The 144,179-nt window shown below is 35.9% G+C and overlaps 1 non-coding gene across 1 annotated transcript; it reads right to left on the reverse strand.

Moving 5' to 3' along the window:
* Window positions 1-3,125: 3,125 nt before the first annotated feature.
* On the reverse strand, window positions 3,126-3,198 carry TRNAC-ACA. The gene has a single exon. It is a non-coding gene; the product is annotated as a tRNA-Cys (tRNA).
* Between the last annotated feature and the right edge of the window lie 140,981 nt (window positions 3,199-144,179).

The following is a 144,179-nucleotide window of genomic DNA, read 5'->3' on the forward strand; positions in this document are numbered from 1 at the left end:
GACATGAGTGAGCAACTGAACTGAACTGATAGCAAGCATGGTGGGTAATTAATTGGCACATAGTAATTCATTAAAATTACTCCTTTTCATACACTTTCTTCTTCCTTTCCCTCTCAGTTTATCATATTTGCTTGCAAAACCACAACTCTGGTTAAATCCAAAGTCTTTCTATCCTACACATGTAACATTCATCTCATTTAGTGTGGAGGAATAGAAAAACCTCATCCAAAACCACATTGGCTGGTCTTGCTTTAAAATTAAAACCACAGATGTCAACCGGGCCCTTAATTGCATTGCAATTATCCTATACTTGCCTTTTGCATTGATTTTTCTATTCTTAGGAGATTATTTCATATATTCTTTGCTTATCTCAAAGTTCTAACACTTAAATGTTCTCATTCTGAGATTAAAACTTTTCCTCTGATTTTACTGAGAAATTTGAAACAATCAAAACATAATTTCCACCATCTCTCATCCTCTTATTTCCTCATTTACCAGAATCTACACCTGAATGTGCTGATTACCCAACTGTTACCAAAGATCTCTTTTATCAGAAGATAATTCCTCTATTTCCTTTTAATATTTTTATACTTGTTTATTTTTTCATGCTTGAATAGTAACTTTAGAGCAGTTTTAACTAACAGAAAAAATACTCTTTGTGTTGTACGGTTTTATGGGTTTCGACAAATGCACAATGACCTATATGTAACATTACAGTATCATCTATACTATCTTGTTTCCTTTCACATTTTGGCAGTTATGAATAATGCTGTTGTAAACATTCATGTGCAGATTTTTGTGTATACAGAAGTTTTCACCTTATTTGGGTAAAAATCTAGATGTGAGATTCCTGGATTTTACAGTAACCCTGTGTTTAGCTTTGACGAAACTGCCAAACTGTCTTTCAAAACAGCTATACCATTTGGCATTCCCACCAGCAAGGAAAGAATTGCTCAACATCCTTACCAAAACTTGCTCTGTTAGTGTGTTGGATTTTAACCATTCTAGTAGGTATGCAGTAATATCTCACAGTGGTATCTTTTCATATGTTTTATATGTCATCCATTTATCTTTGGTGATATGTCTCTTCACATCTTAATAACTTCACTTTTGTATTACATCTGATTTGTTCTGCCAACTCAACAACAGTATCAAAATATCTCCTACAATTGCTTTTTGTTCCTCCCTATATAATTACCTCCCTCACTGAAAATAATAGCAATAATATATTTTCCAGCTAAAAAGCATCGTGTTCTACAAATCCTGATAGCTATCCTCATTTTTAGTTCACTTTCACAGTTCCTTTTTAAAATTTTCTTGACTGAGGCACAATTGATTTACAATAGTAGGTTAGTTTCAAGTCTACAGCAAAGTGATTCAGATATATTTATACTCTTTTTTCAGGTTATTTTCCATTATACCTTATTACAAGATACTGAATATAGTTCCCTGTGGTGTACAGTAAGTGTGTAATTCTGTGCCCAGTCACTCAGTCATGTCTGACTCTTTGTGACCCCATGGGCAGTAGCCTGCCAGGCTCCTCTGTCCATAGGATTTTCCAATTAAGAATACCAGAGTGGGCTGCTATTTCCTCCTCCAGGGGATCTTACCACCTTGGGAATTGAACCTGTGACTCCTATAGCTCCAGCGTTGGCAGGCGGATTCTTTACCACTGAGCCCAGTGGTAATGTATCTGCCTACCAAGCAGGAGACATGGGCTCAATCCCTGAGTTGGGAAGATCCTCTGGAGAAGGAAATGGCAACCCACTTCATTATTCTTATCTGGGAAATCTCATGGACAGAGAAGCCTGGTGTGCTACAGTCCATGGGGTTGCAAATAGTTGGAAAAAACTTAGTGACTAAACAACAAAAACAAATCTTAACAAAAACAAATGGCCATACTACCCAAGGCAATCTACAGATTTAATGTGATCCCTATCAACATACCCATGGCATTTTTTTATATGGAACCACAAAGGATCCAGGATTGCCAAAGCAATCCTGAGGAAAAAGAACAAAGCTGGAGGTAAAACTTCCCATATTTCAGACAATACTGCAAAGCTACAGTAATCAAAATAGCAAAGTATTGGCACAAAAAAATAGGTATATAGAGTACAGAATAGAACAGGTACAGAACAGAGAGCCCAGAAAGAAACCCACACACTTATCGTCAGTTAATTTATGACAAAGGATGTAAGAATATACAATGGAAAAAAGAGAGTCTCTTAAGCAAGTGATATTGGGAAAGCTGGGCACAGCCTTGTGTAAATCAATGAAATCAGAATACTTTCTCACACCATATATGAAAAAAAAGAAAAACTCAAAATGTTTAAAGACTTTAAGGCATGTTAACATAAAACACTTAGAAGAGGACATAGAGAAAACATTCTGTGACATAAACTATAGCAATATTTTCTTAGATCAGTCTCTCAAGGCAAATGAAATAAAACCAAAGATAAAGAAATGGGACCTAATCAAACTCAAAAAGCTTTTGCACAGCAAAGCAAAGCATTAGCAAAACCAAAAGACAATATATAGAATGGAGGAAAATATTTGCAAGCGATGTGGCTGACAAGGGATTAGTCTCCAAACTTTACAAACAGCTCATGCAGCTCAGTATCATAAAAACAAACAACCCAGTCAGAAGAGCCTGGTGGAGGATAGTCCATGGGCTCACAAGAGTTGGACACAACCTAGCAAGTAAACAACGAGGTGTGGAAGTATCAGTTGCTTAGCTGTGTCTGACTCTTTGCAACCCCATGAACTGTAACCCACCAGACTGCTCTGCCCCTGGAATTCTACAGGCAAGAAATCCTGGAGTGAGTAACCATTCCCTTCTCCAGGGGATCTTCCCAACTGAAGGACTGAACCGGGGTCTCCAGCATTGCATCTGAGCCACCAGGAAACAATGAAGGAAACCAAATATACTCATTTAAACCATGTTTATTTCTACCCATATTTCTCTCCCAGAGAGTAAAAGAAAGTGAAAGTGAAGTCTCTCAGTTGTGTCCGACTCTTTGCGACCCCATGGACTGTAGCCTACACCACACTCCTCTGTCCATGGGATCCATGGGATTTTCCAGGCAAGAATACAGAGTGGGCTGCCATTTCCTTTTCCAGGGGATCTTCCTGACCCAGGGATTGAACCTGGGTCTCCTGCATTGTAGGCAGACACTTTACCATCTGAGCCATCAAGGAAGTCACTTTACTCCCAGGGGTTTGAGAAATAACTGATAATGCCTTGATTCTCTGTTTTGTTTATAATTACTATTCATGTTCTTTACTTTGCTTTGCCCTGATTTCCAGTTACTTCTTGGGGTCCTGAGACCATGATGGCTTTTCAGAGACACTTACCCCAGCAATCTGAGTCACATTATTCAATTTCTCTACCATTTGAGTATATCATTTTCCTAAAAGCAGCTTCACAGAATGCCTCACTTTGATTACCAAATAACTCATGAAATATTCAGGCCACACAAGACCTCCTGTGCTTTCCCCATATTGGTGCCTGCAAAATATCCTTTTGGGGGCTTTTCATGGGCTATTTCCTCCAGCACCATCAATACTGTCTAATCAGATTCCCAGACTCCATTGCAAACTGACCTTCCCTTCCTCCCACCCCCAAAACAAAATCAATGGTTTGGAGCCATGCTTCAGGTTGAAACAAAACTATTTGACATTTAAGTCCATTCCAACCAACCACAATTTATGTTTGTTTGCACCTGGAGATACCTTTTCATATGTTGTGGGTTGAAAGAGGAGGGCATTGTTTTTCAGGTGGATGTAACAGTCTTTTCCTGGGCTGTAACTATATAGAATGATCCTTATACTCTTTCCGAGTCTTGAATGAGGCATTTAGATGGCATGAGATAAGCGAACATGACATATAGTTAATTTCTGGCATGACTATGTTACTTGGAATTGCAGAATCTTCAATACCCAATAAGTTATTGTTCTTTTTGTAACCCACTCAGGTTTCAGAGTTCACAAAAAACATGAAACATAAGGGAATTATTGATGAAATATTTTGTACATGTCCCAAGAGAAGTTATTCTCCTTAGGGAAGAGTTTTCAATATTTTAACTATAGCTTATCAATAGAAATTATTTGTATCATATACATAATAAACAGCATAAAAATACAGCTAGGTTAATTTTTGACTTGTGTGTGTTACTTAAATTCCAGGAATACTAAATAAGCAGTTAGACACAAATATCTGAAGTTCCCTAGATAGAAATCAAACTAATTTTAAAATACTTAAAATCCAAAAATATCAATTTAAAAACCACTTGGAACAACGAAAAGTTATAAAAACAACAGATGTAAACACACATGGTTTAATGGCATGTCTAATATTTGGTATTACTAGTGATGGCATAGCCCAGATGTCCTCTTACAGTCATGTTTTTCTCAGAAAAGGAGGATTTGTCTTTTATTGAGATTTCCACAGTTTTCTTTAGAACTGTGTTCAGTCAGTACAGGATATATTCATTACAGTATTAATACTAGGGGAGAATACCACAGAGCATTTCTTCGATACCATGCTCTCCTTAATGGTCATAGTTTTACTTACCACTCTTCAGATTTTCAGTTCTGTTCAGTTCAGTCGGTCAGTCATGTCCAACTCTGTGCAACCGCATGGACTGTAGCACGCCAGGCCTCCCTGTCAATCACCAGCTCCCGGAGTTTCCCCAAACTCATCTCCATTGAGTCAATGATGCCATCCAACCATCTCATGCTCCATCATTCCCTTCTCCTCCCGCCTTCTGTCTTTCCCAGCGTCAGGGTCTTTTCAGTGAGTCATGTCTTTGAATCAGGTGGCCAAAGTATTGAAGTTTAAGCTTCAACATCAGTCCTTCCAATGAACACCCAGGACTGATTTCCTTTAGGATGGACTGGTTGGATCTCCTTGCAGTCCAAGGGACTCTCAAGAGTCTTCTCCAACACCACAGTTCAAGAACATCAATTATTCGGCACTCAGCTTTCTTCACAGTCCAACTCTCACATCCATACATGACCACTGGAAAAACCATTGCCTTGAATAGGTGGACCTTTGTTGGCAAAGTAATGTCTCTGTTTTTTAATATGCTGTCTAGGTTGGTCATAACTTTCCTTCCAAGGAATAAGCATCTTTTAAGTTCATGGCTGCAATCACCATCTGCAGTGATTTGGGAGCCCCCAAAAATAAAGTCAGCCACTGTTTCCATTATTTCCCCATTTATTTCCCATGAAGTGATGGGACCAGATGCCATGATCTTTGTTTTCTGAATGTTGAGCTTTAAGCCAACTTCTTCATTCTCCTCTTTCAGTTTCATCAAGAGACTCTTTAGTTCTTCTTTGCTTTCTGTCATACAGGTGGTGTCATCTGCATGTCTGAGGTTATTGATATTTCTCCAGGCAATCTTTTTTCCAGCTTGTGCTTCATCCAGCCCAGTGTTTCTCATGATGTACTCTGCATAGAAGTTAAATAAGCAGGGTGACAATGTAAAGCCTTGATGTACTCTTTTTCCTATTTGGAACCAGTCTGTTCTTCCATGTCTAGTTCTAACTACTGCTTCCTGACCTGCATTCAGCTTTTTCAAGAGGCAGGTCAGGTTGTCTGGTATTCCCATCTCTTTCATAATTTTCCACAGTTTATTGTGATCCACACAGTTGAAGGCTTTGGCCTCGTCAATAAAGCAGACATAGATGTTTTTCTGGAACTCTCTTGCTTTTTTGATGATCCACTGGATGTTGGCTATTTGGTCTCTGGTCCCTCTGCCTTTTCTAAAACCAGCTTGAACATTTGGAATTTCACGGTTCAAATATTGTTGAAGCCTGGCTTGGAGAATATTGAGCATTACGTTACTGGCGTGTGAGATGAGTGCGATTGTGTGGTAGTTTGAACATTCTTTGGCATTGCCTTTCTTTGGGATTGAAACAAAAACTGACCTTTTCCAGTCCTGTGGCCACTGCTGAATTTTCCAAATTTGCTGGCATATTGAGTGCAGCACTTTCACAGCATCATCTTTCAGGATTTGAAATGGCTCAACTGGAATTCCATCACCTCCACTAGCTTTGTTTGTAGTGATGCTTCATAAGGCCCACTTGACTTCACATTCCAGGATATCTGGCTCTAGGTGAGTGATCACACCATCATGATTATCTGGGTCGTGAAGAAATTTTTTGTATATTTCTTCTGTGTGTTCTTGCCACCTCTTCTTAATACCTTCTGCTTCTATTAGGTCCATACCATTTCTGTGCTTTATTGAGCCCATCTTTGCATGAAATGTTCCCTTGGTAGCTATAATTTTCTTGAAGAGATCTCTAGTCTTTCCCAATCTATTTTTTTCTTCTATTTCTTTGCGTTGACCACTGAGGAAGGCTTTCTTATCTCTCCTTGCTATTCTTTGTAACTCTGCATTCAAATGGGTATATCTTTCCTTTTCTCCTTTTCTCTTTGCACCTCTTCTTTCACAGCTTTTGTAAGGCCTCCTCAGACAGCCATTTTGCCTTTTTGCATCGTTTTATTGGGGATGGTCTTGATTCCTGTCTCCTGTACAATGTCACAAACCGCTGTCCATATTTCATCAGGCACTCTATCAAATCTTTTCCCCTAAATCTATTTCTCATTTCCACTGTATAATCATTAGGGATATGATTTATGTCACACCTGAATGGTCTAGTGGTTTTCCCCATTATTTTCAATTTAATTCTGAATTTGGCAATATGGAGTTCATGATCTGAGTCACAGTCAGCTCCAGGTCTTGCTTTTACTGACTGTATAGTGCTTCTTCATCTTTGGCTGCAAAGAATATAATATATCTGATTTCAGTGTTGGCTATCTTGTGATGTCCATGTGTAGATTTTACAATTTCCTTCAGATTTTATAATTTCCTAAAGAATGTAAATATGATTTTTACCAACAGAAATCAATACCTAATGAGATAATTTAATAGGAAAATTTTAAAATGTAAATATAGGGTCAACCTTATATATTGAAGTCTTCTGAGAATACTCTAAGGGTACAAAAGTAATATAGAGACTCTGTCTTCTATTACATACATCAGCTGGAAAGGCACAATCAGTTCAGCTCAGTCACTCAGTTGTGTCCAACTCTTTCTGACCCCATGAACCGCAGCACACCAGGCTTCCCTGTCCATCACCAGCTCCTGGAGTCCACCCAAACCCATGTCCATTGAGTCGGTGATGCCATCCAACCATCATCCTCTGTCGTCCCTTTCTCCTCCTGCCCTCAATCTTCCCAGCATCAAGGTCTTTTCAAATCAGTCAACTCTTCACATCAGGTGGCCAAAGTATTGGAGTTTCAGCTTCAAGATCAGTCCTTCCAGTGAACACCCAGGGCTGATCTCCTTTAGGGTGGACTGGTTGGATCTCCTTGTAGTCCAAGGATCTCTCAAGAGTCTTCTCCAACATCACAGATCAAAAGCATCAATTCTTTGGTGCTCAGCTTTCATTATAGTACAACTCTCACCAATAGGCCATAGGTGTCTATTGGACCATAGCCTTGACTAGATGGACCTTTGTTGACAAAGTAATGTCTCTGCTTTTTAATATGCTATCTATGTTGGTCATAACTTTCCTTCCAAGGAGTAAGTGTCTTTTAATTTCATGGCTGCAATCACCATCTGCAGTGATGTTGGAGCCCAGAAAAATAAAGTCTGACACTGTTTTCACTGTTTCCCCATCTATTTCCCATGAAGTGATGGGACCAGATGTCATGATCTTTGTTTTCTGAATGTTTAGCTTTAAGCCAACTTTTTCACTCTGGAAGTTCATGGTTCACATGTTGCTGAAGCTTGGCTTGGAGAATTTTGAGCATTACTTTACTAGCGTGTGAGGTGAATGCAATCATGTGGTAGTTTGAGCATTCTTTGGCATTGCTTTTCTTTGGGATTGGAAAGGCACAATATATACATTTAAAAAACTGGAAAACTGCTACAGCAGCATACAATATGCAACTTCTTATGTAAAATGATAGAACCATGGTCAGAAAATTTAGAGCAAAGAACTTAAGTATTCTGTCCTGTTAAGGCAGGTTTTATTCTACATATGTATTTTGATCAGCAGAGGAAAACCTCTCTTCATGGTAGAACCACTGATACATAAATTATTGATACTTATCCTTGTTGGTTCACAAACTGGCCCTCATATATGGTGGGCAAAGAGAGACCAAAGGAAGAAGCAGACCACTCCTGACTGATGAATGGCATGTTTAGTAAGCAAAGGAACTTACTCACCAGACTTGTCTTGGGTAATTGCAAGATGAGTAGATCTCCACACCCACAGGGGAGGGGTGATGAGTCCCTGATTGCCTAGGTCCATTTCACATTTCAACCAGTGGTCACGTCCTCTTAATGACCTCCTCCAACAATCCCCTATAGGTCCATTCAGATAGTGTTTAAGAATATTCACATATCATAATCCCTAAAGAAATAAAAAGGACAAGCAGATTTTTGTAAAACCACAAATTAGTGGTTATCTTTCTGATGATTTAAGGATAGAAAAACATATTTGAGATAGTTATGAATACACATATATAGAGTTTCAAATTTTAACACATAATTGAGCAAAACGAAAGAAAAATTATCTGTAATGTGATCTGTGCTATAATTCATCCAAAACTAGAAACAAATTCAAGAGGAAGAATCAAAATTTAGAAACTAAAGGTAAGAGTAGACTTGATCCAAATGCATCTTGTTCAAGAAACAGAGAATAACATAGATGACGTATATGAGATAGGATTCATACCCAAACTTATTCATTATTGTTCACATTTTTCTCCTCTAGAATACAAATTCCAAATGAGCATTAAAAAGAGAGCTCTGGATCCTAACTCTAAGTGTATTCGTTTAAACAAAACAGAATTAGTTTTTCAGTTTAGTAAAGCAACCGATCTATCTGAGCACAACAGGAATGCTGCCATTTTAATTGGAGAGGACACAAGGGGATTTATTCTCGATCCTTTAAGCTTCTACTTCGGGAGACTAAAATGTGCTAAAAAAAAATTCTGATCCAATTTTAGAAAATATTTCAAATCCATTAAGATTCTCCATGCTCCCCTTCTCTGGAAACATGATTATTTTGAGAACATCTGTACTTTCACATGACTGCCTGCTTTGTGTTGAGATATAAAAAGAGAAAAAAATTGAACAAGCAGATTCATGTGGTTCATGTGTAGAGGCTAAACAAGGGAAACTTGATTTTAGAGTGCTGATTGCTTAGTTGAAAGATAGAAATTGTCAAGAAGTTAAAATTTTGTTGAGAACTTTATTTAGCAATCTCAATGAGATTTCTCCTGGTTTAAATAAATTATAAAAGTTCTTAAACAATATGTATTGTTGATTTTAATTAAAAATATAAATATCATTATTGAAGTTTTTTCTATAATAGAGGATTTAAGAAAGAAGAGGGAAGGGCTTCACTGGTAGTTCAGTGCAATGGACCTTGAAAGACTCCACCTTTCAATGCAAGGAACATCAATTCAATCCGTGGTCCTGGAAAATCCCACATGCTGCAGAGCAACTAATCCTGTGCATCCCAACTACTGAGCCTGTGCTTTCGAGCCCAGGAGCCACAACTACTGAAGCCGTTGTGCCCTAGAGCCTGTGCTCTGCAACAAGAGAAGGCATTTCAGTGAGAAGCCAGTGTGTGCAGCTGGAGAGTAGGCCCTGCTTGCTGCAACTAGAGAGTAGCCCCTGCTTGCTGAAACTAGAGAAAGTCTGCACATAGCCATGAAGACCCATCACTGCCAAATAAATCAAGACTTTCAAACTTGATAGGAAACAAAAGTTCAGTTAAAAAAAAAAAAGGAAAGAAAAGGAAAGACCAAATCATCTCCTCAAATAATTATTCTGATGTACTAAGCAACAATTTATAGCCTTAAAACCCTTGTAAAGAACTATTATAAAATATCCACACAGTTTTCTGAGAACATTTAAGCTGAAATTTAATTAATATTTTTTTAACATTTGAATAATAGGCTCAGATTTTTCTTTTTTAGTGATTTATATAAATTGACTTTGATTTTTAAAGGAGATATTTCACTTGTGCTACTTTTAGAAAACATATACTGATTTATGATTTTATTGATTTGGTTTAAATAGTACCCAGGGGTCAAATAACAAACTAAATCAATCAAGATCTGAAAACTTCTAGGCATGTAAGGAAACAGTTAAAATGCTTGACAAAAAGAAAAACATTGCCACAATCTTTTGGCACTTTGCTTAATATGAGAAAGCCTAGGCTTCAACAGTATGTGAATCAACAACTTTCAGATGCACAAGCTGCATTTAGAAAAGACAGAGGAAACAGAGATCAAATTGCCAATATCCACTGGGTCACAGAGAAAGCAAGAGAATTCCAGAGAAACACCTATGTCTGCTTCATTGACTACATTAAAGCCTTTGACTGTGTGGATCACAGCAAACTGTGGAAAATTCTTAAAGTAATGAGAATACCAGACCACCTTACCTGCCTCCTGAGAAAGAGGTCAAGAAGCAATAGTTAGAAAACGGATATGATACAATGGACTGATTCCAAATTGGGAAAGGAATATGTCAAGACTCTATATTGTCACCCTGCTTATTTAACTTCTATGCAGAGTACATCATGCAAAATGCAGGTTGGTGAAGCCCAAGCTAAAATCAAGATAGCCGGGAGAAATATCAATAACCTCAGATATGCAGATGACACCACCCTTATGACAGAAAGCAAAGAAGAACTAAAGAGCCTGTTGATGAAAGTGAAAGAGGAGAGTGAAAAAGTTGGCTTAAAATTCAACATTCAGAAAACGAAGATTATGGCATCTGGTCCCATCATGTCATGGCAAATAGATGGGGAAATAATGGAAACAGTGAGAGACTTTATTTTCTTGGGCTCCAAAATCACTGCAGATGGTGATTGCAGCCATGAAATTAAAAGACACTTGCTCCTTGGAAGGAAAGCTGTGACCACCCTAGACAGTATATTAAAAGGTTGAGACATTACTTTGCCAACAAAGGTCCACCTAGTCAAAGCTATGGCTTTTCCAGTGGTTATGTATGGATATGAGAGTTGAACTATAAAGAAAGCTGAGCACCGAAAAATTAATGCTTTTGAACTGTGGTGTTAGAGAAGACTGTTGAGAGTCCCTTGGACTGAAAGAAGATCAAACCTGTCCATCCTAAAGGAAATCAGTCCTAAATATTCACTGGAAGGACTGATGCTGAAGCTGAAACTCCAATATTTTGGCCACCTGATGTGAAGAACCGACTCATTGGAAAAGACCCTGATGCTGGCAGAAAAGGTAGGAGAAGGAGACAACAGAGGATGAGATGGTTGGATGGCATCGCTGACTCAATGGACATGAGTTTGGGGAAACTCCGGGAGTTGGTGTTGGACAGGGAAGCCTGGTGTGCTGCAGTCAATGAGGTCACAAAGAGTCAGAAATGACTGAGCAACTGAGCTGAACTGATCTGATAACACTCCAAACTATTTTGATTTATAACCAGAGTGTTTCATTTTAACTGTAGTCACATACCTAGCTACTTCCTTAAAATGTTATTTTACATTTAAATAATGCCAAAATATTGTGTTACTAAGTAACTCAACATGTCTACAGCCAAAATACCAATGATTGTGCTAACACTGCTCAAAGTAACAGCAATTAACAGCAACTCTGGTTGCTCAGATCAAAAATGTACTGTCATCTTTGCCTTCTCCCTTTTTCTCACCTTCCACATAAAATCCATCTGAAAATCATTGATGATAACTTAGAAATACATACAGAATCCAACTCTCAAACTCCATTGCTAACAACCTACTTCATTCCCCTATTACAGATAAATTTTTTAAAGCACTTTTTGAAAAAAAAATTAACAATCTTTTATAAGTCAGTATATGTTTTACTCTGCCACCGATGCATGTGTGAAATAAGAGCCCCAGGTCATCAGACTGGTGGATGTCTGAACCATGTCTGACTTCTTATCCCAGCCGGAGCACACACCTTCTAGGTAATTCCTGTTCAATGACTGCTTCCAAATGCAGATGACCATATAGTTGTTCATCCCCAAAGTAGAGCAGACAAACCATGAGAAGACTAAAGCCCCAGAGGATGGAAGACTGACCACCAGGAAAAGCAGCTGCAGTCTCTGCTTGGCCCCATTTTCACTCAGCTTCACCATGGTGATCGCCCAAACAGCACAGAGGACCTGCCACAAGGCTTACTGTGACAGGAATCTGAAAGGAAGGGGCGTACACACAGTGCGTGCGGGCTTTGAGACAGGAGTTGTAAAGTGTCGTCCCCAAAGTTGTTGAGTTTATTTCCCTCCTTCCGCTGTTGCACAGGTGTGGTCAGAGGGAGGCCAGCTAGGACCTGGGATCTGGGACCCTTGGCTGCAATGCTTGCCCTTGGAGGAACACTTCCTTGAGCAACAGAATATAAAGAAACTACAAGGAAATAAAACAGCCGAGTACATACAAAAAAAAAAAAAAAATAGACCAGAAACCCAACTGCTATTTTTGAGTGTCGGGAGCAAAAGCATGGTACTGCACGTGGTCCCCGCATGCAGCACCACTAAGGGGGTGTGCAGACCACCAGAGCCACCCCTCAGGATCTGCCTCTACCCTCCCCTGTTTAAGGGGCCAGCTCGCCCCCTCCTCCAGGAGCAAGCGAGGGAATCTGTCACCTGTTTTCCCTCCCTTGTGCTATAGCACGAGTCTCAGTAGGGCCTTACCTGAATTTCTCCTCTGACTTCTCATCATTTCTATTGATTAGAGTCCAAGAACCCTGGTCAGTAACAAATGCTCTGCCTATCTACCAAAGTAATTATTTAAAAATCATCTAGGTCATACCACTCTTGTGCAGAACACAAGAATGGCTCCAAGAGGAAGAGTCGGTGCACAGTGGCCTGAAAGAGCAAACCTTAAGTAGCTCCCAGTTCCTTCCTTGCTACTTCTCACATGACCCTAGTTACTCAAGCCCTCCTTGAGTTTCCTTAATATCCATGTTCCAACCTTGATGATCTCTGCACTGGCTTCTTACTCTGCTTGGAAATGCCTTCCTTTACATACATGTATGTCTAAAATCTGCTCATTTGATACCTTCCCTTTGGAGTTCTATCTCCACCAACCTAGTTAACATTACAATGCAGTACTCCAAGCCCAGCCCAGCCCTACTTTTTAGTTTTGTATTTTACGGTTTTTCTTAGCACTAGTCTCCTTTTAACTTACTATGTAACTTAAAAATGTATTGTGAATATATTCAGTGGCTGTCCAACCTTATAAGAATGCAGGGATTTTTTTTTAATGTATTTTAATTTCTAAAGTAAAGCAGTATTTAGCACATGGACACAGCCAAATATGTATTTTATGTTAGAAATTGGATAAGAAAATAAATATGAATTAAACATATATGATAAGAAGCAAACAAGAAGGCTATCAATATCTGAGCTTAATTTATAATATCTTGGACTGAAACTTTAATAAAAGTACTTTGAGGAAATAATAAAAAGTCAAATTACATTTAACTTGATCACAGTTAATAATTTCATCAGTTTGTTGCTCTGCAGGTCTATTTCAGTGGCCTTCCTTTGTGGCTCAGTTGGTAAAGAATCAGCCTGCAGTGTAGGAAACCTGGGTTTGATCCCTGGGTTGGAAAGATCCCCTGGAGAAGGGAAAGGCTACCCATGCCAGTATTCTGGTCTGGAGAATTCCATGAACTGTATAGTCCATAGCCTTGCAAAGAGTCAGACAGAACTGAGCAACTTTCACTTTCACTTTTATTTCAGTGGAATATGTAGAGATTCCTGAAAGCTTGAGTTTCTTCACCATATGCTGTGGTGTCAACTCAACAATTCCCTAATTACCAGCAGACTACCTCTAGCAGGTTTTACATAAGTACAAATTATTTTATTTAATCTGAAGGTAAAATTACATATCTATCCAGAAATTTAGGGGCTTTTCCCAGGTGGTGCTAATGGTAAAGAATCCATCTGCCAATGCAGGAGGCACAAGAACATGGGTTGGATCTCTGGGTCAGGAAGATCCCCTGGAGTAGGAAATGGTGGCAACCTACTCCAGAACGGTGCCTGGAAATTCCATGGACAAGGAGACTGACGGGCTATGGTCCATTGGGTTGCAAAGGATTGGTCATGAATGAGCAGAGCGGACACATCCAGAAATTTCATAAGGCATTATTTTTAGATACTTTTCCAATAAGTCATTCCTCTTACATCTATGATTTCCCAGTCTCCTAACCTCAGTTTCCACTCCTACATACATATTAAAGTTCAAAAATCACATATATGCTTTAATCGCATGTTCAATTCAGTTCAGTCGTGTCAACTCTTTGCAACCCCATGAACTGCAGCACGCCAGGCCTCCCTGTCCATCACCAACTCCTGGAGTTTACCCAAACTCATGTCCATTGAGTTGGTGATGCCATCCAACCATCTCATCCTCTGTCATCCCCTTCTCCTCCTGCCCTCAATCTTTCCCAGCATCAGGGTCTTTTCAAATGAGTCACCTCTTTTCATCAGGTGGCCAAAGTGTTGAAGTTTCAGCTTCAACATCAGTCTTTCCAATGAACACCCAGGACTAATCTCCTTTAGGATAGACTGGGTGGATCTCCATGCAGTCCAAGGGACTCTCAAGTGTCTTCTATGACACCACAATTCAAAATAATCAATTCTTCTGTGCTCAGCTTTCCTTATAGTCCAACTCTCACATCCATACATGACTACTGGAAAAACCATAGCCTTGACTAGATGGACCTTTGTTGACAAAGTAATGTCTCTGCTTTTTAATATGCTGTCCAGGTTGGTCATAACTTTCCTTCTAAGGAGTGTCTTTTAATTTCATGACTGCAGTCACCATCTGCAGTCATTTTGGAACCCAGAAAAATAAAGTCAGCCACTGTTTCCCCATCTATTTCCCATGAAGTGATGGGACCAGATGCCATGATCTTTGTTTTCTGAATGTTGAGCTTTAAGTCAACTTTTTCACTCTCCTCTTTCATCAACAGGCTCTTTAGTTCTTCTTCCCTTTCTGCCATAAGGGTGGTGCCATCTGCATATCTGAGGTTATTGATATTTCTCCCAGCAAACTTGATTCCAGCTTGTGTTTCTTCCAGCCCAGTGTTTCTCATGATGTACTCTGCATAGAAGTTAAATAAGCAGGGTGACAGTATACAGCCTTGATGTTCTCCTTTTCCTATTTGGAATCAGCCTGTTGTTCCATGTCCAGTTCTAACTGCTGCTTCCTGACCTGCATACAGGTTTCTCAAGAGGCAGGTTAGGTGGTCTGGTATTCCCATCTCTTTAAGGATTTCCCATAGTTTATTGTGATCCACATAGTCAAAGGCTTTGGCATAGTCAATAAAGCAGAAATAGATGTTTTTCTAGAACGCTCTTGCTTTTTTGATGATCCAACGGATGTTGGCAATTTGGTCTCTGGTTCCTCTGCCTTTTCCAAAACCAGCTTGAACATCTGGAAGTTCATGTTTCACGTATTGCTGAAGCCTGACTTGGAGAATTTTGAGCATTACTTTACTAGCGTGTGAGATGAGTGCAATTTTGTGGTAGTTTGTGTTTCTTTGGCATTGCCTTTCTTAGGGGTTGGAATGAAAACTGACCTTCTCCAGTCCTGTGGCCACTGCTGAGTTTTCCAAATTTGCTGACATATTGAGTACAGCACTAATTGCATATACAACTACATATTTTATATTAGTTGCTCAGTCATGTCTGCCTCTTTGCAACTCCATGGATTTTAGCCTGCCAAGCTCCTCTATCCATAGGATTCTCTAGGCAAGAATACTGGAGTAGGTTGCCATTTCCTTCCCCAAGGGATCTTCCCTACCCATGATTGATTCTGGGTCTCCCGCATTGCAGACAGATTCTTTGCCATCTGAGGTGCCAAGGAAGCCCTTTTCCATTGGGATTCTCCAGGCAAGAATAATGGAGTGGGTTGCCATGTCCTCTTCCAGGGGATCTTCCCAACCCAGGGATTGAACCCACATCTCTTATGTCTCTTACACTGGTAGGTGGGTTCTTTACCATTAATGTTACCGTGGGAAGCCCCAACTATGTATACATTGAGTGATAAAACAAATATGATATTAAAGTATATTTAATATCAAGCACCTGATATATCATCACAAACGAATGAACAATTTATCCTTAACATGGTATTTTAAGAAAGCATTTGATATATACATATATATTATAGTAGATGTGTAACTACCTTACCTTCTTTTTAAATAAATACAGCAGAGACTCAAAGTTGGATTAACATTAAGGAATTAGAAGTGTACATGTTTACAGAAACACATATTTGTGCCAGAGTAAAGTAAACATGTATATTATCAGGATTTTTTATCAAAAGTTTCATTTTGCAAGTAGATGTAACTTTAATGTTGGTAATTCCAACTCTGAATGAGTAGTACTTTGGCCCCAGCTACAGTGTTCATGTGAACATCGAAAAAGAGTAAATCAGTTTTTCATTTATATTTTTAAGACATGATATTGATTTATCTAATAATATTAGTGTAATGTTTGATCTCTTGGATATATATTTTGAATTTGACTACTCAGCTTTGTGGTTTGACATTAGATTATTCAAGGTTATCAGAGATTTACCTGACAAATATTAGAGATTTGGACTTGATATTTCAATAAGTAGATATTAACTATAAATGGCTATTCTTTCTCTTTGAGGTTTAGTGAGTTGTTCAAAATTTCACAGAAAGTAAAAGACAGAACCTGAAATTAAGGTTTCGCATCTTGAGACACCAAAATAGAATGCAAATTCATTTCTTTTCACTTTAAACTTGCTGTGGATGTTTTTCCACATTTGGTATCTGAATAATAAATATTAAGTGATTTCTTTGTACTTTGGCATTAGGTATTCTAACACTTCTACTTCCAAAAATGTTAAAGGTGGAATTTAACAAGCATTCTAAATATCTCAATTATGAAATATGTCATGTTTTGATATGTGAATTTTTCCCAGTAAATGTATTTATTTATCATTAAGATGAGAAGATTTAAGTTTATGCTGCACTTCTTAAAAAGCATTTGAAAAGAGATAAAAGTGTGAGTTTGTTTCAATAGAAAACGTAGTAGGTAATCATACTTTACATTCACTACATGCACACACTGTATTAATACTTTCATGGTTATAGTATTTATACTAAGAACATTTGGGCAATAGATTCTATATTGTATAAAAAGTCACAGATTTAGGATAAGAAATGCATGCTAGATAAATAAATACATAGTAAATCCACAATTCAAACCTCGGCTAATTTAAAAAATTTGTCTTAACCTCTAAATTATTATACTACATGTTCATGTCCATTTTAGTGATTTATCCCAATATTAAAATAGAAAAAACAGTGTATTTTCAAATCCTTTAAAGAGATCTAGAAAATATCCAGCCTTATTAACTGTATTCACTATAGAGTTATTCTTCAAAATGCCGAAAGCAATGCTGCTTTTACCTTTCTTTTCTTAGCTATTTTAATTTTGGCATTCAGGTCCATGTTAGGGCTTGGGATATAAATTGTATGCCTGTAAAATTTTCCATTTTGTTAATGTCTTTTATGTGGCAAATTCCTCTTGTTCCTTATTATGGTCTATGAGTATAATGACTGGGTAATGATATCCAATATTCTGAATCATTTTATGTATATACACCATATGCATGCAAATTCGATTTGCCTAATACTCTGCTCTTTAATTTGCATTTTCATAGAACTAGTTGAGATTATGTGGTAAAATTATATTGACTGGTTTCAATATCTTAGATAGTTAAATCATTATATGTGAAATGTTTGAAGGCATTAATTATAAATGAATCATGAAAAATATTCTCAAGGCACACATCTTGAGTTATAATGTGATAATAGCTACATGTCCTAAAGATTTATTTTAGAGTTATGATACATACCCAATGCTTTGATTAAAAAATTAAACTCAGTGATTTCAAGGGAAAAGTATTCATTTTTAACTTGAAATACTAATGTGAATATGTTTATATAATTCTAAGCCAGTACAAATTAGAATCAAATGGTATAAGTATATAATGGCTTAAAAATTCAGAGATACCAAGCACATACAAAAGCAAATACATTAGAGTTTTTAATTCAATAAAATGTATTATATTTTTTTATAAAAATAATAAAGGCCCTAATCTGAATCATTAGAAACCATACATGCCCTAGCATGAGATTTTAGTTCTTTATTGTCTGGCTTAAAAATAAGAAAATTTTCAAATCAAGAGGCTGGGACCAGGTGGTTAAGCTTGAGCTAGAAATATATTAGCACTCTGGTCCTAACTGAAGTCCAGTTAAACTTGTACAGGTGTCTGATTTGCAGAATTATGGTGAAAGAATCACAATGGATCAATATCCTGAGGCATAAAAGAGGATGGAGACGGTGGAAGTATATGTTCAGTTGGCTTTGTTTGATCAGTCTCTCAGTCCTACTTGTGTATAACATCAGTCTTGAGTCTTAAAATATACAGACAACTCAGTTGAACGTCAGTATTATTAAATCAAAATCTTCAGAAATATCAAGGGATTTATATTTTTAAAAGACTTTACATGTGTTTTCTGGTTAATGCCCACTTCTGATTAAGTAGGAAGTCGATGAAGACAGAGCTAAAATACACTTAGCTATGAATGAGATACATGTACCAAAGAAAACTTAAAAAGAGTATGCTTTCAAGAAGACTGTTTTGTTTTCACATGCATGGTTAGTGTTTTATTCTTTGGAGGATGGTTCTGAAACATCACACTAAATTAGGTTCATTGTTTTAATAGAAGGAAAGGTTAAGTAAGATGAGAACTGAATAATTTTATACTAATTTGGCAACTGGCAGATAACACTTGATTTCCAATAGAGAAGTTACAGAACAGTTTCACCGAAGGATGCATAGAAGGATATAACTGGATTTCTGTAGGAGGAGAACGTAAAGTTAGCTGAGTAAACAACAGTAACAAGTCTGAGTCTGCATTTTGGGTAGTATTTGGATAAGCTGGGTGAAATCCAGTATCATACTTAAATATATTTTACCCAATTATTTTTACAGGTTTTCATGTGTCTCCTAGAAAATGTCTATTATATATGTAGTTGGCATTATATTTATATAGAACACTGCTGCCCTAGAATTCATTTATGGCCTGACTAAATCTCTGATTTTCCTGATCACAAATGTTTGGATGGATCAGGAAGATCACAAAGAGAGACACTATCACTGTTCCCCTACTAAAGTGTGATTAGTATAAAGCAACTTACTTAAGTTGCCAGTAAACACTCAAAATCACATGAGGGGAAGGTCTCTCTCTCTCTCTTTAGTAGCTAAGTCGTGTCCTACTCTTGCGACCCCATGGACTGTAGCCTGCCAGGCTCCTCTGTCCATGGGATTCTCTGGGCAAGAATGCTGGAATGGGTTGCCATTTCCTTCTCCAGGGGATCTTCATGACCCAGGAATAGAACCCAGGTCTCCTGCATTGCAGGCAGATTCTTTACCAACTGAGCTATGAGGGAAGCCCTACCCCTCTTACCTTAGAGGAAGGTACCATATTAATATTGAAATTTTATTTACCAAAGCTTTCACTACATATCATAAGAGTGTGTATTTGAATCTCAGTATGAGAAGAAAAAACATAGTCGGGTGGGCTACATAATTTCAGATTTCCCTTTGAATAATGTTGTTGTCCAGTTAGATATAAAGATAACACATAGACTCATATATATGGAATCTAGAAGAATGGTACCAGTGAACCTATTTGCAGGGAAGGAATGGAGACTCAGAGGATGGACTTGTGGACATAGTGGAGGAAGGAGAGTGTGAGTTGAATGCAGAAAGTAGCATCAACATGTATACACAACCACAAGTAAAATAGATAGCTGGTGAGAAGTTTCTGTATAACACAGGGAGCCCAGCCTGGTGCTCTATGATGACCTCTAGGGGTGGGCTGGGGGGAGGGGAGGAAGGCTTAAGAGGGAGGTGGTATATATATAAAATTATGGCTGATTTGTGTTGTTGTATGGTAGAAACCAGCAAAACATTGTAAAACAGTTTTCCCCAAACTAAAAATAAATTTTTTAAAAACTACAAAAAAAAAAAAAAATGGTAGAAAGCCATTTCACTTACATTTCAATTCAAATATTATAAAACCTAGGCTTGGTATCTTCTGAAGGATGCTTGTAAGTTGTTGGCCTCTCTTTGTCATCATAGTATTGAAATTGAATTGCAATGTACAAATTAAATTCCCACTTTGTGAATCTATTATAGAATTGTATTTTCCTTTTCTACTAACAGTGGGTTAGTAGAAACCCATTATGAGTACATTCCATTTGTATCGCTGATGCAGTCAGTAATATTTTCTTTTTTTAGGGAAGCTATATTAATTCTCTTGCAATGGTGTCTACAGTATTAGTTAATATTGAAAAAAACTCAGTAAGACATAGAGTTCCTGTGCATTTGCCACTTGAAATCAAGGAAGAACTATTTTAAAATTGGAATGCATTATTTAAGAATGGCATTCTCAAATGGAAGTCTGCACCTATGTATTTTTTTGCTAATATTTGACAACTTGCAACAGCTAAAAATATAATTTATTTCCTTTTAGAACAACAAGAGTTGGTCAAGACAAAAAAAAATTTAACTGCATTTTAAAAAGAGAATATAAAATAGCTTTGTTTGGAAGTAACTCAGGTACAGTGATATTCGTATTTTATCAACATGGTAATGAATTTTTCAACTTCTATAGGCACATTCTTTCTTGAGTCCTTAACATTAAGTTTGTTGATTAAGCTATTATAGTGTTATTATGCATTTCCCTTTGCTGGAACTAATATTTTATAAAATAATAATTAGTTCAGTTGGTAAAGAATCTGCCTGCAATGCAGGAGATTTGGGTTCGATTCCTGGGTTGGGAAGATGCCCTGGAGAAGGAAATGGCAACCCACTCCAGTATTCTTGCCTGGGAAATCCCATGACAGAGGAACCTGGCAGGCTACACTGTCCATGGGGTCACAAGAGTCGGACACAGCTTAGCGACTAAACCACCACCACCAATACAATTAAAATTTTATAAACAAGTTGAAGTTCAGAATTTAACTTCTAGATTATTATGTCTCCAAAATAATAATCTTTAAATAGAACTATTTGCTTTCCTCTGCTTGTTCCAAAATAAGTAAAATTAAGTAGAAAGGCCTTCCTTGGTGGCTTAGCTGTAAATAATACACCAGCAATGCAGGAGACAGAAGAGATATAGCTTCAATTCCTGGGTTGGGAAGTTCCTCTGGAGGAGGAAACAGCAACCCACTCCAGTACTCTTGCCTGGGAAATTCCATGAATAAAGGGGCCTGCTGAGCTAGAGTTCATGGGGTTGCAAAGAGTCAGTCGACATGACTTACTGACTAAACAACAACAGATTAATATTTGATCTGAATATTTCAGGTTAGTTGTAACTAGTCAATAATATTAGAGATAAAGTAACCAATATAATAGCCCAGGAAATACACAGCTGAGGGTGGGGTCCTTGATCGCATGATTGATATTTATGGGCATTTTTTCTTTATATTATAAATCTCAGTGTTTCAAATAGCACAGCAGGCTTTTAATCACTTTCTTTTTAATATTTTTCTTGCAATTTTACAATATATGCATCTGATTTAAAGAACTGATTCAAATATAAAAGAAGTATATAATTATATAATCAATCGATAGTTTTCTTTCACTCTCCCCTCACTGAAAAACATTCGATTTAAGGTATACTGTTTCAGACATTGTTACATGCATAATTTTATTCAAAAATAACTAAATAGCTTATATATTTAACTGTTACTTTTTACAAAGGTTTTTTGAACACTTTATTGTAAAATAAAACAATATAATATAATACCAAAAAAATGTAGAAAATAGTGAGTTTAGGTGGCTCGGAGGTTAGGAATCCACCTGCAATGCAAGGAGATGCAGGAGACGTGGGTTCAATCCCTGGGTCAGGAAGATCCCCTGGAGAAGGAAGTGGCTACCCACTTCAGTACTCTAGCCTGGAGAATCCACTGGACAGAGGAGTCCCGCAGGTACAAAGAGTCAGTCTGCAAAAAGTCAGACGTGACTGAGCAGCATGCATGTGATACAGTAAATGATCTTTTAACCATCACCCGGGTCAAGAAATGGATTTGAATAATAATCCCACAGGTTCTTCCATTTTCCCATCTTAATCATGACTCTTCTCCCCTCAGAAGCGCCTATAGTATTCACTTCCTTGCTTTCACTCTAATTTCATTACCTAAGAATATATGTTCACTTTTTAAAACTTTATATTACATTTAAATCTCTCTTTCACTCATATCATTCTTTCCTTTTACTAAATGCCAAAGCACAGCTAGAGAACTTATTTTTTTCATGTATTCCTTTTTTTTTTTTTTTTAATTCTTGTCTCTCTAATTGACATGTAGGAATACTAATACACTGTTAGTAGGAATGTAAATTGGTGCAGCCACTATGAAAAACCATACAGTATTTCCTAATAAAACTAGAACTACCATATAATCCAGAAATTCAACTCCTGGGTATATACCTGAAGAAAATGGAAACACTAATTTGAAAAGATACATGCACCCCAGTATTCATAGCAGCATTATTTAGAATAGTCAAGACATGGAAGTTACCTAAGCGTCCATCAGTTTTGAAGTCTCTCTTAATCTACAGGTCTGCTCTCTTTCCTTTCTTTCCATGCCAATAAATCTTTTGAAGAACCTGGATGATTGAACCTATAGAATTTTTCATCTACATTTTCTGCAAACTGACAATGATCCAGATGCTTGATCAGCCTCCAATTTGATTCCCTTGCCAAGGCCATAGCAATGATGTGTTCTTTCATCAGGAGGTACATAATTAATATAATTAATGTCTGTTTACACTTTTTTTAGCATTAGCATTCACTGATGCTCAATACCTACATTAAATCATAAACAGTTCTAAAATGTTAATATTCAAATTCTCTCATTTTGTTTTCATTCAACAGCTAGAATAAATTTATAAGATGTCTTCTCTAGTCTACTATTTGGTTACTCAGTTAATAAGAAAGTAAAGACAAATGCTTCACTCTTTTATGTAACCAATTTATACTGTATCATCCTGAGGTTGCCAATAACTAATTTTTCTGCAGTATTATGAACTCATGGATTTAAGCACATTGCAATTCTTACCCTTATTGAAGCCTTCTTTAACATGACCCTAATAAGTCTCTGATGTTATGTTATTTTATGTCGTTAGTTGATCAGTTGTGTCCAACTCTTTGTGACGCCGTGGATTATAGCCTGCCAGGCTCCTTTTGTGCATGGAATTCTCCAGGCAAGAATACTGGAGTGGGCTGCCATTTTCTTCTCCAGGCCATCTTCCCTACCCAGGGGTCAAACTTGGGTCTCCAGCATTGCAGGCAGATTCTTTACTGTCTGAAGTTTCTGACAGTCCTTCCTATTTGGAATGCCAGATTATTTCTGACCCAGTTTTGTGATTAGCCCATTTTTCAGGAAGCTCTGGCTTTTTCAATGGGAAATATTATTTTGTCTACAATATCGGCACTAGGGATACTTACTGGGAATTGTTTCTAGAATTCCTAAGTGCACAAAATTAAATACATATTGAAATGATATTGATAATACCAATTTAAATTTTAAAAATGAAATATTTCAACAAAACCTCTTATATGTTATAGCTGAATATTCTTTCTGCTACATAGTGAATCCTGATTCTTAAAAAGAGGAATAATAATATTGCAATATTTCATAACTAGTTTATTTGCAATACAATAGCCCTAGACTCACAAAACTAATGCTATCTCAACCAAATATGATTACTAGAGATAGTTTGAAATTATTTTGCATGAATCATTCCCAATTTCTCCCCATTGTCAGACTGGATAATCATTATATGCCATATTCTTTACCTTTAAAGACTCATTCTGTCTTAGTTCTACAAATGTAGTTATATATTTAATACTCACTTGCACTAATTATGTTAATGTCTGTAGTCATTTTTGTTACCCAACTCTTGTTTTCTAGTAAATTCTATAGGAAGGGCTCCTGAGAAAAATATTCTTTGAGATATTGTGTATCAAAAACAGATTGTACAGGTTTTGTATACTTGAATGCCAATCTTTTTCAGATATAAGGGAATAGGCGGCTTGCAAATATCTTTCTAGTATTCCTATTTTAGATATATTCAATACATAATTATGCCCAAAGATAAAGGATTAGACTCTGTGCAACACACAGTACTATGTAAAAATGACCCTGGAAAATAAACCACTTTTCATTGACCAAGCAAATTCTCTCTGGGATGGGAGTCCTCGCTCCTCACTACCCAAGGGATTATATACTAGTAGTAGTTGTGCATTCCACATGTCCAAAGGTCCTGAAGTGCCAGGCATCAGGCTTTCCAAAAATCTTTATGAAAATCCCCACATTCCAATTCAGATGACCTGATACCCAGCAGATTATTTATTTTCCCACTGTTGCTAAATGCTCAGTCATGCAACCGCATGGACTATAGCCCACAAGGCTCCTCTGTCCATGGGCCTTTTCCAAGCAAGAATACTGGGGAGGTGGGTTACCATGCCCTCCTCCAGGGGATCTTTCCAACCCAGGAATTGAACCCGGGTGTCTTGCGTCTTCTGCATTGGCAGGCAGGTTCTTTACCACTAGTGCCACCTGGGAAGTGTTTTCCCACTAATAAGACTGCTTTTATGCTTGCCTTAGAAGAAAGAAACATGGTGAAGGGTCCTTTTCCTGAGATGTACAGGTAAGGCATGACCAGCAAAATAATCTGAACATAGCACCTGGTAAAAATGGGAGGATGAGGGTACCGTTTTATTCTCTACTGATCTTGACACTTATGTTTTCCCACAAAACTTAGTGCTTTAATCATGCAATAATACACTTTATAGATTGTACCTTCAGCTCCACTTAATATCAAGTCCCACCTTCAAATAAACCCATGCCTTTCATATCATAAGCATTCAAAATATAATAAAACTATCATTAAAGTACTTAGTCAATTTCTTGGCATATCAAGAGAGTTTAATATATTTTCATTTTTATTTTATTCTTGTGCAAGGTATAAAATTGAATATAAAAACACACAATGTAATTTTTATAGACTTTATTTCTTAGATCAATTTTAAGTTCACAGAAAATTGACTGAAAGTGCAAGGAGGATCCATAAACCTCCTGCCTCGATATATTCACAGCTTCACCCACTATTAATATTTCACATCAGAGTGGGGCATTTGTTAAAACTGATGAATGTACACTGACATATCATTATCACCCGAAGCCCATAATTTACCTTAGGGTTCACACTTGTAAATTTTGTGTATGGACAAATGTATAATGACATGTACACTAGTGTATCATACACAATAGTTTCACTGACCAATAATTTCTCTATGTTCTCCCTATTCATCTTTCCCTCCTCCTTATCCTTTTTACCATATCTATAGTTCTATCTTTTTAAGAATGTCATAGTTGGAATTATATAATATGTAGCCTTTTCAGATTGCCATTGTTTTTTTTTTTTTTTTTGGCATGGTAGTATTCTTTTAAGGTACCTCTATGTTTTTTTAAGAGTAAGATTTTCTGTTGCTCCAGACCCTCAAATGCTTTCGGTGTGGTCAGTGTTTGAATTCTGGTCATTCTACCAGTTGTGTAGTGACATTTCATTTTTGTTTTAATTTGCATTTCCATGATGACTTATGATGTAGAGAAAGGATAGTAGTAAAGGATCTACTTATGATGTAGATTCTTTCACATGTTTATGAAATCTGCATCTGCCTTGACATTTTAATATCTTCTTCCATGAAGTGTCTGTTAAGGTCTTTGGTTAATTTTCTTTCTTTTTTCTTTTTACTAATGAGTTCTTCATATATTTTAAATTAATTCTTTGTATATTTTAAATAAGATTATCAAACAAGTATTTTGCAGATATTTCCTCCCAGGTTGTGGCTCGTCTCATTCTATGGCACCTTCCCAGTGGCTCAGTGGGTAAAGAATCTGCCTGCAATGCAGGAGACACAGGTTAGACTGGGAAGATCCTATGGAAAAGGAAATGGCAACCCACCCCAGTATTCTTGCCTGGGAAATCCCATGGACAGAGGAACCTTGTGGGTTACAGTCCATGGGGTCCCAAAGAGTTGATTAAACAGCCACAGCAGTTCATTCTATGTAGCTGTTCAGTCACTCAGTCATTCCGACTCTTTGAGACCCTGTGGACTGCAGCACGCCAGGTTTCCCTGTCCTTCACCATCTCCCAGAGCTTGCTCAAACTCGTCCATTAAGTCGGTGATGCCATCCAACTGTCTCATCCTCTGTCATGCCCTTTTCCTCCTACCTTCAATCTTTCCCAGCATCTAATGAGTCAACTCTTCACATCAGGTGGCCAAAGTTCATTCTAAAGTAACATTGTCTTTTGCAGAGAAGAAAATTTAAATTTCTGAAACCCAGTCTGTCAGTTCTTTCTTTCATGAGCTGTGCTTTTGGTATTGTATTTAAATTACACTTAGGTCTGCAATCCATCTTGAGTCAATTATTGTGACGAGTCTAAGGTCTGTGTCTAGATGCAACATTTTTGCGTATGATCCTCAATTATACTAGTGCCATTTGTTGAAAAGATGAACTTCTCTTTAGGTATTATCTTTGCTCCTTTATCAAATAGCAATTGACTGTATATGTTTCTGAACTCTTTACTCTGCTCCATTGACTTGTGTTTGTGCTCAGTCATGTCTGACCCTTTGCCACCCCATGGACTATAGCCTGCCAGGCTCCTCTGTCCATGGAATTTTTCAGACAAGAACACTTGAGTGAGTTGCCATTTCCTTCTCCAAGGGATCTTCCCAACCCAGGGATCGAAACTGCATCTCTTATGTCTCCTGTATTGCCAGGCAGATTCTTTACCACTAGAGCCACCTGGCAGGTTTCATTGATTTATTGTCTATTCTTTCACAATACCACACACACACTGCCTTGATTAATCTTGCTTTTCAATAAGTCTTGAAGACAAGTAGTGCCAGTTCTCTGACTTCTGTTTTCTTTAAGATTGTATTGATTATTCTGGGTCTTTTGCCTTTCCATATAAACTTTAGAAGCAACCTGTTGATACTCATAAAATACTTTTTTGGATTTTAACTGCAATTTAATTGAATCTATAGAGCAAGCTGGGAAGCACTGACATCTTGACAATGCTGAGGCTTTCTATTCATGAACATAGACTATCTTTGCATTTATTTAGTTATCCTTTGATTTCTTTCATCAGAGTAGTAATATCGTCTTCTAATAGATCTTGTACATATTTTATTTGATCTATAATAAGTATTTCAGTTTGGGGAATGCTAATATAAAAAGTATTACTTTCTGTTTCAATTTTTGTTAGTCTTTCTAAACCTTATTCTTTTAGTTATCCAAGTTTTATATAATGTATATCTACTGTTAACATATTTATATACATCAATTTTAATGTTCAACCTGTCACCCAGAAGCTGATAATTTCTTAAAGTATGTTTTAAATAGGCCAGTCACATTAGTACTACCTTTTTATAATCTCTGTCACTGTGATAACAGTTAATATAGGTATTTTTGTATAGCATATATATTAAAATAGTCTATGTACATACATCTTGCTTTTCTAGAGTGAAGACATTTTAGGTGACCAAATTGGATTATTATCTCTCTTGGATATTCACAGGTTGCCCTAGGAGTGGGTACATTTTATCAATAGCTATTGTCCTCAGGTCTCCTCTACAACCCCACTCACATACCATCTCTAACTAATCTCTACATAATTATTTTTAAATTAATTCATAGCAACTTAGAATTTCCTGGAACTCAGATACTTAAATATATATGTATATTCACTGAAGTGCATTAAGAGACTTCTTCCTCTTTGTTAGGCAGAGTAATGTCCTCAAAGGCTAATGACAAATATATTAATTACCTGCATTAACCTTCCATGCCTTCCCATTTAATTTAGAATAAAATCTAAGCCCCTAAAAATCTCTGCTGGCTAGGTCAAGCTAGAAAAAGACAGAGACACAAATTTATACTTTTCCTAGGTCCCCCAGTGTTTCTAAACAACTAGTATTGAGCATTTCTGAAAACCCCAAAATGTAAAATCAAAAAAAGACTGAGTTTGGAAATGCATGTCAAACTTTGTCTAGAATGCTTTGAAAATCCTGGTATAATAGAATGAACAGTAGGATGTGAGACAATACATTTTAATACTAGTCCTGAACCCAACACTAATTTATTATCTGTATGACATTAAGCAAGTTTATTTTTCTAAGGCCAAATCTGTCATCTGTAAAATCAAAGTTAGTCTCTAGAGTACTTTCTAGCATTGCAATAGCTAAAACTGTTATTATGGAAAATGATCTTTTAGAACTAAAGTATTCACAGTAGAAAGGCCTTAGGGTATCTATAGGGTACGATGCTTTAGCAGCTGCTGAGAATTCACTAACAGCATTAAATGTAAGAACTATCTGTATACTGAAAAAGACATTAGAGAAAGAATAACATGATATTTAAAAATTTCAACAATGCCTTATTGTTATGAGCAAATGAAATGAGTTGCCTTACATGAAAAGATGCTCTTTAGAGCTAATTATTAGAGAAATGCATATCAAAACAACAAGGTACTACCTCACCCAGTCAGAATAGACAATAAAATGTCTACAAATAATAAATGCTAGAGAGGATGAGGAGGAAAGAGAACCTTCTTACACTGTTGGTGAGAATGGAAATTGGTGCAGTCACTATAGAAAAAAGTATGAAGGCTCTTCAAGAAAACTAAAAATAGAATTGCCATATGATCCAGCAACCCTATTCCTGGCATATACCCAGACAAAACCATAATTCTAAAAGATACATGCACCTCTGTGTTCACAGCTGCAATATTTACAATAGCCAAGACAAGAAAGCAACCTAAATGTCCCAGACAGATGAATGGATAAAGAAGATGTGGTTTATATATATATAACTATTAGTCGGCCATTAAAAAGAATGAAATAATGCTATTTGTAGCAATACGGATGGACCTAGAGATAATCATATCAAGCAAAGTAAGTCAGAAAGAGATAAGACGAATACCATATGATATCACATATATGTGGGATCTACAATATGACACCAATGGACATATCTATGAAACAAAAACAAGCTCACAAATATAGAGAACAGACTTGTGGTTACCATGGGGAAGGAGAGTTGCAGAAGGGAAGTTTGGAATTAGCAGAGGCAAGCTATTTTATATAGGAATAGACAAACAACAAGGCCCTACTGTATAGCACAGGGAACTATCTTTAATATCCTGTGATAAACCACAGCGGTAGAGAATATGAAAGAGAATACACACACACACACACACACACACACACACACATATATATAAAACTTAGTCTCTCTGCAGTACAGCAATAATTAAACACAACATTGTAAATCAATTATGCTTCAATTAAAATATAAAAAAAAATGAGTCACCTAAATAAAATTGAGTTTCTTTAACTTCCATGAAAATTTATATTACTTATAGAGAAAAATAGAAATTTCTGAATTTTATACCTATAGGATGAAATTTTCTCAAGTTTTGATAAACGCTTAAGTGAGTTAGTATGACAATGATCCTAATATCTGTCATATACTTTGGTGAAATTCAAAGATGCAGAAAAACTGAAAATATTATAGGAAATAAGAAAACTATCCCATTACATTTATAATCTTGGATTGAAAAAATGAAGTTATCTCTATGATAATATAACCTGATCTTTTTTTGCTTTATTTGCATTTATTGTTTTCCATTTTTCATTTTCAGGCATATAGCAAAGTGCTTCAGTTTTACATATATGTGTTTGTGTGTGTATATATACATAATATATATACATATATTCCTTTTCAGATTCTTTTCCTTTATAGTTTATTAGTGTAACCTGATTCTTTAACAGTATTTCTTATATTCCTGTCCTAAAAATAAATAGTTCTGGTTAATTAAGTGATGTGTTTGAGTGAAGGATATCATTTTCTCATGAGCCATCAATAATTACAGTACTAAGATGCCATTACTGAGGGAGATCATAATACCAGGAATAGTAATATTTTATATATTATTATTGTTATAGAAAAAAAATTATGTATGAAAGAAATTCTAATTCCAAAACTAAAAAAGATTGTTATTCTAAATTGGGAAAATTAAATTTTTCTTTCTAATAAAACAAAATCCATTTTTTAAAAATGCTTTTAAAAAACATTTAAAAGCAGATATTGAGAATGACATGTCTTATAAGAATATTTTTGAATAATGAAGGATAGGAGTAGATGATAAAAATAATAGGAGATAGTTCTTAATGGAATTGAGAAATATAATCATCCTTTATATGTAAAAGCACTGCTGAAAATATAAGAAAGAATCTGAAATGTGTATGCCACCTGAAGCGGTACCCCAAGCATGAGTTCATACATCGAAAGCATGTTAATCATGCACTAGTCATATAAACCAAGTTGTCTGCTCCCCCTTCATATTTCCCCCCTGTAAATTGCCTTGTTTGAAATATGGGTTTGAACACAAAAGATAATTTGTAGTTGTTTGTTCACTAATTTTTTTTTATATTGTTCACTAATTTTTTTTCAATATGTTGATATTTTCAAAGGTCAACGTTACATTACCTGCTTCTGCTCAATGACCATGGTTGTGAATCTGTGCACATAGTGCCCAATAAGTAGCAGATGGTTATGTTAGTTTTCACTTGTTCTCTTATAATCTAAATTTGGTTTCTTTGTATTTCCATGGGAATGTAAAAATAACTTCAATATATCAAGTTGCTTGGAGACCACATTAAATTTCAACTATCCTTCCTATATTCTAAATTTTATCACATAACTTATTTGTAAAATAAGTTTTTCTTTTACACCATTTTATTAACTTGATTCAATTTCCCTGTCTCCTTCATTGTCTGGTTTAAACAAATAAATGATTCTTTCAAGCTCTGTTTATTTCATCAGTCATTAAATTTTACTTATTTATATATTAAGAATGTAGTGATAGGATTAATACACCAAATACTTTGCTTGAAGCGGGGTTACTGTGTGTGTATGTTTGTGTGTTTGGTATATTATGAAATAGATACATCTCCCTTGTCTATAAAATTTGACTAAATTATTGAAAGAAGATAAAGTGCAAGGTCATTGCCTAATTGGTTCAGAAAGTCAAAGGAAAGAAAATTATTAGGATACTGTTACAGAAGTTGTTTATTGCTAGTAAACAACAATTCTGGTTTGCCCTTCTTCACAACAGCAAAAAGGAAGAAAGTGCAGGGTCTTAAATCAATTATTAGAGCAGGAAATTTCAGTTTAAGAACCACCTAGTAGAAATAAGAATAATTTAACATGAAGCCTGCAGAGTATGCAAATTTTGCAGAAAGCAGTTATGAGAATTACATTATGCCAGTTGTTTAAAACTGCATTTGAGAGAAGTTCTATAAAGACAAACTTATACTTTCAGTCATTCAATATCTTTACAGATTTCTGCCATCATTTAGTGGACTTTCACTCTTAAATTTTCACGTGTAAATTCTCCGCTGAGTGCTTGATAGCTCTCTAAGTTTTATGCATTGATAAGAACAGTAATACACTGGGGATGAACTGTGACCTTCTAGTAAGAAGACCGCATCGCTTTATCCTATACTCTTCATAGCTGACTTCAAACAATCATTATAAAAGGGATTTGACAGTTGTTAATATTTTGTTAACATATTCATAAAAATAATCTGAATTATTTATTCCATTTACCCAAAAAATGATTATTCAAATTCCCTTTGGTACTGGGACATATCTTAACATTGTATAATTTGTATACTTGATAGATTTCAGAATATCAACTGTAGTATACTAGCCCTTTTTTGAACATTGCAAAATTGCTTTTATAAACACTAATCTTGATTTTTTTTTATATATTAGTTTGAGAGCTTGGAATTTTAAGAATTCATTTAGTTATTTCATTTCATATGTCATGTATTAATGGTTTAAATTCGTTACTGATTTGTGCATATGTGTGTGTGTTGGGTTCCCTATCTTAGAGTCTGTTCAGGTTTCAGAGTTGAATATGGATCAACTAAAATGTTGTGTTGTATGTTAAACTTGTGTTAAGCATTTTGATAGTTACTCCAAATTAAACTTCAAATTTGTACTAAATTATATTATCACTGATAGGACATGAAAGTATCCATTTACATACAGCTTTCTAAATAACTGTTATAGGTTTATAAATCTGTACTGAGTTGTACAAGTAAAAAATAGTATTCAATCAGTTTAATTTGCATATACTCAATTTTTAATAGGGTTGACTATTTTCCACATTATTAGTGTTATATAAAATCCCATGGACAGAGGAGCCTGGTAGGCTGCAGTCCATGGGGTCATAAAGAGCTGGATACAACTGAACGACTTCACTTTGACTTTTCACTTTCATGCATTGGAGAAGGAAATGGCAACCCACTCCAGTGTTCTTGCCTGGAGAATCCCAGGGATGGCGGAGCCTGGTAGGCTGCCGTCTAAGGGGTCGCACAGAGTTGGACACAACTGAAGCGACTTAGCAGCAGCATTCTTTTATAAATATATACTGATGTCCACTGGCATTTTTCTATGTAGGTGTTCATCTTTTTCTTACTGATTTATAAGAGCTCTCCATATATTTAAAAAAATATATCACAAATTATATTCTTGTCTGTTTTTCATTTGTTTCAGATTTTCTATTCTGTGTTACCACTCTGTTTGTTAATTTCTATGCCCATAAGTACATTCTTTAATTCCTAAAACTGTATAATATATTTGAATATTTGTAGTCTTTAATTTAAGTTGAAATAAATAATAACCAGAGGGCATGAACAGAATTGTGCTATACTCTTAAGTGCTTCTGAGACTCAAATATATGCAAATTGTAAAGCCTTTACCTTTTTAATGCTTCACTTAAAGTTCAATCATTCCACTAAAACCATCAGTTATATTTTTGCATAATAGTTCCAAAAATAATTCAACTGCTTACTGAATGCATTGTAGAGATGTAACATCTAATATGGCAATATGAGAAATTTTAAAGATGACGTAATGCTACGTAAAGTTATCTTTATCTCAGATCAGTGTTGGTCCTAGGATTTATCCAGGTTTGAGATTATACCCTGTTTGCAAGTAAAACTAGTTATGAGGAGAATATAGAACAAAGAAGCTGAGTATTATTGTCTCATTTCATCTGAATCATCATAAACAACAAGCAAAATACATGCTGAATGATAAACTCTATTACTGTTGTTTACTGTCATTTACCCTGAGAGTTTGCTTTGGCAAGAATTATATCAGTCAGTTATAAGCAAACTGTAGCCCAATACTGGCCATAAGTCCTATGTCAAATATTATCTAGGTACAGATGGATGAAGCTGAAGAAATCAACTGTGAAGGTGTTCTACATTAACAACAGCAGGGTGTTTATAAACTTCACAAAACATATGATATTTTATTCCACAAATACTCTTGAATTGCAAAAGAAAGAAATCAGTAACTCTTCTCTGACCATTGTAACTGCTAAATTGGAATTATCTCACACATGTATACTCAGTGTCTTGGAAATAAATCCCCTAATTCTTCTGTGCGCTTATTATAATGTTTGTTTGTTCTCCTTGTTCACAGATGATAATTATGTTAGCAGAGGTTACTGTTTAATCTTAGTGTTTTTAACTTCTTTTTTCTTTTGACATTCTGTTTATGTAGGAAAAATGAGGTGAGTTTAAGTTTCACTTTTGGCACTTATTTTGGCAAGAGATTTATTTTTCTCTGAACTTCAAATATGTTACAAGAAAATACAAATATATAAAGTGGTTGTGAAGATGAAGTGAGGCGACACATGGCAAGTGCCTAGAATAGTTGTTGGCATGTGCTGGGTGCACCAAAAACTTGGCATTTGGTGCAGTTCTCCTTTTATAGACATTATTTTGTTTTGAGGTGAGACAAAACCAAGAAAATTTCTTTTTCCAAAATAAAATAGTTATTGATCCATTTCAAACCCATTTCCTGCTGCCAAACAGAGCTTTTGTAACTCAGAATTCCTAAACAAGTCTCCAGAGCACCTCAGTGTATATAGTAGGTTGCCCCCAGTTTTTATTCTCCTGGCCTGCAAGGATCTAAAGAAAATCAAAATGGTGGAAAATACTAGGTCAAACATTATTTATTTATATCTATTGATATTTTAAAATACTGTTGGTTTAGTCGCTAAGTCGTGTCCGACTCTTGCGATCCCTGGACTGTGCCTGCCAGGCTCCTCTGTCCATGGGATTCTCCAGGCAGGAGTACTGGAGTGGGTTGCCATTTCCTTCTCCAGGGGATCTTCCCAACCTGGGAATCGAACCCGGGTCTCCTGCACTACAGGCAGATGATTTACCACCTGAGCTATGAGGGAAGCCCATAAAATACTGACTAGCTGTTAATGACCACACTTCATTAACAGGAACACATCTACCAGGATGGAGTAGAACTACAAACTGCTAGATACCATGATCTGGAAAAGAGGTAGAGTTCCCATTTCTACTCTAATCTGAGTTTTCTTTAAAATACAGTTTTGATCAAGAAACAAAGGATAGAATAAGGGGATTAAATAGAAATATTTGACCTGCCTTGCTGGCAACTGAAGACATGGTGTAAGGAGTAAAAATCACATGCTTTACAAATTCTTGACCTGCCACCAGAATGCACACAGGGCCCTCAACATGCAAGGCAGTCCCACTTATTACTTCTAGCATCTTACTGTCAGCTATTATAGGAAGCACCCAGCTGTGGACAAGGATTACTGGACTGTTGGTACAGCTATACCATTTAATTACTGTTTGCCCTCCACTTGTCTTTGTGGGAGCTGATAGCTAAACCAAGCAGTTGTTATCCATGGTTCATTAGAGCTCAAAATGCCCTAATTGTTGACTTAGCTCAGTCACAGGTTGTGGAGGGAAATAGGTAGGCTTTGGCTGACAAAGTATTTATTGATTGCTTTTATAGGATTTAAAATTTTCACTTGTATTTAGACAATTAAATGAGATAAAGAGATCAAATTAATAATTTTGAGCAAGACCACGTACTTGCCTAGTGGATGAGGATGGAAGAAATTGCAAAAACAGAGACTGTCCTGACTCTTCAGGAGCTTACAGTTTTGTCGAGGAGAAATATGACAATAAAAAAACTGAAAAACAATGGCTAAGTCCTTCAAAATAATGTGCATGATGTTATGAAACTTTAAAATGAAATATATCCCTTGTTATAAAGTACAGACAAGATTTCCCCAAAGAAGAGATATTTGAGCTAGAATCTGAGGTATAAACAGAGGTTCACTAGGTAAGGAAGAAATATAGGGGGAAAGTGTTACAAGACAGAAGAGCATGTGAAATAGGCCCTGATACAGAAGACAGTTAACACCTTAACATGCATTGACAGGAAGCTCAGTGGGGCTAGAGTGGGGATGGGTCAAAATGACAGGCAGGAGGTAGCCAGGGCTGATAGCCATTCATGTCATTCAGTCATTTGCTGATTAGTTCAGTGAATATACATTGAGCACTAACTAGGTTATTTTTCATATGTTGGAACTAAGATCAGTGAACATAGCTAAAAACTTCTCTGGGCATGACAATGTCAGCTAATATTAGCTATGTTTCAGAGAGTTAAAACAGGCTGAAATGATGGATGTGGCAAGTTTTCTAGTGAAATTGAACATTCAAGGGAAAAAAAAAAAAACTTTCCTGAAGGAGTGATTAGTAGAGGAAAAAAAAAGTGTAAGAAAGAGTTATTCATGGTGAGAACAAGGGGAAGAGCATTTCATGCAGAGAAACAGCTTGTGGATGACCTTAGGAAAGTAACAAGCTTCAGTTACAAAGAACAGAGCAAAGATCAATGTTGCCGAAACATAATGAGCAGGAGAGAGGGGCAGGAAGTGATACTGGAGAGAGAGGCAGGGACTGGATCACACAGGGACACATAGAGTGGGGTAAGGAACTCAGCTGTATTCTCAAAGTGATCTTAAGCCTTTGAAGAGTGTGTGGTGATGGTGGGAGTAGGTGTGGGAACAGGGACTAGAGCAATAAATCACTTATATTTTTTAAAACATCAGCCTGTCTCCTTGATGGGAAATGGATACTGTAGGGGCAAGATCAGACGATTAGCTATAAGGATGCTAAATCAGTCTGGGGGCGGGGTGGAAATAAAGACTGCTTAGATTACAGATGAGATGAACACAAGGAGAATGATCTCAGGTTGGCAGGTACTCAAGAGGGCATGCGGACACATCAGGATGAAAAGAAGGAGGGAACAAGGATGATCCCGATTTTCTGTCTTGAAATGTGGCCTGGATGGTCCTCTTTAGGAGATGGTGGAAAGAGAAGAATTTGAAGGGAACATCTGAAACTCTGTTTTGGACAGCTGAAGTTTGAAGTACCTTAGACATTCAAGCAAAGATGCCCAGTGAATAGCTTGATAAAGAGTCTAAAGTAGGTCAGGACTGAGTATATAACCTTGAGAGTTATCAGCATAAATTGTACGAGTTAAGAGTCCCAAGTGTGAAATGGAGATATTTAAGGTAAGAGGACAAAGAATCTGGCCATGGGCTGGTCTAGGTCATAATTAGGCTTCACATGCTAGAAATAAGAGTTCTTCTCTTCAAACCTTTTATTAATACTGGTATCATTTGTGATCAAGCAGGATATCCACACACAGCTTTCCTCAGAGCAATTTGTTTCCATTTAACAGGAATGAAGAGGGAGCCTAGACATCCACAATTCCTACCCCTCAACTGTCAGTATAAGTACCATTCTCAACATTGAATCTACTCAGAAAAATATCTCTTTACATCCTTTTTTCCCCCTATTATATATTCACCGTTAGAAACCAGAGATACCCAGATAAACTAATCTACATAAAGCTCTAAGCACTTCCTATTTTATATCCTTATCGCGCTTCTCAATTTCAGAAATTCTTCATCTATGCCGTATGGAATTCAAAGACTGTCAGCAGCAATATATTCTATTTTCTCAGCCTCTTCTTTGAAAGTTTCTATTATTTTCATGGGCTAGAACATCAACAATGCAAAAAAACAAAAACAAAAACAAAGTTACCTGGCTTCTTCCTGAGAACAATGCTTCCTTCACAGTCCTCCAGGGAGGTAGAAGGCATTGTTGTGATTGCTGGGCTGGGAGGTGGGCTAGTGATCCTTTTGCCCCTCTTAGCTGTTTTTATAAGATTCTACAAACTTTTAAAAACACCCAGATTTGAATCTCACAACCATTGAGTATGTCACCTACAGCTCTTCATTTGTTACTATCAGTTTCACATCCCAGTTATTCAACCTGTGTGTTGCAACGATGTCTGATCTTAGCTCACTATTGCTCCATCCACACTACTCCAATCTTAATTCTTGGTGACTTCAGTGCCCATGTTCTTGATCCAGATAACTCCCAGGCTCCTCATTTCCTTAATCTACCTTCCAATTACCTTGGCTTTAGTCACATACTCACATGATCTTATTTATCCCTGAGCTTATTATTACCAAATCAAGGCAACCCCCTATAATAATGATGATATGCTTTTCACTTGTTGATCATCACTCATTTTAAAAATAAATTTTGGGTATACAGAATTATAGTTGAATAGCTGTATACACTGAAGAGTGATCACTACCACAGGTCATCTATAAACATCCATCACCATATAGTTGACTCCATTTGCCTACTTTACCCACCTCCTAACCCTTGTCCCCTCTAGTAGCCACTCATCTGTTCCCTGTATCTATGAATATCTATGAGCTTGTTTTCACTGTATTTTATTCATTTTTTTGGTCTCAGCTACAACTATTTTTTATCTTCAGATTACATGTATGCATGAAATCATATTTGTCTTACTCTATCTGACATAGTATAAATCCCAAGGTCTACCCATGTTGCCACAAATGATAGGATTTCATTCTTTTTTATGGTTTAGTAGTACTTCATTGTGTATGTGTGTGTATGTGTGTATACACTACATCTTGTTTATTCATTCATGCATGAGTGGACACAGGTTATTTCCATATCTTGGCTATTGTAAATAGTGCTTCAGTTAACACAGGGGTGCATATATCTCTTTGAATTACTGTTTTCATGTTTGTAGGTTAAATAGCCAGAAGGAAATAGCTGGGTCATACTATTCTAAATTTTTAAGGAATCTTCATAATGTTCTGCACAGTGAACTTTGAATTATTTAGACAAAAACCTAATATATTTCTATGATTGCTAGTTTTGCCAACATTCCACATCCAATTCGTCAGTAAATATTCTGGCTCTATTTTTAAAATATGTCCAGAATCCGACCATTTCTCAATATCCCCCAATGTTATGTCTCTGGTCTCAGCTGCAGTTATTTTTTAACTAGATGAGAATAATGAGCACCTAACTCGGGAGTCTCCAACCTCCAGGACCAATACCTTCTGTCATATCAGTGGCAGCATTAGATTAGAAATGAAAGAAAGTGAAAGTCGCTCAGTTTTGTCCGACTCTTTGCCACCTCATGGGCTGTATTCCATGGAATTCTCCAGGCCAGAATACTGGAGTGGGTAGCTTTTCCCTTCTCCAGGGAATCTTCCCAACCCAGGGATCCAACCCAGGTCTCCCACATTGCAGGCGATTCTTTACCAGCCAAGCCACAAGGGAAGACCAAGTATACTGGAGTGGGTAGCCTGTCCCTTCTCCAGGGGATCTTCCTGACCCAGGAATTGAACCAGGGTCTCCTGCATTGCAGGAGTATTCTTTACCAACTGAGCTATCAGAGAAGCCCAGATTAGAAATAAAGTGCAAAATAAATGTAGTATGCTTGAATCATACTGAAACCATCTCCTGTCCACTGGTCTGTGGAAAAACTGTCTTCCAGGAAACCAGTCTCTGGTGCCAAAAGATTGGGGATTGCTAACCTAACTGGTTTCTGTGCTCCCATCCTGTGCATAATACTTCCACCAAGATACAGATTTGAGCAGAGGATGGTGTGAACTGATATAAAGTATTTCTTTGCATGCTTTTATAAAACTAGAGCATATTTCTTTGTTCACAGCATCCTCTGCTCAAATCCCTCTAATGACATATAATTTCAATCCTTGTAAAAAAGCAATCTATTTACAATGGCCTACAAGGCCCTGTCACCTGATGGGAAGAACTGACTTTTTGGAAAAGACGTTGATGCTGGGAAAAGATTGAAGGCAGGAGAAGGGGATGACAGAGGATGAGATGGTTGGATGGCATCACCGACTCGATGGACAAGAGTTTGAGCAAGCTCCAGGAGTTGGTGATGGACAGAGAAGTTTGGTGTGCTGCAGTCTGTGGGGTCACAAAGAGTCAGACATGACTGAGTGACTGAATTGAATTGAACTAGGCCCTGCGTAATCTGTACCTTTGTATAGATCTATATAACTTTGATACCTCTCCTGCTATATTCCCCTTACTAACTCTATACTGGCCACATGGGTCCTTCTAACCCTTATGATGCTCAGCCTCAGTGTCTTTGCCCTTACGGATCCCTCTGGTTAGAACGTTCTTTGTTCCAATTTCCACACAACTAACTCTCTCACCTCCTCCAAGTGATCAGATGTCATTATACCGACCAACATTATCGTGACAATCCTGAGTTAAATCAGAACCTCCTCACATATCCCTTTATCTCTTGTTCTCCTGAGGGTTTTTTTTTTTCTTTTTTAATAAACTTTTATTTTAGTATAATTACTGATTTGCAGAAAAATTGGGAAAATAGTATAAAGAATTCCTTAAAAATCCATGCCAAATTTTGCCTATTATTAACATCTTATATTCTTATGGTATATTTGCTAAAATTAATGAACTGATATTGGTATTATTACTAAGAATTAAAGTCTATAATTTACTCATATTTTCTCAGTTTTTACCTAATGTGCTCTCTATATTTAGGATCAATTAAACCATATTACATTTACTTGTCATATTTCCATAGGCTTCCCTTGACTGTGACAGATCCTCAGATGTCCCTTGATTTTGTTGATGTTGACAGTCTTGTGGGTAACTAGCCACATGTTTTGCAGAATGTCTCTCATTTGGAACTTGATTTTTTTTTCTATTAGATTGAGCTTTTGTGTTTTTAAGGAAAGACCGTAGAGGTAAATGCTATTCCATCACATCATATCAAAGGCATATACTATAAACTACTTATCAATACTGATGTTACCTTGTTCACAGGGCTGAGGTAGTGTTTGTGAGGTTTCTCCACCATGAAATTAATTTTTTCCCTTTTCCATTTTGCACTCCTTAGAAGGTATTCATTATGTGCAACCCACCTTTAAGGTGTGGGGAGTTATGTTTAACTTTATGTAAACATAAAGTTATGTTTAACTTTAGAGTGGAATGTCTACCTACATCTGCACAAGAGATTTGTCCTTTTCCTCTATTTATTTATTTATTCCATCATTTATTTATATTGGGATGCAATATGGATATCTAATTTATACTTTGTATAATTTATACTTTGTGTACTTTGCTATATCCCAATATTAGTTTATTTTTTTCTCTTTCTTCAAGTTCTTTCAGCTTTAGCCATTAAGACATCTTTGTTAGCTTCTTTTGTCCCTTCCTTTGACACACCACCATCATTATGTTTTTCTTTTTTCTTTTTGGAGCACTTCCTTCCTTTTTAGCACTCAAAGATCATAATGTATAGTAGAGCCTAGTCCTAGAATCATTCATCTCTGCAAAGAGAGATGTTATTGCACAATGGTATTACTAACTAAAATATGTGTGCTAGATGCACTCTTGTTACTAGAAGCTTGTTGTTTCTAAGACCTCTTGGCTAACAGAGCAAGAAAATATATGTGTATACACTAACCCTTGTGTATATATATATACACACAGAGAACAATAAATATTTCTATAGCTGGTCCATTTTGATGTTTCCAACTCTAATCCATTACCACATGGGTCATTCTAAGCTTTCCCCAACTCTCATTTCAGAAGAAACCTGCCCCCCAACATCTGCCACAGAAGTACTTAAGTTTTCAATTGCAGTACATATTTCAAGCAGTATTCACAATGCTAACTCATGTTCCCATAGGAAACAACTTTATGAACTGGCATACAAAATTTATGTACAGTTTCTTTTGCCCTTATCCTTACAAACTCCTCTAGTATACAGTTACTTAGGTCAGAATCACTTTCTCCCACATTGTACAAATTTTTAGTATAGTTAGATCATTTTGTCACATTCTGCATTCCATCCTAGGATAGCTTGATCTTCAATATATTTTTAACTTGCAAACATTAAAGTTAAATCTCAGTTTTCACAAATCCATATTGTCATATCCACCATTACATCATTATACAAAATATTTTCACCACCCTACAAGATCCATTGTGCTTAATCTACTTAATGCTCCTCTTGCCACAAATCCCTGATGACTACTGATCTTCTTTTACTACTGCTATAATTTTACCTTTCCTAGATTTCATATAAGTATACTATTTGTAGCCTTTTCAAATTGACATATTTTACTTAGCAATATGCATTTAAGTTTCATCCATGTCTTTGTGTGTCTTGATAGCCATTTATCTTTATCATTGAATAATATTCCAATATAGATGTACCAAAATTTATGTATTCATTCACCTATTAAAGGATTTCCTGAAAGCTTCCAGTTTTGGTTGATGATAAATAAATGTGCTACAAACTTTCATGTACAAGTTTTGGTGAGGACATGCTTTTCAAATCATTTGAATAAATACCTAGGAGCACAGTCTCTCCATTGTGTGGTACGATGGTTTATTTAGCTCTGTTAAAAGCTGCCATGCTTTACCATTTTGCATTTACCATTTTGCATCCCCAGCAGCAATGAAGCAAAGTCCCTGTTGCTCCATGGCCTTACCAGGAATTGGTTCAGTTCAGTTCAGTTCAGTCACTCAGTCGTGTCTGACTCTGCGACCCCATGAACTGCAGCACACCAGGCCTCCCTGTCCATCACCAACTCCTGGAGTCCACCCAAACCCCTGTCCATTGAGTCGGTGGTGCCATCCAACCATCTCATCCTCTGTCATCCCTTTCTCCTCCTGCCCTCAATCTTTCCCAGCATCAGGGTCTTTTCAAATGAGCCAGCTCTCCGCATCAGATGGCCAAAATATTGGAGTTTCAGCTTCAACATCAGTTTTTCCAATGAACACCCAGGACTGATCTCCTTTAGGATGGACTGGTATTCCTATGTTTTTCCATTTTATTCACCATAATATGTGTGTAGTGGTGTCTTATTGTTTGAAGTTGAAATTTCTTAAAGACAAATGATGTGCAAATTTTTATACATTTATCTAGTTTTATTTTATGTAATACTTTTAATACATTATGTTATTTGTAAACTTATTTATATTTTCCTGTGGGGCTTATGTACTATAAGCCCCAGATATTTTTTCATCTGTTTTGTTCACTGAAATATTTTAAGAACCACTTATGTCACAAATTTCTCAATAAATGCTTATAGGATGAATAATTCTTGAATCTGGAAATTCATTTAAGGGAGAGGAAGAAAATTAATGAATAACAGCCAATAGGGCAGAAGAAAAACAAGGAATCTCTATGCTGATATGGAAGCAAGAGAGGAAGTAACAACTGATTGGGCTGCATAAAACTTCAGTGAGACCAAACCAAAGACTGGCCTATTATATTTGAAAACAATGCCATCAGTGATTATAACAAAACGTTTCTCAGTGTGGATATGGGATGAAAGCATTGTTGAAGAATTAAATAAGTAGGAAATGAGAAGTCTGAGACAACTAAAAGTTACTCATTCAAGAATTTTGCTTCTATGGGGAACAGAGAAACAGAACAGTAATTGAGAACAATAATTGTTCAAGGGAGAATATTTATTACCTACAGCAAACACTAAGCATGCTTTTAAACTAATTGGAATACCTAGTATAAAAAAAGTTGGCGATTAAGGAAAGAAAAAAATTATAGGAGCAAGTATATAAGGTAAAACACAAAATGAAAATGAAGGGAGTTATTGAAAGATTAAAATTTCCAGTTATAAAATGAATAGTCACAGGCATATAACATACAACATGTAATAATTCTGCATTGCATTTTAGTTTGGCTGAACTGTGTGACATTTGGGATCCTAGTATAGTTCCCCAACCAGGGCTCAAACCCATTCCCACCCCCTGCAGTGAAAGCACAGTTTCTTAACCACTGGACAAGAACGGAAGTCCCAATTCCGTACTGCATTTTTGAAATTACCTAAGAGAGTGAATCTTAAAAATGCTCATCAGAAAGAAAAAATTATAACTATGCATGGTGACAGATGTTAACTGGATTTCTTGTGATGATAATTTTGGATGTATACAATTATAAAAATATCAAACCATTAAATTGTATACCTAGAACAAATATAAAGTTTTGTCAATTGTACCTCCATAAAAAAAAGAGGAGAGGTTTTGCTTTCATAAGAATAAGGATATTTTGTACATTATAAGAAGAGGAAAAGAAGTAAAAGAATGGGTACAGATAGCTACAGACAGAGTAGATTTGCTGGTGGGGCATTGATGGACTTGCTGTCTAGATTTATTATTTTACAGAAAGGACATTGATTTATAGTGAGGAATGAATATTACAGTAGCATAGAGATATATGGAAGACTGAGGAGGTGGGAAAAAATAATGATAATCATTTCAAAGATGGAAAATTGAACATATGGGACAATAGTAATATTATGGAGTAATATTAAATTTCCATAATTTATGATTATGAATAAAGTATTAAAATCACCATGTCTAGTCTTCTCTACAATTACAAAGAAATAACATTATAGTTTGGGCACAAAATTGGATTTAACCATGTCAAGACACTATTAGTCTTTTAAAATTGAGTCAGAGATGAGTAAATAAGTCAAAGCTACATTTTAAAGAAAATAGTATAATGATATAACAAGAAATCAAATGTGTATAAGAGATAATGCAAATAGAAAAGGAATGATGTCTAGTGAATAATAGGACTTGACAAAGTAGAAGTCTTCATTTGCTTATATACTTTCTGGACAGGAATTTACTATAGAAAATCAACCAACAGAATATAAATTAATGATCAGAGATTTTAGAAGGAGAGAAAGTATTAGTATTTCAATCATGGTCATTGATGGTTAAAGAGTAGTAGAATAAAAGATCATTGCAGTCAGGTAAAAGAACTGGGAGATAAAACTGTTGCTTTTGAAACTGTCAATGATGATGACAGGATACAAATATAGATGAAAAGAGTAAGTGTGTGTGTGCTCAGTCATGTCCATCTCTTTGTCACTCGCATGGACTATAGCCCTCCAGGCTCCTCTATCCATTGGATTTTCTGGTCAAGAATACTGGAGTGGGTTGTCATTTCCTCCTCTAGGGGATCTTCCTTATCCAGGAATCGAACCTCTCATCTCCTGCATCTCCTGAATTGGCAGGCAGACTCTTTACCACTGAGTCACCTGTATGCCCCAGAAAAGAGTACTGGAAATGCTAAAATGATCAAGTAATTAATGAAGGAGCATAACCAAAATTATGCAGTTAATAGCAACAGAGATGATAAAGTTGAATTGTAGGTACGTGAAAGGAAACTAGTCATTTAAAGGAGGCGGGGAAGGAAAGAGCTTGGAAATAATGCTAGGAAACAAAGAGAATATATACCCACAGAAGAAACAATAGCTTCTATTCTAGCTGGCTACACTTTCCAGGGTCTTGGTCTCTTATGTAGAGGAGACCAAGAGTTTGACCACTGTGCTTCCTTGAGGCACAGTGATGTGACAATTTCTGGATGAGGCGCTGTGTCATCTGCAGCAATAGACTTGGCACTGACCCATCTGATAGCTTGGTGATCTCAGGAGTTGGATCAGGAGAAAGGAAAATGATCTACTATCTATTCTAGAAAAGTGAATTTATTTCCATCAAAGAACAGCAGGAAACAGTTAAATGACTTGAAAATGAGAGGGGCGGCATGAAAGATTTAATTTAAAGGAAAAGAAAATCACCCTCATTGGTGTGTTGGTGATATATGGGAAGGAAATTCATTAGGAAATTACAGCTAAACTCAAAAGAAAAATGATGGCAAATTGGATCAGTGTGGTCCTGTTGGAGAAAAGAAGTGAACTTCTACCAATCATAGATTTGGAGCAATTGAACCAAATTTTTCTAAATTTTGAAAATTCATAAGCCCTCCTTGAGGAAAGAAGGAAAAATGGATAAGTTGATCCATTTTGTTTACATAGTAAACCTGCCTATCCAATCACAAACATTCTATATATGTCTCTCAAGTTTAATTAAATGTTAATAGCCATAATAGGCACCATAACTTTTCTTCTATTCATACTCTTTTGAACTGCTCCACAGTATTGCCTTTCTTTCTTTTCATTTAATCATAAAATTTGGCATAAACTGAGATTTATAAATTTGTCTTAAATGTGATAATTTTTATATCAATTATTTAATAATATTAGATACAAATAAGCCATGCAAACCACAATGGTTAATCTGTTTTTGCTTCAGATTAATTTATGTTTTTGCTTCTTTTGAAACTAACTGTTATATATAAAGTCACTTATTTCAGATTTTCAAAAGTGTATTTATCATGGCTACTATTCAACTTCTTTCACAATGCTTAATTAAATATAAATCCTGTACATTGTGCAAAAGAATTATAATCTGATACCTTGAAGATACTTCTCAGGTGTTATTAATGAGTTTTTGGAAAGCAACAGACTCATTTAGTGCATTTATTTCCTTTTAAATGCATATATATTATGCACTATTTTAAGATACACATACACACCCAGTATACACATACACAATATTTTTCTACACACCTTGTAAGTAACAAGGCACAAAACAAAGACCTCAGTTGAAGTCTACTGGAAGGTGAATATGCCCTTGGAATAGTTACAGTTCAAGTTCTAAGCAATTCCCATCTAAATTAATGTGCATGATTCAGATCCTATTTTTATGGGAAGGTTATACAGTTAACTGCTGACCAAGGTAGGGGTGAGGGCCACCTCCCCTCATGCAGTCAAAACTCCATGTATCCATGGTTCCAAATCTGCAGATTCAATCAACCGTGTGTGTGTGTGTGTGTGTGTGTGTGTGTGTGTGTGTGTGTGTGTGTGTGTGTGTGTGTGTGTGTGTGTGTGTGTGTGTGTGTGTGTGTGTGTGTGTGTGTGTGTGTGTGTGTGTGTGTGTGTGTGTGTGTGTGTTCGGTGGCTCAGTCATGTCCAACCCTCTGTGGCCCCATGGACTGCAGCTCACCAGGCTCCTCTGTCTGTGGCATTTTCCTGGCAAGAACGCTGAAGTACGTTGCCGTTTCCTTCTCCAGGGGATCTTCCCAACCCAGGAACTGAACCTGTGTCTCTCGCATTGGCAGACAGGTTCTTTAACGCTAGTGCCACCTGGGGAGCCCCTATAGTGGAGCAGTATTTATGAAAAAAAAATCTATGTATAAGTGGACTTGCATAGTTCAAACGTGTGTTCTTCAAGGGTCAACTATACTTTTTGTTAGGTATGAAATGGAGGGCTGTAAAGATGTCTGTGACTTTGTGATCAAAACTACAAGAAAACATCCCTTACCAGCAAACATCCCTTACCAGCATTTATTTTCCTCAGAATTAAGAATTTTTAGTGAATGAGTTTCTTTCCCAGAACTGCAAGGGCAAATATGAGGACAATCTTGATTAGCAATGGCAAAAAACCCCTCATACAAAAGGACCAATTGAAATTGCCAGAGCAACAAAGAAAAGGGAAAAGAGGCCAGTGTTTCTCCACAGAGATGACTTAAATGAATTACTAAGGCATGACCTGTCTATATTATAGACACAGCATGCACAAAATTTCCATAGGACATTCTTGTTACAAAATGCCATGTAGGCTCTGAAATTTTGTTGTAAAAGAAAGACAGAAAATATTTTGATATAAATTGATGAGTGAGAAAAAACAAATTTTAAGAAAGAATATGTGGTAGAAAATTTTTAAAAGGCAAGGTTATGTGCTGTGTCAGTTATCATAATGTATTGTCTCTCAGCTCCGGAGCTCCTCATCACTGCCCTACTTGTCACAATGGAGCTGGTGTTATAAATATCTTTCCATTGTCAGTGGAGGTGCTTGAGGGACACTGAAAGATGAAAGGTGTTTCTCTTGCTGATTCCAGTGTGTTTTATTTTCTATTTTCTCCTATGAGACTCAGTAACCAGAAGGCCACAGGCCACTCAGTAGTAACTTAGTCTTGGTCCAACATCTGGGGGACCAGCTCCATTCCAGGGTAGCCCAACAGACTTCTTCACCATCTAGTAGACTGCAGCACTGCCTTTTTCCAAGGAGTGTGAATCCCATCTCTTTGGAAAAGGAGGCCTACTTGTAAGTTTATGCCTGCCTTCTCTACTCTTTCTCAGCTCTAGGCTCTTTTTAGAGTTCTCTTTTATTCCCTCTTAGGAGTAACTCTCCTATAAGCGGTTAGTCTTTTTAGGAAGCCTGCCCTATGTGGTCTCTCTGCTGACTGGACTGTTACTTACACACATGCACACACACACCTGCATGCACATGTACACACACTAGAAGACTGGAAAGTTATAGTTGAAACAGCCAGTGATTATTTCAGTATGCTCGGCTTTGAGGTATTCTTTATTCTTTTCTGTATATTTTCTATATTGTCTAAATTACCTACAACAAACATGCATTCCTTTTGAAGTCTGAAAACTTAAAAATTTTAGAAAGCATTAGTAAACTCTCTCAAGCTTAAAAATTAAAATATATCAAGTACTTTTAAACTGCATTGAGAACCCAAAGTCTCAAATCCTTAGGTTGAGAGTTTTGTGGGATTTTTTTAAATAATTCTGGCTTTATATTGTGCTTTCTAAAAGGCTTAAAATGATGTCAGGAGTAAACACAATGAAATGAACCCCCCCCCCAAAAAAATGTCAGACACTTATGATATTGCAATTGTTATTAAAAACTAATTGCTGTTGCAGACAAGAAAACAAAAAGTGGAATTACTTTTACAAACTTGTCCTGGATAAAAATTGCTCTATTTAGTGCCCTTTAAATGGGAAGTGACAGAATATAAACCAACCAGACAGTACAGTGACTGCATTATCAGCATGCTGACATGGCCTCCTTTGCCTGTTGTCCCTGATTTAATGTCATCAGACACAAGGTGATTTAGGACATTCATGGTAATAATGGAGGGGCTGAAAGCAAATGTGTAGATATTTTTAATGCCTTTTTCCATCCCTAAGGTTTGTTCTTCAGTGAAGACTGTGCTGTGGAGACAATCAGTGTGTTACAGAATGTAATGAAAACGAGTATCAAGAATAGATTACATTGACAGGAGAAAAAAATCTTTTTATTCTTCCAAAAATGGATTGCTGTCCTGTAACAAAAAGGTAAACGCAAGTATATGTGTCTGTGTGTATTACTAGCTTTTAATATACATATCAGCGTTTCTGTATCAGAATTTTAAAACGTGGCAACTACTAATGTGTCACTGAAGTAAAAGAATAATGACAAGTTACCACAGGACTAAGCAGCTCATATTTCAGTTTTTATTAATATGTTTGAAACAAGGATGTTTCAGAAAATTATAGAAATTTATTCATTCATAGTTCTATTTTATGGCACTCTGAATCAAAAATGTTCTAAAAACTGGAGACTCTGATAAGGTTCTTTTAAACAGCCTTAAGTCACCTGTTTTCCTTAAGTCAGTGTTCTAGGGTCTTCACATATAAAAGGAAGATGATAGTTTTTTCTGCTGAAATGAGAGGTTTGACAGAAAACTAAATTCTGTAAAGCATTTATCCTTCAATAAAAAAAAATAAATAAAAACTTTACCTTAAATTTCTTAAGGTGTATATGGGTGATAATTGAACACATATAAAAATTTATTCAAACATACTTTGTAACAGCATATATTATCGCACATCTTAATCTTGGATAGCCTAACCCTTACTGAAACTCAGTATCCCTAAACACACTAAATCTCACTTGCTTACCCATAGGTCTACAAATGAGCTGGGACTGTGAAACAAAATAGGCTGGGTTGAGGGAAATGATAATGTATTACTCGTTCATCCATACTGTTTCCCAAGGATTTTTCTTATTCAGGTTTGCTTTTAGCAGCCCTTTCACATACGCTGTGCCGTGACCTGCCTGACAGCAAGCACACTAACTTTAAACACACACAAACTTCTATTTTTCTCAATTCCTGAGCAGCCAGATCAGACACAGCTCCAGCAGGACCTGAACTGGACCTGAACAATGCAGGGGGATATAAAAAGTCCTGATGCTTCTTTCTGGTGGGATCTCAAATTATTCCTTCACTTGTAGCCTGATACACAAATGCCTGAAGCCAGAGCAAGCCTACTTCTTGATATCCTCATCTCTTGGGCAAATTTGCTTTTTAAATTCTTTATAGTGTTGCTTACCAGTGGCTGGGCCTGTCAACTCATCAGAGACAGTAAGATCAGGATAGAATTGTTCCTTCAGCTACAATTATTTAAGCTCCATTTAACTCCTTCAAACACCCTAAACCACCCATCTTCCAAGAAGAGGAATATGCCTGCAGCTATCTTAAATAGATTCTCTGTTTTACAACCATCATTTTATTTTCTTATTTTAATATAACCATTATCAAAGACCTCTTTCTGTACCCTGACACTTCCATCTTTTACCCTTCAACTTGCTATATATATTTCCCTCTTTCTCAGATGAGTCAAAATTGACAGAGTGAATTATCTTTTAACTCTATGGTTTAGTACCTGCTTACATACGCTTATAACATCTGATTCAGTTTTAGTTTTTTTACTTGAAAAACTTGAATGTCTCCATTATTACACCTCTTCTATCAATCATCTCTAAATCATGACTTCTGCTTCAATTAGCTATCCTTTACAATTGACAATTTATGCCTCATTTATCCATGCTGATTGCCAGGAGAAATATCAATAACCTCAGATATGCAGATGACACCACTCTTATGGCAGAAAGCGAAGAAGAACTAAAGAGCCTCTTGATGAAAGTGAAAGAGAGTGAAAAAGTTGGCTTAAAACTCAACATTCAGAAAACTAAGAATATGGCATCTAGTCCCATCACTTCATGGCAGATAGATGGGCAAACAGTGGAAACAGTGACAGACTTTATTTTGGGGGCTCCAAAATCACTACAGATGGTGACTTGGAAATTCAAAGACGCTTGCTCCTTAGAAGAAAAGTCATGACCAACCTAGACAGCATATTAAAAAACAGAGACATTACTTTGCAAACAAAGGTCCATCTAGTCAAAGCTATGGTTTTTCCAGTGGTCATGTATGGAGGTGAGAGTTGGACTATAAAGAAAGTAGAGTGCTGAAGAATTGATGCTTTTGAACTGTGGTGTTGGAGAAGACCCTTGAGAGTCCCTTGGACTGCAAGGAGATCCAACCAGTCCATCCTAAAGGAGATCAGTCCTGAGTATTCATTGGAAGGACTGATGTTGAAGCTGAAACTCCAATACTTTGGCCACCTGATGTGAAGAACTGACTCACTTGAAAAGACCCTGATGCTGGGAAAGATTGAAAGCAGGAGAAGGGGATGGCAGAGGATGAGATGGTTGGATGGCATCACTGGCTCAATGGACATGAGTTTGGGTAAACCCTGGGTGTTGGTGATGGATAGGGAGGCCAGGCATACTGAAGTCCATGGGGTCACAAAGAGTCAGACACAACTGAGTAACTGAACTGAACTATCCATGATGAATTATGAAAAATTTTCCTTGGAAATTCCCTTGGAAAATTCCCTGGATGTTCTCTAATGTTCTTTAATGTATGCTTAATCACATGTGTACTAAACACTGTCAAATTCTCAATATAATGCTAGGGCAGGGATTCTCAAACTTGGTTACAGTGGAATCAGTTGGGAATGAAACACAATTCCTATGCATGATTTTAATTTAACTAATCTTGGGTGGAGTCCAAGCATAGGTGATTTTTAACTCTCCACTCACGAGCCCTCATCCTCCCCAAAAGATGATTCTAATGGGCAGATAGGAAAACTACTGGGCTAGAGAAAGTCAGAGAAAGACAGTGAGAGGTAGGGTCCCTTCTCAGTGACCATATAATATAGACAGACCCAACTAACAAAGACAAAACAATTTTAAAGCACAATTAAACGTAAATTCCTTTGAAGTTCATATTAATCTCTAGAGAGTGAAAAAAATTAAAATGGCAATTATGATCAGAAAGGAAAGGTCTGTGTAAGTAAGAGTAACTAAGGAAGGCTGCTGGGTGCTGTGGATCAATTAGGATAAATTTAGAGAAGGGTGAAAGAGATATTAAAAATTAGGAGAATTGTAGTGATAGGTGAAAAAAGTACTGAGTCATATTTACCATAACAGGAAAAAAGTAGACTCATTTGACCAGAGTATGTGGGTTGGAAAATTATGACAAAATATATGTAAATAAGGTGGTAAAATCAGAGAAGTCTATCTTCCCCTTTGCCCCATTTTGATCATTCTTATTAAAACTAGCACCAGATAGTCAATGGATTAAAAAAGTGCTATGAAAATTGGTGTCTACTACTATCATTGAAAGATATTCATGAAATGACTAACCATGCAAACAAATAGGAACAAATTTTCATTAACATAGAGAACTAGGAATATTCACATCTATATAATAGAAACATTAATTATTTGGTTGTTAGAATGCACAGAAGATCAGATCAGAAGAGACATGATATAAACTTTCATTTTTCACTCCATTGAAAAAATGCTCGTGAAACCAAGGCTAGAACGCCTTAATAAAATCACATTCTGAGTCCTCATTTGGAAGTGTGAATACAGTCTTGGGGTATATAGGGAAAGACCCAGCAGCCAGCAAGTGTTGTTGCGAAGACTTTTTCATTAAGAAAGTGACTACAATAAGCAGAAAGCCTGCAGGGCCAGGTTTTGTGTCAGAGTAGATAACAAATAAACATCTAAGTCATAGAAATTCCCCCCACCCCAGCCCCGCCTTCCTGGCACATAGAGTCAGGCCTATAACCCTACACCAAACTATGAGAACACCTGTTGCTTCAGGGCACTGTAATGAGGCAATCGGATATGCAAGTGCAAGCTCCACTGCTTATAAAAACAGAGTGAATTTGGCAGTTTAGCTCTTTAAACTCAGCTTTCTTAGCTATAAATTAGAATCACTAGAAAAGTACCCACTTTATGGGCATGTTGGGTGGAACAAGTAAAAATAATGCATGTAAAGCAGTCAGCTCATTCACATCCTAGATGGTAGAGCCAGAGATATAAGAAACACAGATGTAATAGAAGAACTTCCTTACTGAGTTAACCTCTACCAGATAGAGGAAGTCAGTGAAGCATGGCTTCCTCAGAGTGACAGACCTCAAGGCTGGAAAGACACTGCGACAAGGAACCTGGACCTCTGAGCATCATCTGACAAATAGAAACTTCAGTAAGCAACTCCAGCTTGGGAAATATTCTCCCAGGATAGATACCCAGGAAAAGGGCTAGCCTGTAGAATCTCAGTAACTGCCACTCCAGGAAACATTTATTTACCATAAACCAGAGACACTGTAGAACATCATAATAAAGGTATTGAGTTCTTTCAATACTTTCTTCTACTTTTAAAACTTGAGAAGTAGAAGAAAGTTCACCTTGAGCTCAAAAGATACATAAAAGCTTTTACATTCAATTAGAGAATATAATAGGCATGAGTTTAGGTATTCAGGCTACAATCTATTAAGAAAGGTTTCCCTGAAAGAGATATGAGCTCACACATAATAACTGAATTAACAGAAATAATAATAAATGAAAGAATAATTAAAATAGAAATAAAATTAAAAATAATAGCAAATATATGCTTAGATAAACAAATATATCATTTAAAATTTGGAGATAAATATCAAATTCAGTGACAAGTTTTGCCTTTTTGGAGAGAACTAGGCACAGAAAGAGATATTCTAGTGAATTTTATTATGCTTAGTATTAGAAAATGAAGTATTATGGAACCTGTGTAAAAATTTTGAAAAAAATTAAAAGACAATAATGCAATATGGAAGACAGCAAAATATTTGTTTGGGAGAAGATGTATTCAAGGGAGAAAAGAGTGGGAAAAAGGAGGAATGATTCCTATCTTGTAAGTTCTAGAAAATTTAATATAGATGATATAAGACTTTTCAAGTACGGGGGTGGGGTAGGGAAAAATCATTCACTTATAGAAATGGAAAGTGAAAGTGAAGTCACTCAGTCGTGTCCGACTCTTTGCGACCCCATAGACTGTAGCCTACCAGGCTTCTCCGTCCATGGGATTTTCCAGGCAAGAATACTGGAGTGGGTTGCCATTTCCTTCTCCAATAGAAATGGAAAGATACCTGAAAAAATTGAAGAGAAAACTAAAACAACAATATTTAATTTATATCAGAAACAGATATAGCATTGCGATAAATAGATACATTGAGCTGCATAACAGTCATGGTAAAGTTACACAAAATTCAAAAGAAAATAAAAATGGAAGAATGAAAAATGATATTATCCATTGGCAGGAATAAATTAAACTTTCCAGTAACTTCCAAGTTACTACTTTTATAGGAATGATGCCCCCAAGAGGAGGCAGAGAAGCAGATAACTTAGTATATCTTTCTGTCAACTGGACCTCTGGGAAAATACACTAGTGCTATTTTTCTAGGAGGAAGAAATTTTATCTCTAAATTGCCCTTAACAAGATACAGCCCTAAGAATCCCCTGTAGTAAATTATATCCAGGATCTACAAAGTACATGTTCTCTGGAGATCTGCACAATTCTGGGGTTAAAAATGGAGATGGTTCAAAATGGAAATACTTTCGCAGTGAGAGATGATAGTATAAGACTTACCTATGGGTCACGTCTACCATATTGGAATAGAAGTACATATCCACTGCAAAAAGACAGGCTCTGAGGAGCTACTCTTGATGTTCCAGAACTCTCCGCTTGGAGTCTTTTGATTTCTCTTATCCTTGACCATGAGTTTCCCTGATGGCTCAGACAGTAAAAAACAAAAATCTGCCTACAATGCAGGAGACCTGGGTTCGATTCCTGGGTTGGAAAGATTCCCTGGAGAAGGGCATGGCAACCCAATCCAGTATTCTTGGCTGGAGAATCCCATGAAGAGAGGAGTCTGGCAGGCTAGAGTCCATGGAGTTGCAAGGAGTTGGACCCAACTGAGCAACTAACACTTTCACTTTTCATCCTTGACAGTATTAAAACCTGAAATTGTGTGAAATCTCTGATCCACCTTAGTCTGATTTGGTAACATTGCCTGTAGATTAGTTCAATTATGAATGATCTAAAATAGAGAAAGGCAGTAAAACTTAAAGATGATAAGAGAAAAAATGCCAGGAAAAAAAATGCATACATATATATATATATACACACACACACATATATACTCACACACACATATTTCAGGGCACTCTAAATACAGAAAAGCTGAAAAAGACAAAGAGAAAATCTTCATTGTATTCCAGTATATATGTTTATATCAATTATTCCATCTGGGTCTACACATATACACACACAGCAAAAAAAAAAAAAAACACAAATTCTAGTAGTATAGAGTTGATATAGATACAAATACAGAAAGAGACATAGATATATAGTTATTAATACATAGATATGTAGATATAAACATGGTAAATCACATGTTGCAGATGAGAAAACTGAGTTCAAAAAAAATGCTCAAGTTACTTGTATTAGAATTGCTTCATTTTAACTGAAAAAGTAATCTGCACTTCTAATTTAAATTCTTGAATTGGAAGTCACAGGTTTTAAGGATTTAGGCTATGGTTCAGCTCTATCCCATTCTACCATCAGTAATGTTATACTGCTTTTTGCATTTCTTTATTTATTGAGAATTCAGTGATAACGACAACTGTTTTTCATTTTCCCTTGGTTCATCTACAGAATTTGGGTCTTAGCTTAATCATTTATTAATCTGGACATGAGAAATAAAATAAATGAATATATGTAAGCTATTCTTGATTCTTAACTTTGATAAGAGTTTTGTAAGTTTTAAATGATAAATATAATAGATATCAATCAAGGTTATTGTTATTTGTTTTTACTTTTACAGGGTATTGTGTGAGAATACCTGCCAGGACAAAGGAAAGGGGTACAGGTAAACATATTGCCCATTCCAGCTTTCTCTTACCCAACCAGAGATTGAGTACTGATAATTGTGATTTTATGTCAGAGGTAGAAAAATTTAGGATAAGTATTGGAAAATTTTGCCTTACAATGGATTTGTGAATTTTTTAGTTGTACTTTTATTGGTACTGAACAGATTCTCAGACCATGAAGAATATAATTTTACAAATAAATTCTGCTCTCACAATGTAGCTTTTATTACTTTAGGACCCCAGAAGCACTATGATCACTGAGAGAATGGGTCCTAATTGTCACAACAACTAACTTGTCAAATCCATAACAGTATTCATTGAAAGAACCGTCAGAGATATTATTAGTTGCATTTTAAAGAAAAAGGAGATGAAATACACAGGAATTAAATAATTTTCCATAATACATAGAAATGAAGATGTGATTTCAGCCACAAATGTCTGATTCAAAACTTCTTTCTTTACATATCCTCCCTGTATTCCTCCCCACAATAAGTTCTCCATGCCTTAGTGCATTACATGTCTTGGGGTAGAAAAATAGGTCTATACCAATCAGGGAGGAATCTGCAACACCTCAATTGTTATTATTGCTTTCATAGGTATATGCAAGTTGTTGTGAGTAAATCAGTCTGAGAGATTCTTTCTAGTCCAAAACTTGTATGAGTGAATCTTTATTAATATAGATATATTAAGTGATTCACTAGATTTCAAATCAACATGAGCCAAATATTCTAGTCTGCTGACAAGTTCTTACTGGGAACTTTCTATCATCTGCTAGTTACTCAAATAAGTTTCTTAGATTCTCTGAACGCTAGCAAACCATCTTGATATTGAAAAGAAATCCTAGGGCCTTTATATACTGGGCTGATACTTATTTTGTATGTTTACCACTTTCCTAAATAGTAGAAAATAAATTCTTTTATGTACATTAAAATATAACAATAAAATAGAGATGAACCATACTTAATTCTGTAGCTATTTTATTTCATGTGGCACTGCCAAAAGTTCATAAACATGCTGATTTTCCTGCTTGGAGTACATCAGCCACTTCATATGTATATGTGTGTGTGTGTGTGTGTGCGCGCACGGGTGTGCGTGTGAAGTCTATTCAGTCATGTCTGACTCTCTGTGACCCCATGGACTATAGCCCACCAGGCTCTGTCCATGGGATTCTCCAGGCAAGAGTACTGGATTGGGTTGCCATGCCCTCCTCCAGGGTATCTTCCCAACAGAGGGATCTTAATAATTTCCTGGTTATAGCCTAAACATCAATTCCCCATGACATTCATCACTTCTCATTAGGTATCAAAGCCTCTTATTACAATCTTGTAACACCCTGTGTGTTCCTTAATAGCATTTATAACAGTGTGTGTGTGTGTTAGTTGTGTCTGACTCGTTGCGATCCCATGGACTATAACCAGCTAGGCTCTTCTGTCCATGGGATTTTCTAGGCAAGAATACTGAAGTGAGTTGTCATTCCCTTCTCCACAGGATCTTCCCGACCCAGAGATCAAACTCAGGTCTCCTGCCTTGCGGGCAGATTCCTTACCATCTGAGCCACCAGGGAAGCCCTTTTCTGTGTTATTCCCTTCAGCTGACGCGTGCATCCATTGCACCAGGAACTTTATCTTTCCTGCTCACAGCTATTTTCTCAGAGATGTCTCATAGCTTAAAGCAAAGTACCCATTCAATTATATTTGCAGAAAAATGGACTAATTTGGAGTATTTCTGAAGCACAATCTTGAATCACATATATGAGAAGCTAGTAGGTGGGAGGAAGAAACTAAGATAATAAACCTGATTGTCTCTTCAGGCTCAAGATTTTAATTCAACTTTACCACTTATATTTCATGCATGCTTCAATTTAATGACTCAAACAAGGCTGTAAAGGAAACATCACCATGCTTTTAGAGTAGAGCATGTAGAAGAAAATGCATTCTGTAGTTGTATACACGAAGCCTAGATTGCACCAGAATTATACCGGGACCCCCTTTGAATACAGAGGAAGCATCTATCTGTACCTCAAAAATACATTCTCTTTTGAGCATATGAATGATCATTCAGTAAACAGACTCATTTTTGAGGCCTTTCTCTGTTTCTGATCAGGGAAACTTGCACGCACATGCATGCATGCACGCACACACAGATTTCTAACAGAGTTGTCCTTAACTTTGAATACTTATTTATATGAAATGAAATGTTATAGACCTCAGGCAAAATGCCATTTTTATTAGTTTATACCAGATTAATTCAAGTAACATTTTTCAGCCAAAGAATGAAGCATCTTCAGTCCTTCTGAAGCCATTATTATCTATCCATTATCTATTTGTTATCTATCTGTTTACTTCAAACTAAGGACTTCGCCTCAGGCAAATTGTGACAAATGCTCCAATACAGAAGCAAAAATTTATGTATCTTATATGACAATTTATGTTAATATACTAAAAATGTGGCAAAGAAGCAACAAATATACTATTTCTTCTTATTTTATTTTCTCAGTTAAGAGGAGGTAGGTAATGTAAAACTGGAATGATCTGTTAAGGTGATATTATGAAAAGTCACAAATAGTAATGTGAAAAGTTTAAATATTATGGAAATGTAATGGATGATAGAAGGTTCAGTTCAGTTCAGTTGCTCAGTCATGTCCGACTATTTGCGACCCCATAAACCGCAGCATGCCAAGCCTCCCTGTCCATCACCAACTTCCGGAGTCCACCCAAACCCATGTCCATCGAGTCCATGATGCCACCCAACCATCTCATCCCCTGTCTTCCCCTTCTCCTCCTGCCCTCAATCTTTCCCAGAATCAGGGTCTTTTCCAATGAGTCAGCTCTTCCCATCAGGTGGCCAAAGTATTGGAGTTTCAGCTTCAACATCAGTCCTTCCAGTGAACACCGAGGACTGATCTCCTTTAGGATGGACTGGTTGGATCTCCTTGCTGTCCAAGGGACTCTCAAGAGTCTTCTCCAACACCACAGTTCAAAAACGTCAATTCCTTGGCACTCAGCTTTCTTTATAGTCCAACTCTCACATCCATACATGACCACTGGAAAAACCATAGCCTTGACTAGACAGATAGAAGGTAAAGAAGCTTTACAAAGTAATTGACTGCTTGGTTTAAAGGATAATAAGGGTTTACTAGCAGAATTAAGAGTAGAAAGAGAATTCCAGATGTAATAACATGATAATAGCATGAGACATGCTGGAGATTGTCATTGTCTTGCCTAATAAGTATTATGGAAATAAGGGATTTTTGTTGTGGTTTTAAGTAATTTTTGGAATCAGAAAGTGAAGCCCAGAGAAGATAGGTCACTTGCAAATATCACACAGCTAGTTATTGAAGAATGAGTAATACAACCTCATGAGTTATAGCCCCAGAACTTGTTTTCTAATGAATATATGGATTCACTTCTTAGAAAAGCTAAAGTTCTAGAAGTAAAGTAAGGAATTCTATTAGAAATATGTTGATTTTGAGGTTCCCATAGAGTACATCTGAGTGGAGCTGTTAACTTATTTGGGATTCTGTACCTGAAATGAAAAATATATTTAAGGCCTAATGATATAAATTTTGAAGTCAGTCAAATGAGAAAGGTAGCTGAGATGTTCTTAAAAATGCATACACTCTAAGATCAACTAACAATGCTAAAACAATGAGAAATACCTTTTAAGGAGATACCAGTGAAGGAGAGATAATAAAAAAATGTTGCAGAGCCAAAAAAACTGGAGAGTGCATTGTTAGGAATGAAAGGAAAGTAAATGTTTAAAAAGTAGAATTTGTCAAGGTTTAATTGAAACCTTCATAAGCTTTTTGCATACAGAGATATATAGTAGTTGATTTACATTTTTAATATAATTTTATCATGTTTTCTTATCATACATTAACAGATACTGCAAGTGAAATGCTGACCTTCATCCTTATAAGTAATAATAAGGGGTAGGTTTGTAACAATATTTAATAGCTCCTACCTCAATGTTTCATTTGTCCTTTTATTTAATATTATTAAACTTTATGAACTCTTCAAAAAAATGAAGTAATTAATCTTTATAACATCCCCTGCAGGTAGTTAGATAGCTTCATTATGATAAAAGAAAGAGAACATATATTGGTTAAATGAATATTGCAGTATCAGCACCTTAGCTTTTCTGATAATCTTTCAACCCACAAGGATAATTACATTTTTCTTTTCATAGTCTTCTTTACATATTAGAATGATCCACATATTCTTACTTTTATTTATTCTCTTTTAATGATTCTGAATGTTGTACAGAAATCTACAGGTATAAAGACTTTTATTATCTATTTTAAAATAAATCGTTGTTAATAACATTTCTTCATTTAAAGTCTTGAGTTTCTTATTACTTATGTCTCATCCTAAAATAAAGTGCAAAACATTATAAAATATGTATACTCAAAAAGATTTGTTAAAAGTATTTTTAAGTGGACTCTAAAATAATCTATGCATGTCTCTGACTTTCATTTTATTTATTGTAACATCTATTTTACCAATTTTGGAACTTTAGTTCAGTTAAAGGAAAATCACCTACAGGGTTGAAATTACTCATCTGCATTTTGATTCTACTATTTTCTAATACAAGTGAAGGTTTCCTAGGTGTCTTAGCCATGTTCAACTCTTTATGATCCCATGTACTGTAGCCAACCAGGCTCCTTTGTCCATGGGATTTCTCAGGCAAGAATACTGGAGTGAGTCATCATTTCCTTCTCCAGGGCATCTTCCTGATCCAGGGATTGAACTGGCATATCCTGCTTGGTAGATGGGTTCTTCAGCACTGAGCCACATGGGAAGTTCTAAGTAAACTATACACTTTTAAAAACACCTGCCCTTGGCTTCAGTGGCATTTTAAACAAAATCTCACCTACAATTTCCAGGACAAAGTAATTCCAGTGTTACATGCTATAAATTACAGTTTCTGCTTGCTACACATTTCAATTAGTGGAATAGCTGTCTATTTTGAGCAGTGCATTTTGGTGATTACCCCTTAAGATTGATTGCCGTTGACTCTAAGTATGTAGAAAAATTCAAATAGTGAAAACAAATCTTTATTTTCAATTAAAGAACATGATGAGACCTACTGATGTCAAAAAATAGACACATAACAATGGGATAGTTCTATCTACTTCATCCTACCAGTAGTCATGTATGGATGTAAGAGTTGGACCATGAAGAAGGCTGAGTGTCAAAGAAGGGATGCTTTTGAACTGTGGTGTTGGAGAAGACTCTCGAGAGTCCCTTGGACTGCAAGGAGATCCAACCAGTCAATCCTAAAGGAAATAAACCAAGAATATTCATTAGAATGACTGATGTTAAAGCTGAAGCTCCAATTCTTTGGCCATTTGATGTGAAGAGCCAACTGATTGGAAAAACCTGCGATTCTGGGAAAGTTTGAGGGCAGGAGGTGAAAGGGGCAGGAGAGGATGAAATGGTTGGATGGCATGATTGACTCAATGGACATGAGTTTGAGCAAACTCTGAGAGATAGTGAAGGACAGGGAGGCCTTGTGTGCTGCAGTCCATGGGGTCGTAAAGTCGGACACGCCTTAGCAATTGAACAGCAACAATCCTTAAACATGGATTACTACATCATTACTTCTTACTTATCAATATAATTTCTCCTCCACTTCCCATTTATTGTGTTAAATTGCTGATCCAAATAAGCCTTGACACTTGTATTCAGACAACCAAAACTGAACTGTGATGGAGATTATTTCATTTAAAAATGTGTTCAAACCTTAGTTGATGAAAGATACTAATAAACATGTTGATAATAATGGTTCATAACATTTCAGAGTCATTGAAAATGACGTTTTACCAAAAAAAATTTTTCAAGAATACTGGCAAGATAGGAAACAACATTATACTTGTTTATACACCATCTTGATCAGACTGAAGTCTCATATAACTGCATTTTGGCATTAGAAGACACCCAAAAATGCTTGTCAATTTCTCTTTAAAACATACTAGTCTTTTTTTTAAATAAAACTTCATTTATATTATAATCATCTTTAACTTTTTAAAGAATGTTTAATTATATTTCAACTTTCTTCCCTTTGCTTTGGGGTTTCAAATATTAAAAATATAATTGAAATATTAAAACTGAATATTGTCTTTCCTACTCTCTCCTATACTTTGTTCAGTTCAGTTCAATCACTCAGTCGTGTCTGACTCTTTGTGACCCCATGAACCACAGCATGCCAGGCCTCCCTGTCCATCACCAACTCCCAGAGTCCACCCAAACCCATGTCCATCGGGTCAGTGATGCCATCCAACCATCTCATCTTCTGTCACCCCTTCTCCTCCTGCCCTCAATCCCTCCCAGCATCAGGGTCTTTTCAAATGAGTCAGCTCTTCACATCAGGTGGCCAAAGTATTGGAGTTTCAGCTTCATCATCAGTCCTTCCAATGAACACCCAGGACTGATCTCCTTTAGGATGGACTGGTTGGATCCCTTGCAGTCCAAGGGACTCTCAAGAGTCTTCTCCAACACCACAGTTCAAAAGCATCAATTCTTTGGTGCTCAGCTTTCTTTATAGTCCAACTCTCACATCCATACGTGACCACTAGAAAAACCACAGACCTTCATTGGCAAAGTAATGTCTCTGCTTTTTAATATGCTGTCTAGGTTGGTCATAACCTTCCTTCCAAGGAGTAAGTGTCTTTTAACTTCATGACTGCAGTCACCATCTGCAGTGATTTTGGAGCCCAGAGAAATAAAGTCAGCCACTGTTTCCACTGTTAACCTATCTATTTGCTATGAATTGATGGGGTGTAACTAATTGATAACAGAGAGTTTGCCATAACCAACTGTACTGCTTTTATGCTAAAAATTTTGTTGTTGTTATTTAGGCTATCTTCCTATGATCCTTTTTCCTGTAGTTGCTTCTTTTTATCTCATTATCTAAAATCTCATTTATTTCCTCCCACTGAGACTATTAAACTCTCTTCTATTATGTATAGTGATAATAGATGACTGCTTGTTAAGAGACCTTTATCAGTTTCAGCTGATAGCTCAAATGTTGCGCAGAACACATAGATGCCAAGTTGACCTCACATTCTCTTAGTGCCACAGGACTTGTAAAAGGAGCTTCCTAAAACCAATTTAGCCTCTCTCAGCCCATGATATACCTGAAGAGCCTAAACATTTGTGGCTTATGATTAATAATGTATGTTTCTTCTAAAATATGTAGACTTATTAACACTTCCCTATCAAAGTAAAGACAATTGCTTTCTTCTTCAGGTCTAATTAAAGAGATGTCAAAAGTACCACTTACAGAGCTTATTATGTGTCCCTCAGAATCTGAAGCTACAACTGATTAAAGTATCACTGAAGCCCGGGAAGCAGGGACCGTTTGCTTGAGACAGCTGACCAAAGAGAAACAGATGCACAGAGAGCACACTGCTCTTCCCCTGAGGACAACGGCAAAAATCCACGCTGCAAGCTGTCTCATGAAAGATTTCACCTGAGAACCCTACCTGGGGAGGGTATGAGGACCCAACAGAGAGACCTCACATACTGAAATATACATAAGATTAACTATACTGTGTTCTATCTCAGAAGATACGACTGTCAGAACCTAGCAAATGAAAAGGTACAAATTTCTTGAGAAATATAAAATTCTGGACAATTACTGATGCTGAGAAATGATTCCTAAGAGGTCTGATAAACTCTGAGCACAAGCAAAGCTGCCATGCATCCAGTCCAAAGAACTGCATAGGATGGAAGCAGCAGCAGCTCTCCTTCGGTACGGTCTCCAAAAAGCTGGGGCAGGAGTGCAAAAGGATGCTGACAGCCATGCACAGACTGGTTGATAATTAAACCTCAGAACTCCGTTGATACTCTCAAAGTAACTGACGCACACTTTGAGGGGAGCTATTTTCTCCTTGACAGAGGAGTTCACAATTTGGGTATTGAATAAAAAAGGAAAGAAAATAATATTATTTATTATTAATAAATAAATAATAAGAAAGTGAAACTCTGGGGGAAACTTTATATTTGGACTTTCCTTAATATCTAATCTCTTTCGCTTCTGCTTCTCCTGAAGACATGATACTCTTGCTTTCCAATAAATTCCCCCATTTGTTTATGTTAGCTCAAAGTCACAGGATTTGTACCTCAGACAAGAACTCTTTTCTCCATAGTGTTAAGCAATATATGACAGACTGAATGGAAACATTTTTACCATTAACTAATTGGTTCATAAATATATTATTCTTTTTAAAGTCAATTTAATATTGCCTCTCATAAATTGTTTCTCTGCTTCATTTGTAAGGAAAATGTTTTTACTGAACAGAAATATATTTTCAATAAACTCTAAGAAAAATATCAAGTACCCTAAAATTTTCAGATTATTGACAGTTTAAGTAATGTGCAACAAAACTAATTCAGGTAAACTATCATAAATCAGCAAATTAGATTAAGATTTTAATTCAGCAGTTCTAATGATGAGTGCTACAGTTCTTTCTCTACCAACATATTTCCTAATATTCCTCTTTTCTGTCTGTTCCTGAGAGACCAATACACTTATCTTCTCCCCTTCCTCTCTGGAGGTTTTCAGGGTCAGTTTCCTCCCAGATAAAGCACATCAATTAGCTCCCCTGGGAAAGTGATCCTTGATCCATAAGTAAATCCTAGGCAGAATCTGTGCCCTAAGCCACAGGCTGTGTCCTATAATTTTCCTGCTTAGCCCAAGGGTCTGAAAAAGTTCTAGCTAAGTATGCAGGCTTATAGAAGACAGTTCCTCTTTTTAAATAATGTTTACAATGTATCTTTATCATTATTACACCAATCACCATAAACTATACAATCATATTTTTTAATCAAGGTACAGAATATATTCCAGTGCAATATGATCTGATGCATGGGTCTCAAGAATGTTACCTTAAAGGGTATTTTCCAAAGATAACTACTTCAAGTTTCATTTAAACTGACTGAATATTTGTCACTGAGAAGCCAGTTGCTGAATCTTAACATGAGAAGTGAAGCAAAGTGAAATGAAGTGAAAGTCACTCAGTTGTGTCTGACTCTTTGCAACCCCATGGACTATACAGTCCATGGAATTTTCTAGGCCAGAATACTGGAGTGGGTAGCCTTTCCCTTATCCAGTGGATCTTCCCAACCCAGGGACTGAACCCAGGTCTCCAGCATTGCAGGTGGATTCTTTCCTAGCTGAGTCATAAGAAAAGCCCAAGAATACAGGAGTGGGTAGCCTATCTCTTCTCCAGTGGATTTTCCCAACCCAGGAATTGAACCGGGCTCTCCTGCATTGCAGGCAGATTCTTTACCAACTGAGCTATCAGGGAAGCCTAACTTGAGATATATGTGTTTTCTGGAACAGTTCTGTTGTATTTGTAAAGCTTTTATTCAGAGACTACAATTTGGTATTTGTCACTGTTATCTCAAAACAGTTCTGATTTCTGGTTCCCCAGTTCAGACTTTCTCAAGAATTTTCCAATGATTTTCTTCTTCATTTCAAAGGTCACAGAAAAATGAGACTTGTGGCTCACCAGTTTCTGAAGTAAGATTCTGGCATTCAAATTACTTTTGGAAAGAAATTTAAGGGTTCCTTTCTGTGTCTGCTGAACACTGGCAGGCAAACTGGTACATAATTATAAATTCCCAATGGGAGAGGATTGGGTAATTCCATACTCAAACTATAGTCTAGAAGAAAATTGTAGTAATAGCTGGAAGGACTTGTGAATGTACACAGAGTTATCTTTATACTTAGTGCACCTGGGAGGGATTCAGGATCTTCCCTAAGCCTTGCAAGCCCAGAACTCACACAGAGCTAACTAATTTTGTATCTTTTTGAGAATTATTATTCTCTATAAATGTTTAGATTATATAAAATAAAATTAATATATGCTACTCAAATTTTACTTAAGTATCTTGTATTAAATAGTGTCTTACTGCTTTCTGTATGAAACTGAATTTATAATTAACTTCTAATGTGGCATCTAGTGACCATCATTCTCCTAGGATTCCATTCTATGTTTTCAGCACCATCTTCAGCTCACCATTTCAGCCAAGAGTCAACTCAGTCTGTCAGCATAAATAAAAACTGTAAAGATAACCAATTCCTCTACTGTACCAAGAAGACATTCTAAAACAATTTACTAATTGGTGCTTTTAAACTCTGAGTGATAACCAATTCCTCTACTGTACCAAAAAGACTTTCTAAAACAATTTACGAATGTAGTGCTTTTAAACTCTGACTGATGAGGATTCAAGGAGATTTGTTGTTGTGTTTGGCCTTAATTTCTAATCTAGAGCAAACAATAAAAGTGAATTATTATAAAATTAAAAGCACATGAAACAATGTTTGTTTTTTTTTACCTAAAATTACTCCATTCAATTGTACATAATTTTTAACACACACACTTTCTATTTCTAGAAATATAAACTGCAGACTGACAGTTTTTAGATCAATACTGGTCCTGAAACCAAATATAAATAGTATTCTCACAAAGGAAGGTTAGAGGTAAATTCAGGGAGGTGAGAACAACTACTAAGTATAACATTTAAGAATTCTAATGTCACCTATTCACAGTAATTTTAAAATGTAATGTTTTGTTTGCCTAGAGAGTTTTATCTCATTTTCTTGGATCTACCAAGACTTATTTTATTCATGAAATGAAGATCACTTAATAGAAAAATTCATTCTTACATTAGAATTAAATAAATTGAAAACAGGCTCATTACATGAGATCTTATTCATTAATGTACTGGGGTCCCAAAGACTAGGTCACGACTGAGCGACTAAGCACAGTGCACATCTTCCATATGCCTTTGCTTCAGTCTGGTCCCTTTGCCTGGAATTCCTTTTCCTCAACTGATAATTTTCCAGCAACTACAAAACCTGACAAACCTACAATATCCAGTTCAATTGTTAATGTATTCATAAATCGATCCCAGATTCCAATAGTTGGAAATAATCTTTCTCTATTCCTAAAGCTCCTTCCCCAGTCTTATTCTGTGGTATACAACTTACAGTGAGCCAAGTGTGTGATGAATTTTACTTCTAAAAATCTGTGTGCCATCCAGGGAAAGTTTGCAACTTATTCAGGTTTCTATTCACAAAGTCTTTGACACTGCGGATCACAATAAAATGTGGAAAATTCTTAAAGAGATGGGAATATCAGACCACCTGACCTGCCTCCTGAGAATCTGTATGCAGATCAAGAAGCAACAGTTTGAACCGGACATGGAACAACAGACTGGTTCCAAATCAGGAAAGGAGTACGTCAGGCTGTATGTTATCACACTGCTTATTTAACTTATATGCAAAGTACATCATGCGAAATGCTGGTCATGATGAAGCACAAGCTGGAATCAAGTTTTCTGGGAGAAATATCAATAACCTCAGATACGCAGATGACACCACCCTTCTGGTAGAAAGTTAAGAAGAATTAAAGAGCCTCTTGATGAAAGTGAAAGAGGAGAATGAAAAAGCTGGCTTAAAGCTCAACATTCAGAAAACTAAGATTATGGCATCTTGTCCTCACTTCATGGCAAATAGATAGGGGTATAATGGAAACATTGAGAGACTTTATTTTGGGGGGCACAAAATCACTGCAGATGGTGACTGTAGCCATGAAATTAAAAGACGCTTGCTCTTTGGAAGAAAAGCTATGACCAACCTAGAGAGCATATTAAAAAGCAGAGACATTACTTTACCAACAAAGATCTGTCTAGTCAAAGCTATGGTTTTTCCAGTGGTCATGTATGGATGTGAGAGTTAGTTGGATTATAAAGAAAGCTGAGTGCCAAAGAACTGATGCTTTTGAAATGTGGTGTTAGAGAAGACTCTTGAGTCCCTTGAACTGCAAGGAGATCCAACCAGTCAATCCTAAAAGAAATCAGTCCTGAGTTATTCATTGGGAGGACTGATGTTGAAGCTGAAGCTCCAATACTTTGGCCATCTGATGCGAAGAACTGACTCATTTGAAAAGACCCTGATGTGGGAAGGATTGAGGACGTGAGGAGAAGAGGACAACAGAGGATGAGATGGTTGGATGGCGTCACCAACTTGATGGATATGAGTTTGAGTAAACTCCAGGAGTTGGTGATGGACAGGGAAGCCTGAAGTGCTGCTTCCATGGGGTTGCAAAGAGTCAGACACGACTGAGCAACTGAACTGAACTGATCCATTGTAATATTTTTTTTTCCTTACAACTTCCTATTCTTTTTATTCTCTATACTTCTCATATGTACTAACTTAATGTTTGAATTTTTAATCTGTGTCCTGAAATAAACTGTAAACTCTGTGACATCAAGAACCTTTTCTACCTTTTTAGCATTCTACTACAGGCAAATGTAATAATAATAAAAGCTATGTGCTAGACATTATTCTAGACCATTTAGTCCACCAATACAATGAAGAGTCTATAATTTTATCTCCATTTGCTCATGAGGAACTGAAATACCACTTTTATTAACTTACCCAAGGTATGACAATTACTTTACTAATTAAGAGGCTGGTAGTCAGAGGTATGTTTTCAGAGAATGTAAAATTAAACCTGTATCTTATTCACCTCTCTTGACACACATATAATAGATAATTAATACATATTTATGAATAATGAATCATTTGTAGAAAAGTACTGATTATCCTCTAGTTAAGATAATCTGTATTTCCAAATACACACTGTTTTTCAAATAACAAATTACAAGTATGATATTTTGTAAAAATTTAACATTATATTTTCAGAAAAACAAATCAATTATTACTAATATAGATTTAATATATTTAGGAAGTAACATATTTTTGGTTCACAGAGGACTAAAAGGTAAAAGAAAAGCTGCTTATCATTTTTTTTCATTCATTTTTATTAGTTGTAGGCTAATTACTTTACAATATTGTAGTAGTTTTTGCCATACATTGACATGAATCAGCCATGGATTTATGTGTGTTATCATTTTGTAGTAAAGTAGTACCAATATAATAAGACTTTTAAAATGGATTTCTGTTGGCCGTTTCATTGAATAGATCAGTTAAGTTGTCGTTGTTGTGTAAAGCTCAGCTAAGCAAAACTTTTGATAAAACAAAATTACAGTTTGAAAACCTTTGACATGTATAAAAATTAGTATAATAAAAAGGCAGTTAATAAGTTGTTTATGAACAGAATGCCACTTACTGAAAGCTTTAAAGATAATTTTTATAAAGACCCTAAATACGCTTTGATTCAGCACACCATTCACACATCTATGTGAATAGACACACATCTATGTCTCTGAAATAGGAAATAGATTTTTTTAATCAATAAATGTGTACCAACTGCTATCAATATGCTTAAGCAAAAAATAAGAAAAAACACAACAACAACATTGCTTTTTTCCTAATAGCAACTAACCAGGAATAATAGATAGCCCAAATGTCATTCAAAAAGGGTGCAGATAAGAGTTGCTAGAAAGAATATTGAACTTAAATTCCAGAGAGGCTCATTGTCAATTCAGGTTCAGACTGAAAGTTTACATTCTGGGGTCATTTATATATTTCCAGAAAGAAAGGCAGGAGAGTTATGAACAAGTGAAAAGGATACGATGTTATCAATAATATGAATTAATATGAGTTAGATTAATGCTGAAAAGATCATCAGTAGTTTCTGCCCCATTCAGAATGGTGAGGACTGGATTTTACTCAGGAAATCAAAAGTCAAACAGGACAAAAATAATGGCTATTTGGGAGAAAAAGGGAGGCAATAGGTCAAATTATCCAATATAAGTGTAATCTTACATGAGACTAAACATGACTGGGGAAAATTTTGAAGATAATATATGTAGAATCTTACAGCTGTTCTCCTAAGGTTATCAAGACAACACTTACTCACTGCCATTCATAGACACATACACACACACACACACACGGCTAAATATTCTCTGTAGTTCTTTAGAATATTTATTCAAAATTAGAAAACATAATAATTAGGAAAGCAAACAGTGGAACCTAATCTTGAAAACTAGGCAATTATTGTTTCATTCTAATTGACTTATAATGAGACAACTTTTAATATAGCTCTTAAGGGGTTTTATTACCATGAAAGGACTGCACTGCACAATGAAATTTTTTGTCTCAACTTTATCTAACTCTTCTAGTCCTGGAAAAGTGCTGTAGTTTAGATGACTTCTTCATGTGCCTTCAATTTATCTTAAGAATTAATTTAATAAATTTAAGCACACTTAAATATCTGCATAGAAATCAGTTGCTTAAGGTATTTTACAAGGAAGTTTGACCAAAAACAATCAGTTCAATAACCTAGCAAACCATTAGATGTTTTACTTTCAAGATTTTATCTCAGTCTTCTGATTAAAAAAAACACACACACACAGACTACAATGAAATTGACTGCTTTTATGATTGTAGGATCAGAGAAGGTGCTCTTTTTTCCTTGCCCCCTGGCACTATTGTCTCCTTGAACTTATAATATAGAAGTGCTTGCAGAATAGAATTATAGTCCTCTAACTTGGAGACAGCTAGTCATAAATTATTAGATCATTATTAGAAAGTCAGTCTGGATCAACCCATGTCAAAGGAGATGATGTAGCTGTCAAGATGCTGCACTAAGAAGAGCTATCAGGGACAACAATGAATTTGTTTACTGTTAGATAGAAATCGACATGTTTACCCTGATAATTACTTGTTAGAATTAATTATAGCAGACATATCAAATAAACAGGGAATGGGCTTTTCAAGTACATTAAATATAGGTTAGCAATATTATAATTGTAATGAAATAAATTTGTTATTGGCCAATTAAAAGGTTTCCCAGTGATTATTCTAATAACGTAGGTTATAAAAATAGCCATAAGCTCATAAACATAATTCAGTTGTTCAGTGGTAATAGAGTTGTTCAAAAATGTAAAGCTGTATAAAAAGAATTCCAAATGAAATAATTTAAAAATCTGAGAGAAAAATATGCATATATATGATATTAAGCAATACTGAAGAAACTGATTCTTGAAAGGATGAATAGAATTTATAAATTATATTGTCACTTGACAAAGATAGAATTCAAATGACAGTAATAATAGAATAGAATGAAAGCTAAATCTTCAATAAGACAAACAGGTTTGTATTAAACACTTCATTGCAAAAAATTTTGGTGACAGTTTTCCAAGTCAACATGGATCCCTTTAGTGCCAAAACTATATATACGTATATAAAAGTAATAGCAAAAGACACTGAAAGATATTGTAAAATAAAAAATAACATACTAAAGGTATGCTTAAGCAGAAAAATCTGGATAATTTTGATCAGGATCGCTAAAACAATAAATTTTTGAAATAAGTTTCAAACTTTTAAAGATGAAATACCACAGCTATTGTGTTGATTACTTTTATTTTATGATTATTATTAAGATTATGATTATTGTTGCTTTTTTTAAATGTTCTGAGACTTTGATATTGATGCAAATTCTTTAACTTTAGCCTGGTCAATATGCCATCGGACATATTTTGCTTCCTGGATCAAAGTAATATGGTTTTAACATTTTAGAACTGACAATTTATATTCCTTCAAAGAAAAATTTTTAAAAATGGAAAATAAATGGCAAGCTAGGTTATATCAATAAAAGATAAATTTCTGTAAAAGTCCTATAAGTTTATTAGTTTATTCATCAAAACATTTTTTGAAAAACATCTAAAAATCAGACAGTAGGTGAATTGCTAGGGGTATAGTAATGAACAAAACTGACAGGTTCTTAGGGCACTAAACTGAATGTAGAACTAAAATGGCAATGAAGATGGCCCAGATGATGAGATGTGTATGAGCCAGGACAGAAAATTACAGTGGAAATATGATGAATAAATAAGATATTACTGCATAATGAAGTTGAGCCTAGTCATACAACCTTAAGGAAATGAAAATGTATTCCAAAGAAATTGACATCATGTAGTTTAAAAAATCATGGTAGTATTTTGAAGAAAATCATACAATCTTTTTTTTTATTAATTTTTATAGCAACAAACTAAGTAATGTAGATAAAGCATGAAAGATGTTACCAATGGTTTGTATTACTATAGGCAAATTGATGACAGCTAACCCTCTATGGGGGCTTCCTTGGTGGCTCAGATGGTAAAGAACCCAGATGTTCAAGCTGGTTTCAGAAAAGGCAGAGGAACCAGAGATCAAATTGCCAACATCTGCTGGATCATTGAAAAAGCAAGAGAGTTCCAGAAAAACATCTATTTCTGCTTTATTGACTATGCCAAAGCCTTTGACTGTGTGGATCACAATAAACTATGGAAAATTCTTCAAGAGATGGGAAAACCAGACCACCTGACCTGCAAGCAGCAGTAAGAACTGGACATGGAACAACAGACTGGTTCCAAAAAAGGAAAAGGAGTAGGTCAAAGCTGTATATTGTCACCCTGCTTATTTAACTTATATGCAGAGTACATCATGAGAAATGCTGGACTGGAAGAAGCACAAGCTGGAATCCAGATTGCCGGGAGAAATATCAATAACCTCAGATATGCAGATGACACCACCCTTATGGCAGAAAGTGAACTAAAGAGCCTCTTGATGAAAGTGAAAGAGGAGAGTGAAAAAGTTGGCTTAAAGCTCAACATTCAGAAAACTAAGATCATGGCATCTGGTCCCATCACTTCATGGCAGATAGATGGGGAAACAGTGGAAACAGTGACTGACTCTATTTTTTTGGGCTCCAAAATCACTGCAGATGGTGATTGCAGCCATGAAAATAAAAGACGCTTACTCCTTGGAAGGAAAGTTATGACCAACCTAGACAGCATATTAAAAAGCAGAGACATTACTTTGCCAACAAAGGTCCATCTAGTCAAGGCTATGGTTTTTCCAGTGGTCATGTATGGATGTGAGAGTTGGACTGTGAAGAAAGCTGAGCACCGAAGAATTGATGCTTTTGAACTGTGGTGTTGGGGAAGACTCTTGAGAGTTCCTTGGACTGCAGTACATCCTAAAGGAGATCAGTCCTGGGTATTCATTGTAAGGACTGATGCTGAAGCTGAAACTCCAATACTTTGGCCACCTGATGTTGACTCATTGGAAAAGACTCTGATGCTGGGAGGAATTGGGGGCAGGAGGAGAAGGGGACGACAGAGGATGAGATGGCTGAATGGCATTACCGACTCAATGGACATGAGTTTGAGTAGACTCCAGGAGTTGGTGATGGACAGGGAGGCCTGGTGTGCTATGATTCATGGGGTTGCAAAGAGTCAGACACTACTGAGCGATTGAACTGAACTAAACTGAACCCTCTATTGTCTAAAAATTTATAAGCATTTCCAAATTATTCATTCCCACAATGATGGAGCTAATAATGAATAAGTAAAAACAGACTTAGTGGATTTTGGAGTAAAGTGTACATAGTAAACGATACTGCTAATAAAAGTAAAAATATTAATATAAATAATAAAAGTAAATGTTACTAGCTGCATGCCATTAAGTACTATATTAAATCTCTAAAACCTAAAGTGTTTCTTATCTAAATTAATGTTCTTTAAATAAGATATTTAGGAAGCTGGATTTACATCTAGATTTTCACAGGAGCAGTAGGTAAGGGAGGGAATTTTAAAGAAATAACGTATTGATGTTCACCTTAAAAATATATTCCATTTTTAAAACAGATATACTTGAGAATGTGCCAACATTTCATGTAGCTCTCAGACTAGTTCTCTTTTTCATCTTACTTTTCACAATTGCCTTCTCCCACTACTACAAAAGAACATAGTCACTAGAACACTTCTGAATCTTAGATGAATACATTGCCTCAAGGTGTGAAAACATCCAGGTACTTATCAGAGGAATATTCTGAAAAATTTAACTTTTTCATCCCTTTATTTTCAAAGAATAAGTGACATCGAAGGGTGACGCCATTTGAAACAAAAACAAACAGATCGTAAGAAATAGTGCAGGCAGAGGTGCCTCAGTCACTCATCTTAGAGTTCAGAAGACAGAGGTGGGGGTGTGGGTGGGATGCATATCAACATGCTAATTTGAACTGAAAACCAAAGTCAATCTTTCATTTCTAACCAGATGATTTGACTGACAGATTTGATAATAAAAACTGACCTTTTCTGGTCATTTCCCACAAACTGAATGAATTAAATTTATAGCTTCAAAGTTCTCACAAAACTTTATTAAAACAGGTGATTTATTGCCTCAAAATACTGCATTTTTCATGCTGTATTGTAATTAACAACATTTCAGGTTTTCAACCTTTTCTGTTGACTTGGGAAAAAGGTAAGGTCTTCTAAATAAAATACTTAGAAAGAAAATTAACATTCATTTTATTAGTTAGTACATAGATTATGTGCATGTGTGTGTGTATATACAGATATTATTCATTTCAGAAAAGTCTGAAAAGAAACATTAGATTTTTGTCCTATGAAGAAAGTAATATAGTCTACCTTTATTAAACATTTTCCTTAGAAAGAATAAATAAACCTAAATAAACTGAGAAGATAAAGGGAATAAGGTCAGGAAGGTGGTGAATTATATTTATAAATATATAGTAATATAATATCCCTTATTTGGATTAAAATTATTCAGCATCTTTATCACATCATCTACAACAAAGAGTTGTATTATGCTTCAAAATATTCTTCTCACTCAAAGCCGGTGCACTGGGACGACCCTGAGGGGTGGATGGGGAGGGAGGTGAGAGGGGGGCTTCAGGATGGGGAACACATGTACACCCATGACTGATTCATGTCAGTGTATGGCAAAAACCACAACAGTATTGTAAAGTAATTAGCCTCCAATTAAAATAAATAAATTGATTAAAAAATATTCTTCTCAAAGTCTTTGGCTTATCTTTTGTTTTGAAGTTCATATTATCTGGGTCCACTTTACACATGCTTATACATTCCTTGGTTTGGCACAAAGGTTTTTATATCACAGTATTTTGAAACTCATTGAGCTTTACAGCTTTGAAAGATGTTTCATATATATGTAATAAACATGTATCACTGTTTTAAAAAAGAAAAAAAAAAAAACCTGCCACAAACTTAACAGCTGAAAACCACAGCCATTCTAATTTATCTCACAGATTTTGTAGGTCATAAATTTGGGCAGAGCTGAGCTGTGAGATTATTCTGTTCTTCCTGTCAGGGGCTAAAATCCCTCCTGGGTACCCAGCTGCTGAATGGACTGGTCTGAACAAACCAAGAGGTATCTTATGTCTGGAGATGGATAGAAAGCTGTGCTTAGCTGGTCTGTTGACTAGCATGCTGCCTTAAGATAAAGCGGCTTTGTACATGACAGCCAATTGTACCCAGCAGGAGAGTCCCAAGTAAATCAGGTGGAAGCTATTTGGCCTTTTACGACCTAACCCCAGAAGTAATACAGCATACACTACTGGCTGAAGTATTCATGAACGCTCCTAGCTTTGAGAAAAGATCTAGATGGGAAGAATGGTATAATATCTTTTTAAAAACAGTATTTTTGGTGAAAATTATATGAAGTTCAATGATATTTTTCAATACAGACTCTTTTTCCTGTTCAAACTGAATACAAATAAAACTAATACCTTATATTATGTAAAAGCTCAATTACTATGCCTTGTTAAAATTCTATAAAATTATTTCTTCCAAATATCAACCTGTACTTTTATTGACATACAAACACAGAGGTATCTAGAATTATATTTATGCAAATCAGAAGATATACTTCTGTAGATAAGCTTCATCCATTGCAATAAAATAATATACATCAATATCCTCTTTGTCCATCTGTATGTGTCTATTGGGATCTTGATATATACCTACATTGTGTTAGGTGCTACAGGGCATACAAAGGCAGAAAGATTTTTTTTCCCTTAATGAACTTATTTATAGATGACTTATGCAACCTACATTTAAACTCCTATCTAAAAAACACTGATCTGTAAATCTAGGTTTATGGAGAAGGAATAATAGGTAAGCTCTATCTTATATTAGGATCACTGAATTCTTCCCACTTAAAAATGTGGGCTTTTGTTTGTTTGAGGCAATAGAACCTTTCACCCACAAATTAGAACAGAATGTAAAATAGTGTATGTTAAAGGAGGAAAATAATTATTTTATAATAATTTAGACTCACGCAAAATCATTTTTTGAAAAGAGTTTCAGAGAATCTGAGGAAGAGACTTCTTACAAGGAGGAAAAATGTATAGAAAGGACAGGTGGGGAAACTCTCAGACACCTCTTTGAGAACTAACAATTTTGCCCAGAGCCAGCACTGAACAAGAAAACAAGTAATGAGTTGCTAATTTTATGTCTCAGGCAAATGTTACAAAAGGAGCTTTTGAAGGAGGAAATCAATGTGAAATCAAATCATCAAGGGAAATTAGCTCTATCACATAAACACCTTCCAGCATTGCCTCAAAAATTACGAGACAGGTCAAGATGAACAAAATTGTTTGATTTGTGTAAAAAGGAAGATTTCTAGAAAATGTACATCATCAAAAACTATGAATTAGAACAACAAAATAAATTTTTTCATGTTTACCCTACTGTAGGATACACATGAATATTTTTCATCTTTATCCTTTAATAGTCTGTGTCTTTCAATTAAGAAAAATCTTCATTTTCTAGATTGTCAGATCTCCCAGGAAGTATTTTAATATTTTGACTAATAAACTAAAAAAGTTCATACTTCAATTCATCATTTGTCCCTAGACAAAAAAATAATCAATGCAATTTGTAGAGAAAGACATAGTCACTATACAATCATTTAATATGTTAAAAATTTACTTAATAATGCTATTAATTTTAAACTCTGGGCAAATTTTTACCTTACATATGTATATATTCATATAAAACATTACTGAAATGCAGAATCTCAACTGTATCCCAGCTCCTGATTTTATGGAACATTAAATTACATATAGATATAACTACCACAATGCAGTGGAGATTTCAGAATTTAATTACAATTCTTCCCTATAATATATACAAGTTCAGGGAAGACTGTATGCCTACACTTTAATGTCAAATATGTGTATATATCACATCATAAATATATGTGCAGGGTTGTACTTGTTTTATCATTTTGTAGAGAAATTATAAAACAGGCACAGAATCACTTGTCATTTGGTCACATATTTCCTATCTCACTTTTTACAAAGAAATTAGTATTGATCATTAATCATATGTGCATTTAGAAAAAAAATGTGACTTTAAAATGTTCATATCCTCTGATCCATCACATTTCCTTATTGGATTTATTCTAAAACACAAACTCATTAAAAAGATTTTCATTCGCACGTTATATCTAGTAGTATAAAGATTAACTCCAACAACCACTGAATGCTTAGTGCTGTGCCCATTAAAACACTGAAAGAATATTTTAAAGCAGAATTTCTAGAATATAATGTGTGTTTAGTCACTCAGTCATGTCTGACTCTTTGCAACCCCATGGACTGTAGCCCGCCAGGTTCCTCTGTCCATGGGGATTCTCCAGGCAAGAATACTGGAGTGGGTTGCCATGCCCTTCTCCAGGGCATCATTGCAAACAAGGGCTCAAATCCAGGTATCCCGCATTGCAGGCAGATTCTTTACTGTCTGAGTCCCTAGACTGGAATACTAAATAAAAAATAATACAAATATATATTAAAATATAGATATAGATAATGGTACCCTTTCATATAAGTTTTCATCACAAACATATACTGAGCACTTTATACTCTCCTGGCTGTATGAAATGCCTTCAAGAAACAAACAAAAATCTCTGCCCTGGTGGAAAACATAAATCATAAACAATACATAAATATTACATAAATCATAAACAATATATACATTTCATATTGTCTTAGAAAGTCACAAGTGCAGTGAGGAAAAAGAAGAAAAATGGAGTAGAAAGGGACACTGAAAAGGGTGCAGTTTCAAGTAAAATTTATCACTATTGTCCACAATGGGAAGGTGATACTAAAGCAAAAGCCTTTATCAGATGAGAGTGCTGAATGGCCTACGGGGAGAAGTGGGTGGAGGTATAGCTACAGTGTAGGCTTGGTTGTCTGGCCTGTCTGAGGAGTAATCAGTGAAGCCAATGAGAACAGTAGAGGGACAAGAATAATCAGTAGAAAAACATGTTAGCGGTATAGCAGGGGACCAGATCACATCAGTCTTCTATCCTATTCTGAGTAAGATGGAGAGCTTTGTCAAAGATTGAAACTGAAGAGTGACTTGATGTCATCCTTTGAACGTGGCCAGACTAAACTGGGTGATGCCATTCATCGGTCTGCAGCCAGCTCCTCGCACAGCTGAGATGATGGAGGCGGCGGCACTGCTCAGCATGAGTATCTGTATTTCTCACGGTATCTAATCCTCTAGGAGGCTCTCCTGTTTGTTCACGTCATTCTAGGGCCCCAAGAAGCAAGAGGAAATCCCAAGGGCTCTTCAGGCCAGATTCAGAACTCACGTAACTTCATTTCTACGACACTATGGGTCAAATCATATTTTTGATAGCACAAGGCCAACTCCAATCCAAGGGGTGACTCTACCTCTTGTTGTGATGGGGTACAAAATGTTGTGACAACAGTTGTAACCTAGCCTTCTGTCCTCTGACCACAACTACTTAACCTGCCCCACAAGCAAAATACATTCACCTTTATTTCAAGACCCTAAAAATCTCATTTGATTATGGCAACTAGGCTTCAAATCTAGGATCTTGTGATCTAAAATGGATCCAGTTTCAGTTTTCTCTCCTCTTTATCTAGAAACATATAAATTTAAAGAAATCTGGCTCTACCACATCCAAATATAATGCTACTACAAGGAACAATAACTGCTATAGGTATTACATCAATTTTTACTGAATTTAAACTGAGAGTTCACTTGTAAATAATGTCTCAGTTGGATATACTGTGTGTATTGATATTTATATATATATGTGTGTGTGTATGTGTGTGTGTGTGTGTGTGTATGAATAAGTGAATTTGTAGGATTGATGTGGAGTATGGAGCCTTGGGCATAGGGAGAAGCATTTGTAAGGTACTAGAGGTGAGAGTTTATTGTGCTAGAATCATGTAAGGGGAAAGTAGCAAGAAATGAAAGGAAGTACTAGGTTACTAGATCAAAAGCCTTGGGAAGCAGTTGCATAGAGGTTAATTGTAAGGTGTTGATCACAAAACTGACATGAGGAGAATTGTGCCTAAGAAGATATTTATAGTAATTGCAAAAATACATGAAGATTTGCAAGTTAAGAGGCAAAAACGTAGTAAGAAGGCTTTTGTAATAAATAACCTAAACCAAGGTTTATACGATTAAGCTAAACTAAGAGGGTGGTAATAAGAATGAAGTATGCTGTTGCTGCTAAGTCACTTCAGTCGTGTCTGACTCTGTGTGACCCCATAGACGGCAGCCCATCAGGCTCCCCCGTCCCTGGGATTCTCCAGGCAAGAACACTGGAGTGGGTTGCCATTGCCTTCTCCAATGCATGAAAGTGAAAAGTGAAAGTGAATTCGCTCAGTCGTATCTGACTCTTCGTGATCCCATGGACTTCAGTCCACCAGGCTCCTCCGTCCATGGGATTTCCCAGGCAAGAGTACTGGAGTGGGGTGCCATTGCTGTCTCTGAAAATGAAGTATAAGTGGATATAATCAAAGACTTGTTTGGTGTAAGGCTGATACAAATTGATGCATGAGGATGTGGATGAAGTTGAACATGCAGATTTTTATTTTTCAAATTTTTAACTTGAATCAAATTAGAAGTATCGGTCTCTGAGGCAGGAGTACATGAGAAGCATTACTTTAGTATAAGAGTAACAAATTTAATAGAGAGCTCTTAAGAAAATTGGAAATATCAAAGGAACATTGTATTCAAAGATGGGCGCAATAAAGGACAGAAACAATAAGATCTAATAGAAGCTGACGAGATCAAAAAGAAATGGAAGGAACACACAGAAGAACTGTACAAAAAAGATCTTAATGACTGAGATGATTACGAAGGTGTGGTCACTCACCCAGAACTAGACTTTCTGGAATGTGAAGTCAAGTGGGCCTTAGGAAACACTGCTGTCAGTAAAGCTAGTGGAGGTGATGGAATTCCAGGAGAGCTATTTAAAAATCCTTAAAAATGATGCTATAAAACTGCTGCATTCAATCTGTCAGCAAATTTGGAAAACCCAGCAGTGGCCACAGGACTGGAAAAGGTCAATCCTCATTCCAATTCCCAAGAAGGGCAGTACTTACAAATGTTCACACCACTGGACAATTGCACTCATCTCCCATGCTAGTAAGGTTATGCTCAATATTTTGCATGCTAGGCTTCAGCAATACATGAACTGAGAACTTCCAGATGTCCAAGCTGGGTTTAGAAAAGGCAGAGGAACCAGAGATCAAATTGCTAACATTCCTTGGATCATAGAGAAAGCAAAGGAATTCCAGAAAAATATCTATCTCTGTTTCATTGACTACACTAAAGCCTTTGACTGCGTGGATCTTAACAAATGGTGGAAAACTCTTAAAATGACAGGAAAACCAGACCATCTTACCTGTCTCCTGAGAAACTTGTATACCAGTCAAGAAGTAAGAGTCAGAACCTTGTATGGAACAACTGACTAGTTCAGGATTGAGGAAGGAGTATGGCAAGGTTGTTTATTGTCATCCTGTTTATTTAACTTATATGCAAAGCACATCATGAGAAATACTAGGCTAGATGAGTTACAAGCTGGAATTATAACCACTGGGAGATTTATCAACAACTTTAAATATGCCAATGATACCACTCTAATGGCAGAAAGTAAAGAGGAACTAAAGAACCTGTTGATAAGGGTGAAGGAGAAGAGTGAAAAGGCCAGCTAAAATTCAATATTAAAAAAGCTAAGATCATGGCATCCGGACCCATCACTTCATGGCAAATAGAAATGGAAAATGTGGAAGCAGTGACAGATTTTCTCTTCTTGGACTCTAAAATCACTATGGATGGTGACTGAAATCATGAAATTAGAAGACAATTGTTTCTTGGCAAGAAAACTATGACAAACCTAGACAGTGTGTTAAAAAGCAAAGGTGTCACTTTGTCAACAAAGGTCCATATAGTTAAGGCTGCAAGTCTTTCCAATAGTCACATACAGTAGAGAGAGCTGGACTACAAAGAATGCAGAGCACCAAAGAATCGATACTTTTGAGCTGTGGTGCTGGAGAAGACTCTTGAGAGTCCCTTGGACCACAAAAAGATCAAAGCAGTCGATCTTAAAGGAAATCAGCCCTGAATACTTATTGGAAGGGCTGCTGCTGAAGCACCAATACTTTGGCCACCTGATGTGAACAGCCAATTCATTGGAAAAGACCTTGATGCTGGGAAAGACTTGGGAAAACTCCAGGAGATGATGAGGGACAGGATGGCCTGGCTTGCAACAGTCCATGGAGTTGTGAAGAATTGGACATGACCTGGGAAGTGAATAACATGTCAAGTTATCAATAACAAGCCAAGTTAAAGTTGAGCTTTAAGATGCTTTAAGATGCATCTAGGATGTAATCACATCTCTAACAGGAGTTCTAAGACTATATCTCCAGTTTAGGGATGCCTTTTGGAACCAGAAATCAGGTGAGCATAATGAAAACTTATATATATCTCAAATATATAATTTCAAGTGAGCATATATAGAGAGAGGGATGGGGAGAGATTAACAAATTTTGAACTCTGCTCATATTTAAAGGTATGGGAAAGGAGAAAGGAATAGTAATGCTATAAAGAAGCAACTACAATTGTTGATGTTAAACTTCAATAAGTTGAAGTTACAACTTATGAATCTTGTCATACATCACACAACTAGTAAATAGGGGAATGATTAAAACACAGACCCACCTGATTCCAAAGCTCATCCTCTTTACAAATCACAATATGGACTTTTATAAGTAATATCCTTTACAGAACAAGAAACTGGAAGATAATTTGACTACCAATTGAATACCCTGGTGAGATTGTGCTTTTATCTTTACTTATGACTATTTAAAATACTCGGGAAAACAGTGTAGGGCATCAGTCTTTGCCAAGATCCTATAAAATAATTCAACTGCTAAGAATCACTCATATATAAAATACTTTTGCTACCAACTGTCCGAAAACCTAAACAATTCTAAAATGTTTGTACAGAGTATTAGATATTAGTAAAATAGTTTCTTACTAGGCCATTCCCTACACCTACATGCACACATATATTCACACATAAACACACCCCACACAGAATTTCTACTTCAAAGAACCTACGTGTAAATCGCCAGTATCTGAAAAGAAACCTGTCGTTGATAAAATGGTTGCAAATAATTAAAGCATGCATTGTGTAGTCTTTAACAAGCTTATTTTCAGGAGCCTGGTACATATGTTTAGCTTTTAAATTTAAGTAAGCCCCTTAATTTTTTTAATGTGATTTTGCTAAACTTTTCTTTGTTCTTTACCAAAACCACTGCCTTTCTCACTTGGACAAGTGATCAAGATGGTAGAGGGCCAATGATGTACATTAGGGAACTGCATTTTAATACCTTTGATGGGAGTTCTCTCTTAAAATTGGTGCTATATTTCATAGACTCTGTATTTCTCCCAATTCAGTCTACAAACTCAGGGTTTAGTCTGGCCATTTGCAGCCTGACTAGGGCAGTTAAGTCTTACAAAGAGGTTTCCATACCTGACTGAACATTGAAACATTTGAGTAAATTAAAATACCCTTGCCAGGGTTTTATCCCTAGAAAATATGGATTAATTGCTCTGTAGTTGTATATATGCATTAATAGTTTTTCCCCAAAAGTATCCAGGTGGTTTTAAGATGAAGTCATAATTGAGAACCAGCATCTTACCAGATCCATGGTACATTTTACATAGCATTACTTTTATGTTTAAAAAGAAATATTTGCCAGTATGTTATATTTAAAAAAACTTATTTTCTGCTGCTCCTGTAAATTTAGTAACAAAATAAATCTCTTGAGCAACTGTAAAATGGCTAAATTATTTCAATCAAGGGGCACTTCATAAAAATTATCCATTAAACTGTCTAAATGCCTTTAATTTCATTTTTAAAACTAATCATGCACTCTCTGAAATAAAACGAAGGAATGTCACCCCAGGCTAAACATTGGCTGAGAGCAGTAAAGAGAAATGCCACCTTCCATAATTCAGATTCACCAAATATCCTAGGCTTTGTTAACAGAAGGTTTGTTCCTGTGTTTACCATGATTTTTTCTTTCCTTTAAACTTCAAACTAAAAAGAACAAAAGTCTTTTAGTATTTAAATCTCAGAAATTGGCTGGTAGAAATAAATTCCTCTGATTGGCCTCTCTGAAAGTACTTTTAGGCACAGTCTTCTGAAGTTAAAGCTGCCACAATTTGCTGAACATATATGTGTAAGAAAGAAAGGTCATTTCCTTGCAAGTATCCATTTCCCTTGTGGAATCCTTAAAGATTCACGAGGGACAGATATAAGACCAAGGGCAGGAGGATCGTCCAAACACAGTTTAACTATGTAAAGAACATCTGATATATTTTCACAAGGTATATTCAGAGCATAAGATCGAAAGGAAAAACCTGAACGAACTTTTCAGCCAACACACAGCACAACAAAAAGAGAAGCAAGACTTCTCTAGGAAATCCTTAGATTGATTGGCATTTAAGTAGTATTCTGCAGATTTTAAGTGACACTTTGGCTATGTGACACTATCAGTGCACTAGAATTTAAGAGACTTGAGGTCAGGGATGATATTTTACTTCTTGTCTCATGGGGGTTTGGCCCATAACAAATTTACGCAACCAGCAAGTGACTAGAATAACAGCACTTCTAGACATTCACTATATTAATAACAGAAGAGGTGAATTAATGCTTTAGAGTTGTGATATTTGTTGTTATTTTAAATGTAGGTGGATTAGAAATATTATAAATAGAATCAGTTGACTTACTTCAATAGAGCATAATGACAAATGACAACAATCATGCTGGAATTCAACATCAACAACAAATAATTACAAATTGAATGAACCTGACAGAAGACCTTTAAAATGTTGCCAAACTCTATTTGGATAAACTGAGTGTTTACAACAAGCCTAATGATTTCATCAGTCTTAATTATAATTGTGGTTTAGTATAAAGCTCACATTCACTAAAAGTAATGAAGAATGTGTCAAATGTTTGAAGAGAAACAATTAACCACTGCCCAAATGGTTATTGTTTTGCAAATAATCAGAAACGGGGGAAAATGATGGTAATTACAAGAGAAAGTCTATTGTCTATAAAACACCACAGTGTTTCCCTTACCCAGCAGCTCGGGTGTGATGACTTCTTAAGATTTGTACCCTACTTCTGCCTCTTTCCATGAAATTTTATGCAAGATTTTTCTGAAAATACATTCTTTTTATTTCAAAATGACAAAAACAAAAAAGCAACAGTTGTTTAATTATCTATTTGTGTCATATTGCTTAAAATACATGTAAGATGATTTGAGTGAAATCTGTTTAAAAGGAAGTTCAAGTTTTCACATAAAAGTTTTCAACATTAAAATTAGTTAAAAAAAAAAAAGATTATCAAGCTTTAAGATTAGGAGATTATGTAAACTGATGGACCTTTTGAATGTCCATGGACTATTTGTCTTCAAAATATGATGCAAGAATAACAATATTTACATAGATATATAAATGACTAAATATCATTGAGTCTATAATTCCTTGTATCTCAGAGTAATTGGCATTTCCTATAAACCTTTCCATCTTTGGATGGGGTACTCATTAAACATTTTAAATACAGGCAGAATTCCATTATGTTGATCTTATATACTTTGTGTAGAAAAGATATTTTTCTTTGGACATTTAGTTTGCTTCCACCTTTTTAATAAGGGCACTGAGACCATAAACATTTTGTCTAATTTCTAATTTACTTTAAAATTTCTTCTTGAGAATTACTTTTCTGGGTGAATATTTCTAAACAGGAACGCAGTTTTAAAGTGTGTAGGTTTTTTGATTAGCTCTAGAAAGGAAAGTATAAACATTTTTAAGTATGTGCTGTGCTTAATTGCTCAGTCATGTCCAACTCTTTGTGACTCCATGGACAGAGGAGTCTGGAGGGCTGTAGTCCATGGGGATTCTCCAGGTAAGAATACTGGAGTGGGTTGCTATATCCTCCTCCAGGGAATCTTCCCAATTCAGGGACTGAACCCAGGTCTCCCACATTGCAGACCGATTGTTTACCATCTGAACCTCCAGGGAAGTCCAGTTTTAAGTATAAGAGGCATATGAATTACATGAACCCCCAAAGTCCCTATGTAGTATTTACATTTTATTTTCCTTTGCTAGCTTAATAGGATTATAATTCTACCTTAAAATTGTTTTAATTTACATCTATTTAATTGCTACTGAGACTATACTTATTTCTGTAAAATACCATGCTGCCTATTATTTTTGGTGTAGTAAATGTTATAAATTTTGAGGAATAATTAGAGATATAGATTGTTACATGGATTTGCTATCATTTTTACACCTTGATGCTTATATTTTATGTATATTTACTGATTCTATCAGTTGATAAATTTGTAGAAGACTTTTATTTCAAGGTAGAAATATGAGCCTAAGCATCTAACTTATAATACCTCCCAAATCCTCATTGAAAATGATCTAAGAAATGAGCTTTTTCACATGTAACAGTGCTAGAAAACAGGGTGCCATCAATTAGCAAAAATCTATGAGCAGTTTTAATAACACATGGAGTATATAAGATTAAAAAGTTATGAACAGCTCTTTTCTCAATTCAAGTACACAAGTAACCCCATGAAGCTGAAAAAAGCACAACAGCTTTCTGAATTTTGTGTTTATTCTGCTTAGTGTTCATTTAGTATCCTGCAGCTGCAAATTTCTGTCTTTTACTAAATTGAGAGTTGGACCAGATAGAAGGATGAGTGCTGAAAAATTAACACTTTCAAAATTGTGGTGCTGGAAAAGACTCTTGAGAGTCCCTTGGCCTGCTAGATCAAATCAGTCAATCCTAAAGGAAATCAACCCTGAATATTCATTGGAAGGACCAATGCTGAAGCTCCAATACTTTGGCCATCTGATACTAAGAGCAAGCTCATTGGAAAAAACCCTGATGCTGGGAAAGACTAAGGTCGAGAGGAAAAGGGGGCGACAGAGAATGAGATGGTTGGATAGCATCACTGAATCAATGGACATGAGTTGGAGCAAACTCCAGGACATAGTGAAAGACTGGGAAGCCTGATGTGCTACGGTCCAAGGGGTCGCAAAGAGTCAAACACAACTTAGTGACTGAACAATGTGCCTGTAGACCGCTCAGTCCTGTCCAACTCTTTGCAACCGCATGGACTGTATCTGGCCAAGCTCCTCTGTCCATGGGGATTCTCCAGGCTCGAATACTGGAGTGGGTTGCCATGCCCTTCTCCAGGGGATCTTCCCAACCCAGAAATCAAACTCAGGCCTCCCACATTGCAGGCAGATTCTTCACCATCTGAACCACCAGAGAAACCCAATTGAACAATGAAAAACAACAAATTAAGGAACTTTTTAGACATTATCACTTCAAGTATTTTTCCTGCCTAATTCTCTCTCTTCTCTTTCTTCTAACTCAATTATACATATATATTTGCACATTTTATATCAACTAACAGACATCCTGGAGCATGCAGTTACGTGGGCCTTAGGAAGCATTAAGGTACTTCCCTGGTGGCTCAGACGGTAAGGCGTCTGCCTACAATGTGAGAGACCCGGGTTCAATCCCTGGGTTGGGAAGATCCTCTGGAGAAGGAAATGGCAACCCACTCCAGTACTCTTGCCTGGAAAATCCCATGGATGGAGGAGCATGGTAGGCTACAGTCCACGGGTCGCAAAGAGTCGGACACGACTGAGCAACTTCACTTTCACTTTCACTTTAGGAAGCATTACTATGAACAAAGCTAGTAGAGGTGATGGAATTGCAGCTGAGCTACTTCAGATCCTAAAAGATGATGCTGTGAAAATGCTGCACTCAATATGCCAGCAAATATGGAAAACTCAGTGGTGGCCACAGGAATGGAAAGGTCAGTTTTTATTCCAGTCCCAAAGAAAGGCAAAGCCAAAGAATGTTAAATCTACCACACAATTGCACTCATTTCACACACTAGCAAGAAAATACACAAAATCTTTCAAGCTAGGCTTCAACAATATGTGAACTGAGAATTTCCAGATGTTAAGCCTGGATTTAGAAAAGGCAGAGGAAACAGATCAAACTGCAAACATCTGCTGGGTCATAGAAAAAGCAAAAGAATTTCAGAAAAACATCTATTTCTGCTTAATTGACTAAGTTAAAGACTGTGTGGATCACAACAAATTTTGGAAAATTCTTCAAGAGATGGGAATACCAGACCACCTTACTTGCCTCCTGCAAATCCTGTATGCAGGTCAAGAAGCAACAGTTAGAATACCAGTTAGCAACCAGACAGAATAATGAACTGGCTCCAATTGGGAAAGCAGTACATAAAGGCTGTATATTGTTATCATGCTTATTTAACTTATATACAGAGTGCACCATGCAAAATGCTGGGCTGGATGAAGCACAGGCTGGAATCAAGATTGCCAGGAGAAATATCAATAAACTCAGATGTGCATATGACACTACCCTTATGGCAGAACCAGTCCATCCTAAAGGAGATCAGTCCTGGGTGTTCACTGGAAGGACTGATGCTGAAGCTGAAACTCCAGTACTTTGGCCACCTGATGTGAAGAGCTGACTCACTGGAAAAGATCCTGATGCTAGGAAAGATTGAGGGTGGGAGAAGGGGATGACAGAGGATGAGATGTTTGTATGGCATCACCGACTCAATGGACATGGGTTTTGGTAGACTCAGGCAGCTGGTGATGGACAGGGAGGCCTGGCGTGCTGCAGTTCATGGGGTCACAAAGAGTCAGACATGACTGAGCGACTGAACTGAACTGAACTGAACTTATGGCAGAAAGTGAAGAGGAATTAAAGAGCCTCTTGATGAAGGTGAAAGAGGATAGAGAAAAAGCTGGCTTAAAACTCAACATTCACAAAACTAAGATCATGGCATTCGGTCCCATCACTTTGTAGCAAATAGATGAGCAAACAATGGAAACAGTGACAGACTTTATTTTCCTGGGTTCCAAGTTATTTTAGACAGTGACTGCAGCCATGAAATTAAAAGACTCTTGCTCCTTGGAAGAAAAGCTATGACAAACCAAGACAGTGTATTAAAAAGCAGAGATATCACTTTGCCAATAAAGGCCCATATAGTCAAAGCTATGGTTATTCCAGTAGTCATGTATGGATGTGAGAGTGAACCATAGAGAAGGCTGAGCGCAGGAGAACTGATGGTTTCAAACTGTGGTGTTGGAGAAGACTCTTGAGAGTCCCTTGGACAGCAAGGAGATCAAATCAGTCAATCCTAAAGGAAATCAGTCCTGAATATTCATTGGAAGGACTGATTGTGAACTAAAGCACCAATACTTTGGCCACCTGATGAAAAGAGTTGACTCATCATAAAAGACCCTGATGCCGGGAAAAACTGAAGGCAGGAGGAGAAGAGGGGTGCAGAGGATGAGATGGTTGGATGTCAACACTGACTCAAAGGACATGAGTTTAAGCAAGCTCTGGGAGATTGTGAAGGACAGGGAAGCCTGGCGTGCTGAAGTCCATGGGGTCCCAAAGAGTCAGACTTGACTGAGCAACTGAATAACACCTTTTTGAGTCTGGGTGCTTTCTGTGTGGTTTTAGGAGTAAGACAAGACAAAGGAGGATAGTTGCTGATAATCTATTATTATGTGTCCCTTGATATCTAGGCTTTGTTTTCTTTCCTGAGATCTTTACTTAATAATGTACATCAGAATATACTCCACCCAGAAAAGCTATTCCCATACCAATGGGCTTTGTCTCTTTCTTCAAATTTAGGGCAGTTTCCCATAATGTGGCAAACTTTATTTGTCATTTCAAACTGTCTTCAGATTCTCTAAAGACATCATTTTCTTTTTTTCCTTTTTTTAGTTTTGAAATGTTTTCTTTGATTTCCGTTTGCCTTCCTATCCATTCACATGAGAGAGAGTTCTCATGATTCTGCTGATATAATTTATTTTCCTAGAGAATTTTGTGAGAAATTGGAAAACGTCAGGACTGGTCTCAGATAGGCTTCTTATTTTCAAAGTTATGAGATGAAATTAGAGTCATTTTTAAATTTAATATTTTTAAAATTGTTGTTAGGAATATTTTCCAACCATTTTTCTATATATTTTATTAGGGGAAGTCCCTGAGATACAGGTTTGCTCTGTCAAATTTTCCATGGCACCCAGACTATTATCATTATTTGATATTATTTTTGTAACACTTTAGTATATTCTAATATTTCTAACAAGCTTATATAACTTTTGTAATTCAAAAATTGAACTTAAATAGATAATTTACATTTGTAAGCTTTTTGAAACAAAGTGTTGATTGCTCCGTGGCGCCGACTTTCTGCAATCCAATAGACTGTAGTCTTCCAAGCTCCTTTGCCCATGGGATTTCCCATTCAAGAATACTGGAGTGAGTAGCCATTTCCTTCTCCAGGGCATCTTCCCAATCCAGGGATTGAACCTAGGTCTCTTGCATTCCAGGCAGATTCATCACCATCTGAACCACCAGGGAAGAGAAACTGCCAGTTGAACAATGGATTTTTTTTTTTAAAAAGAAAAACCTTTCAAAAATATGAATGGGCAATTATATATGGTAATAGGTTCATCAGTCATTTATTATAAAAAATATTAAAATGAGAAAGTTTTGCATCCTATATTTCTAAATATTAAAACAAAACAAAACAGTATCTAATGGTGCAAAGAAAACAAAGACACAGAACTTATCACATACAAGTTGATACCTTTCTCTTATGGAAAATGGATATATATATTAAATGTCTCAAAAATAGGTTTTAAAAATGTGTCCCAATGTCAATTAGAATCATTATTGATTGCCTACTATTGCTGCCTATTATTTAAAGTACATATGTATACAAATAGTACAGATTCATATATGAGCAAGGATATATAAAAAAATTTTGTATGGTTCAGTGTCATTTACAACAATGTACAACCAGGAAACTGCCTAAATGCATAGGTGTAAGTTAATGAGTAATTATGAAAAATATATCAAAATGGAATAATATAGACATTCAAAACCATACTTGAGAAATACATTATGAATATAAAAATTATTATTTTGATGTAGAAAAAGCAAGCTATATAGGGTATGAAGTTTTTTATTAGGAGCTAACATATATTCAAATAAATGGTAGACTTGTCATTAACCTAAACTTAACAATTTACAGATATTAGTACAGGAAAAACATAGAAGTAATTTTAGTTTGTGTTTTGTGGGTGTGCATATTTGTATATTTCTCTAATTTTCAATTACTCTGCATTAACTATGTTTACTTTTATTAGTAGAAAAAACTAATTATTTAAAATTTTGTTCTATATTAAGGGGGGAAAAAAAATTAGAGTAACTACTGTTTTTACAGTGTGAGAGGAGAAGCATAACCAGAAGAGAATATACAGCTAAAAGTGTTTAGAAATTATGTACACTTTGCAGAAACATTATCTTGAAGAATTACAAAACAAGAGAAGACAAGAAAACAGAAAGTTTCAAAAGGAAGCCAACAGTGAACAGTGGCAAAGTGTGCAGAAAAGTTAAGAAAACAGAGTACTGAAATACCTTCATTATTTTCTGAAATTGTCAATGCCAAAATAAGTTTTAATAAACAGATGGCATCATTAGAGGCTTTAGTTCTGTCAGAGAATATATTTCTTGTTTCCTTTAAAGGGTCATTTATCCATAGCCATGGAGCTTAGTACACCTGCAATGGGAGGCATATATTTTCCCATCCCATGAATGCAAAGTTTGGCTCATACAATTTACTTCAGGCACAGAAATGTGAATAGAAATGAAAGAAATGCTTTAAAATCCATTTCATGTTTTTATCAGCTCTCTTGCTCTTTCCTTTTCCCAAGAAAATAGAATATGCCAATGTGACAATGCTCCATCAGACTGAATACTTAAAATAGAAATAATAATAACAATTTTAAGCATGGAGCAGGAGTCAGTTGCTAACTGTTCCCTTCAGAAGCTAGAAGGTGAAAAGTGAAAGTCACTCAGTCGTGATGACTCTTTGCGAACCCATGGAATTCTCCATGGACTTTTCCAGGCCAAAATACAGAGCGGTAGCCTTTCCCTTCTCCAGGGGGATCTTCCCAACCCAGGGATTGAACCCAGGTCTCCCATATTGCAGGCAGATTCTTTAGCAGTTATCCATAAGGGAAGCCCAAGAATACTGGAGTGGGTAGCCTATCCCTTCTCCAGGGGATCTTCCCGACCCAGGAATGGAACCAGAGTTGCCTGCATTGGAGGTGAATTCTTTACCAACTGAGCTATCAGGGAAGCCAGAAGAGAAGAACATATTAAATTTGACACAAACAAAGGCTGTATTAGTGATTTTAAAAAATGCTCTAAAGCATGGAAAAAACAAAGAAAATGAGTAGAATCAAAATCTCTGAGTGGATTAATACAAATTATAAATTTCTAGCCAGTTAATCATTAAAAAAACAAGAAATTATTAATTAACAATGTAATAAATAAAACGGTCAGTTTTCATTTCAATCCTAAAGAAGGGCAATGCCAAAGGAAACTCAAACTACAACACAACTGCACTCATTCCACATGATAGCAAAGTAATGCTCAAAATTCCCCAAGCTAGGATTCAACAGCATGTGAACCGAGAACTCGCAGATGTTCAAGCTGGATTTAGAAAAGGCAGAGGAAACAGAAATCAAATGCCAACATCTGCTGGGTCACAGAAAAAGCAAGAGAGTGTTAGAAAAATGTTTGCTTCTGCTTCTTGACTATGCTAAAATCTTTGTGTGGATCACAACAAACTGGAAAATTCCAAAAGAGATGGGAATACCAGACCACCTGACCTGCCTCCTGAAAAATCTGTATGCAGATCAGGAACCAACAGTTAGAACTGGACATGGAAATATGGACTGGTTCCAATTGGGAAAGGAGTATGCCAAGGTGTATATTGTCACCCTGCTTATTTAATTTCTATGCAGAGTACATCATGAGAAATGCTTGGCTGGATGAAGCACAAGCTGGAATCAAGATTGCTGGAAGAAATACCAACAACCTCACACATGCAGATGATACCACCCTCATGGTAGAAAGTGAAGAGGAATTAAAGAGCCTCCTGATGAAGGTGAGAGAGGATAGTGAACATGTTGGCTTAAAACTCAACATTCACAAAACTAAAATCATGGCATTCGGTCCCATCACCTCATGGCAAATAAATGGGAAAACAATGGAAACAGTGACAGACTTTGTTTTCTTGAATTTCCAAAATCACTGCAGATGGTGACTGCAGGCCATGAAATTAAAAGACTCTTGCTCCTTGGAAGAATAACTATGACAAACCTAGACAGCATATTCAAAATCAGAGACATTACTTTTGCTGACAAAGTTCCATATAGTCAAAGCTATAGTGTCTCCTGTAGTCATGTACAGATGTGAGAGTTGTACTATAAAGAAGGTTGAACACTGAAGAATTGATGCTTTTGAACTGTTGGAGAAGACTCTTGAGAGTCCCTTGGACTGCAAGGAGGTCAAATCAGTCAAACCTAAAGGAAATCAACCCAGAATATCCACTGGAAGGACTGATGCTGTAGTTGAAGCTCCAATACTTTGGCCACTTGATGCTAAAAGCTGACTCATTAGAAAAGACCCTAATGCTGGGAAAGATTGAAGTCAGGAGGAGAAGGGGACAATAGAGGATGAGATGGTTGGATGGCATCAATGACTCATGACATGACTTTGAGCAAGCTCCGGGATTTGGTGAACGACAGGGAAGCCTTTCATGCTGCAGTCCGGGGGGTTGCAAAGAGTCGGACATGACTGAGCAAATGAAGGATAACAACAAAGGAATGAAAGAGAGGCCTCACTTCGGAGATTAAACTGATTTTTTGTTAAGTGGTTAATGTTGTGATTTTCCTCATTCAAGGGTTTTATTACATCTGTCTTATTATTTGTTTAATGTGAGTCAAATTTTTGTAGGTAGGTCTGCACTTCTGTTCTCAATATCACTTATTCCTTTTGTTTTCTGTAGTTCTCTTTTTTTTTAATTCTTGGTAAATCCAGTGTCTTCCATGTTTGCTACAATGCTATTTCCCACATTCTGCTCAGTGTCTACAATGAGGTTTTTATTTCAGATTCTGTGTGTGGGTTTTTTGTCTTTTTTTTTTTTAACCAATTTATCTTTATATTTTTTCCGATTTATTTTATTCCGATTTATCTTATATTTTCCATTTCCTTTCTTACCATATTTTAATTATCCTTTAATGAATGAGCACATTTTCCACAGCTGTTTTAAAATTATTTTACACTATTTTCATTATCTCTGTCTTTTTTCTCCCCATGATCTGATTTTTGTCTTGTCTGTGAGTCACATTTTCTGGCTTCTTTGTCTGTTTAGCACTTTTTGATACTAAACTTTGGGTATATTACATTATTGATTGTCTGGATTTTGTTGTCTTCATTTAAAGATTCTAGAGTATGTTTTGTCAGGCATTTAAGTGCCTTGAAGATTAATTTGATCCAGTCGAGGCTTATTTTTTCACTTTGCTGGAGCATGTATAGACTTTATTCTCAGGCTATGAATGTGTGAGAGTACTTTCAAGGTCTCTCCTGAATTAATCATGTGGTCTGCAATGTCCCTCCAGTCCACCAAGGTGAAACTCACAGATCTCTTAGCCCTGAGTGAGCCCTGGAAATTCTCAGCCGTCTGTTTTAACGTATGCTTTTTGCCTGGCCTTATACAATTTTACCACATATATTTTCAGATTATTTTTTACCAAGGCATTTCAAGTTAACCCCTTTGTAGATAGTCAGAGTTCTTTATCTGTGTACCTCCCTCCTCTCTGATACTCTTTCCCACAAATTTCAGTAGCCTTTGCCATCTGCATCCCCAGTCTCAATCTCCTTTAATTAGTAACACAGTGGTATTCTCCTCTCATGATACCCTCTCTGGCCCCCCCAGGCTGCAAAGTGTCTTGAGGAAACTATAAGGATAATTCAGGGCATTCAATCCTTTTCTCTTTGGAAAGTCAGTCTTGTTCTGTTTAAAGTTTGATATCTGAAAATAATTTTGCCCAGATTTCAAGTCATTAATTTTCATAAGGTATGTCTAGTACCAACTATCACAGGAAGTAGAAGTTTCTCTATTGACTTTGTAATTCTTATATTTCTTTCTATTGCCAAAAAAATCCAATTTTTAAAAAATCAATTGGATTTTTTCTTTTTCTCCATAGATTTTCAAAATTTACTTTTATTTTTTCTAAGTATAATGATCCCTGTTAGTTTATAATTTGTGATAATATCAATATAAGACATTTTAGTGAATTGGTACACTATAAGAAAGACTTCCTCAGCGATTAATGCAAAGAAATAGAGGAAAATAATAGAATGGGAAAGACTAGAGATCTCTTCATGAAAATTAGAGATACCAAGGGAACATTTCATGCAAAGATGAGCTCAATAAAGGACAGAAATGGTATGGACCTAACAGAAGCAGAAGATATTAAGAAGAGGTGGCAAGAATACACAGAACAACTGTACAAAAAAGATCTTCATGACCCAGATAATCTTGATGGTGTGATCACTCACCTAGAGCCAGACATCCTGGAATGTGAAGTCAAGTGGGCCTTAGGAAGCATCACTATGAACAAAGCTAGTAGAGGTGATGGAATTCCAGTTGAGCTATTTCAAATCCTGAAAGATGATGCTATTAAAGTGCTGCACTCAATATGCCAGCAAATTTGGAAAACTCAGCAGTGGCCACAGGACTGGAAAAGGTCAGTTATTATTCAAATCCCAAAGAAAGGCAATGCCAAAGAATGCTCAAACTACCACACAATTGTACTCATTTCATATGCTAGCAAACTGATGCTTAAAATTCTCCAAGCCAGGCTCAGCAATATGTGAACCGTGAAATTCCAGATGTTCAAGCTGGATTTAGAAAAGGCAGAGGAACCAGAGATCAAATTGCCAACATCCTATGGATCATCAAAAAAGCAAGAGAGCTCCAGAAAAACATCTATTTCTGCATTATTGGCTATGCCAACGCCTTTGACTATGTGGATCACAATAAACTGTGGAAAATTCTGAAAGATGGGAATACCAGACCACCTGACCTGTCTCTTGAGAAACCTGTATGCAGGTCAGGAAGCAACAGTTAGAACTGGACATGAAATAACAGACTGGTTCCAAATAGGAAAAGGAGTACATTAAGGCTATATATTATCACCCTGCTTATTTAACTTATATCAGAGTACATCATGAGAAGTGCTGGGTTGGAAGAAGCACAAGCTGGAATCAAGATTGCCAGGAGAAATATCAACAACCTCAGAAATGCAGCTGACATCACCCTTATGGCAGAAAGTGAAGAAGAACTAAAAAGCCTCTTGATGAAAGTGAAAGAGGAGAGTGAAAAAGTTGGCATAAAGCTCAACATTCAGAAAACAAAGATCATGGCATTCGGTCCCATCACTTCATGGCAAATAGATGGGGAAACAGTGGCTGACTTTAATTTCTCTCGGCTCCAAATGCAGATGGTGACTGCAGCCATGAAATTGAAAGACGCTTACTCCTTGGAAGGAAAGTTACGGCCAACCTAGATAGCATATTAAAAAGCAGAGACATTACTTTGCCAACAAAGGTCCATCTGGTCAAGGCTATGCTTTTTCCAGTGGTCATGTATGGATGTGAGAGTTGGACTATGAAGAAAGCTGAGTGCCAAAAAATTGATGCTTTTGAACTGTGGTGTTGGAGAAGACTCTTGAGAGTCCCTTGGACTGCAAGGAGATCCAACCAGTCCATCCTAAAGGAGATCAGTCCTGGGTGTTCATTGGAAGGACTGATGCTGAAGCTGAAACTCCAATACTTTGGCCACCTCATGTGAAGAGTTGACTCATTGGAAAAGACCCTGATGTTGGGAGGGATTGGGGGCAGGAGAAGAAAGGGACGACAGAGGATGAGATGGTTGGATGGCATCACGGACTCGATGGGCATGAGTTTGAATAAACTCCGGGAGTTTGTGATGTACAGGGAGGCCTGGCGTGCTGTGATTCATGGGGTCGCAAAGAGTCGGACACGACTGAGCGACTGAACTGAACTGGACTGAAGTGATACAGCATGCTTACTTCATATTCATGGGCTCTATGTCCTTGCAGAATTAGTGATTTCTGACTATGTCCTACTCTGATTGGAGCATAATTTCTGGAAATTTCTGTGGCCTAGTATGTAGGTGCAATCCTCCAGATAGAATTTGTGTTTGTTGCTAATAGGGATACAAGGAAACTCTTGGCTTAGGACCACTCTAAATTAACTTCAAGACTTGCGGTTTTATTGAGCAACAACTGATTTGAATTACGTGCACAGATCTGTGGGAGGGCCATCTCAGCGCTGTAACTTCTCAAGGAATTTTTTAACTCCTATATAACTCAGCACCAAGGCTATTTTATTTGTATAATCTTGCATGTTGTAGGAAACGTCAGATTTATTTCTGAATTACTTTTTAATCCCCAGTTTCATATGCTTTTTGTTCTTCCTTCCATATCCTTTAAGACCCATAAAAGTATACTCAAGTTTCATAGATTTTGCAAGTACGTTCAGAGTTAAAGTTATTTCAATCCTGATCTCCTCAATAGTTGCTTACTTTAATTGATATGTTCATCAGGTAGTTTGTTTCCTTTGATATACATGTACAGCTACATACAGATAAAATGTTAGAAAATATGAACCCCATTCCCAGTAAATTTTAGAGTTAATTAAAAAAAAAGAAGCTATTTAAAATGTGGATGAATCACAAGACGAAAAATCCAATTTCTACATCTGAAGAACTAATGAAGACATTCAAGAGAAGGTATCTGCAGGGACATGTTTCCAGATGAAACAATATCCATATTATATAAAAGTAAAAAATAGTTTAAAAAGAGGAAATACTCAAATAATGAGCCTAGAAATAAAAAGATATTTCTAAAAGAGGGCATACAGATGGAGCTGAAGCAAATTATTTAAGGCATTTTTAATATCAATTTATTTTTAATTAATTGATGACTGGTTTACAATATTGGTTTGATTTGTGTCATACATCAACATGAATCACCACTATGGAAGACAGAATGGAGATTCCTTAAAAAAACTAGAAGGTAAACCACCATATGACCCAGCAACACACCACTTCTAGGCATTTATCCTAAAGAAAACAAAACTGAAAAAGACACATACATGTTCCCCAATGTTCATTAAAGCAAATATTTTTTTAAAATTCTGATATATGGAAAATATTGACCCTGAAACAGAAATTATATATTATGCTTATAAAAAATAACTGAAAATCAAATCAACTGTGTAAAACTTGGAGAGATTTTCAAATATTAAAAAAAGTTCAATCATTTAACAAAAAATTAGAATATCAACAATAAAGGCATAATCTAATTCATCCTAGTCTTCTCTAATATATCAAATATATACAAGTATAGTAAAGAGTTGTATAGGTTTAAGAAAAAATGTTAGAATTGGGAATTATATGCTATTTATAGAATTTGAATATATCTAAAGTATACACACACACATATTTTGAAATTATATACACGGCAATTTAATGCTGCAGTATGAATCCATAGAAAAGGAGCCCTCCTATAATCAACAGAGAGTAGAGGTATAATTTATTTTTAAATATCCCATTGCTCCAACATTAATGGGTTTCTATCAGTCACAGCCAAAATCATTAATCTCTCTATCTCCACTATAGACAGAATACCCAGGAAAAACAAATTAGTAAAAATAAAGATCTGAATAACTCAATAAGGAAACTATACTTAACTGATATTGAACACCCTCCAAAACAATGTAATAACTTTTTTCCAAGTTTGCATGTAACATTTACCAATGTAAATTCTATGCTGAATCATAAGAAGGCCTTAACCAATTTCAAAGAATTGGAATCAAGCAGATAACTACGTAAATTGCAAATAAAATAATTTAGAAATTTTCTTTATTGAAATAAGACTCATAATCAAGAAAATATTACTTACAAGGTATTTATAGAAGAAACTAAAATCCAGTAACTCATCAAATTGCATTTCCATAGATGTTTTATACTATATGTGAAAGATCACCCTCTACATATAGAATAATTGAGTTCAAATACCATAATGCAAAATGCTTAGTTTGTTTTTGTCCTCTGCACACATTCTTCACTCTGAACCTATGAACACTTTAACAGACCAAAAAAATAACCATATAGGTCCATACTATGAAAATAGTCAACCTTCTTTCTTATTCTGCAGTCATGACCATTTCAATTCTTAGTTACTATCCCACACCAAAATACTGCTGTGTTAATGAAGTCATTCAAAAATATTATTTATGGTCAATTGGGCACATTAATTCAAACATATTATTAAGTATGTCTTTTCATCATGCAAGAGAAAAAAATATTCTAGATCAATCAAGAAGACAATTGATCTTACTCTGATGTGGAATTTCCTATTTTAAAGAAGGAAAAATTATTAATGCCTGCCTTTTCCTAATTATAAGGTTAGGCAGGTAGGTAGATAATTTTTCCAAATCTATATAAAAGTCAATTAGAAGTTTGCCATAAAGTTAGAATTTCTATGACATTGTGATTTCTTTAAATAGTCAGAGTTCCCTGCTGAGTGTCAACAACAAAATCTCTATTTCTAGTTTACATAAAGTAATCCAAAGATTTATTGATAGTTATAATTGCCTTTTCAAGATCATAATATTTGGCAAAGACTGCCTAACATAAACTTATAAATAGAAGCCTTTACTCATTTAAAAATGTAATATCTAAACTTAACTCCCTTTAACATTAGTTCTTTCTTACAAAATCAGAAATCAGAACAACCTATCAAAACTCTGTGGTATACATTTCAAATGCTTGTGTGATTGAACTGGCTGCCACAGCAGGATTTTTTTAATAGACACTTCAGAGTAATTTTCTCCCTTTGGTGAAGAATATTTTAGCAGTAATATAACAGAAACAGCAGTGGTGGCTTTCTAATCAATAGGCAAATAGATTTCCTTCCCCTAACCCTCATTCCCCCAAATTTCATGCCAACATACAATAGTAACAGAAGTGTGCCTTTCTGATTTTCAGAGGATTTATACAACTTATTGGCATCCATTTGGGAAAATATAACAACCATTTTTAAAAGTGTATTAGGCTATGAAATAGAATGGCAAGAACAACAAAAGCCAAAACATCCTAACACTTCCAAGGTGGGATCATAAGTTGTATTAATTCTCTCGTTCTCAGCTTTGTATTCAGTAAAAGTACTATAGTAATGAGTTATTACATTTAAATGAACTCTACAAGGTAAGTCTATAGCATATTGCCTACTGAGCATCAGGTAATAAATAAAAGTCCATTTCCTCAACCTTCTTTTCTTTTTTTTTTAACCTTATTTTCTTCTGCATTGTAAATCAGAATATTAAGGTAGGAGGAATATTAGCATATTCTATTAGGGGAAAATCTAGTCCAATTCAGAATGTCTAACATTTATCCTTCCACTAAAAATCCATGTGTGTGTGAGTATATATATACATTTATTTTGAGTTCTTACTGTATTCCAAGTACTGTTCTAGGGTTTTGAGATACTGAACTATATATATATATATATACATATATATATATATATTTCAAGTCAGTGCCTTCATAGAGCTTACCATCTAACAAGGCAGAATAAATAAATTAACTGTATGGTATGATAGAACATCCCTTGGACTACAGGAAACATAAAAACAGGAAAAGAGAAGTAATTCAGAACAATAAGTAACATATTTGAAAGTGTGATTAGAGTCAACTCATTGCAGAAATGATGTTAGGGCTAGAATCTGAAGAAGTAAGGAGTTGACCATGTAGGTATTTCAGGGAAGAGCTTTCTAAGCAGAAGGACAAGATCTTGTAAAGGTCCTAAAGCAGAGGCATAACTGGAATATTTAAGAAGCCAGTGTAGCCGAAACAGTGTGGGCAATGTGAAACAAGAATGCCAAAGAGAAAAAGTGGGATACCAGAATGCATCAGGTCTTTGTAGGCCATTGCAAGAAAGTTAATGCTTTTTCTTAGTGAAATGTAGAGCGAATGTAAGGCTCTGTATAGAGGAGTGTCATGATCTGATTGCTAGACATTTTAAGAGTCACTTGAGCTGCTTTGGTCAAAACAGACAGTAAGAAGACAGGCATCAGGGAAGCAGTTTAAGAGGCTATTGCAATAATCCAGGTAATAGAAGATGGGGACTCAGACTAAGTAGTGTCATGAATGTGGACAGAGTCTTCATGTCAACCCACATGGGAAATTTAACAAGTAAAGGAACCATAGGCCCTGCTTCCAGAAGGTTTGAATCAAGCTTCTTTATTTCATCACCAAAATATACTCATCTGATTGATGTACAACTGTCAGTTTTGTAGGTAAAACCGGTCAAGTTTCTACAGTTTCATATTGTTCAACTGCATGAATTTCATGAGTACAGGGCTTTTAGTCTGTTTTGTTCCTTGCTATGTCTCCCAGGCCTACAAACAAGGCCTGGCTTTTAGTAGAAGCTTAAGAAAGATCTGTTTAATAGATAAACAAGTTTAATTTTTAAAATGGGCTTAATGCAACACCGAATTTTGTTATGGTAATTATTCATTTATTTATTCTTTCTACATTTATTGAATATCTAGTACATGTCGGACTCTGAACTAGCTACTGGGGAGATGAAGAAATATAAAATAGTCCACACATTCAAGGAGCTTTCTGACGTGTGACAGACACAAATAAATAACAGATATTGCTACAGGGTGTTTATCATACAAGTGTTTTGGAAATACAGAGGGAATTGGTTAACTCTGCCTAGGAAAGCTATGTACATTTTGATAAATAGTGACATCTGAGCTGGTCTTGACAGATAAATATTATTCCAAGAGGCAAAGAATTAAAAAAAAAATCAGTATAACTTAAAGATAGTTACAGCAGGAATTGCCATGGTCAGACTGATTTATGGAAATATTTCATGCCATTCATTATTTAACAACAACAAAGCAGAAAAGTTGCAGACTAACCCATGTCACAATCTAGATCTTCTAAAGAAACACAAAGCTTCACTGTCTTTATGCAAAGACAATGTCCAAAGCAGGGGGCGGGCGGGGGGGCGGGGTTAGGAAGAGAGCTTTCTTAATGATAACAGAATCCCTGAATTTCTAGTTAGGTAAATATTTGCAGTTTGAAGATTTCAGTGCAAATCCTTGCAAAGGAATATTCCAAGCTGACCTATTTAGGAAACAATTTGAAATCAAAGATAAACTGGGTAAAAGTTTTCTTTCAAGAAAGACTGTGTAGGCTACCAAAATAGAATGGGGAGGAAAGAACAGGATAGGAAATAAAAGAGAGTAGTGAGAAAAAAAAAAAAAAGACAGTGGCGGGGGTTGGGGGGGCTACTTTGGACTTATCCTCATAAATCTAGAACACTTCAAGTTCAGTCTGATGTCATTTGTACTTTATCTCCTTGTATTTTCACTCTTTGTTAACTGAGAGCCCTTCTAGAAAATCATGTGTTTGATTTTAAGTCTATTGACCTGACTGCCAAAGATTCCTGATAAAAAGCTTTAAGCTCTAAGACAAGCACACCTGTACAAACCATGTGCTTGCTTTTCACTTCATGCCATTTATCCATAAAGTTGTTATTAAAATCAAACAAGTTCCATGTGTGGGTGGGAGATAGAAAATTCCTCAAGACAAATAACATAGCCATTAATGATACTCAACTCAGTACACAATCGTTCTTTAGAAATAGGTTATATTCAGGTATTTTGTTTGTGCTGACTAGAGGACAAAACAAATCCTGTAGAAACCTAACAAGGCAATGTAATCATTCCTCTAACTTATCTTGAAGGGCAGGAACAAGGCCAGGGCAAGTAGGTAGGTGGACAAGTAATCTATCAAAAAAAATGAACATGGGAAGAAAATAATGTCAGATAGATGATTACAAAGTTAGATTACTTTCTCTGCTACTGTGATGTCTATTTCTGTGTCTTCAGAGGCACTATAGTCAGAGGAACTGGTAGAGAAAAAGGTCAAGTGTCTAATGGATGTGGGCAAGGTACTTAGGTATCTTTCCTAAGGTGATAGAAAGAGAGACAAGAGAAAACAATTTTAACTTTTTTCTTCCAATTTCAACCTTAGGCCTCAATCCTATAAAACTTCATCCTTTAGATGATTTCTTCAGTGACCAGCACAAAAATGATGACAAGGTTGCTAAGTAATAAAACTTCCTTTTCTAGGGATAACACTATATCAAATTCTTTCACAAATTATAATCATTTTTAAATGTTGATAATGTTTGTAATCACTTAGGCACATTTCAGTCACATAGGAGGAATTTCACCCATAACTATAATCCTTGTGAGGTCAAGATTCTATACCTTCTCAGTGGTAAGAAATATCAAATATGTCCAAAGTTTAAAAACCCAAACAGGAAATAATTCATTTATTCTTTCAATAAATGCTTACCTGCTAAACACTTCTTTTGAACTGGGTATGAGCAATATTGTTTATGGATTAAGAGTGGTAGAAGATGGACATAATTAACAGTGTTTATATCATGGTATAATAAGTATTTAGAGAGAGGTGCTAGAATACAGTGGAGTATGTAGAGTTCAAACAATGAGGAAGAAAGAAATCAGGAACAATATGTATGAAGCGAATGCCTAAGCAAATGTTTTAAAAAAAGTTTAATTGGAGGATAATTGCTTTACAATATTGGGTTGGTTTCTGCTATACATCAACATGAACCAGCCCTATGTAAAAATATTCCCCCTCCCTCTTGAACCTCCCTCCCACCTCACAGAGAACTGGGTTGATCTCCCTTTGTCATACATCAAATCCCCACTGGCTGTCTATTTTACATAAGGTAATGTATATGCTTCCATGCTACTCTCTCATTTGTCCCAGCCTCCCCCTCCCTGTGTGTCCACAAGTCTGTTCTCTATGTCTGTGTCTCTGAGCAAAACCTTTAAGAGTAAATATGATGTGGTGATGAGGAGGAAGGATAGGAAAGCACATTAGAGGCAAAGGAATAGCACAAAGAGTGGATTCAAGACAAGTCCCAAATTTATGAAAAATAATAAACATTTGAAAAAATAAGATAAACCTTAAGTGACACTAGTGAAGATCTCTAGTTAAGAAGCAGATTCTTTATTCTATTTGTTTTTGGAAAAGGTCATAAAAATTAAATAAACTGGCATTCTAAAAATTGTGTATGTGTATATGTGTTTGTGTGTTTTCAAGGAAAAGCTGTCTGGTAATAGGAGCAATGGGGCGAGTCTAGAAGCAGAAAGGCCACTTTGGGATTTTAACAATTTAGGAAATAAGGCTTTTGAGAGAAAGCCCCACCTGCTCAACCTATATTGCTTCCCATATCTATGTTTTCTGCCCCCTGCTAGGAAGATCTAAATCTAGTTTGGGAAATCATTTGGACTCAGATATTTAAAAGCTCCTTACTGATGCTAAAGCTGAAACTCCAATACTTTGGCCACCTCATGCGAAGAGTTGACTCACTGGAAAAGACCCTGATGCTGGGAGGGATTGGGGGGCAGGAGGAGAAGGGGACAACAGAGGATGAGATGGCTGGATGGCATCACCGACTCGATGGACATGAGTTTGAGTAAACTCCGGGAGTTGGTGATGGACAGGGAAGCCTGGAGTGCTGCGATTCATGGGGTCACAAAGAGTCGGACACGACTGAGCGACTGAACTAAACCGAACTGAACTTCTATTTGAAAAAAAAATTTTTCATGTTAAATTTAAACTTTTGACATCTTTGCTTTGTAATCTTTACAACTTCTCTTAGGAAAGTCATTGTCTAGCCTGGTGGGAAGGCAAGTACAATAAATTCAACACATCATGTCCATAGGAGTTGACAAAGCACAATTGCTGATAGTTCTCTACATACTCCTGATCACACCTCTTCCTATATTTACTGATGTACCATTGCATACTTTAAATTCATTTAAGGCTGAAGCTTCATCCTGTCACTTTCATCTTCTTGTGGCCTGGGTCATTTGTAGCAAGTAGTCAGTAAGGTGTATAAGAATATGTGAGAAAGGATAAGATATTCAATACAAGGTCCTGAAATAAGCAATTCATAATTTGAAATATAAATATAAGGATACATTATTTAAAAAGAAATATTTCTAGGTAAACATTTAAACTATAGATCAATCAGTAGGTCGGTAGCTAGTAGGTGATAAATATAAAGATTAGATGATAGGTAGGCTCTAAACACAATAAAACTTAAGATCTACCTAGAAAACTCGGAGAAACTTTATGATATATATATAATACTATGAGAGAGAAAGTCCACATGGGATGAAAACAAAGAAGAATCCATTAAAAATAATAGATATGATTACATAAACTATATTTCTCCACATCAAAGACTCTAAAAATAAGATTTAAAACCAGTATAATAAAGGTCATGGATAAAGAAATAGCCTTAATAAATTTAAAAGGTTCTTACAAATCACAAATCACAAGAAATGAATTTCCACTTTAATCTTAAGTATTTAGCCTATAAACTCACTTATTCCCCTTCACAACTGACTAGGAAGAAGACAAAATTAAAAACAAAATCATGATCAAAAAAGGACATGGTTCAATAAACTGAATGTAAACAGCTTGGAATATACAGAGCAAATAGTTTTTTTAGTTTTTATTTTTTCCCCCAGATTTATGGAAGTATAATTTACCAGTATGATAGTTCTATTTTTAATTTTTTGAGGAAACGCTATGCTGTTTTCACAAATGGCGATACTGATTTTAATAGTTTCCAATAGAAGGAAAAATGAAGCAGAGCTCAGAAAGCCATACAACTATAACAAGATAACTTGTTAGACAGGTGTTACTAACAGAATTTGTTTTGGAAGAAACTTCAAGCTTAGAGAAAGCACGTACCTAATAACAAATACACCATATGGTTTACTCAAAGTTTTCAGTTTTAGGTCAAAAGGGCCTACTAATTGTTAGACAAAACCACTGAAAGAAGAGACAGAATCAGATGCATTATTGGGAAAAAAATTTTAACTGAACAATGAAGACTTTAGAAGTTTCCAGAGAGAAAAAAATGGGAGTCTCATAAAGCGAAGAGTCAGACTATCAGCAGAACTTGCAGTGGCACATACTAAAGGATCTTGGAATAATTTCTAAAGCATTCTGAAGGAAGATCATGTTAAATAAAGAAACTATGCTTAGTCCAATTATCATTTAATTGACTGTATGAATACATTCAGGTATAGATTTAATTAAAACAATGTATCTTTGAGAATTATTACTTTGACTTTTTCAAAAGATTAATGAGATAAAGAAACTTCTAAAATCAAATGAAAGAACAATAAAGATGCAGAAAAATATGTGATGGGTAAAGAGAATTTTTAATAAACAAATTACATCAATAAACTTAAAATTTTGACAAAATGCATCATATCTAAGAGCATGTGTTTAGTTTCTTAGTCACGACCAACTCTGAACCTCTGTGGACTGTAGCCCACCAGGCTCCTCTGTCCATGGGGTTTTCCAGGCAAGAACACTGCAGTGGGTTGCCATTTTCCTCCTCCAGGGGATACTCCCGACCAGGGATGGAATCCACCTCTCCCATATCTCCTGCATTCTGCAGGCAGAGTCTTTACCTGCTGAACCATCAGGGAAACCTGATCTAAGAACATTAAAAAATAAGCAAGTCTAACCCAAGCAGAGAGGAAGACTTTAATGGGCTAATATCTGTAAGAGAAATTGAAAATGCAATTAAAGTTCTGCCCAGCAAAAATCCTAGAATTTTTTAATCTATTTATTTTAATTGGAGGCTAATTACTTTACAATATTGTGGTGGTTTTTGCCATACACTGACATGAATCAGCCATGGGTATACACGTGTCTTTATAGGCATTTATACCAGAGCTTCAAGAAGTGATCCTGATTTTCTTAATTCTAAGAAGTGAAAAATTTTAGGAAATAGCATTCATTTCATTAAATTATTTTGAAAGGTAGAAAAAAATAAAGAAACATAGATTAAATGAACACACATTATAACAGGCATATAGTTTTAGGAAATATTAAAAAGTATTAAAAAATGACAATTTTTTTACACCTATCCAAAGCCTAAACATAAAAATCTTCAATTTTTTGTATGAGCTCTCATAAACTGGATATCAAAGATAGACAAAAATAGCACATATATTACCAGCTAATTGTGAATATATTTGCCAAAAACAATAAATGTTTACTGAATCAAAAGAATATGTTAAAGTAAATTCCATACTTTTGAAATTAAAAATTAATATTATAAATTAGAAAGAAAAAGTGGAAATAAAATGTTTAAATTCCTTGCAAAAGTAATAACTTTCACATTTATGTTTTCTTTAAGCATAACAATAAAAAATATATATGGAAAGCGATGTAAACATCTATATGTTTATATTTTCAGGTGATACATTGCTTTTTATAGAATAGTTATAGAGAGGGCTTAAGAATGTGCTGTAAGATAAAAGTTTTACCAATCATCCCAGAAGGAGAATACCTTTGATTAATTTCCCATCTTCTGAAAAATTACATCTCCAGGTTGTCCTGAAAACTGCAACAATATATCATGTTGAAATTAAAATTAAGAGACAATGAAGATAGGATATTCTGTGACCAACAATGGATGGACACAGAGCCAAAAGAAGAAAAGCCAGGGATGGAACTGGAAGTGAGGAAATGGAAATGAGAAGAAGGTGAAACACAGATGTAAATATCCATGACAGTAGTTTATTTTGTTGCACAAACCAGATCTTGCCGGGTCAGTGAATGTCAACTCTGAATTATTACCAGTTATCTGAGGAGACTAGACATAGTCCTTTGACAAAATTGCATATCTTGCTAGAGTCAACTACACATTGGCACATACCAAGAGCATTGCCAACAACCAAACAACAAAGGCATTTACCATCTGCCTCTATGTAGATTGAGCCCCTGTTGCTATAGATTTTGGACTTCAACAACCCCTGAAGGAGTTGAGGGTGGAGTGAGGCACTCTGTGTTCCAGGAATCTGGTGGGACAGGTCTTTAAATAGTTGAATATTTTTAGGAATGGATTTTATGATCTCAATCCTTGCATTTCCTCATATCTAGAAAAGCACTAAATCCTTTCATGATGACATCAAATCTTCATGACTAACAAAAACGACTTTTGTAAAATGAGTGCTTAATGGTATTGAACTCCCCATGCACCAAAACCTTACATATTGACCTTCCCCCACTGCCATTTTGAAGCAGTCTCTCAGAGCTATCTGAGATGCTGCCTCCCGGGCTGCAGTCCTCATCTTGCCCCAGATAACACTTAACTCACAACTCTCAAGTTGTACATCTTTTTAAGTTGACAGTAGTGGTCTTGTGATTAGGAGTTCTATTTGCTACCAGATTTGGGGACATACTACCCATCTTACTTGACTTTCACTCAAGGAAACAAATAAAACTTGGCCTAGATGCTTGTCTAACTCTATCCCAAGATCACAGAAGGGTGTTTATCCATCTAGGGTCCAGTTTTCCCCTTAAATAAAATTTATATCACTCAGTGTTGAAGTGCAGTGTGTGTGTTTATATTTGTAGGTTCTAGGATATTTTACAATTATTTTTCAGCACACTCTGCTGCTCAGAGAAGAGTTATATGTATATTTTCCTTGTCTTTATTTTAATTTAGGGGCAATTTATATCCTACAGCTTTAGGTTTTGATATAAAATTATGCCACATAGATTTTTTTAAAAGATAAGGATTTAAAAAGGTCCATTTTTAAATTTATTTCCAAGTGTCTTTAGAAGTAATAATTATAAATTTGTTTTAAAAATACCATTCTTTTGAGAAGCACAGTTCATATATTTTAGTTTGAGTTTTTTTAATTTAAAAAATTTTTTATATAAGCTTAAGCTGCACAGCTGGAGAAGGAAATGGCAACCCACTCCAGTACTCTTGCCTGGAAAATCCCATGGATGGAGGAGCCTGGTAGGCTACAGTCCATGGGGTCTCAAAAAGTCGGACACAACTGAGCAACTTAACTTTCACTTCACTTTCATGTGTTGGTGAAGGAAATGGCAACCCACTCCAGTATTCTTGCCTGGAGAATCCCAGGGACAGAGGAGCCTGGTGGGCTGCTGTCTATGGGGTCGCACAGAATTGGACACGACTAAAGTGACTTAGCAACAGAAAACTGCATAGCAAAATCTAAAGGAAAGGTACAGAGATTTCCCACCCATCCTCTTCCCCTACACATGCATAGTCCCCCGCCATTATCAGCATCACTCAGCAGAATGGTACACTTGTAACCAAAGAAGAACCTACACTGACACATCATAATCACCCAAAGTCCATAGTTTCAGTTCAGTTCAGTCACTCAATCGTGTCTGACTTTTTGCGACCCCATGGACTGCAGCACACCAGGCTTCCCTTTCCATCACCAACTCTCGAAGCTTGCTCAGACTCATGTCCGTTGATCAGTGATGCCATCCAGCCATCTCATCCTCTGTTGTCCCCTTCTCCTCCAGTCTTCAATCTTTCCCAGCATCAGGGTCTTTTCAAATGAGTCAGCTCTTCGCATCAGGTGGACAAAGTATTGGCGTTTCAGCATCAACATCAGTCTTTCCAATGAATGTTCACAACTGATTTCCCCTAGGATGGACTGGTTTAATCTCCTTGCAGTCCAAGGGACCCTCAAGGGTCTTTTCCAACACCACAGTTCAAAAGCATCAATTCTTCCACGCTCAGTTTTCTTTGCGGTCCAACTCTCACATCCACACATGACTACTGGAAAAACCATAGTGTTGACTAGATGGACCTTCATTGACAAAGTAATATCTCTGTTTTTTAATATTCTGTCTAGGTTGGTCATAGCTTTTCTTCTAAGGAGCAAGCATCATTCAATTTCATGGTTTCAGTCACATTCTGCAGTGATTGTGGGGCCCCCCAAAATAAAGTCTGCCACTGCTTCCATTGTTTTCCCATCTATCTGCCATGAAGTGATGGGACCGGATGCCATGGTCTTAGTTTTCTGAACGTTGATCTTTAAGCCAACTTTTTCACTCTCCTCTTTCACTTTCATTAAGAGGCTCTTTAGTTATTTGCTTTTTATCATAAGGGTAATGTCACCTGCCTATCTAAGGTTATTGATATTTCTCCCTGCAGTCTTGGTTCCAGCTTGTGCTTCCTCCATCCCTGCATTTCACATGATGTACTCTGCATATAAGTTAAATAAGCACGGTGACAATATGCAGCCTTGACACTTCTTTCCCAATTTGGAACCAGTCTATTGTTCCATGTCCAGTTCTAACTATTGCTTCTTGACCTGCATACAAATTTCTCAGGAGGCAGGTCAGGTGGTCTGGTAGTCCCATCTCTTTCAGAATTTTCCACAGTTTGTTGTGATCCACACAGTCAAAGGCTTGGCATACTCAGTAAAGCAGAAATAGATGTTTTTCTGGAACTCTCTTGCTTTTGCAATGATCCACTAGATGTTGGCAGTTTGATCTCTGGTTCCTCTGCCTTTTCTAAAGCTTACCTGAGTTCACTCTTGGTGCATATTCTACGGGTTTGAGTAAGTGTATAATGACATATATCCATCATTTTATTATCATACATAGTATTTTTTGCTGTGCTCTGTGCTCGGCCTATCCATCCATCTCCCAGTCACCACCCCTGGCAACCTCTGATATTTTTATCATCTGCAGAATTTTGCCTTTTTGTACCATACATCATAAAAACTAAAAGGAAATGATTTTTAAGTGCCAGTTATAAATTGTTATGTGATAACTAGCACAGAATAAAATGTTCTAAAAGTGACTGCAACTCTAAGAATAATCCACACATTTTGAGTCAACACAAATTTGACCATGTTCTAGATCGGGTAAAAACCAGTCTATGAATGAGCAAAATATTCACACCTGAATGATGTGGACCAGTTATAAAGAATAATTTATTATAGTTAAAATCATGCTTTTATACAAATTAGAAAATCCCAATGTTCTTCTAAGACTACAGAAAAGCTGTAAGTAAAAAAATAAAACAGAAAAGCCAGACCTAAACTAGAAAAAATACCCTGTGGAAGTTATATTTGAACTGTGTTTGAAAGAAGCCTAGGACATTTTTACCAAAGGTATAGTCCCTACTACACTGTGGATGATGGATATATATTGCTACTTGGACTAATGAATTGGTCAAAGAAATATATCACACACCCCAACCTCGCTTATGTTATGGCACAAAGAGGGAAGAGATAATATATATATGGCCTATGGGTGAATAGACAAAGCTGACTGCATTTGAAGCAACTAGAGCATGCAGTGCAGAGCACACTTTTAGAATCCATATGCATGGTGTAAGACACAAAAGATAATAGAAAAATACAGAACACAAAACATTGTTTTTACTTATTATCTAGCTATGCAATGAGCCATAAATATACATGGAAATTTTAAATGAAAATTTAATAATAATACTATGTAAAATATATTCAAATTAAGAATGTGTTAAATAAATGGCTTACAAATAATACATCTGCTAAGAAGAGGACAGATCATGCTAAATCTAAAATGGATTAAGAAAACTTACTGCTGTATGATGGAGGAAAGCATGGATCTCAGAAGAGTAAATACAAGTTGTCAGTGACAAGGAGGATGAGAAGGAAAATTTTTGATTTTCTGAAAGCCTAAATGTGTAATTCAAGAAATATGAATATCATACCAGTTAAAACTCAAGGAAATCAGAAAAACAAACAAAACTAAATAAATAGAGTAGCCTTTTGGATATTCCATATACCCATACGAGAAATCCATTTCTATATTAGAACAAACCATCTTCATTGAAAACAATGAATCATACAATAAATTCTAGAATTCAGGACTATTGGGACGTCTTATAAAGCCATATAAACAATAAGTTCCAATGTTTGTATTTTTACCAATGTGCAAGCTATGTATTTTAATTTTTTTTTTTTTTTAAGATGGGAGATGAAGTAAGTTTTATCCTGCTTGCCCACTCCAGGCAATCAACTTTGAATGTTTTGCTTTCATTTTTATCATAAAGTCATATAAACCTTTCCCCCTATATCCAGTCTCTTCATGAATACACAGACACAGCAAAGGCTCTCTTATAGAAACGTCTTTTTTAAGGATGATGATTCTAGTAAAAATCTTTGACATTCAATTTACTACAAAATTGTACACATAGCTAATTACATGACTAATATTTTCTTCAATATTTTCTTTACAATCTCATCAATATTTAAAACCAAGTAAAATTTCTAAATGTGAAATGAAAAATCTCCCCACCACTGTAGTGATTTCAAGAGGAATGCACAAAATTTTAACATATAGGTCTTTCCTTCTATCCTCATTTTTTTTTTTTTTTTTTTGCTAAATAAGAGTCAATACTGAATCCTCTAATTGTAATGTTAGTTCTATCATCACTGAAAATACAGTTCACTTATAGAATGCATTCTATATTTGTTTGAATCAAACAAAAATATTTAAAGCACAAGAGCTCCTTTTCAATGACAGATACCTTTTCAAAGTAAAATTTAACTTATAAAAATTGAATCTATTAAAGTAATACTTGGCTCTATATGTCATTTCTTTCTGCCATCTCTTTTAGATAATTTTTTAAATGACTATTGCTAGAGCATGCATTCTTGGTACAATGACATGCACAAACTCTCCATTAACCTGAATGGAGTATAAGTATTTACAAGTTTTGAGGACTATGTAGATTTCAAGACCAAACAGAATTTTTCACAGTATTAAAAAAACAAAACAAACACTTTCCTCTAGTGCCTACTAAACACTTCAAAGGAGTTTGCAAAGGTTCCAAAGGGGTCTTGTCTTCTTGAAGTGAAGTGAAGTGAAGTGAAATCGCTCAATCGTGCCCGACTCTTTGCGACCCTGTGGACTGTAGGCCATCAGGCTCCTCCGTCCATGGGATTCCCCAGGCAAGAATACTGGAGTGGGTTGCCATTTCCTTCTCCAGGATATCTTCCCAACCCAGGGATCGAACCCGGGTCTCCTGCATTACAGGCAGACTCTTTAACCTCTGAGTCACCAGTTTGAATTATTTCAGAAGTGAGATCTGTGAACATAACTTTACATGATAGACAAATAATGCACAATTTACAATGAATATGTCTTCCTTACCTTCTCTATTATTTTGCCAGCTCAAAATCATCCAAGATGTGTCCAAAATACTGTATCATCAAACACACTTTCCTAGAAAATCAAGAACATAACAATGCAATGAGAAGACTATTGAACCAGGAATGGAAGACTTTGTTCTACTCTGCCCTGGGTTGGTGCCATGACTCTTGGCTTCTCCCTCCTTTAATTACCTCGTATAGAAATCAAAAGTAAATGCATGTGCCCTCATTTTTAGGGACTGTTACAAGAGTCACCTAAGAGAATACTTGGGGGGGAAATTTATAAAGCACAAGATGCTAAAGAAATTAAAAATCAGAAAATCATTAATAGTGAAAAAAAATAAGTGAATTTCTGCTTGCTGGTAATGTGGTAATGTGATCAATACTAGCAAGTTTTATCCTGCAGGTAAATCCTCAATACTTCCTAACTGTATCCCATCCCCTCCTTTTTTAATAAAATTCAGCAGCCTATGCTATTATACAAACTAAATTCATGCTAGTACAAAACTTTTTAGAAATTCCATACATAAATATACACAGGCCTTTCAAATCTCACACAGAAATTAGGTTTGGACAGCAGGTCTGATACCTATTATTCAATATGTATTGAGATAGACATGTGATTTAAAACTAAGATGAGAATAGAAAATACAATCATTATCCATCTATTTGGCTTGTCTGTGAAAAGCTCTTATGACCTATTCCATCATACCTTTTCATTATGGTGTTTACTATGTTAATTGAAACTTTATCTTGGAGGTATATAAAAGATTCTTTAAGCACATAACATAGACCAGAATAAATCCTCTAAGGCTGAGCATTATAGAACCACTTTATGTTATAGGACAGAATTATCCAGGGGAACTCAGAGTAAATACAAATGGTGGCCACAGAAGGAGAACAGAAGTGATAATCACTCCTGCTTTTTGGATTTGACTATTTAGTTATTAATCAGGTCAGGATCTCTCCTGAGAAACAAAATATTCACTTTTAGAAAAGATAACTACATCCTGGAGGAGGGGAGACAAGTCAGGCACCCATTTCATCTGTAGCTACTGTCACACTTGCTCTTGAAGTCAAAACAAAAATTTAAAAGATAAAGCCTTTTATTTCACAACTTAAGTTATGGCTCAAATGCAAATATTTTTCTTTTCTAAAAAAGGTAAATACATTTGGCTGAATTTATCACAATAAATTAAAAACTTTAAAAGTAAAACAGGAATGATATTTCTAAATTATGGCATTGGGACAAGACTACAGTATTTTCAACTGAACATTTAAAGTGTACAAGTGATGCTGACAAATGTATTTCTTCCTTAAAAGTTAGATTTCAGGGTAATGGATTTTTAAATAGGTGAATAATGTTTTTGACAAGCCTGAAATTTCTGGAAATGTTCTTGCATTCATTGGAACAAAATGATTTAGCATAAATCTTTGGGTCGTGATATTCATAAGTCTTTAGAAAAAAATTATGGAGCAACTTTTCTAACTTATTTTTCAATGAGGTAATTCTAGGTAATTCTAGTTGTGTCCTGTGTTGTACAGAATGAGTAAAATATAATTTGCATATTTAACTCTTAACTTTCAATGATTTTAATGGTTTATAAAAAGTCATATTTGTTTCAAAAATCTACTTCAAAATGCAGTCTATGTATGTATCCTTTTAGAAGAGCTACATAATAACCAAATATTAGAGAGTAAAGATAATTATTTTGCCAGTTTGAAAATTGGCTAATCATTTCAGTCACCTGAAAGTGACTTGCCAACAGAATTTAGTGAAGCTTTACAAATTAGTGTTTCATAACTCTATAGTGAATAAATAGCAACTGTTAAATTTCTCTTAAAATAACAGGTTACAGATTTAAGATTTATCTTATTTTAGAGGAAAATAATAAACATATAAGCTGTTCATTTTTAAGACACATGGTTTGGGATCTTTATACCAGATCAAAAAAAGCAGCTTAATCATAGCCTTTGTATCATCAAATATAAAAACTGCACACACACACACACATATACACAAACAAAATGTTTCTGTTTAACAGCTACTTATAAGGATAAAAAACAAAGTTCTGAACTTTGCTTCAAAGGCAGTCCAAGAGCAATCCTATTTTTCCATATTTTTTCTTTTTATTTAAAAAAATTTTTTTTTCATTTATTTTTATTAGTTGGAGGCTAATTACTTTACAATATTTTAGTGGGTTTTGTCATACATTGACATGAATCAGCCATGGAGTTACATATGTATTTTTCCAAATTTTTTCAAATAGATAAAGTTTAGCATTTTCTATCTACCTCTAGTAGACATTAAGTATGATTTTACAGCAAAAATTAAAGCTGGTTCTTTGAGAAGATAAATAAAATAGACAAACCATTAGTCAGACTCATCAAGAAAAAAAGGGAGAAGGATCAAATCAACAAAATTAGACAGGAAACTGGAGAAATCACAACAGACAACACAGAAATACAAAGGGCCATAAGAGACTACTATCAGCTACTATATGCAAATGAAATGGACAACTTGGAAGAAATGGACAAACGCTTAGAAAAGTAAAAGCTTCCAAAATGGAACCAGGAAGAAACAGAAAATCTTAACAGAACCACCATAAGCACGAAAATAGAAACTGTAATCAAAAATCTTCCAATAAGCAAAAGCCCAGATGGCATCCCAGGTGAATTCTACCAAAAATTTACAGAAGAGCTAACATCTATCCTAATCAAACTATTCCAGAAGATTGCAGAGGAAGGTAAACTTCCAAACTCATTCTATGAGGTCACCATCACCATAATACCAAAACCAGACAAAGATGCCACAAAAAAAGAAAACTACAGGCCAATATCACTGATGAGCATAGAAGCAAAAATCCTCAACAAAATTCTAGCAAACAGAATCCAACAACATATTAAAAAGATCATACATCATGACCAAGTGAGCTTTATCCAAGGGATAGCAGGATTCTTTGACATTCACAAATCAATCAATGTGATACACCATATTAACAAACTGAAGGGTAAAAAGCATAAGATTATCTCAATAGATGCAGAGAAAGCCTTTGACAAAATTCAACATCCACTTATGATAAAAACTCTCCAGTAAACAGGCACAGAAGGAACATACCTCAACATAACAAAAGCCATATATGATAAATCCACAGCAAACATTATCCTCAAAGGCAAAAAATTGAAAGCATTTCCCTTAAATTCAGGAACAAGACAAGGGTGCCCACTCTCACTACTACTATTCAACATAGTTTTGGAAGCTTTAGCCACAGCAATCAGAGAAGAAAAGGAAATAAAAGGAATCCAGATTGGAAAAGAAGAAATAAAACTCTCACTGTTTGCAGATGACATGATCCTCTACAAAGAAAACCCTAAACACACCACCAGAAAATCACTAGAGCTAATCAATGAATATAGGAAATTTGCAGCATACAAAATTAACACATAGAAATCCCTTGAATTCCTATACACTAACAATGAGAAAACAGAAAGAGAAATTAAGGAAACAATTCCATTCACCATTGCAACAAAAAGAATAAAATCTTTTGGGAAAAATCTACCTAAAGAAACAAAAGACTTATAAATAGAAAACTATAAAATACTGATGAAAGAAATCAAAGATGACACAAAGAGATGGAAAAATATACCATGTTCAAGGATTGGAAGAATCAATATAGTAAAAATGAGGATACTACCCAAAGCAATCGATAGATTCAATGCAATCCTTATCAAGCTACCAACAGTATTTTTCACAGAACTAGAACAAATAATTTCACAATTTGTATAGAAAAACAAAAAACCTTGAATAGCCAAAGCAATCTTAAGAAAGAAGAATGGAACTGGAGGAATCAACCTGCCTGACTTCAAACTATACTACAAAGCTACAGTCATCAAGACAGTATGGTACTGGCACAAAGATGGAAATATAGATCAATGGAACAAAAGAGAAAGCCCAGAGATAAATCCATGCACCTATGGACACCTTATCTTTGGCGAAGGAGGCAAAAATATACAATGGATAAAAGACAATCTCTTTAAAAAGTGGTGCTGGGAAAACTGGTCAACCAACTGTAAAAGAATGAAACTAGAACACTTTCTAACAGCATACACAAAAATAAACTTAAAATGGAGTAAAGATCTAAATGTAAGACCAGAAACTAAAACCTTCTAGAGGAAAACAGACAAAACACTCTCTGACATATCACAGCAAGATCCTCTATGACCCACCTCCCAGAGTAATGGAAATAGAAGCAAAAATAAACAAATGAGACCTAATTAAACTTAAAAGCTTTTGCAAAATGAAGGAAACTATAAACAAGGTGAAAATACAGCCTTCAGAGTGGAAGAAAACAATAGCAAATAAAACTACTGACAACAATTAATCTCAAAAATGTACAAACAGCTCATGCAGCAAATGTCAGAAAAATAAATGACCCAATCAAAAAAATGGGCCAAAGAATTAAACAGACATTCCTCTAAAGAAGACATACAGATGGCTAATAAACACATGAAAAAATTCTCAACATCACTCACTCATTATCAGAGAAATGCAAATCAAAACCACATCACACCATCTCACACCAGTACCATCTCACACCAGTCAGAATGGCCTCTACCAAAAAGTTTGCAAACAATAAATGTTGGAGAGGGTGCAGAGAAAAGGGAACCCTCTTACACTATTGGTGGTAATGCAAACTAGTACAACCACTATGGAGAACAGTGTGGAGATTTCTTAAAAAATTGAAAATAGAACTGCCATATGACCCAGCAATCCCACTGCTGGGCACACACACTGAATAAACCAGAATTGAAAGAGACATGTGTACCCCAATGTTCATCATAGCACTGTTTACAACAGCTAGGACATGGAAGCAACCTAGATGCTCATCAACAGATGAATGGATAAGAAAGTTGTGGTACATATACACAATGGAATATTACTCAGCTATTAAAGAGAACACATTTGAATCTGTTCTAATGAGGTGGATGAAACTGGAGCCTACTATACAGAGTGAAGTAAGTCAGAAAGAAAAACACCATACAGTATATTAACACATATATACGGAATTTAGAAAAATGGTAATGATGACCCTATATGTGAGACAGCAAAAGAGACACAGATATAATGAACAGATTTTTGGACTCTGTGGGAGAAGGCGAGGGTGGGATGATTTGAGAGAATAGCATTGAAATATGTATATTACCACATAAGAAATAGTTCACCAGTCCAAGTCTGACACATGAAACAGGGCACTCAAAATCGGTGCAATGGGACAACTCAGAGAGATGGCATGGGGAGGGAGGTGGGAATGGGGTTTGGGATGGGGGACACATGTACACCCATTGCTGATTCATGTTAGAATATGGCAAAAACCACCACTATATTGTAAAGTAATTAGCCTCCAATTAAAATAAATTAATTTAAAAAAAAAGATTTGTCAGTTTTAGTGATTTATTTTTTTTTAGTGATTTACTTTAATCTATTGATTAAAACACTACTTCAGTATTTTCCATGGAAATCATACCATACAGCAAATATAAAATTAATATTTCTTATAAGGAATCATTTGAAAGAGTCTCATTTCATGGGTTTTATTCTACACTGCTAAATAAGATGAATGAATAGTGAGGTTCCTTTGATGTAAGGCAAATACTGAGGGAGAGCCTATGTCATCAGACAGGCCAATTCTGGGTATACAAAATGGTATTGCATTATTTCTAAAGAGGTGATACCCCATAATTTTTATTTGAGAACACTCTGAGTCATGCATTTAGCTTCTGTGTTTTCTGCTGACACAACCGGTGCCACTCCAAGTCTCTCATCCAATGCCATGCCCAATTTTTCTTATTTTTATCACTAGATATTTAGTTTAAGATGGCCTAAATGAATGTTCCTTTCAATATTCATTTTCTTTCCCATAAGAATTACACTCTTTTTATATCAAATATCATGCATTACTCCACTTCTCTACTTTTTGTTGTAAAAACCGTCAGTGGTTTCCCTGTCTTAAAAATATATGCTCTTATGGACCACACAACAATAAACACAGTAACTTATTCCTTCTTCCTCTTGTCCTTCCTCTGTACCATTTTGTTTCCCCCTTTACTAAAAGGCAACCACCCTTTCTCCAATTCCTCCTTACCTCTGTTACTATCACAGCACACTGGATACCTCCCAGTTGCTCAACACAGAGTTGTCTAAGCACTTTATAGATTTTCTTAGCTTTTGGTAAATATTCTTCTGTCATTTTAGAGATCAAGCTACTAAGATCTGGATATTTAATTTGTCTTTCATTAATAAGCCCTTTGTTCTAAACACTGTTTTCTTCTATAATCCATACTCAGCAGCTCAAACTTACTTGACAGTGGCTGATTTTCAGGACTCATCATCATTTTGTTATGAAGACATTAATAGGAAGCAAGAAATCTCTTGCTTATCAGATAAGTCTCTCTTATCAGATTGCCATAAACAGAAACATAAAGAATTCCATTTTTCTTATACTATAGTATCATTTAAGTATCATGAATTATGGAAACTATCCCCTTAACCAACATAAATTTTTCTTTCTCTGTTTTTATTCCTGATTTCAAATTTTATGTCTTCTCAGTCTCCATAGAAGGCATCGAGCCATCAACTGTGTTAAACAATTTGTACATCCACAAACACCATACAAAGCTGAAACATCAATGTAAATATCCTTGATGGTATTTCTTATTTTGTTGCATATGAATGGGTAGGTTTATGGCCTAGTATTCTCTCTGCTGCAATCTTTATTTTGAAAAGCATAAACTTTTAGAGAATTCCTGCTTACTTGGTTAGAACACTGTCCACTAATGACTAGGAAATTAGGTATAATTTTAGGTTAAGAGAGAGTAGAAATGAAAAGCTTAGTATGTCCTTGCCCCCACACTACAACTAACAGCTTATTCTCTTAATGGACTATCTTAAGCATTCAATATGCCAGTAAATTTGGAAAACTCAGCAGTGGCCATAGGACTGGAAAGGGTCAGTTTTCATTTCAATCACAAGGAAGGGCAATGCCAAAGAATATTCAAACTACCGCATAATTGCCCTCTTTTCACATGTTAGCAAAGTAATGCTTAAAATCCTTCCAGTTAGGCTTCAATAATATGTGAATCGAGAACTTGCAGATATACAAGACAGATCTGGAAAAAAACAGAAGAACCAGAGATCAAATTGACAATATCTGCTGGATCACAGAAAAAGCAAGAGAATTCCAGAAAAACATCTACTTCTGTTTCATTGACTGAACAAAAGCCTTTGTGTGGATCACAACAAACTGTGGAAAATTCTTAGAGAGATGGGAATACCAGACCACCTGACCTGCCTCCTGAGAAACATGTATGCAGGGCAAGAAGCAACAGTTAGAACCAGACAGAGAACAACAGACTGGTTCCAAATTGGGAAAAGAGTATGTTAAGGCTTTATATTGTCACCCTACTTATTTAACTTCTATGCAGAGTACATCATGTGAAATGCCAGGCTGAATGAAGCACAAGCTGGAACCAAGACTGCAGGGAGAAATATCCATAACCATAGATGTGCAGATGATACTACCCTTATGGCAGAAAGCGAAGAGGAACTAAAGAGCCTCTTGATGAGGATAAAAGAGGATAATGAAAAAGCTGGCTTAAAACTCAACATTCAAAAAACTGAGATCATGGCATCCAATCCCATCACATCATGGTAAAAAGAAATATGGAAACAATGACAGACTTTATTTTGTTGGGCTCCAAAATCACTGTGGACTGTGACTACAGCCATGAAATTAAAAGACGCTTCCTCCTTGGAAGAAAAGATAAGACAAATCTAGACAGTATATTAAAAAGTAGAGACACCATTTTGCTAACAAAGATTAGTATAGTCAAAGCTATGGTTTTTCCAGTAGTCATTTATGGATGTGAGAGTTGGACCATAAAGAAGGCTGGGTGCTTTGATGCTTTTGAACTGTGGTGTCAGAGAAGACTCTTGAGAGTCCCTTGGACAGCAAGGAGATCAAACCAGTCAATCCTAAGGGAAATCAGTCCTGAATATTCGTTGGAAGAACTGATGTTGAAGCTGAAACTCCAATACTTTGGCCACCTGATGCGAAGAACTGACTCATTGGAAAAGACCCTGATGCTGGGAAAGATTGAAGGCAGGAGGAGAAGGGGATGACAGAGGATGAGATGGTTGGATGGCATCACTGACTCAATGGACAGGAGTTTGAACAAACTCCAGGAGATAGTGAAGGACAGGGAAGCCTGGCAACCTGCAGTCCATGAGTCACAAACAGTTGGACACGACTGAGTTACTGAACAACAACAAAAAAACACAAAATTCTAATTTAAAATATATGAGAGTCTTTAAGATCCACTCACAAAGCATATTATGAATGTGACACCTGGCTGAGGTTAAAGAGAAATGTAAGAGCAGCAAAATTCTATAAAAACACAAATTTGAAGCCAATTTACATAATACTTCATTTTCAAAAGATTTTCATTTATTTGCATTTTCTAGAATATCAACCATTATTCTAAATATCAATACTCTTTAGCCATACTAGCATACTTTTCAACATATCAAGATATTTTATCAAATGCCAAATATTTTACCAAATTTTCTTAAAAGCCTATTCACATGCATCCTTATCAGTTACCTTCATATGCTTCAGTACAAGTAGCATTAGTTGCTCAGTTGTATCTGACTCTTTGTGACCCCATGGACTGTAGCCATCAGGTTCCTCTGTCCATGGAATTCTCTAGGCAAGAATACTGGAGTGGGTTGCCATTTCTTTCTCCAGGGGATCTTCCTGACCCAGGGATTAAACCCAGGTTTCCCGCATTGCAGGCAGACTCTTTACTGACTGAACCACCCCAGATGCACCATCAAAGGTAATATAAATTTAAAGAAATCATACAATTTTTCCAGCATCTCAAAAGGGTAGATAGAAGAGTAGAGACTGCATTCCTGACTTTATAAGAAGTATCCTAAACTGATAAATCAGTGATGGATAGTTGCACAAAATTATTAAAAATTTCTGAGCATTTCACAATTTTCTTTGCCATCTTCAGTCATATTAGTATAGTCATATCAATTCCTCCTTTATTTGGATTGCAATTTTAATATACAAATTTCCACAAGAAATCTTTCACAAATATAGCTCTGTAAGCACAACCAAAATTGAAATCAAGTTTTTATTCTGTATATAAATGGCCATGACAGTCTTCTGGATGTTGACAAAAAAAAAATTACATCTGCCTCATGTCTAAATAAAATCATCCTATGTAGTTCATAATTGTTCCTTCTCAGGTGTTTGATCAGTTATTTTGTCTCTAACATATTGTAACAGAGCAAACTGGGACAAATATGAAAAACAAATAAAGAAAAATCACTTATTTCTCAGGACTGTATATAGTGTATTTGTAACTAACAAATTTCACAATATTATTAATTCAGAATTATTTTATGATTTCATCAATAAAATTAACACCATTATGAAAATTAAATATCTATGACTTTTACATAGTCACTTTATTTTCATTGAATAAATATTTAGTGGTATAATCGATAAAAAAAATCTTTGGGAATATCCCAAATGCTCCTTTTCCAAATTTATGATAGTTACAGAAGTGTTTCAAGATTAATTTTGTATATTGTTGACAAGGAAGCTCAAGTCACAGGATTATAGTGGCTCATTAGATTATGAAAATATGTAAAATGTGAGTATATAGTAGCAATGTGGCAAAAATGATCAAGAGTGTATACAGTATGGAGACCAATAAAGGCATGCTTATAGTTCCTGTAGGCCACCAGCTTATGGTTTCTACGGAGCACAATCTGAAGTCAAACATGCATGTGCACACACTTAGCTGGTTTATATCGCTCTTTAGTGACATCTAAAGATGTCTTCCCTGCTGGCCTTCCTTGGTCGCTCAGTTGGTAAAGAGTCTGCCAGGAATGCAGGAGATGTGGATTCAATCCCTGGGTCAGGAAGATCCCCTGGAGAAGGAAAAGGCAACCCACTCCAGTATCCTTGCCTGGAGAATTCCATGGAGAGAGCAGCCTGATGGCTACAGGTTCATGGGGTTACAAAGAGTCCTACACAACTGGTCGACTAATACTTTAGTGACATCAGGGGCATAATATTACTGTAGTCTAGCAGGTTTAAACTCTTTAACCACTGTCCCCACCCTAACATACACACACCACAAGATCTTAGGCAGCCTTTTAAAACAAAAAGTGGCCTGAACCACATTAGTTTTATTCTTTTAACTGATAAAAATTTATAGAGCAGTAAATCTGGCGTTTATGAAGCCAGATGCTCACCGATGTCCAGGATGTAGATTGGGCGCTTTACCCTACTCTTGGTTTCCTCATATGTTTAGAGATGGATGTCACTACTGCAAACAGTAGCTTTTCCAAGGTAAGGAGGAAGAAGAGGGGAGGATTGCTTTAAATTTGTCAGTTCTCTAGCCGACTTCTCTGCCTTTTAGGTATGCTAAATTAGGTCAGATTTCTAACTCTAAACTACTCTGAAAAAAAAAGGGAAAGGGACTTCCATGGTTGATTTAAAGGACAAAAAATTTCTGGAGTCTGAGATGAGGCCCATCTATCCTTAGTATATCCACGTCAATTCTTTAAGAAAACCAGGTTCTTTTTTTTTTTTTTTTTCTTCATGCTGCACAGCATGTGAGATCTTCGTTCTTCCACCAAGGATAGAAGCTGCACCCACTGCACTGGAAGCCCTAAGTCTTCACCATTGGACCACCAGGGAAGTCTCAAAATTGGGTTCTATCTGCAAGAACATCAGAAACCTCTGCTAGATATACAAATAAAAGAACTAATCAGTCTGTCCCCTAGAGATCCATTTTATTTACAAGCTTTTCCTTTCAAAATTTTTCAGTATTTCCCCCTATTTTTAGTGTAAGTTCTGCATCACCTATTGAATAGTTCTAAAAAAAACTCTCATTTTCCCCATTTCTATTGAGAATAGTTATATGTTTTAAATAAAACAATATAATTTGGCTCACTCACTGTATCTGAAAGCACTGAGAAGTTAAGGAACAAATTTACTAATTATATCACATATATGGTCCAGATAGCCAGGTCATAGCTAAACCAAGAGGGAAGTCTCCATAGGGATAAGGAGATCTAGGCCCAGTCCTACTCACAGGAAGGAGGACACTGTGAAGCTCACTCTAGAATCTTTTTGAGGCTCATACTTACACCAGAACACCCAGAAATCTGAATCAAACAAAAATTCTCCAAGACGGTCTCCAACACATCCAAAACAAAGTAACTTAAAGTACCTGTGGGATGCTAGGGTGGAGCAAGTCCTTGAAGACAAATGGAATCAACTTCAGACAGAAAGATACCATATAGCTGCCATTTTTCCCCCCAAATCACCAGCACACTAGATATGCTGGTACTACATCTATCCTTCTCAAATGGAGAGTCAGACTTCAGTGAGAGAAGAATTTTATTTCTATATTAAAATTTAAAAGGCATCACCTAACTTATTTGATTTTATCAGTTTAGAAAAGGAAAAGATGGGGCAACAAGACAGCCATCGGTTTTGCACAGTCATGTAGCTGGCTCAAGACTAGGGTCAGATCTTGAAATTCTTTCTAACAGGTAAAGTAGAATACATAGCATTTTATGCAATAATGAAATAAATGATATTATGATCCCTTCCTTTTTTCTCATTAGGATAGGTGATGATTTTATATGTAAATCTTATGAGTCACTTCAAAAAATAGCCAACACAATTATTCTTCATTAAACTTTAGAAATTACAATGATGTGAAAATCATATTGTCCTTGCGTTGGCAGATCCTGGATAAAAAGTAAGACTAGAGTTTCCATTAGAAAATTTTACATTGTGAGCTATTGATCATTACCTAGGTTTAGGCCATATTCTGTTTTTCATTTCTAAAAAATGTTTTAAAATGTCAGTTTATATGTGTGCTGAGTTTAATAAAATAATTATTTGAATTAAACATTATTTGAATGTTTATTTCAACATTATCATTTTTCAGTAAAATATTTTTCCTACTTTCTATATTCTCAGTTTTTCTCCTTCTACCTGAAATCATGTTTAAAGAATTTTCAGATTGATCTGCATTATAAATCAAATGACATGCACTGACAAAAGAGGGTCAGACAGTAAAGAATCTGCTTGCAATGCAGCAGACCAGATTCAGTCCCTGGGTCAGGAAGACCCTCTGGAGAAGGGAATGGCAAGCCACTCCAGTGTTCTTGCCTGGAAAATCCCATGGACAGAGGAGCCTGGTGGGCTATATGGTCCATGGGTTGCAAATAGTTGGACACAACTGAATGACTAACACACTTCCTTCATACACATATTGTAGTTGAGAATCGTTGAAATTTATAAAAGTAATATTCCTATGTAAGGTAAGGAGGAGCTAATTCATGGGCTACATGCCACTAAGAATAGTACTAACCATTGAGGGAAAACAGAAAATAGGAAGAGCACCAATTCAGAGAAAGAAAGGTGATCCTAATGAAGAAGGAACCATTGGATAGGAAATACAGTCACCTGTTTTATAAGAATATGCCCTTCAATGTAAAGAAAAATCTAGTACCAAATATCACTCCAAATTAAGAAATTTTTCAGGTGAGTTTAATGGATGATTTTTTTTCCCATTAGAAAAACACCCCCATTCTACAAAGTAATTTACAAGTAAAAGAGAATTCACACACACACAAAGAGAGAGAATTCAAATGAGAGATTTTGAATTGGGGGTAATACCTTTAAGAAAAGGGCTGCCCTTGTAGCTCAGTCAGGTAAAGAATCTGCCTGCAGTGCAGGAGACCCGGCTTCGATCCCTGGGTTGGGAAGATACCCTGGAGAAGGAAATGGCAACCCACTCCAGGATCCTGGCCTGGAAAATCTCATGGACAGAGGAGCCTGGTGGGCTGCAGTCCATGGGGGTCACAAAGAGTCGGGCACGACTGAGTGACTAACACTTACTTACTTACCTTTAAGAAAGCAAGACTGCAATGTAGTTAATAAAAATAGAGATAGAGAATTTTTGAAAAATTGTGATTCTTCCTCCTTCAAAAAAAGCTCTATCATTTGCTAGAATATTATGACATTTTACATATGTGCAAATTGACACTGGCAGCCTAAGACATACATGTGTGCATACCCTCTAAGTCACTTCAGTCATGCCCGGCTCTTTGTGACCTCACGGGCTGCAGCCTGCCATGTTCCTCAGTCCATGGGATTCTCCAGGCAAGAAAACTGCAGTGGGTTGCCATGCCTTCCTCCAACCAAGGGAATGAACAAGCTTCTTATGTCTCCTGTATTTGCATGCAGATTCTTTACCACAAGCTCCACATGGGAGGCCCCAAGATATATATATGGTTTACTGTAAAAACAGACTCCTGTACACAGAAATACAGCTACTGACAGTAAATGTGTGGAAAAATAGCAGGTAGGCTGTTCGTATTGAAAACACGCGAAGGTTATTTTTTTTTTTTTTAAGTATTTAGCATTACTTAGTGCCCCCCTGAGGCACCATGGCTATCAGAAAAGAGAGTTACATATACCAAAGTTTTATTTCATGTACCTTGACCTCAAAAAAGATATACACACATGGAAAGTCAAACAATTACAGATAACATATAATTAAACACAGAATAAAAGGCTTAATAATAATTTCCATAGGATGAGAGTGATCCACAGAATACTTCAGTCTGCATCACACTGAAAACAGTTTTGATACTGAACACAACTATGAAATTGATCATCTTATACTTCACTCTTAAAGCTCATAATGCACATTAACATGCTATATTTCTCAGTGTCAAAACTCATATTAACCAAGCTTGTTTAAATGTAAGAGAATTTTCACATTGATTTGGTGACGGAATGCCTGACATCTGTAAACATTTTGTGTAAATATTTTTTATTCCCATCACATTTTAGGACATGTGCCTAAGAAGATGAGAAGAAAAACAGGGTTGTTTTAGATTAACTTTAGTCAGGCATCACTGTGGAGATAAAACTTCACGATTTTTTCATTTGGCTAAAGCAGAGGCAAATTTAGGAGAACATTACAGGCAGAAAAGAAACCAAACATTTCAATCCAGTTTCCAAGGAACTTCAGAGCTCATTTCAATAATAAAATCATTCCTTAGATTCCAGTGTTCTCCTTGGACACAATTAATAATTGGGGAATCACTGCTTTGTTCTGAAAGGAACACTGAGCTCATTTTCATACATCAGCAATCAAGAGCTACTAAGATCTAAGTCATGATTTTCCCCTCTGACAGAGCTTATCTTGTGCTCCTTGCCTACAATACTTTCACAAGTTTTTTGTTTTATAAACTAGACCTGCTCAGAATCTTTTAATAGTTTCCTGCATCACATATTTTTCCGCATGTTCATGTTTCTTCTTTGTTGCTATGTCCCGTGGCATTTGACCACCTGGTGAGTACAATGAGGTAAACCTCTCTGGAGAAGTCCAAAATCTGAACTTCAGAAACATTACTACTCTACTGGGTAAGAAAAACCCATATCTTAATTCTTTCTGACTTTCATCCATTGATAGTAATGCATGAAATATTGGCAATGCTTGTCAGGATGGAGAAAGTAACTGAAGATATCAGAACGGTCCCTAAAGTGGAGCGTGTGTGTCACTCAGTCCTGTCTGACTCTTTGCAACCCCATGGACTGTAGCCTGCCAGGCTCCTCTGTCCGTGGAATTCTCCAGGCAAGAATACTGCAGTGAATTGCCATTCCCTTCTCCAGGGGATCTTCCAGACCTAGGGATCTAACCCAGGTCTTCCATTATTGCAGACAGATTCTTTAACACCTGAGCCACCAGGTGATTCCTAAGTTGGCATAGAAAGAAAGAAACAGGAACAAATATGATCCAGAATTACCACCCTTAAAAGAGAACCATGAAAGAGTTATCCAATATCACAGACTGTCAGCCAGACCGAACATAATTGATATAGAGACATATCTACTATTATTCTATTTTTAATATAATTTAAAGACCATCTCATTAGGCAACCACCATAGGCATAGCAATATGAGTTATGGATCTCAATAACCCTATGGCTATCATTATCATGACACATATTTTAATTTATTTTTGTCCAAGAATGAATATTCAATTATTTATGAAGTAAATCATATGCCAGAATCCTTGCCTCTCATGATTTTATGTAGTTATCAGTCAACAGATCAATTTAGAAATGATTAACTTGTCAACCTGAAGTGCATGAAAGAAATGTTTCTAAGTCATCATGTGAACTAAAGGTCTTGAGACAAAATGATCCAGTTAGTGTAACAAAAATATATTTATGACTATTTTGAGAGACTGTACCAAATAGGATTATCTTGTTAACTGAAAAAGGGAGACTTTAATTTTCAGATTGACTACTTCTAGGATATTACTTTCCTGTTCAGATGCTGACATAAATGATGAAAATAGTCATAATTGCTGGTATGTGGGTGACTGCGAAGATAGGAGAAAACTTTATGAGGTTTAAATCAAGTTCTAAATTAGATATACTTCAAGTTTCTTCTTCATATTCTGTGTCTTTATTGTTTGGAAGTCAGTCAAAGGCTCAAATCATAATGGATTTTTTTTTTTAAAACTTACAGTCAAATTATCTAGAGTACAGTATTTTGAAGATGAATTAGATAAACTGGGCATGGGCATCCCTAATCAAGACATAAGCACTAAATCTAAACTGAGAATATGATTTAGCTAAGAATCAGGAGATTTGCTTTTTGATTTCTGATTTGGACTAGAGTTCCTAGATGCCAGGGGCTTCCCCTAGGAAGTTTTTTGTTTAATTTGGGGATATTAATAAATATTAATATTTTTTTATTAATTTATTTTTTGAAGATATTAATAAATATCTTGACCCTTTAACTCAGCAGCCCTTATAGGCTACTAATGCCCAATTCAGGCATCTCTTTCTATAACATCAAATGACACCCCAATAACAATGCAAGCATTGTGAGGTGGGCTTTATGGGCTCAGTAGATGTTTTGTGTTCCTGCAGTTCTGATATTCTGTCAAAGGCTATGTCCATTCTCCCTGCTCTGTGGCCAAGATAGCTTCCTTCAACCAGTATTTTAACAGAATGCAAGCCTCCTCCTCAGGGATGGGAAAAATTTTGTTGAAGTTATAACTTTTGCTTTTATAATCTTAGGATGAATTTCTTTCTAAGGGGTCGTGTTGACCCAATATCAGAAGCTGCTCCTGTAATTTCAAAGTACACGTATCTAAATGTCTACAATGGAAGTCAAAAACTGTAGTTGCTTTAACATTACAGTTAAAGTAACAAAACAAAAGGATTTTTAAGATGTAACATGACCCTTCAAGATTCCCTTAAAAAGTCTATTTTCCCTAAAATGCTTCAAGAAAAAATTGGTGGGTCAGAGTCATTATCAGAAGGGCTAGCTGACTTGTTATTACCTGTGTGATGAAAAACAGCTTTAGCTGCATCTTATACCCAATCTAGCCTAAAATTTCTGTTTACTCAATATTTTTCATATTTAAGCTTCAAGGAGCAATTGGAACAGTTGTATCTGAGTTTTCTCACACGTGGAAACATAGAAAAAATTTTTGCTTCTTCTAAAAATAATTTAATTTTATTTTTATTATTTTTTAAAATTTTCTAAGGTTAAAATATATGCTTATCCTTGTAAACCTGAGTTTTTTCTTTTTTTTTTTTTTTTTAAATAATCTGTCCTACCTAAGAATATCTCAAGTCCTTTCACATTTTAATTTTGTAATGGTGAGAGGAGTGTGAATCATCTTCTATTTATGGACTCAGTTCAGTTCAGTTCAGTTGCTCAGTCGTGTCAGACTCTTTGCGACCCCATGAATTGCAGCACGCCAGGCCTCCCTGTCCATCACCAACTCCCGGGGTTTACTCAAACTCATGCCCATCGAGTCGGTGATGCCATCCACCATCTCATTCTCTGTCGTCCCCTTCTCCTCCTGCTCCCAATCCCTCCCAGCATCAGGGTCTTTTCCAATGAGTCAACTCTTCACATGAGGTGGCCAAAGTACTGGAGTTTCAGCTTCAGCATCAGTCCTTCCAATGAACACCCAGGACTGATCTCCTTTAGAACTGGTTGGATCTCCTTGCAGTCCAAGGGACTCCCAAGAGTCTTCTCCAACACCACAGTTCAAAAGCATTAATTCTTCAGTGCTTAGCTTTCTTCACAGTCCAACTCTCACATCCATACATGATCACTGGAAAAACCATAGCCTTGACTAGATGGACCTTTGTTGGCAAAGTAATGTCTCTGCTTTTTAATATGCTGTCTAGGTTGGTCATAACTTTCCTTCCAAGGAGTAAGCGTCTTTTAATTTCATGGCTGCAGTCACCATCTGCAGTGATTTTGGAGCCCAGAGAAATAAAGTCTGACACTGTTTCCACTATCTCCCCATCTATTTGCCATGAAGTGATGGGACCAGATGCCATGACCTTAGTTTTCTGAATGTTGAGCTTTAAGCCAACTTTCTCACTCTCCTCTTTCACTTTCATCAAGAGGCTTTTTAGTTCCTCTTCGCTTTCTGCCATAAGGGTGGTGTCATCTACATATCTGAGGTTGTTGATATTTCTCCTGGCAATCTTAATTCCAGCTTGTGCTTCTTTCAGTCCAGCGTTTCTCATGATGTACTCTGCATATAAGTTAAATAAGCAGGGTGACAATATACAGCCTTAAATGACTCCTTTTCCTATTTGGAACCAGTCTATTGTTTCATGTCCAGTTCTAACTGTTGCTTCCTGATGTGCATACATGTTTCTCAAGAGGCAGGTCAGGTGGTCTTAGGTTAAGTTTGTTTGAGATATCAGTTTTATCAATTTAGTATTGGGTTGGCTGTGTTTTAACTAACTGTGGCAATTCCAGTCTAACTCACAGACTAGGGGGTGGCTCATGCTGACTTACTTCTTTTCTCCTGAATCTATTCTTATCATCTTTTTTGATAATATATTTCCTCAACTTCTCATATTTGACTATTTCTACTAACAAATTATCCTTGGCATGTGGTTCACTGAATAAATAGAGCTCTGCAGTGAGGCATCATATTTTATTATTAATAATAACACATATATAAATATTTGTTGATAGTGAACCTGGGCCTTCTGTCTGGAAGGTTCTGTGGAATACTTAGAGATGTAAAGATAATGTACAGTCAGCAGAATATATCTCTTTTTCCTTCAATTCTTAAACTTCCATATATATCCATATATATACATAAACCTTTTTAAATGAAGTATGTCTCTAGAAAATAAAAGAGCAGCTGAAGTTTGGGGCAAAAGAAGCAAAGAAAAACTAGAAAAGATATTCTCACAGACTGCTATTTCAAATTAGAGAAAATTATGAGACAAACCCGTTTCTATATCCTTTGTATACCCTAGAGGGTATTTGTGTGTGTATCCTTTAAGCCTCAGCAAAGTTTCACTTTTGTTTGGTTTATGGATGACCTTCAGAGAAAAGAGGCTGATAAAATGTTCTCTTCTATTTTTTATATTCATACCAGTAAATGTGTTATCAACAGAATTGCCTAACATCAATCATAAGTAAATTGTTTATACGCTTTTATTTTCTAAATAAATACATTTGCATTTTGCATTTCATGTTTATTTCATCACATATAATTTATTATCTCCACCACAAAATATACTATGACACCAATTTCAGGAATAATCATACATAACATTAAACTCTTTATCCTAACCAACTTTTCTTCTTATAATTATCTATTTAGTTTGGAAAATTCTAACAGCTAAAGAAAAGATATTACTTTGTAATAAATTCAAGCTATTTCCAAATAATATACACTATTCAGCTGCATTGTCCTCATGATGGACAAATAGATAATTAGAAAAAACTGAAGCGGCTGACACAAGTGTCATAGTGAATATGTCCAACATTGACATCTTCAGATATAAACATTTGTCAAGTGACTTGCTTGTCAGATAGTAGCTGTGGGACTTAGGCAATTCATATTTTTAACCCTTAATTTCTTTATCTTTAAAATTGATGTATTGCTATTCACCTCTATAACAATGTGTAAGCCTTAGGAATCTGTATTTTTAATGAGCTTTGAGTATTTCCTATGCAGCTATCCTGAATTTTGTCCATAAACAGGTGCCAAAATTACTGCATTAAACTGTTTTAGCAGATTTTTATATAAAGTTAACCACTGATTATAAAATTAAATATTAAAAAAAAATGTCACTGACATTTGCATGGAGAAAACCTCTATAAAGAGCAAATGCCTAACAAGAGTAAATTATTTTAATCTCCTTCTGGGGCATATCTTAACTACTTAAAATTACTCTCTTGGGATTTTCCACTTTTTGTCTTCACACTTGTATCTTCCTTCCTTTGTGATTTTTCAGTAATGCCTACTTTTTTTGGTTTGTGAATAAATATCTAGTGCACATAATATTTGTATAAAATTTTCTCTCATACGTCCTCATATAAGGGAAATGAAGAATAAGATTAGAGGAATGCCTCCGATAGAGTTTTTAATCAGATGTATCAATATCATCAAACAGTATCTTCTATAGCATTGAAAAGAAGTATCTAATACTTCTCTTTTCTATAAGATGGCATTACAACAAACTCATCCTAAAATACCAACAAAATGAACATTTTGAGCAAGCTGACAAGGTACACATTAAAATGCATTTGTTTGAAATTATTGATGAAAGAGTTACGGAATTTAGAGACATCCCTCAAAGGGAAGAGAGACAAAAAAAGACAAGAAGGAGGAGAAAAAGGAAGAGGAAGAGGAGGGGGAAAAAATGAAGTTTTAAAACACAAAGGGGTAATTAACTTTGGAAGAAACTGACAATCCAGAAATGTGAGTGCTACCGACTTTCAGTAATCTGTGTGGCAGAGAATTGATTCAGAGACTAACTATAAAGCTGTGGCCTCTGATGGATGACCCAGACTAAAAGAGAGAGACAGGAGTATTTCCATTTCTATAATGGGCACAATAAGTCACTCATCTGTCTCTTCTTTGGCGGGGTGAGGGTAAAAGTGGCATTCTGCTTCAAGAGTTTTAATACTTAACAAGACTATATACTGTGACTCAAAAATATGTATGCAATAAAAAATAATAAATTACATACTTTTGCAAAGTACTTGGAAGAAGAAGCCATAGGGAAATATCAAAAGATGAATGATAAAATAGGAAAACTATTTTAAACTAATATTAAAGCTGGAGGGCAGTTTTCCATAGTAAATGATGAATTTTTTTTTAAAAAAGGGGAAAAAAGACTAAAAATTGTGAAATAAAAATAGGCAAATATTAATACATAATTCTCAATATTATAGTATAAAGTGGTTCTTAAATGTATGAAAGCATGTTTAATCTCCCTTAAAATAAAATATGTGCAAATGAAAATTACACACACATTTAAATATTATATGTCACCTACAAACTTGGGATAAATTTAAAAATTGGGTAGAGAGGGAGGTGGGAGGGGGGATTGGGATGGGGAATACATGTAAATCCATGGCTGATTCATGTCAATGTCTGACAAAACCCACTACAATATTGTAAAGTAATTAGCCTCCAACTAATAAAAATAAATGGAAAAAAAAATTGTCAAAACACTCCTGTTGATCAACTATGTAAAAATAGGAACTCACATAATGAAGATGGAAATGTACAATGGTGCCCATTTGTGGAGGAGAATCTGCTAACATATTAGAAAACTGCATGTTCATTTATACTTTGACATTGCAACCCCACTTTTCTGAAATTTACCCTTAAGGTACATCTGAAATGAATAAAACTTCATATGTAAAAGCTTATTGTGACATTAGTAACAATAACAAAATATTAGAAATAATCTGAATACACATTCACGGTAGACTGGTTGGTATCCATTTATGTTATTTAAAACAACAGAGTACTACAAAACTGTTAAAAAGAAATGAGAAGGATATTTGAAACAGATGGGAAGTGATTCCTGGATAAATTGTTAGTCAAACACAGCACACCAAAAAAAAAAACAAAAACACATATTTAAGGAAAGGCAGAGAAATTACATATATATGTGGGTACATCTATCTACATATGAATATGTTTATCATATAACAAATGAATAGTAAATCAACAAAGATGGGAAAGAAACTTAAATACAATAGAAATAAACACAAATAAACCAAATATTATTACAAACCCACATAGAAAGTAAAAATATAATTTTCATTATGTTCTATGTGCACTTCATTATTATTATTTCATATACCTATCATTGAAAGTATCCCTACTGACTTGGATATGCAAAATGTTTCACGATCCGAAAAAGAAATTGTTTGCCACAGAGAACCTAGTAAATATTCAGGGAATGTTTTAAGAACTTGGGCTCTGTAATCACACAGCATCCATTCAAATTCTTTGATGCAAATTACTTAAATTCTTTGCCTCAATTTCACATCTTTGAAATGAGCTTAGAAGGTATCTAGTAATGTCACTGGGAGGATTAAATGGCTAGTAAACATAAACCACTTAGAATAGTAGTAAGTACATAATAAGAGATCAAGAGATATTAGACTGTAATAATAGCATAGAAACCATATCTCTAGAGTCCAGGGCCATCAATTTATATCTAAACATTAGTGATAGAAATGTTTGTATCACTAAAATTATAGTAACTATATTTTAGTAATTACATTCTACAATGGTAAATAACAGTGATTTTAAACTGGGGGTGCCTATCAGCATCACTGTTGATCTCTTCAAAATAATAAACAAAATACAGAGACTTCACATCATCGAAACCCAACTGAACAGAACATTTAGACATCAGGTCAAAGTCTATATAAATTCAAAAATGTCTTAGGTGATACAAATAAGAACTCCTTGCTAAGAAACGTTGTGATAGGAACATTGAGAAAGTATTATAGCTGGAAGGAAATAATTCTATCATCTCAGAGAATTGAGCCTCAGTTCTTCTATAAAATTGTTCTTGAAATTAGAATACTAATTCATCACAATCAGGATTGATGCAACAATCAATAGGGATAATAGAGAATATCTAGTTCATTGTTAATACTCAATGAATGATGACTATAATCATTTTCTCTTCTTGTAGAAGTTGAACAAATACATAAAAAGAAAAAATGGTGTATTTATAAGAGACCATAGTAATGTAATATAGTATCGTATTTTAATAAGATCTGTAATTTGGGGAAATTCTTAACTCTACTTTTAAGATCACTAGACTTAATCCTATAAAATACAAAAATACCACCTATTTTCACAAAGGTAATTGAAGGTCTTAGTACAATTTCAAATAATGGATTTATGCTGCTGACTTGCACACATAAATGAGTGCCCTTGTGAGTTGAAAGATATTCAAGCATGTTTATCATAGTCAGAGTCTTCAGCTGCATACTGATCAACACCCCTCACTCATTAACATACAGAACTTCTTGCTGGGGCTTTCATTTGCATGCTCTTCTAAGAGTGCCTTTTTCCTCACTATTCAAACAGCCAATGACCTTTGTAATCAACAAGAAAATTAGAAGCAGGTGGGAGCTTATTTTTAATGATGTTGAGACCAAATTGTTTAACTTAAATCTGAACTTTTTCTCTTCCAGTCCTTTTTAATGCCTGACAAGTATTAATTACATGAAGTTAGATGGAGACTCTGACTTTTTCATTGTCTCTGATCAAGCTCTGTAACTAACTCTTTGCTTTTATATTTAATTAATATGATGAAAACATCTCCCCCTATTAGTCTTTTACTTTTTCCTGGAGCCTCCAGTACAAACGTGATAATGTAAGGATTTAGCTAATGTTCTGGCAATTTTTACAAAATTACCTAAGTTATCACAAATGAAACTGAGTACATTTCCTGAAAAATTGTAATTATTTCTTTCAATGAGTGCATATCGGTAGGTTGGAAATAAAGTTTCAACATCATAAATGGCAAGTACTGGCCCTGTTTTCTGTCTCTTTCACTTTAGTATATGCTTAATCATATTTACTTGAAATAATTTCATTTCCTTAGGGTTTCTCAGAAGAAGCATCAGCTTTTGTTTTAGCTTTATATTTCAAGTTTATAATGAATTAAAAATGAAGATCACCAATTAATTATCTATACTGAGTGACGGAACTGAAGTGAAACAAACCTTGTGCCTTGTGAATCTATAGTAAATTTAATCACAGGTCACTTTCTCTACACTATTTAACACAGGTCTACTCTGTGATCTTCCACTACCCAAGAGAGATATCCTCAAAGAAACCAAAATCATCTCAACTTGTACCATCCAAATCTTTTGAAATAAATAGAAACTGACTTTAAAGTAGTTGAATTTTGCATTTGCCACAACTCCCTGTTACTTTTAAGCAATTTAATAATCATTATACTTCATATCTCAGTTTGTCTAGCTATCTCTCCATTAAGATTACCATTTGAATGAAACATATGCATAATAATAATGATTTTTATCATCATTTGTTGTTACCCCATGGGCTTCCTGAGTGGCTCAGTGGTAAAGAATTTGCCTGCTACTATGGGAGATGTGGAGAAGGCAATGGCGCCCCACTCCAGTACTCTTGCCTGGAAAATTCCATGGGCAGAGGAACCTGGTAGGCTGCAGTCCATGGGGTCGCAAAGAGTCAGACACGACTGAGGGACTTCACTTCCGCTTTTCACTTTCATGCAAAATGGCAGCCCACTCCAGTTCTTGCCTGGAGAATCCCAGGGAAGGGGGAGCCTGGTGGGCTGCCATCTACAGGGTCGCACAGAGTCTGACACGACTGAAGTGACTTAGCAGCAGAAGCAGCATAGGAGATGCAGGAGACACAGGTTCAATCCCTGGTCAGGAAGTCACCTGGAGGAGGAAATGGCAACTCACTCCAGTAATCTTGCTTGGAAAATCCCATGGACAGGGGAGCCTGGTGGGCTACAGTCCATGGGGTCACGAAGAGTCAGAGATGACTTAGTGACTAAGCACACACTTACACATGTTACCCCATAGCAAATGAAATATTTATTTAACCTAAACTGTAAAACAGAATATACCTTTGGAAAAAAACCCTATAAAATAGTTCACCCTTCATTTTAAACAGTCTACAAAGACATCTATTTTCTATGACTACATTAACTATTAATATTTTGTCAAAAGGATTAATTCATTTCAGCTATTCACACACTATTCAGTATTATTTTGATTATTTATATCCACATATATGTAGCTTTTATTGAGGGCTGTCTTGAAAACTTCTTGTCAAGTAGAAGCATGTTTAATATTAATGTACTTTTAAAAATAAAAATCAAATCTCTGTCTTATTTATTTTTATTTTTATGTTAGATAATTACCAAATAATGTGAGGTAGCTTAAAATGAAAGATATTGAAAAACAGTTTTTAATTACAATAGGAAACCAAGATTATAAGAAAATGTTAAGAAAATCTGGCTACCAAAAGGGGTAGATTGTTTTTCACAGAGTTCCAAAAAGAACTGTGAGCCTTATGATATCCAAAGGAAGAATGAAAAGAGTAAAATAAATGGCATAAATGTCCTATTGAAAAAACTAAATGAATGAGAAAACAAATTAAAATCTGTTTTAGGATAATCAACATCTATCCACCAAAACATTAAACTCATGATTCAGCTTAAGGTGTGAATGCATGTCTTAAGTTCAAGTTCTCTGTCAGTAAAGCTCATATGAATGTCATACACTGCTAATGTCATATAGTATCATATACTGCTACTTTGGAAATGTCAGGGGAAACGGAATATAAACTAAATGCAATAAACCTAAATAAAGTAGAAGGAAAAATTGAACAACAGTTTCTATGGCCTTTCTATGTTGTTATGGTTTCAGGGATGCTTGAATATTTGATATTTAATTTTCTTTGCAATATTAACTCAGATAATGCATTATGTGGTGGATACAATATCAAATCCAAGGTAACTGAGAACTCAGCCAAAGACCGTATATTAAAACAACCACTTGTGATTTATTGCTGAAAATGTCTTTTGAGAAATGTTGCCAGGACTATTGAGGTACTGCATTAGTAGAGAAAGGAAACTAGTCATCTGTCCCTGAGGGTGTTTACCACTAGCCAAATGCAAAAGGCTTCACAAGCTGATGCCTTCCCTGACCCACTCCCCCTCAGGCCCTTTTCCTGTGACTATATGTGCTCTGAAAGTGGATATAGAGAGCTGCACCTGAGAATCGTGAGAAATCTGCCAGACTGTCGTTGTACATGCTATATGTTTCTGTCCTTGATCCTTGCTTAAATCTTGGTGCTGGAGAAGTCTATAGCGTTATGCGTTTGATTATCCATCCAAAGCCAAAGACCACTGACCCTCGTAGAGCCTACAGAGTGTAACAATAGCTAAACAGCAGTTTAGATGGCACATGTGATCCAGAGAAAAATAAAGCAAGAAAGAATTCTTGCTTTAAACTGGCAGAATAGTGAGTGGGAATTGACTTTAAGTATGGGTGATCACAGAAGACCTCACCTAGGAGGTATTGCCACAAAGATCTGAAGCACAAGCTGTAGCAAGCCATTTAGATTTTTGGAGGAAGCATATTCCAGAAAGAGGAGGAGGAAGCATAAATCTTTGAGGAAGGAATATGCTCAGTGTGCTTCATGTTTACACAGCAAAACAACTAGTTCTGCCCATGAGGAGATGTGAAGTAGCCATTCCCTCCTAACAACCAGTAGAAAGCTGAAAAAGCTGAAAAATCAGTAATAACTTTTTTGGGATCCAAAAAGAAAAGGGAGGACACAGAGAAAACCAATGCCCCGAAGATGGGAAAGAAAGACAGGCAGAATACAGTCAGTCTTGATTTACTGAAGCAGAGACTAATTGGAGAGCAGAAACCATCTCGGGGTCAGTGGCGGGGTAGGGAAGCCTAACATGCAATTGAGCAACTGCTGGAGGCTCAGTGTGGACCAGTCTGAGAGCTAAAAATTCCCAAGTGACCCAATCATAGGGGGACGCCAACAATATTGTGAGATTTACCTCTAGGAACAAGACCAAGTTCCCACAGTAAATACTGGAGAAAAATCTTACGCTTCTGCAGGACAAAGAGAAAGGAAACCATTTTGTAACATATCAGGTCATTCTATTCTTAAAAAGGCTTCCAATCAGAGAAAAACAGTTAACCAGAGTCTAAGATGCTGTGAGGTATCAGAGGTTAACTGACCTGGGAGAAGGGGAATGTCCAACTCCAATGTCCAACTCCAACCCAGTCGAGTCATCCTCTCCCAAAGAAGAGAGGAGGAAAATAAACCTGAGAAACACTTGTGAGGTTCCCAGTCCAGAGACACGTAGTCACGTAAAGTCTGAGACCCACTCATAGGACTACACTATTCACCCTCTCCCCACATCTTAACGCCACATTATTATAGGTCTGTTTACAGCAGTTCCTTTTGCCCAGTACATCATATCCAGCTATCAAGAGCAATAATAAAGGTATATAAAAGTGGAAAGGTAGTTAAAAACTTATGTCCACACAAAAGTTGCATGTGGAAGTTTATAGCAGCTTTTTAATAATTGCCAAAATTTGGAAACAGCCAAGATATCCTTCAATAGGTGAGTAGAAAAATAAAATGAGGGTATATCTAGACAACTGGATATTTATTACTCAGGGCTAAGAGTAAATGAGCTACAAACTATAAAAACACATGGAGGAATGTTAAATGCTTATTAATAAGTGAAAGAAGCCAATCTGAAGTGTTACCTACTATACGATTCAACTACATCATATTTTGGAAAAGGCAAGACTATGGAGATTGTAGAAAATTCAGTGGTTGCAGGGGTTGTGTGTATGTGTTTTGGGGGCTGGAGGGGGCAGGGGTGAAGAGTAGGATGAGCAGGACAAAGCACAGAGGATTTTTAGGCAGACAATACTCTCATGATGGATACATGTCATTATACTTTATTCATACCCTTAATATGCTAACATAAGACTGAACCCTAAGATAAACTGTGGACCTTGGTTAATAATACTGTGTCAATGTAATTTCATCAACTATAACAAAGATACCGCTATGCTGGTAGATGTTGATAATGGCTATGCAAGTGTTGGGGCAGGGAGTATACTGAATTCTCTGTACCTCCCCCATAGTTTTGTTGTGAACCAAAAACTGGCCTAAGAAAAGATATGAAAGAAAAAGAAAGAAGGAAAAGAAGAAAGGAGGGAGGGGTCGAGGGAGGGATGGAGGGAGGAAAGAAAGAGGAAGAGAGAGAGGAAGGGAGGAAGGAAGGCAGACAGTTGGAGACACAGAAAAAGGGAGGGAGGGAGTGAAGAAGGGAGGAAACAAAACAACCAAAGTGGTCAGTGTGGATTAAGTCAGGGAAAGAAGTGAGTGTGGAATGAATCAGGTAAGATCAAGTCAGAGCAATCATTTTTACTGCCACTGGAGGGGGCAGATCTTGTAGTGTCTTCTACTTCATTATAAGGACTTTGGATTTTACTTAGGAGACAGTCACTTGCGGGTTTCAAGCCAAAAAGAGACATGATGTGACTTATGACTCTGCTAAGAGGCCATTGTGTAAGGAGACCCATTAAGAGGCTATTGCAGTTATACAGGGAGTAGTCAGTGGTGACTTGGCTGGACATAGTGAAGGGTAATCAAAAGCAATAAAGCTGACAGGATCAGTGTCTGGAGCAGGGAAGGTGGGAACAAAATTGCTTGCTCTAAGTTTGCAGTTTTTAGAGGCCAAGGTGAAGGTCTAGCTGAGAGGCGGCTTGCTAGAGAGAAGGAGCCTGACCAGATCTTGGTCAAGGAGAGAGTTTTTGTCACCATGTCAAAAGGTGAGAACGAATTCTCCATTTTGATAAACACTCTTGTTCTGGGAATTGTAGTTGTAACACATTATTTATAGAATAGCTAGCTTCTACTTGGATAGAAAATGTTTTTTCCTGGTGTTCTGAAAAGGTTATGATATTACTGTAGTTCACTTTAATATTATGCATATGCTTTTCCAAATAGAAAGAAAAAATGTTAAAGGTAACATTATATCAGCCTAAGTTTATATTTGGCATCTTATTCAATAGCAAACTATCTGTATCTGAGATTCAATGCTAAGGATAATTTTAATTAGGTTATATTTAACGCATTAAAGCTAATTTTAAAATAAATCACATTTGTAGTTTTATTTTTTATATTACCTTAACAAAAATCAAAATTAAAATGCATGCATATTGAACACTATAAAAATTCCTAGTGCACAAAAAGAAAAAAAAGCTAATGCATTTTGTATAAGGAGGAGGATTACCATATTATAAGCATATAAACTTTTAGAAAAAAAGTGGGTATGCATTTGCAGTCACAGTAAATGCTTAATGGAAGTTTGAACCATTTTCTAACTCCTCCATACTGCTTGTTTAGGGGTACCCTTAAAAAGAGAACAATGCAGCTAACAGCTGGTGGAACATTAAACTATATTCCTGTTAAACAACATGAAGCCAGAAAGCAACTTTTCAAATTTTGTTTTCTAAGCCATAATTGCACACCTCATGCTGACAAACTAAGAAGCAAACAAGTCTATTCACATTCAAATAATAAGTGTTGAGGCTCTAAATGTCAAGCACTTCCTTATGAAATATTCCTTAGTCTACAACTGCACATGTCAACTCACATATGTTTAGGTAAAATAAAATAGGTAAGCATGACAGGAGACCAATGCACAAATGTTTATATTTGCATTGTGAGATCTTCCACAGCTATGATAATTGGTCAAGATATATAGATAGAAGGTTTGTTTTCTTTTAAAATGGTCTTCAATTATACAATTTATCCTATGGAAGGCCTCACAACTTACAAAGAAAGAAAATGAATAGGGGATGCAATATGATGCAAGGGAAAAATATCTGAAAAGTACATATCTTATGAAGGACACATCCAAACTTTACAAAGAACAGTTACAATTCAATAACATCAACAATAAAGTAGCCCAATAAAAATAGGCAACAAACCGTTACAAAAGCAAATATACCAATGGCTGACAAGTACATGAAAAGATACTCAACATCATTAGTCATCAAGGAAATGCAAATTAAAACCAAAATGGGTTAACATTTTATGCTTCCTAGAAGGGCTATAATACCAAATGTTGGCTAGCATGTGGAATAACGGAACTACTCATAAGTTGTTGGGGGGAACATAAACTGGTGCAGTGGCACTGGAAAACAGTTTCGGTTCAGTCGCTCAGTCGTGTCTGACTATTTGCGACCCCAGGAATCGCAGCATGCCAGGCCTCCCTGTCCATCACCAACTCCTGGAGTTTACTCAAACACGTCCATCGAGTTGGTGATGCCATCCAGCCATCTCATCCTCTGTCGTCTCCTTCTCCTCCTGCCCCCAATCCCTCCCAGCATCAGGGTCTTTTCAGTGAGTCAACTCTTCTCATGAAGTGGCCAAAGTATTGGAGTTTCAGCGTCAGCATCAGTCCTTCCAATGAACACCCAGGACTAATCTCCTTTAGGATGGACTGGTTGGATCTCCTTGCAGTCCAAGGGACTCCCAAGAGTCTCCTCCAACACCACAGTTCAAAAGCATCAATTTTTCGGTGCTCAGCTTTCTTCACAGTGCAACTGTCACATCCATACATGACCACTGGAAAAACCATAGCCTTGACTAGATGGACCTTTGTTGGCAAAGTAATGTCTCTGCTTTTAATATGCTATCTAGGTTGGTCATAACTTTCCTTCCAAGGAGTAAGCGTCTTTTAATTTCATGGCTGCAATCACCATCTGCAGTGATTTTGGAGCCCCCCCAAATAAAGTCTGACACTGTTTCCACTGTTTCCCCATCTATTTGCCATGAAGTGGGGAAAAAAAAATGGGACCAGATGCAATGACCTTAGTTTTTTGAATGTTGAGCTTTAAGGGGCCAACTTTTTCATCTCCTCTTCACTTTCATCAAGAGGCTTTTTTAGTTTTCCTTTCACTTTCTGCCATAAGGGTGGTGTCAGCTGCATATCTGAGGTTATTGATATTTCTCCCGGCAATCTTGATTCCAGCTTGTGCTTCCTCCAGCCCAGCGTTTCTCATGATATACTCTGCATATAAGTTGAATAAGCAGGGTGACAATATGCAGCCTTGAATGACTCCTTTTCCTATTTGGAACCAGTCTGTTGTTTCATGTCCAGTTCTAACTGTTGCTTCCTGACCTGCATACAGGTTTCTCACGTCCAAGGAGCGGCGGCTGTGCGGCCGCAGGAGGACCGAGAGGAACTACTCCATGTTCAAGGTCAGGAGGGGCGGCAGTGAGGAGATACCCCTTGTCCAAGGTAAGGAGCAGCGGCTGCGCTTTGCTGGAGCAGCGGTGAAGAGATACCCCACGTCCAAGGTAAGAAAAACCCAAGTAAGACGGTAGGTGTTGCGAGAGGGCATCAGAGGGCAGATACACTGAAACCATAATCACAGAAAACTAGCCAATCTGATCACAGGACCACAGCCTTGTCTAACTCAGTGAAACCAAGCCATGCCGTGTGGGGCCACCCAAGACAGAGGGGCCATGGTGAAGAGGTCTGACAGAATGTGGTCCACTGGAGAAGGGGATGGCAAACCACTTCAGTGTTCTTGCCTTGAGAACCACATGAACAGTATGAAAAGGAAAACAGTTGGGCAGCTCTCAAAAATTCAGCATAAAATAGCTAGACAGTTTTAGAAATTTTACTAAGTGTCCAAGATAAATGAAAACATATGCTCACACACAGATTTGCACACAAATTAGGTTATACTAGGTCCATAGCCATTACTTTTTCCATAATAGCCAAAAACTGGAACCAACTTAATGCCCATGAATTTCCCATGAATTTATATGAAGTATAAATTGGTATGATGCATATTATTGGGACAGGTGTTAAAATGTTCTAAAACTGATTGATGGTAATGATTGTGCTATTTGGTAAAGTTATTAAAAGTCACTGAATTGTACACTTAAAATGGATTAATCTCATACATGTAAAACATATCTCAATACAGTTATTAAAAATATTAAGCTTTTATCTTTCTATTCATGTATCTAACTAAGCTTTTGAATTCAAATGTGAGATAAGTATCCTGGGGACACATTTAAAGATGTTTGAATAAAAATATATGCAGAGATGTTTGTCCTAACAGTAAATAAGTCTGATTTGATGAACTGATTCAACAATAGAGACCAGCATTTCAAATTAGATTATGCAGAAGTTCTTTTTCACAAATTGGATAGACAAATCTGCAGTTCAGATGAAATTTTGATGAAAACATACAATGTAAATGTAAGATACAAATGTTTTCCAACCCTTTCTCTGTAACATAAAGTGCCTCTAAATGAAAAAAGTAATTGATAAAGTTAATAATATTTTGTTAAGCCTTGGTCAGAAGTTCTTGGATCTACTTTTTAGCAATGGGGAAATAATAGATCCTAATGCATTTTTAATAAAACTTTTATTATTTGTTTCTAAATCTGTGTTTAGCAAAATGAACAGAAAATTGTTCAAATTACCAGATGTTAAAACATCAAAAGATTTCTATACAATTATGTACTTTGAGTGATGTAACTCAAAAGGAGTTCAAATAATTTACTGATATTATAACATTTAAGTTATTATATCCTTAAACTACTGATATATAAAATAGATATAAGAAAGATGCTAAAACCGGTTGCCTGGATATATGAACCCATGGATATATAAACTGATTGGGGAAAAAAACAAAACAAAACAAAACATTCTTGATAGGAAGAGAGCCAAGATAAGCACTCCAGACAGAGGGTCATGGAAAGAGGAGAGGGGGTATAAACAGTAGGAACAAAGAGTTGAACAGAAAGGCTCCTTGGGCTGAATTATTATTACAGAGGACATCAGGTTAACTGTCAATATAAGGAAGAGTCAAAGATGCTCCAAAATAAGATTAAAAACAGGAACGTAAGTGGGAGTCTTCTGTGTGTAAGAGTTTAAAATACAGTCACAGATGAGTGTTCCAAGTCTGTGATCCTGAGAAAAACAGAAGACAATGACTGAATCCAGATAAATATATCCACAAAGGAGTGGTCATAAGAAGAGAAGTCAAAGAATAAAATAACAAATTGGTACTTGAACAATGAAAAGCATAAACATGGATGTATGCTCATGTGCGCTAAGTTGCTTTAGTTGTGTCTGACTCTTTGTGACCCTATGGACTGTAGCCTGCCAGGCTCCTCCGTCTGTGGGATTCTCCAGGCAAGAATACTAAATGAAACTGAATATTATCTATGTTCAGAGCACAGGGTATTTTAATTTATCATAGGGTTTCAGAATCTGTATTTTTGGTTTATTGAAAACGCCATAATTATTTTGGCATATATAATTTCAGTAGTGCTAAATAATCATGTAAGAAGTTAAGCACAAATAAAAATACTTCTCAGGTCTGACTTTAGGCAAGTGTCTTAATTACTATAAATGAAATTCCATAGTGTCATTATAAGCATTAAGTGAAATAAAAATGTGAAGCTTGTACTACTATATCTGGCATATAATATACCCTCCATAAAACTTGGCTATTTGGTGATAGTTTTGGTATTATTCAATTACTTGGGGTCTAGAGGAAAATAACTCTGATTCATATGCAATTGAAAATTGTATGTAAGCATTTCCACCAATATTTTAAAATCTAAACCTGATTTTAAAAGGAACCAAAATCACAGAGTGGGCAAGAGGCATTTTGAGGTTTGAATAAAA

This window comes from Cervus canadensis, chromosome 20, assembly GCF_019320065.1.
Source record: "Cervus canadensis isolate Bull #8, Minnesota chromosome 20, ASM1932006v1, whole genome shotgun sequence".
Taxonomy (NCBI): domain Eukaryota; kingdom Metazoa; phylum Chordata; class Mammalia; order Artiodactyla; family Cervidae; genus Cervus; species Cervus canadensis.